This window comes from Salvelinus fontinalis, chromosome 16 (assembly GCF_029448725.1).
Source record: "Salvelinus fontinalis isolate EN_2023a chromosome 16, ASM2944872v1, whole genome shotgun sequence".
NCBI lineage: Eukaryota > Metazoa > Chordata > Actinopteri > Salmoniformes > Salmonidae > Salvelinus > Salvelinus fontinalis.
The window spans coordinates 40,338,528-40,482,706 of NC_074680.1; the positions used below are offsets into that span (position 1 = coordinate 40,338,528).

Genomic DNA, 144,179 nt, shown 5'->3' on the forward strand with positions numbered 1-144,179 from the left:
ACTCAACTAGTGTTCTATTACTGTAACTCAACCAGTGTTCTATTACTGTAACTCAACCAGTGTTCTACTACTGTAACTATAGTGTTCTACTACTGTAACTATAGTGTTCTACTACTGTAACTATAGTGTTCTACTACTGTAACTATAGTGTTCTACTACTGTAACTATAGTGTTCTATTACTGTAACTCAACTATAGTGTTATTACTGTAACTCAACCAGTGTTCTAACATATTGCTATTTATTTTATGGAGTCAGATTAAGCAATTAGCCCAATAAATGAATTACCTTTGTCTTATTACAAGTTGCATGTGATGTATATATAATACTGTATATTCACATAAAATATTACTGCCCACTACACAACTTGTATATTTCATTAAAGTAAAGCGAATAAATTATGGTTAAGTGATAAGCATTAATAGTCAGTCACTACTATCTTGTATTGTATTGTTTTATTCTGTGTTGTTACAGCATTCAACCTACATAATGCATTTGTAATCTAACCAGACCGACCTCAAAAAACAGTAAATCGCTCAGCACTACTAAGCAGTGAATATAATTCCTCTATCTACTCTGTGATTGCAATCCCTTGTTCTACATCTGCTCAGTTGATAGTGCAGTTTGTGTATTGTGTGGGACTGTGTATCATGTGGGACTGTAACAGACGACATCTTTGGTAGCCTACCTCCAGAGAGGCTAGTCAGTACCGTACAATCTAGTGGGACTGTGTCAATAAGTGACATAAAAAATGCACTGATTCACCTCAACTAAAAAAACTCTGGAAAGGAATGGGGGGGGGGGGGGGGGGGGGGGCGTTATCCCTGCAGGAGGGCCTGTACTTGAACAAGATGTGATTGGTGGCATGACGAATAATCATCAAAAACAGGCCCAAAACCATAAAAGCACAAGGCCAGGTATGACTTGTATACAGACTGACTAATGCACTGTGATGGGAGGTAGCCTTCTGGCTATACTCTGGACACACGCGCACATACTGTCTGTCTGCGTTGCCATGGTTACATGTTATGTACATGTAGCGCAACATGAGAAACACAGGAATGGCTTTCTGTCGCGAGCAGCTCGATCAGAGCAGGTGCATTGGTTGGTCTGGCAGAAAGTCTAAAGGCTGCTATTCAGCTATGGGTCCTTCCGTCACTAAAACACTACAATCAGAGTTAGGCTGCATTATGTATGGCAGGCTATAGGCCTACTGGTAGAGAGGTACAGAGGTAGGCTACATTATGTCTGGCAGGCTATAGGCCTACTGGTAGAGAGGTACAGAGGTAGACTACATTATAAATGTCTGGCAGGCTATAGGCCTACTGGTAGGGTGGTACAGAGGTAGGCTACATTATGTCTGGCAGGCTATAGGCCTACTGGTAGGGAGGTACAGAGGTAGACTACATTATAAATGTCTGGCAGGCTATAGGCCTACTGGTAGAGAGGTACAGAGGTAGACTACATTATAAATGTCTGGCAGGCTATAGGCCTACTGGTAGGGTGGTACAGAGGTAGGATACATTATGTCTGGCAGGCTATAGGCCTACTGGTAGGGAGGTACAGAGGTAAGATACATTATAAATGTCTGGCAGGCTATAGGCCTACTGGTAGGGAGGTACAGAGGTAGGGTACATTATAAATGTCTGGCCGGCTATAGGCTAGAGACAGAACTACTGAGTGTAGACTACATTATTATAGTTATACAGTAGTGTTTATTTAGACTAAACACTTGGAGCACTTCTGTGAGTTTGAGTTCAGCCAGGTCTGGCCTGAGGGACATGAGTGTGAGAGCAGAGTTGGACACAGACACTCCTTCATTGTCAGTCCAAGCCAAACTTGTGTTTGAAGCAGTGGGAAAATTTGGAAATAACTGTTATGACACACAATTTGACAGAGGCGCAAGTTCTATGAGATTCCCATGAGAGGTTATGGAAGCAAGTTCACATTTGGTCAGATGCACAACATGCACAACTCTTTACGTTTGTATCTGATAATGGATATCCCCATTGCTGCAAAGGCTCTCACATATAGCACAGTATAACCCAGTAGCCAACACCTGTCTTAAGAAACACATGCATTTTAAACAAGACAAAAAAAAACATTTAATCCTGTATTTGTTTTGTAACAAAGACATCTGTCTGTCGATTTCTATAGCGCTGTGTGTTTGTGAGGTCCTATTCAGCCAGACTATCTCGGGCCAAAATGTCTAAAAAGAGCCTGCTGGTTCTGTTTGTCCTCGAGAGCCTCAAGGCCAAAACAGCCCTACCCTTCTGGAGGAAGGCTTTAGAATTTATAGAACTCATTCCAATTCGATGGTAGAACTGTTGTTAGCCATTCTGTTCTAAGAATGTACCAGTCCAGGGCAGCAGACAGGGGTTCTGGGCTAGAGGTCTGGTGGGACAAACAACCTCACATTGGAATGACAAACAGCAAATATTTCCATGTCAATTAATTCTGATAAACCTCATTATGTACACTGTTAAGTCCTCACAAAACCCCAACAAAACACCAGGTTCTCTACCATGCCTGCCTGCATGTAGAGAACAAAAGGTTTGAATGGAGTAGATGGAATGAAATCAGGTAAACTTCATCAACAAGGTTGCTTTATTGCAAATATCAGCTAAAACGAACTGCATGGGCTATATTTACATGAACTCTTAGTTCTCAAAGTCTTGTCTTTGTCAAAGGAATGATAAAAAGCTAAACAAAAGTATTTCTACACAGATTAACTGCACTGTGAGAAAGTGGAACCCGAGTCTGCGGTTGTATTATTTGGACCGCTATTACAGCTATAATTTAATAGCCTCTTTAAAGCTCGTCATTTTCTGTAAGACACATTGTCCATTCCAGACACAGAGCAGTAGTTAGGTCATTTACAAGGTTATTTAATCGTATTAATTGATTTCCCTCCAACAGTCAATAATAGGTTGGCTGCCTGGACATGTGAAGTGACCAATGGCTGCAGAACAGAACAGTTCGCATTCCAAATGGCATCCTATTCCCTTTGTAGTGCACAAATTTTGACCATGGCACATAGGGCTCTGATCAAAATTAGTGCACTATATAGGGAATAGGGTGCCATTTGGAGAGTAGACAGGCACGAAGTTACAGGGCTCAGTTAGGATTCATTGTGCTATGCTGCTATTGAACACATCGGAACAAGCCAACGGTTGGGAATTACAGAAAACAGATCCATTTTCATTGATCAAATTAGGACATCAAAAACAGCAGCATTGACTTTATAATGCTGTCAGATAGGGTTGTAATAAGATCTATTACTATGTAATAACAATGCAGATTTTTTTACACAAACACCAGCTGTTACCATGCTGAAGTCTAATAACATGTATTATTATTTTGACTAAACAGTTCTGATTGATCCCATTATCCCCAACACATCCCCTTCCATAGCATTATAATTAATGTAATTCTACGATTCACAGCATTTTAATTTGATGGTTCTTTCTATGGTTGTGGAAAGCAATGGTCATTCTAACTGGCCTGCAGCCTATAACTGCATCAACTAACTTAATGGAATACCCTGGTCTTTTGTCCTGGTTTCCCGAGGAATCCCCAAATTAAACTGCTGACACGAAAGGACTCTGTTCCAAAATGCTGTAATCAGAACATGGATCAATCTCTCTGTGGCTGTGTCCTTTTCCAAGTACCAGTTAGCCGTCTGACATCAGCAGACAGATACGAAAGAGCAAACAATGACAGATTCCTAGGAATAAAGGTTATCAGAGACCATACCAAATAAGTTAGGGTAGCATCAAATCAGGCCTACCTAGTAAACCACAATTGCTGTGATTATGGCAGACATCTTTTTGACATGACCTCTGGTCCCTATTTTTCTGCCTCTATTTCTCCACTATTTTACATCTCATTTCAAAACCCTCTATGGAATCTATCAACTCTGCCAATGATGGGGCTGACTAAACCATCTGTGCACCAACTCCACGCCAGCGTAGCCCACACATTCTCAAAAAGAAATTTCATTGCAAAGATGTTAGACATTATTTGTATCACAAACCATTTATTTGAAAAACATGATGAAAGTGGCCATTTTATGTGCTTTGTAGACCTATACATGCCTCCTGCAAGACCATATGATCTATGACCCATCCATGATAGACAGCATCTTGGTGTAATTATACTCCTTACAGTGTGCTCTAACATATGGAGTACATCTAGATTCTGAAACACAAATGTTCACATTTATATGAATCTCTCAAAATAACCCTTTTTGAATTTGTTCATTTTAAATCAAATCAAGTTCACTTTTCCATCTACTTGCCATTCTCTGGCCACTCTCAACAGTTCCTCTGTCAAGTTCTCTGAGGTGTGTCTGCCACAACTCCAAGCAGTCCAGAAGACAGCTAGACATCGAAAAATCTTCAATGAAGTGACATGTAAGAAGTGGTTACCCTTGATGTCCAGCAGTCAGTGGTAAGGCAAACTGCAGTAGCTTTATGGTCTCTTTCCCGCACTGAAGCCTGTGTGTTCTCGTACAGTTGTGGAATAAGTGATTTTGAAAGTGTTTTCCTGTTTGGAATTGTGTACATTGAATTTAGACTATTGCTATAATTTCTAAAACCTCTGTCCTCCATGATCGAAAATGGCTGGAAATCGGTGGCAATCATTTTAGCCAATGCAATATCAATTTGGCCTTGTTTTGCTACAGACGTTGGCATAAATTGGTCCATAGAAGACTGCGTTGCTGTGGGTCGCAGAGTAGGCGGTGGTGTTCTCTCTACCACTATCACTAGCAGGCCGGCTAGTTTCTCGAAGCTCCGCTACGGCTAGGGTGCACAGTTCGCATATGCCGGTGTAGGTTGTGCGTATTACTGGCTTTATATGAGATTTTGTTTTGGCAAATTCTACACTGTGCTCTAAAATTGTCTGCATTATTAAAAAGTATCCAAATGCTGCTGTGCTTCCGACTCATTTTCCAGCTGTTGTTTTCACAGCTGTCCTTCCTCCACTCTCCTCCGCTGCTAAGTGTGTGACTGTGTGAGTTGGCTCGGCCCTCCCTCACGCATCTTTGGTTCCTTGGTTGACACCACATGTCTGATTGACAGGAACAACAGGTGAGGCTGTTAGTCTGAGCAGACAGTCAGAACTAATGTGTGTGCACTTTAGGCCTATATTATTATAATAATTTTTTTCCATTCTTTGATTTAGTTAATTCTACTCATTTAAATCTTTTGATTATTAATATCTTAATTATTTTATATAAATTCGGCTCCTCTGATATGCGAGCAGGCTCCCAACGTTCACCTACAAGAGCCAGCTCTTAGAGCCGATTCGTTCGCGAACGACCCATCACTAGTAAATTCAGACCCTTTCGCTCTCGGAGCGCACACTGGACTTTCGGGCCAAGGAGTTGGGTTGATTTGAGCGTTCTGGCCTTACAACGGCAGTCAAGTGTAAGAGTATAACTTTAGTACGTCCCCTCGCCCCGACCTCGGGCGCGAACCAGGGACCCTCTGCACACATCAACAACTGACACCCACGAAGCGTCGTTACCCATCGCTCCACAAAGGCCGCGGCCCTTGCAGAGCAAGGTGCAACACTCTTCTAGGTTTGTGACGTAACTGATTGAAACGCTAGTAGCGCGTACCCGCTAACTAGCTAGCCATTTCACATCCGTTACACAAGCACCCAAGCTAACATTGGCTAGCTACTTCCAGACACAAATGAGACCACTCTGACCATTTTACTCACCCTAGCAGAGCTGGTTAGGCAGTTTGTGTTAACCAGAGCATTGGTGACTAACTGTGCTGCTGGAAACAATTTAATTACGCTTTTTTGCCAATGTTTACTGACACCGCCATATTCAACCGGTGTTGAGCGCTCATAAATTCATTAGTCTTAGCTCTGGTACACTCAGAAGAGAGTGCTCTGAAATCGGAGTAGATAGCCAGAACGAATTTACGAAACCACCTGAATGTCCATTGACAACGCACAACATCTATACCATTTAGCTAAGCTAAGAATGACAGGAATAATCAAGTCAATAAACGTTGGTTAGTTAGATAGCCTATAGTTAATATACTGGCAAGTTCGATGTATAACTTACATTTACATTTAAGTCATTTAGCAGACGCTCTTATCCAGAGCGACTTACAAGTACATACATTCATACTTTTTTTGCACTCCTCATTGAGGTCTGCCAGGACAGAGGAACAGGACACTCAGGTTACATCCCAAAGCACCCCATTTCCTATCCAGTGCACAGCTTCTGATCAGGGCCGATAGGGCTCAGTCACAGACACAGTCCAGGCCAAACACACCATATTAACATCACACACACGATCATGTCACTGAGTATGTGGAGTGATCTATGGAATGAACATTTTCTGGAACGAGATATTGATAACAATGACTGTGGGCCTAATTTCAGTCAATCCCTGTAACTGGGCTTCAAGGATAAGTTTACAAAAAAACTAGGGCAGCACTTTCTTTTAAGGAATATACATTACCATGTATTTCCATGAAAATGACATGGTAAATGGTCATTACAGAATGAGATACTATTAAAAACTTCTAACGTTAGGTAGCTAGCTAACATAGCGGTACATACTGCTGTAATGAAATGCTATGTGGTTTGTAACGACAGCGTAGCTAACAAATTGTCAGCCAACATAACGTGTAAGGTAATTTGAAAAGTCATTACTTTATTACATTGAGTAGCAAGCTACCCCTTGGTCATTAGGGCAAATCTGTTCTGTGATAGGTGGGGCTTTTCACACCTAGCTCGGCTATTAGACTATTCTTTAGTAAAGGTTAAAGGTTGAATAGTCTATTGTTCAGCTCTTAGCCCCCCTCCCCAACTTGCAACAAATTGTTGTTACTTCCATCTCGTTCCTCGCCCTCTTCCACGCACCATTCTGCGCCTGAGTGGCTCGCTTGTGGGCGTGCTGGCAGGATATGGCAATAAACATTGACAAAATGGCGCCAGAGGAGATGGCCGCCGTTTTACGGTCTCCTAACCAATTGTGCTATTATGTGTTTTTTTCACGATATTTGTAAATTATTTTGTACATAACGTTTCTGCAACCGTATCTTACGGAAGAAAAGAGCTTCTGGATATCAGGACAGTGATCACTCACCTCGGATTAGACAAAGATTTCTTCAACAACAACAAGCAGGACTCACACGATATTCTCCAAACACCCCACAGGGCACACATCCCAATACAGGGCTAAGATTGAATCATACTACACCGGCTCCAAAGCTCGTCGGATGTGGCAGGGCTTGCAAACTATTACAGACTACAAAGGGAAGCACAGCCGAGAGCTGCCCAGTGACACGAGCCTACCAGACGAGCTAAATCACTTCTATGCTCGCTTCGAGGCAAGCAACACTGAGGCATGCATGAGAGCATCAGCTGTTCCGGACGACTGTGTGATCGCGCTCTCCGTAGCCGACGTGAGTAAGACCTTTAAACAGGTCAATATACACAAGGCTGCGGGGCCAGACGGATTACCAGGACGTGTGCTCCGGGCATGTGCTGACCAACTGGCAGGTGTCTTCACTGACATTTTCAACATGTCCCTGATTGAGTCTGTAATACCAACATGCTTCAAGCAGACCACCATAGTCCCTGTGCCCAAGAACACAAAGGCAACCTGCCTAAATGACTACAGACCCGTAGCACTCACTTCCGTAGCCATGAAGTGCTTTGAAAGGCTGGTAATGGCTCACCAACACCATTATCCCTGAAACCCTAGAAACCCAATTTGCATACCGCCCAAACAGATCCACAGATGATGCAATCTCTATTGACTCCACACTGCCCTTTCCCACCTGGACAAAAGGAACACCTGTGAGAATGCTGTTCATTGACTACAGCTCAGCGTTCAACACCATAGTACCCTCAAAGCTCATCACCAAGCTAAGGATCCTGGGACTAAACACCTCCCTCTGCAACTGGATCCTGGACTTCCTAACAGGCCGCCCCCAGGTGGGGAGGGTAGGTAGCAACACATCTGCCAACGAGACAGCCTATAGGGAGGAGGTCAGAGACCTGGCCGGGTGGTGCCAGAATAACAACCTATCCCTCAACGTAACCAAGACGAAGGAGATGATTGTGGACTACAGGAAAAAGAGGACCGAGCACCACCCCATTCTCATCGACGGGGCTGTAGTGGAGCAGGTTGAGCGCATCAAGTTCCTTGGTGTCCACATCAACAACAAACTAGATTGGTCCAAACACACCAAGACAGTCGTGAAGAGGGCACGACAAAGCCTATTCCCCCTCAGGAAACTAAAAAGATTTGGCATGGGTCCTGAGATCCTCAAAAGTTTCTACAGCTGCAACATCGAGAGCATCCTAACCGGTTGCGTCACTGCCTGGTACGGCAATTGCTCGGCCTCCGACCGCAAGGCACTGCTACTCTCTCTCTGTTTATCTTATATGCATATTCACTTTAACTATACATCATTCATGTACATACTACCTAAATTGGCCCGACCAACCAGTGCTCCCGCACATAGGCTAACCGGGCTATCTGCATTGTGTCCCGCCAACCCCTCTTTTTACACTTCTACTACTCTGTTCATCATATATGCATAGTCACTTTAACGATACCTACATGTACATACTACCTCAATGCCAGCAGCATACCACCCTGCATACCACTGCTGGCTTGCTTCTGAAGCTAAGCAGGGTTGGTCTTGGTCAGTCCCTGGATGGGAGACCAGATGCTGCTGGAAGTGGTGTTGGAGGGCCAGTAGGAGGCACTCTTTCCTCTGGTCTAAAAAATATCCCAATGCCCCAGGGCAGTGATTGGGGACACTGCCCTGTGTAGGGTGCCGTCTTTCGGATGGGACGTTAAACGGGTGTCCTGACTCTCTGAGGTCATTAAAGATCCCATGGCACTTATCGTAAGAGTAGGGGTGTTAACCCCGGTGTCCTGGCTAAATTCCCAATCTGGCCCTCAAACCATCATGGTCACCTAATAATCCCCAGTTTACAATTGGCTCATTCATCCCCCTCCTCTCCCCTGTAACTATTCCCCAGGTCGTTGCTGCAAATGAGAACGTGTTCTCAGTCAACTTACCTGGTAAAAAAATAATAATTAAAAAAATAATAATAATAAGCCTGACTAACAGGTGTCTGTATATAGCCTTGCTACTCTTTTTTTTTAAATGTCTTTTTACTGTTGTTTTATTTCTTTACTTACCTACACACACACATTTATTTTTTCCGCACCATTGGTAAGTAAGCATTTCACTAAGTTCTATACCTGTTGTATTTGGCGCACGTGACAAATAAACTTTGATTTGATAGCACCTTCGGTTGTGCATCAAGAATTCTGCATAGCAAGTTTGTATGAAGGTCTGGTTATTCACAGGCAAATTGTTATTTGCTATGGAGGTACATGTGTGTCTTTTTGTCGAGAGCAAAACTTTTTATTTTCAATCAAAATAATTCTGAAAGCAACTTTTTTCCCCAGACACAAAGGAAGTCCTAGCAGACACCTACGAAGACGGACTGTGTGAGGATGGCATCTCAGGTAAGCAGCACTGGGCGTTCTTCGTCTAACTTTTACACAGCTCCTATGATTCAGTGTCGGTTCATAATATTCTACTATATTACATACATACCGTAGAATGATAAATCATGCAATTATTATTCTCAAGCTAACCAAAAGCATTAGCTAATGCCTGTTCTCACCATTTTACATTTGAATTAATCTAATTTCTTTCATGGCAACTCATAAGCAGGCCATGTCCTATTTGTTTCATAGTCGATATATAACCATATTTCATGACAGTGTAACGGTTAGCTTTTCTTACAGAAGGATGAAAGAACACAATATGTCTGTCAAGGAATGCTATTCTGATATGTCAGATGAAGAGTTAGACCAGAAAGTCAGTGCCATTAAGGCAAGGAGGCCCCATGTGGGCTTTAAGATGGTCAAAGGAAGTCTCAGAACAACGGAGAAGAGGTCGGGAGTCTTTGCAGCGTGTAGATGGTGCAGGTGTCATTGCCAGGAGGATCCAGCTTCGTTGCATTGCTCGGCAAAAATACTCCCTGCTCCAGTCTCTCGTCCACATTGATACAAATCATAAATTGATAAGGTACTAAGATTTATAATGTCTCCATCAAATCTAAGAAGTTAACTTTATTATTCTTACTTATTCGTAGACTAATTTTCAATGTATGAAATCAGAGTCGTTCTTCATCAACTGGTAATATATAAATAATGGAGAGGGTTAATAGGTAAAACATTTCACTTTTAATTCCAATGCTTTTTTTTCAAGATACAACATTGTCATCTTTGGCGGTATAGATGGATTTTCAAGGAAGGTAAATATTTTAAATACATATTGCATATTTTCCATCACCTAATGAAAAACCACAATATCAGTCTGGTGTTTAAGCTTTCTGTGCTGTATTGACAGATCCTGAAAATGACATATGCTGCTTTAGATTGAATGGTCATATCTCAGTTATTGTTTTCATATCTACAAAAAATAAGCAATTTTCTTTACTTCGGAGTGCGAGCTGATCAAGGGGTGTAAAATGTAGATATTGACAGAAGTTTACTGTCCGAGGAACAGGCCGTGGAAGCTTTATTGCTGGCAAGTGTCCATAACCAGAGGTAATTAAACTGTTCTGTGTTATTTTCCTCTCTTCCTCTCTGCCTGTCTTGTTGTACATGGAACCTGTCTCACATACAGTAATTTAAAAAAAACGTAAGATGTCAGCTGCTAATTTTCAGATTCACACCAAATAAACACTCAGCAATTTTCACGGGACTATCTGTTGCTGCCAAGTCATGATTTCCCTGGGGGTTAGCCTTGCAATAACCAAGTGGTTAGACACATAGCCCTCTATATTTAAATGTTTCAGGTACACTCCGATAGGTGTCTGCATCACATACAGTATATTCTATTGACATTATCTGCTATTGTTTGTCCTCATGGGTCTGTTTTTCAGCATAAAGTACTCTGTAGCCACTTAGGCTTAATCATGCTCTCCCTCTCGCTCGTCAGCAGGTATATTTTGATGTGAGAGAGGAAGCCAGTCCCGTCATCGCCACCTCACCCACTCTTAAGATAATCTTCGGGCCAACTGGGAGCCCAAGGCTGGTTAGGAGACACCGCTAGAGACACTGTAATTGTGATGAACTGAGAGAAGCACTGTAATTCATTAATCATATGCTGTCTGCCTCTGTTCTTACCTCCTTCCCTTCTACACCTCTCTGCCCACCTCATCTTTCTTCCTCGTTTTATAATGCAGTGAAGTACAGATTGAACTTGTACTTATAAAATTACAATTATCATAATTATAATGGATGTATTATTAATGCAGATGAAGGGAGTTAGATATGCATAGTTTTTCTTCCTCTGTATATATGAATTACAAATCAGCTTTTACTTGAATCATGTTTCTAGTCTATTGCATAGTTACAATGTGTAATCATTGATGTCCCAGGAGCAGGAGTGGTAAACACTGTTGAAGTGTATAATCGTAATACATACATGCTGACACGGCATCATTCAAAGAATGGAGTTTGATACACTTGGTATTGGATATGACTGAAAAAGAATGTCTCACAGGGATTCATACCTGATCCTCACCTTTATGTGCCAAGGAAGAGTACATGATCAGTGAATATACTCAATGTACAGACTACAATGTGGGGACCTCATGCGTGGTAATAACTACAGTACATGTATTTAGGACTTGCGTCTTTGGCACAATACATTTATTATATTCTACTCAATCATTAGGCTTCATTAATGTCATTCAGACTTGAAGTTGATACAACAACTATGATAGCTGAGGTTCATAGATTGGTATGAATATTAGTTCAGAACCTAACGTTTTAGGGTCCATACACAGATCGGCTACACACTGTAGCTAGCTAAACATCCGTCGGCAAACAGTTATTTTTATCCTCCACTACACAATAAGCAAGTAAATAGTTAGCTAGCTATGTTACTTTAGCTGCATTGCATGGCAAGGCAAGCTTACACAATTGTACATTCAATTTGCAGTAAATGCTTTAGCTAGCTAGATTCTTTACATCCACTGTTTCCCAAGACGACAGCCTGGTTTGATGGTTCTCAGCAGTCCCTAAAACAATAAACACAAATTACAATGTCATACTCATGTCATAACACCTGCTAGCTAGCTGGCTAATGTTAGCTAACTTGCTAAATAGCAATTTTCGTAATTCAAAATTATTTTTTTTGTACCAAACATTTTTTTTTACCCCCTTTTCCCCCCAATTTTCGTGGTATCCAATCGCTAGTAATTACTATCTTGTTTCATCGCTACAACTCCTGTACGGGCTCGGGAGAGACGAAGGTCGAAAGCCATGCGTCCTCCGAGGCACAACCCAACCAAGCCGCACTGCTTCTTTAACACAGCGCGCCTCCAACCCGGAAGCCAGCCACACCAATCTGTCGGAGGAAACACCGTGCACCTGGCCCCCTTGGTTAGCGCGCACTGCGCCCAGCCCGCCACAGGAGTCGCTGGAGCGCGATGAGACAAGGAAATCCCTACCGGCCAAACCCTCCCTATCCCGGACGACGCTAGCCCAATTGTGCGTCGCCCCACGGACCTCCCGGTCGCGGCCGGCTGCGACAGAGCCTGGGGGCGAACCCAGAGACTCTGGTGGCGCAGTTAGCACTGCGATGCAGTGCCCTAGACCACTGCGCCACCCGGGAGGCCCCTCGTAATTCAACTTTGACAAAAGAATATGCACAATCGTTTGTCTCTACATTAACTAACATATTCCTCTCAATTGTACATGTTTTGCTTGACTCGTTATGACATTATAATTACTTACATTTGCTTCCACCGTAATGTTTTGTCAGCCATCTTTGCTGAAGATAGTCACCAGGGACGGGTGGCTTGCGTCAAATTCGTCATTGGAACCACTCGATATGATTGATCATATAAAAACCTTGGGACCCAAATGTATATTGAGTGCTCTAACTCCCCCTTGTGGTGGTCTGGAGCAATAAAGCAATGACGCTGGGTACCTCTAAGTCCCACGGTGTAAGCGCACAATTTTTGAAGGAGGCACCACTGTATTCAATCTCTCCCTATCCCAGTTTGTTGTCCCCACATGCTTCAAGATGGCTACCATTAGTCAAGGCTCATATCACCTCCACCTTACCGACCACCCTAGACCCACTTCAGTTTGCATACGGCCCCAACAGGTCCACAGACAACGCAATCGCTATCACACTGCCCTATCCCATCTGAAAAGGAATACCTATGGAAGAATGCTGTTAATTGACTACAGCTCAGCATTCAACACCATAGCACCCTCCAAACTCATCATCAAGCTGGAAGCTCTGGGTCTCAATCCCACCCTGTGCAATTGGGTCCTGGACTTTGACAGGCCGCCCCCAGGTGGTGAAGGTAGTAACCAACATCTCCACTTTGCTGACCCTCAACACTGGGGCCCCACAAAGGTGCGTGCTCAGCCCCCTCCTGTACTCCCTGTTCACCCACGACTACGTGGCCATGCACTCTTCCAACTTGATCATCAAGTTTGCAGATGACAACAGTAATAGGCCTGATTACCAACAATGGCGAGACAGCCTACAGTGAGGTGGTAAGGGCCCTGGGATTGTGGTGCCAGGAAAATAACCTCACTCAACATCAACAAAACAAAAAGGAGATGATCGTGGACTTCAGGAAACAGCAGAGGGAGCACCCCCCTATCCACATCGAAGGGACAGCAGTGGAGAAGTTGGAAAGTTTTAAGTTCCTCGACGTACACATCACAGAAAAACTGAAATGGTCCACTCAGACAGTGTGGTGAAGACGCAACAGCACCTCTTCAATCTCAGGAGGCTGAAGAAATTTGCCTTGTCACCCAAAACCCTGACAAACTTTTACAGACGCACAATCAAGATCATCCTGTCGGGCTGCCCTCCATGACACATACAGCACCTGATGTCACATGAAGGCCAAGAATATCATCAAGGACATCAACCACCCGACCCACTGCCTGTTCACCCCGCTACCATCCAGAAGGCGAGGTCAGTACAGGTGCATCAAAGCTGGGACCGAGAGACTGAAAACAGCTTCTATCTATACTAAACAGCAATCACTAACTCAGAGAGGCTGCTGGCTACATTGAGACCCAATCACTGGCCACTTAAATAAATTGATCACTTGTCACTTTATACAATGGACTCTAAATAATGCCACTTTGATATTAATCATGTTTACATATCTTACATTTCTCGTATCCCATATCTTTTATACCATCTATTGCACCTTGCCTATGCCGCTCATCTATATTCTCACTCACCCCTTTAGATGTGTGAATTAGGTAGTTGTTGGAGAATTGTTAGATTACTTGTTAGATATACTGCACTGTCTGAACTAGAAGCACAAGCATTTTGCTACACTCACAACAACATCTGCTAACCATGTGTGTGACATAACATTTGATTTGATCACTTAATTGGTAAACTATAGGGTAATGTAAAAGGTGTCTTCTAAATGATCCAATACATAATGTGGTACACTTATCATAGTTAGGTTTGAGTTCCGAGAGGCTAGATAAATTATCTAGACCCTCCACTGTGCAGTGATCAAGATGGCGGACTTTAGGGAAGTCTGAGTCATCGGCATACATTGACAACCTCTTGACAGTTCAACCCTTGAAGTAACCTTTAATATTTTACACTTGGGGTTACTATACATACTGTATCTAACCAGTTGAATAAGAGATTCTCCCAAATTAAAATAGTCCAGGCATTTATATAAAAATTCCAGTCATAATTAAACAAAAAGGTATTTTCTAAATCTGCTATGAAGACCAGGTCTGGTTTCTTTGGTGTTTCATAGTGTTCCATTGTTTCAACTAATATTATCTCATCCATGTAAAAAAATATATATATAAACTGATCAGGATGAATAATATCTGATAAACCTTTTTCATTCTATGACCTATGCATTTTGCCAGGATTTTTGTGAAAGGGGATTCTAGTGGTTGCACAGATTTTGATGCAGCACTGAAATTAGTGTCAACATAACCACCTATAGTTTCACTAAAATGTATCAGCGGCTGATCATTAAAATAGATTTTGATATCCTACCTAAAGGGTTTGAATCTGTGGCAAGGTTAATACATTTTTGGGAAAGGAGAAATGTGATTTGTTGTTTCTGCGTCTGAGTGAGATGCGCTGCAGGCGGCTTTGGTTCAGTGGGTCCTCTTAGGTGGGTGGGTGTGTACGAGTTAAAGAATTAGCTATGTCCATTCAGAAAGTTTCCCAAAATAAGCCTGTCTGGACTTCATCTCTTTAAATAAATCCATCATGATGGTCAGCATGTGAGAGGAACGACAACAGATGCCAGTTTTGCGTTTCCTTTATTAAAATGGGGTGCAACTGAATGAAACTTAGCCAAGGATGAATAGCCTATCGCAATATTCCGTAGCATAGGACTCTCATTACTGCGTCCTCTCTAGCCACTTTGAACATTTTGCCACTGAGAATGACCACACCAGCACTGGTGACATTATGAATTTATTTGGTAAAAGTGGAGGGAAAAACAGTGTGTGACTGTAGCCCGAGAGTGTAGCCCAAACACGCAGCCCGAGAGTGTAGCCCAAACACGCAGCCCGAGAGTGTAGCCCAAACACGCAGCCCGAGAGTGTAGCCCAAACACGCAGCCCGAGAGTGTAGCCCAAACACGCAGCCCGAGAGTGTAGCCCAAACACGCAGCCCGAGAGTGTAGCCCAAACACGCAGCCCGAGAGTGTAGCCCAAACACGCAGCCCGAGAGTGTAGCCCAAACACGCAGCCCGAGAGTGTAGCCCAAACACGCAGCCCGAGAGTGTAGCCCAAACACGCAGCCCGAGAGTGTAGCCCAAACACGCAGCCCGAGAGTGTAGCCCAAACACGCAGCCCGAGAGTGTAGCCCAAACACGCAGCCCGAGAGTGTAGCCCAAACACGCAGCCCGAGAGTGCAGCCCAAACACGAGAGTGCAGCCCAAACACGCAGCCCGAGAGTGTAGCCCAAACACGCAGCCCGAGAGTGTAGCCCAAACACGCAGCCCGAGAGTGTAGCCCAAACAGGTAGCCCGATACTGTAGCCTAAACACGCAGCCCGATACTGTAGCCTAAACACGCAGCCCGATACTGTAGCCTAAACAGGCAGCCCGATACTGTAGCCTAAACATGCAGCCCGATACTGTAGCCTAAACATGCAGCCCGATACTGTAGCCTAAACATGCAGCCCGATACTGTAGCCTAAACAGGCAGCCCGATACTGTAGCCTAAACAGGCAGCCCGATACTGTAGCCTAAACAGGCAGCCCGATACTGTAGCCTAAACAGGCAGCCCGATACTGTAGCCTAAACAGGCAGCCCGATACTGTAGCCTAAACAGGCAGCCCGATACTGTAGCCCAAACATGCAGCCCGATACTGTAGCCCAAACATGCAGCCTGATACTGTAGCCTAAACAGGCAGCCCGATACTGTAGCCCAAACATGCAGCCTGGTACTGTAGCCTAAACAGGCAGCCTGATACTGTAGCCCGAGACTGTAGCCTAAACAGGCAGCCTGATACTGTAGCCCGAGACTGTAGCCCAAACATGCAGCCTGATAGTGTAGCCCGAGACTGTAGCATAAACACGCAGCCTAAGCAGGTATTCTTCATCTGTTGTAACATCTCAGCTCCAATAAGACTTTCTGGAAAGGCAGAGCCATTTTTGACAGCCATATCTGGCTCACCGAGTCAGGAAAACAAATTCATTCATTGTTCATACGGTATAGGTCTAACCACTATCCACTGACACAGAACCAATTTTAGCACACCACGAGACAGCAACCTAAATCCAAAATCTGCCAAACCCCATACTGGAGAACAGGAGTTGGCCTTTGCTGCAATGTGGTGCTGATTCCAATTACGAAATAGACCTATACTTTACACCACAATGAAGGTTAAAGCCAATACTAGTCTGCAACTGCAGACCCTGCCTAGCTCTCTGACCGTGAATAACAGCATTAATCTGAGGGGATGTGCACAGAGCATCTGTACCGTATGTGATGTCATCAGGCCTGGGTTTCTTTGGCGTGTCATAGTGTTCTATTGTTTTAAGTAATTGTCTTACATTATCTCCAATGTATCATCCATGTAAAACACCTGCCTGATCAGGATGAATAATATCTGATAAAAACCTTTATTCTATGTGCGATGCATTTTGCGTCACAACAGTAAAGTGACGCCGTACTCCGTAAAACAACTGTCAGAGCAGAGGGATGGAATGAGAGGTAGACATAGATACAGTATCTGAATATTCCGTGTCCGTTCCAAATGGCAATCAAATGGAAACTAATCCCTATTTAGTGCACTACTTTTGACCAGGGCCCATTAGGTTCTGGTAAAAATGAGTGTACTATGTAGGGAATAAGGTGCCAATTGGAACGCACACTATGTCTCCAACGCTACAGTGGCAGACAATGGAAGCTATCAGATTAACCAACAGTAAAATACAGTTAAGTAACAATGATATAGCTGTTAGCTCAGAAAGTCTGAAAGATATGAGCTCATTAACCCAGCCAGGACAATAATGTGTCCCATAGGACTTATAAATTAAATGAACTCTCACAACAGAGCCTTGCTTCAGCAGGTGTGTCGGTCAGACCTATAGACCCAAAATCACTTCTGAGTAGATACATTTCTAAATGTGTGTGTATTAAACTCCTCCGACTGCCCATAAGGCCTCGGGCAGTAGTCATCCTGACTCTGAAAGTGTCAGAGCACAATTGCTGCTATACAGCAACATCAAAGAAATTGGCCATACTATTCATCACAGCGGACACAAAGGGAAGAGTGTAATTGAATGTGACAGTCTATGAACAAACATTCTAATTATCAACATCAATAATGACATAGGAGCCTACCTTGTGGGTGTATGGCGGCTCACTGAGGTCGATTCCATCTTTCACAAGTTTATCCCTGATCAAGAGCTTCAGTTTCAGTTTGGGGTAAGTCACCAACTCTTTACAATCAGTGAAACTCAAATTGTTGTTTTTAGGACATGATGACTCTTGGTGAAATCTTTGGTGAGCCCCAATTCCAACTTCCTCCTGGTTGGATTCTGTCCATGACCTTGACCCCTGGAGGTCATTCTCGCAGTCTGTGATGTGCATTATGTTGGTGCCCAACGAGGGTCTACAGGACGAGGGATACAGGGGGTTCAGGGGCTCGAGGGTGAAGTAAAGACCCGGAGATTTTTCCTTCTCCTGCTCTCTCAACCTCTTCACTGCGTCGAACAATTTTTGTCGGTGGTGCTGGACGTGGACCCCTATGGCGTCCAGATCGGGGTCACCAATTTGTTTACAAACTTCGAGATCATCGTATCCATTGTCCACAAACCCCTCCAAGTATTGAGGCAGTTTAAGATTCTGTAGCCACTCATAGACAAGGCCGGGGCCGGTGCGCATCATTTTGACATACGATGAGCAATGCTTTCCATGCATAGGCTGTGTTAGAAATGGTTCCGTTATCTCCAAAATGTAAACCTCAGGAGCGCCGGTATCTTTGACACATTTTTACATCCGCCGCGGCCTCTGTCATTCTTATTGAAGCCAAAATTACAATGTCATTCTTATTGAAGCCAAAATTACAAACGCATGCAGAGGTTATTAAACTGATGAATACAAAACGAAATCTAAAAAGAGCCGAGTCTACTACTGTTACAATAAAATAAAGGTTATCATGTTTAACGCTGCAATATTGGTGTTCCCAAAATTCTGGATAACAAACAAAGCAAATGTTTTATTATGAATAGACCCTGGCGTCCAAAAATCCAACCTAATTGGTGTGGTCTGGTCATCAATTAATCCAAGCAGGTGAGAGAAAGAGAAGGCATGATTTCCAACCAAAGAAACACAACATGTACATGAGATAAACAAAACTGAAGGAATTGTGCATTAAGTGTCCACGAGCTGAATTTCAAACATTCTTTGTTCCTCACCGCTTTTGTTTGTTTCATTGCTGCTGTTTCGAAAAGGGCAGTCCTGGCGCGGCAACGTCCAAATATCGTGGTTTTCATCACTCAGTACTGCAAACTTCAGTGTCGGGAAATGCGAGATGACACGCTTTTCACCGCTTCTTATCTGTATGCCTAGGTCCGAATACACTTGTTGTAGCACATGGTGAAAAAGCACCCTCTCTCTCCCCGGAATGAACTTTGTCTCTCTGGTCTAGAGTTGGTCCAGAGTGCCATTCCATCCAAGCGAATTCTGCTTCGCGTTTGTAAAAAAAAAAAAAAAGGCAATTTAGCATTATCTGTCCTCTGGCGCCCTCTGCTCGACTAATACCACAACTGACTGATTGAGTACATGTCAGTACAATCAACGCTGTAATTGTCAGCCACTGAAGTACATCGATTCCAGTAGCTCTCTCCAGGAGGACTGTTGGAGCAGTACTGTAGCTCTCTCCAGGAGGACTGTTGGACCAGTACTGTAGCTCTCTCCAGGAGGACTGTTGGACCAGTACTGTAGCTCTCTCCAGGAGGACAGTTGGACCAGTACTGTAGTTCTCTCCAGGAGGACAGTTGGACCAGTAACTCTCTCCAAGGGGACTGTTGGACCAGTACTGTAGCTCTCTCCAGGAGAACTGTTGGACCAGTACTGTAGCTCTCTCCAGGAGGACTGTTGGACCAGTACTGTAGCTCTCTCCAGGAGGACAGTTGGACCAGTAACTCTCTCCAAGAGGACTGTTAGACCAGTACTGTAGCTCTCTCCAGGAGGACAGGTGGACCAGTAACTCTCTCCAAGAGGACTGTTGGACCAGTACTGTAGCTCTCTCCAGGAGGACAGTTGGACCAGTAACTCTCTCCAAGAGGACTGTTGGACCAGTAACTCTCTCCAAGAGGACTGTTGGACCAGTACTGTAGCTCTCTCCAGGAGGACAGTTGGACCAGTAACTCTCTCCAGGAGGACAGTTGGACCAGTAACTCTCTCCAGGAGGACAGTTGGACCAGTAACTCTCTCCAAGAGGACTGTTAGACCAGTACTGTAGCTCTCTCCAGGAGGACAGTTGGACCAGTAACTCTCTCCAGGAGGACAGTTGGACCAGTAACTCTCTCCAAGAGGACTGTTGGACCAGTAACTCTCCAGGAGCACTGTTGGACCCCTGTGATGATGAATTGTGTGTTTTATCAACCCTTAAAACATGGAATGGACATTTTGAAAAACAGACGCAAACACAATTTGTTTTACATAGATTTTATTTCCATTGCACAACTATATATATATATACACACACTGAACAGAAAAATAAAACACAAGATGCAACAATTCCAAAGATTTTAGTGAGTTACAGTTCATAGAAGGAAATCAGTCATTTGAAATACATTCATTAGGCCCTAATCTATGGATTTCACATGGCTGAGCAGGGGTGCAGCCATGGGTGGGTCTGGGAGGCCAAATGCTCACCCACTTGGGAGCCAGGTCCACCCACTGGGTAGCCAGGCCCTGTCAACCAGAATGAGTTTTTCTCCACAAAAAGGGCTTTCTTACAGACAGAAATAGTCCTTAGCAACCCCCCTGACCAAGGCCCTTCTCCCCAAATTGCTGTTTGACCAGGCGGTCAGCTCTAGGAAGAGTCTTGGTGGTTCCAAACTTCTTCCATTGAAGAATGATGGAGGCCACGGTGTTTTTGGGGAACTTCAATGATGCAGAAATGTTTTAGTACCCTTCCCCAGATCTGTGCCTCGACACAATCCTATCTTGGAGCTCTACGGACGGTTCCTTCGACCTCATGGCTTGGTTTTTGCTCTGACATGCACTGTCAACTGTGGGACGTTATATTGACAGGTGTGTGCCTTTCCAAATTATATCCAATCAATTGAATTTACCACAGGTGGACTCCAATCAAGTTGTAGAAACATCTCAAGAATGATCAATGGAAACAGGATGCACCGGAGCTCAATTGAGTCTCATAGCAAAGGGTCTAAATACTAATGTAAATAAGGTATTTCAGTTTTTTACTTTTAATACATTTGCAAAAATGTCTACAAACCTGTTTTTGCTTTGTCATTATGGGGTATATGTTGCAACCTGACTGAATGGCTTCTAGTGAATTCAAATATACTGAGAGCTCATTCAACAGACAATCTCCAAAAATGTGATATATATAGCTGAAACTGAGATGCACACATTAAATATACCACCAGAAATGTTTATTTTCATGTTTGAATAATGGGCATTATGTACAAGCATTGTTTGGGAGACACATTTATCTTAAAATGCACCATTCTATTCTTCTTAAATTATACATTAAAAGTATTTATTTTCAATATATTGAAATTAAAATTATATACTTTCTTCTGAAATATATAAATAGAATATCAATAATGGGCAATGAAAACAAATCTGAAAATGAAGCCAGTCAGTGTATTACTGGTGCATCACACAGTTAACATGTCCAACATGTTTTTGTCCTTCAGAGAAATAAACAAGAAAAAGGAAAAAATATAAACAAACTTAAACTGACAAAAGTGATTCAAGGAAGGGAAAATAGTGCAAAAACAGCTAACAAGTCAATAGTATGAGTAAGGTCAAATCGCCTCAACTGAACTCAATTTTCCTAGGTCTTCTGGATAAAGGAGTGACAAGAAGCTTTTCCACCATTTTTCACACAGTATGATCAGGCCTATAGAGTTATGTAGTTATCATCACATCCAGACAGACGGTCGGAGATTGGTCAATCAAGACGACAGTTTAAAATCAAGGATCCCAAATGGCACCCTATTCCCTACAGTATGTAGTGCACTACTTTTGAATAAGGTGTAATTTGGGATACGTCCTGCGTCACTTTGCCAAAACCAGCACAATCAGATTTGCCTCCAGTTGTCTTGTCCCACTACCTGTTTATATACAGCTGTTGGCAGCCACCTGGAGTGAAAACATAACCTTCAGTTACCAAATGAAAAATCATTTGGAAAAAAAAGAACAAAAGATAAATTACTCTACCTGAACACAAATGTCAGAATCTCCTTGCACGTCGAAAAAAACTACTTTAAATCAAATAGTCACGCTGAAAAAACACCATTAAGGAAAAAAAAATCTCTACACATCTTTTGAAATATACTGCATCTATGGCTGCAAGTATAAATATATGTGCCCATACACATATTCCTGAATATATGGATGTTGACAAACACAGATACACACATAAATAGGTAGAGGTTAGCATATATGCATCATGATAAGCAAAGGCAGAAGAGAGTTGTCTGTTAAGATAGTGGTTGATTCAGAAAATAATGACCAATTAATGTTTTACTGAACATTACATGGCACTTGGTCACTTCTTCTGCTGACACTACGAATACAAAGACAGCTTTATATGTTTGCTTGTGCTATAAGAGACATGCTTTTTTCTCTAAACATTCAAAACGATTTAAATGAATAAGCCGATTTAAATGAAGAATAAAACGATTTAAATGAAGAAAATTGTATTAGAATCACTATGGAAGGATTGTGAGAAGACTAAGAGAGTAACCCAACCTATAACGCAATATTACCACATTGTTTGGTAGGTGGAGGTAAAGATTTGAATGCCTTTACGTTTCCCCTAGGTACAGATCTAGGATCAGCTATAATCCCCTCTCCCAATCATAACCATTAGTGAGGGCAATGCAAAACTGAACCAAGATGAGTGTCCAGGGGTATCTTCACCTAAGTCTGTTGTACATGACTCCCAACTCTATCTCTGAGCCAATCATAACCCAGAACATTAACCCCAACGCTATGTCTCAGCCAATCAGAGCTGAGAACAAAATAGAAAACTGGCCCTGACGTCATCTATGACCATAACTCTATAACCTCGTAAGAGAGAACTATATTTAAGCTGCACAGTGTTTCCAACATACTAACAACCCTTCAGGTTTTGATTATATGCATGTTTGTAGACTTATTTTTGGCTAAACATTTCCTGCCCATGCCTATCAAGTGGGTTCAGTTTAGTGGATACTGTAGTAAGAGCCCGTAATGTATACACTGACAACACACAACTGAAATGCCATGATAAACAATACAACAAACAAGGGAACTGTGTTCTATTTGACTTCTTGCTTCAAAACAAATATGATATGCAAACTGACCGTATGAATGATAAGTGATAATAGTGTATAGCCAGGCCTACTGTTCAAACTGACCGTATGAATGATAAGTGATAATAGTGTATAGCCAGGCCTACTGTTCAAACTGACCGTATGAATGATAAGTGATAATAGTGTATAGCCAGGCCTACTGTTCAAACTGACCGTATGAATGATAAGTGATAATAGTGTATAGCCAGGCCTACTGTTCAAACTGACCGTATGAATGATAAGTGATAATAGTGTATAACCAGGCCTACTGTTCAAACTGACCGTATGAATGATAAGTGATAATAGTGTATAACCAGGCCTACTGTTCAAACTGACTGTATGAATGATAAGTGATAATAGTGTATAGCCAGGCCTACTGTTCAAACGGACTGTATGAATGATAAGTGATAATAGTGTATAACCAGGCCTACTGTTCAAACTGACTGTATGAATGATAAGTGATAATAGTGTATAACCAGGCCTACTGTTCAAACTGACTGTATGAATGATAAGTGATAATAGTGTATAACCAGGCCTACTGTTCAAACTGACTGTATGAATGATAAGTGATAATAGTGTATAACCAGGCCTACTGTTCAAACGGACTGTATGAATGATAAGTGATAATAGTGTATAGCCAGGCCTACTGTTCAAACTGACTGTATGAATGATAAGTGATAATAGTGTATAGCCAGGCCTACTGTTCAAACTGACTGTATGAATGATAAGTGATAATAGTGTATAGCCAGGCCTACTGTAGCAGTAGTAAAAAATATGGAAAAAAGTTATTCATCACACCATCAATATGACTCATCAATAAACTCATGTTTAATTAATTAAGTGCTTGGATGGACTTTCTTGAAAAACAAAAAACAGCAAATAAAGATGACAAATATAGATGTAAATCAAACATAAGAAAGAAAAAAATGGCGAAACCAGAGACAACACAGAGGGGATGAATCAATCGTTGATTCATTATAACCATTGCTATAGATATTAGGACTTCAGAAGCAGAGATGGTTCCACTGGCCGATTTACATGGAGTTTCCTCCACAGGAGACTCCCCTTAGAGGTCCTTTGTGATTGGTTGACACTGTGAAGAGCAGACAACACCTCACCTGGCCCCTGCACAGGTAATCTCACAGGTAACCTCCAACAGTACTCATTGTGTGTAGTTATCTTACCTCTTGGAGAACCAAACAGCTGAACAGATAAGAGCATGACTGATGAAACACAGGATCAGCCCCCTTAACCCAGAGGAGAGGGACTAAGGGAATGAGCATCATCTCCTCAGATGACAAAGATCCAGAATAACTCTTCTTCCTCCTCCGTCCCTCCAAGTCGGCCTGTCTGTGTCAGTCAGTCAGTCAGTCAGTCAGTCAGTCAGTGTCAATCAGTGTCAGTCAGTGTCAGTCAGTCAGTCAGTGTCAATCAGTGTCAATCAGTGTCAGTCAGTCAGTCAGTCAGTGTCAGTCAGTCAGTCAGTGTCAATCAGTGTCAGTCAGTGTCAGTCAGTCAGTCAGTGTCAGTCAGTCAGTCAGTGTCAGTCAGTGTCAGTCAGTCAGTCAGTGTCAGTCAGTCAGTCAGTGTCAGTCAGTCAGTCAGTGTCAGTCAGTCAGTCAGTCAGTCAGTCAGTGTCAGTCAGTCAGTCAGTGTCAATCAGTGTCAGTCAGTGTCAGTCAGTCAGTGTCAGTCAGTGTCAGTCAGTCAGTCAGTGTCAGTCAGTCAGTCAGTGTCAGTCAGTCAGTCAGTGTCAGTCAGTCAGTGTCAGTCAGTCAGTCAGTCAGTGAGTGTCAATCAGTGTCAGTCAGTGCCAGTCTGTGTCAGTCAGTCAGTCAGTGAGTGTCAATCAGTGTCAGTCAGTCAGTCAGTGAGTGTCAATCAGTGTCAGTCAGTCAGTCAGTGAGTGTCAATCAGTGTCAGTCAGTGCCAGTCTGTGTCAGTCAGTCAGTCAGTCAGTGTCAATCAGTGTCAGTCAGTCAGTCAGTCAGTGTCAATCAGTGTCAGTCAGTCAGTCTCAGTCAGTCAGTGTCAGTCAGTCAGTGAGTGTCAGTCAGTGTCAGTCAGTCAGTGTCAGTCAGTCAGTGTCAGTCAGTCAGTGAGTGTCAGTCAGTGTCAGTCAGTCAGTGTCAGTCAGTCAGTCAGTGAGTGTCAGTCAGTGTCAGTCAGTCAGTGTCAGTCAGTGTCAGTCAGTCAGTGTCAGTCAGTCAGTCAGTCCTTATCAGTCAGTCAGTCAGTCCTTATCAGTCAGTCAGTCAGTCCTTATCAGTCAGTGTGTCTGTCTGTGTCAGTCAGTCCGTCAGTGTCAGTCCGTCAGTGTCAGTCCGTCAGTGTCAGTCCGTCAGTGTCAGTCCGTCAGTGTCAGTCCGTCAGTGTCAGTCCGTCAGTGTCAGTCCGTCAGTGTCAGTCCGTCAGTGTCAGTCCGTCAGTGTCAGTCCGTCAGTGTCAGTCCGTCTGTGTCAGTCCGTCTGTGTCAGTCCGTCTGTGTCAGTCCGTCTGTGTCAGTCCGTCTGTGTCAGTCCGTCTGTGTCAGTCCGTCTGTGTCAGTCCGTCTGTGTCAGTCCGTCTGTGTCAGTCCGTCTGTGTCAGTCCGTCTGTGTCAGTCCGTCTGTGTCAGTCCGTCTGTGTCAGTCCGTCTGTGTCAGTCCGTCTGTGTCAGTCCGTCTGTGTCAGTCCGTCTGTGTCAGTCCGTCTGTGTCAGTCCGTCTGTGTCAGTCCGTCTGTGTCAGTCAGTCAGTCCTTATCAGTCAGTCCTTATCAGTCAGTGTGTCTGTCTGTGTCAGTCAGTCAGTGTGTGTGTGTCAGTCAGTCAGTGTGTCTGTGTGTCAGTCAGTCAGTGTGTCTGTGTGTCAGTCAGTCAGTGTGTCTGTGTGTCAGTCAGTCAGTGTGTCTGTGTGTCAGTCAGTCAGTCTGCTTCAGTCAGTCTGCTTCAGTCAGTCTGCTTCAGTCAGTCTGCTTCAGTCAGTCTGCTTCAGTCAGTCTGCTTCAGTCAGTCTGCTTCAGTCAGTCTGCTTCAGTCAGTCTGCTTCAGTCAGTCTGCTTCAGTCAGTCTGCTTCAGTCAGTCTGCTTCAGTCAGTCTGCTTCAGTCAGTCAGTCTACTCGTCCTCAGTGGTAACCAGGTGACTGAGGTAATGCAGTGTTGTATTGTGCTGCTAGGAAGAAAGCCTCTCAGTCTGTTATACAACACCTCTTCCTCCTGCAGAGAGATGGAGAAGAGGAGGAGGAAGAGGAGAAGGAGCTGCATCTCCTGTAGATAATGAAGTGGTGCAACAAAACAACTGCGTCCCACTGTCTCCCCTCGCTGCCATCAGAGCTGGTACCACTTCTTATCTTTGTACTTCAGCATCATCTGAGAAAGGGAAGGAAGTGAGAGAAGAGGATGAGACAGTATGCGACTCATAGACAACACCTGGGTTCAGGTAGTATTCATTTTCCTTTCAAATACTTGAGCCGTGCTCGATTTAGCCCAAAAGTGCAAAACCTGTCCATCAGCCACTCTAGGCAGGCTCAATCAAACAATTAAAGTATTTGGGGAAAAAATTAATACTAGCTGAATCCAGGTTTGCACCTCACAGATGACCTGGTAGAGCATTGGCCTTACATCATGAGCATGTTTAGAGAAGGAGTCAGCGCTGGCCATCATGGCTGCGGTTCTGTCCTCCAGCTCGCCCAGTTTCTGCCCCCTCTCGTCCAGGGCTATCCGGGCACGGGCCAGGTCCCCCACCACCCCAGAGGCTGCTCCCTTCATACCCTCCATGCCCTGGGGCCCAGGAATGTGCTGCGCCAGGCTACGAGATGCCTTACCCGCCGCAGTCTCACCAACTGTAGAGGACAGAGGGAGAGAAACCCAGATGTGCCACATCTTTATCGCTGTGTCCAATAACACTGCGTCATTAGTAATCATATGCCAAGCATATTGTACGTCATTATCTATGTCCAACTAAATCAGATGAGTCCTCAAAATGCTCTAGAATGTCAGTCACAGGTAAATAGAACACGGTTCTATAGCTACTGAAGGAGAGGTGTATTGTGGGAATGATACTCACACAGGTCTTCTCTATCCAGCGACTGAGCTCCTCCCCCAAACAGGCCCTTGAAGAAACCTCTATTAGGAGCTTCAGGTGTCTCTAACGGTGTAAACAGCTCTCCCATCATCTCCTAAAGATTCAGATTTAGCAGTATATGTCAAAAATAACTTCAGTATTTATCATACCCACAAACACAAAACGTGATATCTCTCTCTCTCACACACACGGCACAAACGCACACATACACAGGCTGGGCGATATGGCCAAGATATCATATCACAATATTATTATTCTTTTTATTTTTTTACAGTAACACATTACTGTATTTTATGATTTTTAATAATACAAGTTCTAAATAAGCTTTATGAATAGTGTGTGACTAGGATGGCAACATACATTCGAAGTGGTTTCAATGGGTCTTTCTCTATTTTGATTGTTTTTTATACTGTTCAATTCAACTTCAACCCAAAATCATTTTCTGCATTTTCATCAATTTCGGCACTCATTTGTTATCATTTCCACACTGTGCTACATAGGGCAGCATGATTATGGACAAAAATCTAGGCTCAATTGCGATTTCTTTGTGACCAAATATTGCGATTGGGCTTGAGATCAAAACACTTGGGTAAACTGTTGGAATCATGGAAATACAGACGTGCTCAAATGTGTTGGTACCTTTCCTGAAAAGAGATGAAATTAAAAGCTATTTTATCATGTATACTTGCATGCCTTTCGTATGTCATAGAATAAAGCAAAGAAGCTGTGAAAATAGATGAATTATTGCTTATTCTACAAAGATATTCTAAAATGGCCTGGAAACATTTGTTGGTACCCCTTGAAAATATAATAAATACTTGGATTATAGTGATATTTCAAACTAATAGTTTATTTAATTAGTATCACACGTCTCCAATCTTGTAATCAGTCATTCAGCCTATTTAAATGGAGAAAAGTAGTCACTGAGCTGTTTGGTATCTTTGTGTGTATCACACTGAACATGGACCAGAGAAAGCAAAGAAGAGATTTGTCTGAGGAGATCAGAAAGAAAATAAGACAAGCATGGTAAAGGTAAAGGCAACAAGACCATCATCAAGCAGCTTGATGTTGCTGTGACAACAGTTGCAAATATTATTAAGAAGTTTAAGGTCCATGGAACTGCAGCCAACCTCCCTGGGCGCGGCCGCAAGAGGAACATCGACCCCAGATTGAACAGAAGGATAGTGTGAATGGTAGAAAAAGAACCAGGGATAACTGCCAAAGAGATACAAGCTGAACTCCAGGGTGAAGGTACGTCAGTTTCTGATCGCACCATCCATCGCTTTTTGAGTGAAAGTGGGCTCCATGGAAGAGGACACAGGAGGACTTCACTTTTGAAAAAAAACAACAACAAAAAAGCCAGACTGGAATTTGCTAAAATGCATATTGACAAGACACAATCTTTCTGGGGAATGTCCTTTGGACAGATGAGTCAAAACTGGAGTTTTTTGGCATAAGCTCTATGTTCATAAATGAAATCTCTGCGAGGACGGGGGATTCAAAATAAAAATGTATAAAATATAGCACAAAACACACATCACGACGAGACAACACAACACTACATAAAGAGAGACCTAAGACAACATAGCAAGGCAGCAACACATGACAACACAGCATGGTAGCAACACAACATGACAGCAACACAACATGGTAGCAACACAACATGGTAGCAGCACCAAACATGGTACAAGCGTTATTGGGCACAGACAACAGCACAAAGGGCAAGAAGGTAGAGACAACAATAAATCACGCAAAGCAGCCACAACTGTCAGTAAGAGTCCACCCACACAGACAGCGTTGTGAAGAAGGCGCAGCAGCGCCTCTTCAATCTCAGGAGGCTGAAGAAACTCGGCTTGTCACTAAAAACACTCACAAACTTTTACAGATGTACAATCGAGAGCATCCTGTCGGGCTGTATCACCGCCTGGTACGGCAACTGCTCCGCCCACAACCGTAAGGCTCTCCAGAGGGTAGTGAGGTCTGCACAACGCATCACCGGGGGCAAACTACCTACCCTCCAGGACACCTACACCACCCGAAGTCACAGGAAGGCCATAAAGATCATCAAGGGCAACAACCACTCGAGCCACTGCCTGTTCACCCCGCTATCATCCAGAAGGCGAGGTCAGTACAGGTGCATCAAAGCTGGGACCGAGAGACTGAAAAAAAGCTTCTATCTCAAGGCCATCAGACTGTTAAACAGCCACCACTAACATTGAGTGGCTGCTGCCAACATTCTGACTCAAATCTCTAGCCACTTTAATAATTCAAAATTGGATGTAATAAATGTATAACTAGCCACTTTAAACAATGCCACTTTATATAATGTTTACATACCCTACATTACTCATCTCATATGTATATACTGTACTCTATACCATCTACTGCATCTTGCCTATGCCGTTCAGCCATCACTCATTCATATATTCTTATTCATTCCTTTACACTTGTGTGTATAAGGTAGTTGTTGTGAAATTGTTAGATATTACTGCATGGTCGGATCTAGAAGCACAGCCATTTCGCTACACTCGCATTAACATCTGCTAACCATGTGTATGTGACAAATAACATTTGATTTGATTTGAGTGTCCATGATTGAGTCTTTGAATGAAGAGATTGAGATAAAACTGTCCAGTTTGAGTGTTTGTTGCAGCTGGTTCCAGTCGCTAGCTGCAGCGAACTGAAAAGACGAGCGACTCAGGGATGTGTGTGCTTTGGGGACCTTAAACAGAATGTGACTGGCAGAATCGGTGTTGTATGTGGAGGATGAGGGCTGCAGGAAATATCTCAGATGGGGGGGAGTGAGGACTAAGAGGGTTTAGCTAGCGAGCCAGCTAACTAGCGATTAGCATTAACACCTTTTATTTTAGCCACAACTTGCTAAGGCACAGTAGCTGTTTGCTGACAGTAAGATACACAAACTAATATTGTAACTATAGAACGCTTGTGGATTTATATTAAGAAGCAAAGTGGCATCGTCGTCACCAACATCTTGTTGTTTCTGACCACGCAGACAGAGAGAACAGCAAGTGGTCGTGACTCCGGAGGCGGAGGGAGAAAAATGACTAGCAAGTAGCAAACAGAGTAAATTATAAAATCAGATGTTACACGTGCTGGAGTGACGCATCACATATAACAAACCAGACATTGAAATACCGTTATAGAAGTTAAAGTTTAAAAAAACTAAGCAGTATATAGTAAAATACAGTATACCGCCCAGCTTTAACACACACACACACAGAGACGCAGACACACCTGTAGATTGTCGCAGGTCTCCTGGCTGTATGTGATCCTCTGTATCTCAGTGGGGGAGGTGAGGTACAGAGCCTGGCCCAGGTTGGAGAAGCAGAAGGTCCGGGCTATCCTCATGTCTGTCAAGGGAAGGTAGTTTACATCCAGGAGTGGTCTGAGACTGGGTAGACTGGGAGAGAGAGAGAGACACAAACAGTATGAATGAAGTAGGCACTGTGTTGTATACCATAGAGGTCTGTGTGTAACTACAGTACCACAGACTGGGCCTTTCAGAGTAACTACAGTACCACAGACTGGGCCTTTCAGAGTATCTCAGAGTAACTACAGTACCACAGACTGGGCCTTTCAGAGTACCTCAGAGTAACTACAGTACCACAGACTGGGCCTTTCAGAGTACCTACAGTACCACAGACTGGGCCTTTCAGAGTAACTACAGTACCACAGACTGGGCCTTTCAGAGTATCTCAGAGTAACTACAGTACCACAGACTGGGCCTTTCAGAGTACCTCAGAGTAACTACAGTACCACAGACTGGGCCTTTCAGAGTACCTCAGAGTAACTACAGTACCACAGACTGGGCCTTTCAGAGTACCTCAGAGTCATGATGTGTCCATTAGCACAGAAGCAGGCGAGGCAGAGTCCAGCGGCCATCTGCACCACATCAGCTCTCAGCACAAAGGAGCTCTCTGTGATGTTGTGTTTGAAGAAGCAGGACTGGGAGGGCAGGCCCACCACCTTGGCCTGTTTCTCTGAACACACCACAGCGTACTGGCTGTCCTGACCCTCCTGGGTGGGGGGTGGGGAGGCCGGCCTGCGCCTCCTCGTCTTCTCCTCGTCTGGAGCGTTGGGCTCGGACCACGGCTCGTAGGAAGGGTGTAGGACTGCCCCAAGGGAGTCCAGGAAGGCCATAGTCAGGATACCTCCTTTTAGTCTAACCAGAGTACCTGGAGGACATAGAAAGAGACATGTTAAACCTCTTGCTTCATTACAAACACATTTATAAGGCCTTATACTGGGTCTCTCTCTCTCATTAATAATATATAGGTTTGCTGACAACCTTCAGTAAACATGCAGACGACTAGTGCTACCCGAACCACAGTTTGGGAACCACTGCTTTAATGCAAAGAAACTAATACATATTTGGAACATTTGTGAGAGTATGTGTCGCCGCAAACTATTCCTTCCAGTTCCATCCAGATTCAGCCACCACACTCAAGGTGGTGGTAATGCTTCTGCTGTCACAGAGACGGTTCAGTTTGTCCGAGACCTGAAATGTTGAATGGGCTCCACTGTGTCATTTATTGTTACTAAGGTTACCATGGCTTCCCTACGGGCCCTGGTCAAAAGTAGTACACTACATAGGGATTAGGGTTCAATTTGGGACTCAAACCTAACTCTTGTCAGCAATCACACTTACCACAGGAAGAGACTCCGACAGGTTGCTGCAGCCTCTGGTCCCCTGTAGGTGGCAGGCTGAGGGAGAGGACCAGGACAGTGCCCTGGGTAGTCCCCAACCACAGGCTGGGGCTGGGGCTGCTGTCTGTCTTCCTGGGGAAACTCTCACTGAAGTGGAAGGAGGAGATGGCTTCGCGGGACTCCCGCTCTATACTGGTCACACTGGAGCTCCTCGAGCGGCTGAACAAACTGTCTTTGGCATCTGGATGGTGAGGATGGTATAGAGAGAGGACAAATAGAGAGAGAGGAGAAGTGAGGGATAATATGAAAGTGGATGCTTTGATATAGTTGGAATAGGAAAGGAAAATAGGAGTGTTTAATAACCCAATGGAATGTTAGACCTGTGTACTTTCATGTAGACGCTCTGAAATTCAGGACAAGTCCTGCATTGTCTCATGAGCAAGTTAGTTATGCAGAGGTATATCCAAGCTAGAGAAAAAAACATCACATTTATTCACAATGCACACAAGGAGCAGCACACGAAACACACATCTTAAGAACTACAGTAGCACCAAATAAAGGAAATTCCAGAACAACCACATGGTGTTTCATCATTGAGAGATCACATGAGATCTGGTGTTAATTTAGTTTTCAAAACGACAAATAAATTCAGCACCTAATTCACCTACAGTAGGACCATGGGCATTTGGCCAAAGATGCATGTGTGTTCTCAATGTGAAACATCTAGAAAAAGCCATACCTTCCTTATGCAGTATGTAACTTAAGGAGACAGGAGGGGGCAATACTTCACCACATGTTTAGCAGTTTGAATAGCAGGGCAAACAAAACAAGGGAAAGAGAGAGATCTAGACAGTTGTCCAACTGAATGCATTCAACTGAAATGTGTCTTCCGGATTTAACCCAACCCCTCTGAAACAGAGAGGTGCAGAGGCTGGAGCCAACAGATCTGTCAGTCAGTCAGGGAGTTAGTGTCAAAAGTCAAAGTTCAAACCAGGGAACAGGAGGCCCCTGCAGCAGTGGTGGAGGTTAGTACCATAACCAGTTATCCCACTCCAGCCCATTTCAAATGGCACCCTATTCCCTATATAGTGTACTACGTTTGAGCAGAGCCCAATGTGGGCCCTGGTCAATTGTAGAACACTATATAGGGAATAGAGTGCCATTTCAGACACAGACTACATGACTGCTCCACTCACTGACGTCAGAGACCGAGAGAGTCCTATGAAGGTAGAGAAGGCTCCTGGACTCCTTGCCCTCCTTCATACAACAAAAGCACCTCTTATATGGGAGAAAGTGCTGCTGTAGCACCCTCTCCTCTGCTCATAGAGAGGGACGAGGCCAAACAGAGAGTACATGTGTCTCAGTTTACAAGATAACAGAATTTGAATTTCACACATTCAGTGACACGTCTTTCTTACAGGTTAGGCTACAATTAGCTTGGTGATACCAGCCTGATCGTGAGATAGCACACAATTCTGATGCACAATGGAGAACGTAGCTATTAGGCTGGTTCCACCAGGCTCGGGCTACACTCTCACAAACAAACATTGAAACTGTAAGGAAAGTTTGGTTTAATTAGGAAGTGGGAATAGAACAGCACCTGAAAGGTAAAAGGGCTACTATGGAATGTAATCAACACAAAGTTATAAGGGCTTACCCAGGCCTGTCTTTTGCTCTGTAGGTGAGCTAATTTTCTTTGACATCTTGGCTGCAATGAAAATAAATGAAAATAAATAAATTAAATAAAACATGCCCTCTTTACAAATTAATACTTTGGAATCAAGCAAAATTAATGTCAAATACAATGATCTCCATTAAAATGCTACTTGTTTTGATCACTTTCAGCAATTTGTGTCATCCGTCATTCATTAGCAAAAAGTTTGAGGAGACTGTAAAATTAGAATGTAGAATTAGACTGTAGAATTGGAATGTAGAATTAACATTAGAATGTAGAATTAGCATTAGAATGTAGAATTAGACTGTAGAATTAGAATGTAGAATTAGACTGTAGAATGTAGAATTAGCATTAGAATGTAGAATTAGCATTAGAATGTAGAATTAGCATTAGAATGTAAAATTAGCATTAGAATGTAGAATTAGCATTAGAATGTGGAATTAGCATTAGAATGTAGAATTAGCATTGCGACTCAAAGGCAGCCGGTCATTGAGTGCATCACGTACGCACCACGCACAAAGCAAGAGGTAGACAAGAAAAAGAGATTGATTATTGGTTATTTTTTCAAAAAATGACTGGGGAGGAGTGGGAGGGAAAATCATTAAAGTGAATAATCAAGTATCAAAGCCCTGTAATAAAAATATGTTTTTTTTAGTTGGTCAAACCGAATCTTGCGTTATTCTACTGATGAACATTCCCAATACCTCAATTTGTTAGAAATTAGTTAAGAGATGAATGGTCAGAGTTACTATACATTTGAACCAGTGAAAACATGCACCACTTTTAGATGAGTGATTTTTTTTTAAATAAAGTTTTTAGTGATCTTTATTTGACATTTGATTCCCTCTAGAGAGAACAGACTCAAAAGTGATTTTACTTTAGTGCAAAAAAGCATAATACATTTGGTCCTACGAGATACAAGTGGATACCCCTCTATCAATCATGCATTTGACAAAGTGCAGAGGATCACTTTAATAGACATCAGCAACCTTGTGATTGACAAAAACAACCCACAGATTGAGTATGTTTCTTCTCCATCACCTTCATTAGCACATGATGCATAGGTGGCCATGTTGGATTGGGGCACAACCTCTTGTTTATAAACCCAGTGAGGTCGGCCATCTTGGATTAGGGCATAGCCTTGGTTAGAAGCCCAGTGAAGTCGGTAAGAGACCATGTTGGATTAGGGCACAGCCTTGTTTAGAAACCCAGTGAGGTCGGCCATGTTGGATTAGGGCATAGCCTTGGTTAGAAGCCCAGTGAAGTCGGTGAGAGAGAGAAAGCAGTAGAGTTTATAACACTAGGATCATACACTACCAAAGTCATTGGCAACCGTCTTGGAAAAGCGCCTGCTTTTGGACTTCACTGTAAATGTGTTTTAAAAAGACAAAGGCAAATGTAAAATTGCATTGCATTTCCGACGGCCAGAAAGTTTGGGAAGAATGAAGCTCTGTAGATGTTGTTGATTTATCAATGTAATACAGTACCCATTTCTATAAACCTTTTCTGTTTGTGTTCATCGTCTGAATTGGTGGGTGTCATAGAGCCTGGTGACAACAACACTTCAGTGGACATCAACTCATTCAACACTCCTTGATACTGAAAAGCAGCTAAATGGATAAACATGTACATCCAAAATGTCCTTTTTGTACTTTCTCAACAAAAAGGTAGATTGCGTTTTGTATTATGCAGTAATGGAGAATTAAATGTTACCTGACGTTGGTGATTTGTTGCTTTTCTCCTCTGAAACGTTGTTTCCATCGCTGTTATCACTGAGAGCTGTGGAGAACAGACATGTCTTAGACCAATGTGATATTATCACAGAGATGTGGAGAACAGACATGTCTTAGACCAATGTGATATTATCACAGAGATGTGGAGAACAGACATGTCTTAGACCAATGTGATATTATCACAGAGATGTGGAGAACAGACATGTCTTAGACCAATGCGATATTATCACAGAGATGTGGAGAACAGACATGTCTTAGACCAATGTGAAATTATCACAGAGATGTGGAGAACAGACACAAAATAAACAGTGAGAAGAATCTGCCTTGATAGAAAAGGCAGATTGAAGAGAAAGAGAGAGGTGGAGAGAGAGAAAGAGAGAAGACAATAAAGATTGTAATAAACATGAAATGACTTACGGGAGTTTGAAGAATGATAGGTCTTTTTCATAGACGTATAAAATATAGAAAGGCGGGACATGCAAGACGTCACAGGCGGAATGTCTTTGTAAGACCATAGAGAGAGATCAACAGTAGAAAATAGGTGAGACAAAACAATGATAGTGAATCAGAAGAACAGAAAAAAGCAAAGTCACAGAGGCTAGCAACTGCATTCACTCCAATAGTACTGCAGATCAGTATGTATGTGTTTAAAAACAATACCACCGTTTTTGAGACTAATTAATAAAATAGAAATGAACTCATACATTTTTACGGTAAATCGAATTATGACAAGATGACTCGATTTGTGAGTGAATTGAAATTGTAGGCTTAGTTATCCACATTTGAGTCAAGGCATGACTGAAGAACACTATTGAACCCAGTCCTGCTGAGCCCCTGGAGGCTCACTAAGCCAAGGATGACATGAATGACCACAAAGAGAAACATGAGTGGTAGGATGGCAAGATAAAGGAAGAGCATAAGAGGAAGTATGGCAAGACAGAGAGAGATAGCGTGTATGGTGACAGAAATGACATGGCAGTCAGAAGCAACAACAAGCCCTACTCCAATGTGTTTGTGTACAGTGCTCCAAAATGTACATTTACTTTCGACCAGCTGAAACAAAAAGGCAGGGCACTCCAAACACGGCACAGACAGAGCCCAGTCATGATGAGCATGTTTCTCTGTGGCTTCTACAGTGTCACTGAACAGATGGACAGTCCACCAGTGATGCCTCCTGTTGAGAGACAAATGCTACTGCAGGGGGTGGGGCACTCAGGGGTGTGAAGCCAAACTGGCTGCCAAGTGTGTGAGGTAGGCTTGGGTGGTATACTGTATATAGAGTATACAGGGGGAATTTTGAAAAAAGGTTTTTCAATAAGTTTGAATATTTGTAGCTACTTTTTAAGTTAATACGGGCAGTCAACTTGTGCAATACCTTAGGAGATAAAGCAGATAGTGTTTTCCATTACACCTAGGACATTATTTTGCATTATGAAGTTTACTGTAGTTCCCCAGAACAGTTGAGCCAGTCACGTGTCTGTTTATAAATGGCCCAAATGGAGAAAGCAGAAGCTGCTGAGTCCATAGCATTCTATATCTATCAACGACTCTGTTGTGAGGTCATGAGGTTATTACACCTGTATGCAAATCACTACTAAATGTTTACTATCAAACATCTTATAATGGCTTACCGCCAGAAGTCAAAGAGCTATGAATGAGTTCTGTACAGCTGCCATTTTTTCTCTGTGCCCTTTTTCTTCCTTCTCTATTCTTCTCCCCTCTGCTCCGTGTACACATGCTGCTCTTCCTTCTCCCCTCTGCTCCGTGAACACATGCTGCTCTTCCTTCTCCCCTCTGCTCCGTGTACACATGCTGCTCTTCCTTCTCCCCTCTGCTCCGTGAACACATGCTGCTCTTCCTTCTCCCCTCTGCTCCGTGAACACATGCTGCTCTTCCTTCTCCCCTCTGCTCCGTGAACACATGCTGCTCTTCCTTCTCCCCTCTGCTCCGTGTACACATGCTGCTCTTCCTTCTCCCCTCTGCTCCGTGAACACATGCTGCTCTTCCTTCTCCCCTCTGCTCCGTGAACACATGCTGCTCTTCCTTCTCCCCTCTGCTCCGTGAACACATGCTGCTCTTCCTTCTCCCCTCTGCTCCGTGTACACATGCTGCTCTTCCTTCTCCCCTCTGCTCCGTGAACACATGCTGCTCTTCCTTCTCCCCTCTGCTCCGTGAACACATGCTGCTCTTCCTTCTCCCCTCTGCTCCGTGAACACATGCTGCTCTTCCTTCTCCCCTCTGCTCCGTGAACACATGCTGCTCTTCCTTCTCTATTCTTCTCCCCTCTGCTCCGCGAACACATGCTGCTCTTCCTTCTCTATTCTTCTCCCCTCTGCTCCGTGAACACATGTTGCTCTTCCTTCTCTATTCTTCTCCCCTCTGCTCCGTGAACACATGCTGCTCTTCCTTCTCTATTCTTCTCCCCTCTGCTCCGTGAACACATGCTGCTCTTCCTTCTCTATTCTTCTCCCCTCTGCTCCGTGAACACATGCTGCTCTTCCTTCTCTATTCTTCTCCCCTCTGCTCCGTGAACACATGCTGCTCTTCCTTTTCTATTCTTCTCCCCTCTGCTCCGTGAACACATGCTGCTCTTCCTTCTCTATTCTTCTCACCTCTGCTCCGTGAACACATGCTGCTCTTCCTTTTCTATTCTTCTCCCCTCTGCTCCGTGAACACATGCTGCTCTTCCTTTTCTATTCTTCTCCCCTCTGCTCCGTGAACACATGCTGCTCTTCCTTCTCTATTCTTCTCCCCTCTGCTCCGTGAACACATGCTGCTCTTCCTTCTCTATTCTTCTCCCCTCTGCTCCGTGAACACATGCTGCTCTTCCTTCTCTATTCTTCTCCCCTCTGCTCCGTGAACACATGCTGCTCTTCCTTCTCTATTCTTCTCCCCTCTGCTCCGTGAACACATGCTGCTCTTCCTTCTCTATTCTTCTCACCTCTGCTCCGTGAACACATGCTGCTCTTCCTTCAGCAAAGCATGCATCACATCTTCATTCATTTGCACCGTTTATCTCGTTCACTTTCGCTTGTAAATGTCTACACTCAATGAAAATGACATTTGGTAGTACTACTAGCTATGCTTGTATAACTTTATGAGCTGGACTTGCCTGTCTTTAAAATTTGTTTGCTTGCTTTCGCTCGTTAGCATTTATGCGATTTCTCTATTAGTTTGTGCTAATTTTATCAGCATTCTGGTAATAGAGGACCAATGGGCTTTTCTTGCATTTTTATCACCCCCTTGTGTGCTATGTCGGTAATATTGTAAATCCCGGGATGAGAGAAGGACTGTATGACGAAATGAAAATCTGATTACCGCCCGAGCCTAGTGTGAGGCCTGCTCCTCTAGCTAGCTTACTGGCTTTCATAGGTCAGGCATACACTGGACCATAGAGATCTACGTTATATACAGTAGATGTGTTCTCATTCTATACTCTGGACTATCAATACCTTTCAGTCCACACTACAACTCACTAGACAACACACAAATCACTTTCATGACACTATCAGGTAGGGGTTCTAGGGAACATACTTAAGTTGTTTTATCCTGCTCTGGCAGGGGGGAGACATTTAAATAAACACAAGGAAGATATTGTAGTCTTTTTGACACTACATTCTGTGTGAACATACTTCCTTTCATTTCTGGGAACATAGCTACATGCCTTGGCCTACTCAACTGAACATTAAGATGTGAAAGCATGCACCCTTCACCTCCAGATGGCTGTCGTGTCTTGCGAGGCGACCGAGGCTGTCTCTGGTAGGGGTCTGAGGGACTGTACAGTTCTGACGTGCTCATGTTCAGGAGGAGGCTCTTCTGAAGGTAGTCCACGACAGCCAGACCGCTGCTGTTGCCAAACACCACACTGTGGGAGGAAAAGAAAAGGTGAATCATTTTTACTGAACTCGGGTCACCTGCAGTTTTAGAAACAACATAAACTGTTTTAAGCCCTACAAACCAATAAAGCCTTCGGTGCAGTTACAGCAGGGCCTAAAATTAACACCCGCCACCTGCCAAATGCAGGTAGATTTTGGCATTTGTGGGTAAGATGTCTATTTCACCAGCCATGTTGCCTTGTGGTCAGGGCCCCACAGTGCGAGCATTTCACTCACATTTGTTAATTTTTAAAAAAATTGTCAAGTACGATCACATTTATAGTAAAATAAATGCTGCAATAGCTGTTTTCAAATGATTTCTGCCGTTTTGTTTCATAGCTGGTAAATTAATCGCACAACGTCAAAGAACTACAAATCCTATGTAGCCTAATTCCACCGCTCCCTGCAACACTGCCTGGCTGGGGGACGTGTATGGAGCGAGATCGCTGACAAAAGGTTGAACTTACATTTTGTTAGGATCATTAAAAAAATCCATTAGTACATTTTTAGTATTGTAAGAAAATGCGTGAAACACTAAACGTAGACGTTAAATTAGATTTGTAAACACCCTTTACTTCTCCCTTCAGATCTTTTTTATACATACAAACTTTTGTCAGTAATGTGGCATCTGCAACGGACATAAACCGAAAGTTGCTAGTCTATCAAGCAACTCTAACCCAGACGTTAGAGTTGCTTTGCAACTTCAGGTGTCATTTCCAAAATAAAAGTCTAGAGCTTGTTTTAGAACGGCATTCAATAACGACGTTATACAAGTAGATGGCGTAGTATAGGCTTGGGCCTTCAGCAAATGACTTGTGTGAGAATGATAAAGTCACAGAAGAGCCTTGTCTAGAATAACCGCCTGCGCTGCAAAATAGAAAGTAAATATGATTTAGGCCTATTCCGCTATCTAAATATACCATGCTGTTGTGTGTTATTTAATGGCCATATCATTTCAGAATTAATTTTTAGAGCCGCGTGGGGCTACTGTGGTGATCATGTAACCTAATGAATCACACTTTTCCCAGTATTTGGGAGCACGGACTGTAGGCCTTTTGACTGTTGTATTAGTGAATTCCACTCTGTATGGAGGCTTGTTATAGCCATTTACGTTGCACAACCCCATCACGTAGAGGCTATATCCATATTAATAAATGAGACAAATCTACATATTGGTTAAGTCTTGGCTATAACCTGTCCTGAGCAAACTAGCCAAGGGGTCCCAATGGTCAAGACTATCTATAGCCTATTCAAGGAGCGGCAAGTAGCCTAGTGGTTAGTGCGTTGGACTAGTAACCGAAAGGTTGCAAGATCGAATCCCCGAGCTGACAAGGTAAAAATCTGTTGTTCTGCCCCTGAACAAGGCAGTTAACCCAAGGCAGTTAACCAAAAAAATGTAAGGCCTATTTTGTATTTGGATAGGCCTAAATTAAACATTGAATTATGAAAGTGATAGGCTAAAGAACTTTGGAGAATTTAGATACATTTTGATACACACACCGATTTCAATAAACAAAATAATAAGATTGTTCTGTTCTCTTTGATTTAGTTCTTATTGCAACGCAGACAAATTACTGAATGGATGACATACTGAAGATTGAATGAAATGTTAAAATATGTTGGAATGACGAGTTGCACACATCATGCATGCTAGGCACTTTATTTGGCTAGTAGGCAAATAGGTCTGGAGACTACCTAAGACCACTGCAACAGAGTTATTGTAAAGTGTGGCAGGAAGCTTAGACTTAGCCGACGTTTAACCTCTTGTTCATTTCAAAGTCCATATGTTCATGACCCTGTTCATATAAATCATGTCAAATTATTTTACATTCATATTAACCTCTCCTACAGAATATGAAAGATTTTGAGTGATGAAATAAATATCAAAATATTCTATAAAAAATATGTTGAGTGGCGATGACTTCAGTGGTCATACATAATTAATAGATTCACCAAACAGCTATTATTATGATTCATTATTCCTGTTAGATACTACTGGTTATGATTCATTATTCCTGCTAGATACTACTGGTTACAATTCATTATTCCTGTTAGATACTACTGGTTACAATTCATTATTCCTGTTAGATACTACTGGTTATGATTCATTATTCCTGTTAGATACGACTGGTTATGATTCATTATTCCCGCTAGATACTACTGGTTACGATTCATTATTCCTGTTAGATACTTCTGGTTGTGAGTCATTATTCATTATTCCTGTTAGATACTACTGGTTATGATTCATTATTCCTGTTAGATACTACTGGTTATGATTCATTATTCCTGTTAGATACTACTGGTTATGATTCATTATTCCTGTTAGATACTACTGGTTATGATTCATTATTCCTGTTAGATACTACTGGTTATGATTCATTATTCCTGTTAGATACTACTGGTTATGATTCATTATTCCTGTTAGATACTACTGGTTATGATTCACTATTCCTGTTAGATACTACTGGTTATGATTGCAGGCAGACTCCAGAGAATGGGATGGTGCAATATTGAGTTATATTTTGATAAGGTGCGTGCATGAGGATGTCCACGTCACCCAGAGATATACCCATGCTGTAGAGATACAACTAGCAGAAAGAAACTTCACTGTAGGCATAATACAGCTCGTGCTATCTAGACATGCGCTGGTAAACAAATCCATTACATTAGCTACCTAAATGTGAAGTAAACTCAACAGAGGAGTTTGAGAGAATGGAGACTTAACTTGAAAACGTGCAAGGTGCCTCATTCCGGTTTCCCTTACTTCTACACAGACCGTTTGGTGTACGTTTTTTTGTTTGTTGGTGAGATGAAACTGCCAGAACTCTGAAAGGTATTATTGTACGTCAGAATTGCAACACTAGATTTGTCTAAAAGTCTAAAATGTTAGTCCGTAATCGTAACATGGTGTTTGTATGTTCACAGATTCAATTTCACGTTTACGTTTCACGCATGGCTTTTCTTATGATCCTAACAATTTCCGTATGGATTTTCTTACTATCCTATCACAACCTTTTGGCAGGTATCTCGCTCCATAGCTGTGCGCAGGTGAAGAGCTGAGTGAAAGATATATTTTTAGAAACGCTAGCGCAGGCATAACAGTTGGTCTAATTTACTTGAAACGAAAGTCTACTGAAGTGAGACTTTGTCCTTGTGTTTCTTGGCTAGTTACATTGTTTTGTTCACAAGCTAGGTCGTATTTCTATGTTTGAGTTTTCAACTGCTAGGAGAAGAGAAGCCAACGCCTCTATTAGTCAGAATCTCACAGGCACAAACATGACTAGAGTCGCGCTGCTGTGGTAAACTCACGTCCTTAAAGGGGCAGGTGAACATTTTTCTCTCACCTGTGATATTTTGGTTAATAAAAATGTAATTAAACAATATACCACATTACTTCTTACTAGTAATACATGTATTTTTTTTTAGAAACATTACAAAGCATGCTCATCCATTTTTTTGTGTGTTTTGTTGGTGTCATTTTAGCAGGGGAAAAAATATTTTGGCTGGTAAAACATCTGAGCAGCTGGTAGATTTGTTGTCCTGATTGACCAAAAAGTAAATTATATGCCCTGAGTTCCAGTATATTCCATTTGTCTGTGATCTCTGCTCGCTGCATGAATACAGCTGTAGGTGATGTGTCTCATGTACACCTTGACCATCAAGAGAGCAGACAGATGGACGGACGGACAGGCGGACTTACAGTCCGTCTGACGAGCTGACGGCCAGGCTGGTGATCTGCTGCGGCGGCTCCCCACTAACCCAGACCAGTTGAATGACCAGCTCCACCTGGTAACCAGGAGACTGCTTCAAAGGGGCGCTCCGGACCCTGCAGACACGACACACCAGACAACATGCAGTGAACAGTCCTTACTGTACCTAGATACACTGCTACACCATCACCTATTGTTCACTGTTTATAATGCATTTGTATGTGCATTAATCTTACATACAAATAGCCTACTTATCATTATCTTGTCTTTTCTTCATGGATGACACTTCTTGTAATAAAACAGAATACTAGAGTTTTGAAGTCTACAATAGAAAATGTCAATGCCTGGCAGGAGAAGAACATGCACTGTCTGGTGGTCCATACTTAAGGCATGGTACGTTATCTCTGGGCCGGTCATCAGAGGTGAAGGGCTGGGCCTCAGAGGGCTCTCCCTCCTGGGTGGGGCTGAAGGAGGAGGGGGGTACTGGGGTAGAAGGGGTGGGAGGATGGTCTCCTGCTGGGTCTGGAGAATCCACATCGTTCAGCTCACCCTGCATACGCACCTCCAATAGCTGAGGAGAGAGAGTAATAATACCTAGAAACAAAAAGCCTAATAGCCGGGGAACATGTGGAAAACCATAATAAAAGGCCAATAAAATTAGGATTGTATTTTTTAAATGATTTATCAATTTATCAATGCCAGAAAATAAGGAATTCCTGATTAGTCAGGTAAAAAACACATTGCTGGTATACACCCTCACGTCCCTGGTATACACCCTCACATTGCTGGTATACACCCTCACATCACTGGTACAGTATACACCTTCACATCGCTGGTACAGTATACACCCTCACATCGCTGGTACAGTATACACCCTCACATTGCTGGTATACAATACACTGAGTGTACAAAAAAATCAGGAACACCTTGCTAATATTGAGTGGTGCACCCCATACCCCCCACCCACCTTTGCCCTTAAAACAACCTTGATTCATTGGGGCATGGACTCTACAAGGTGTTGAAAGTGTTCCACAGGGATGTTGGCCCATGTTGACTCTAATGCTTCCCACAGTTGTGTCAAGTTGGCTCGATGTCCTTTGGGTGGTGGACCATTCTTGATACACACAGGAAACTGTTGAGCGTGAAAAACCCAGCAACGTTGCAGTTCTTGACAGAAACCGGTGCGCCTGACACCTACTACAATACCCCGTTCAAAGACACATCTTCACCCTCTGAATGACACACACACACAATCCATGTCTCAATTGTCTCAAGGCTTAAAAATCCATCTTTAACCTGTCTCCTCCCCTTCATCTACACTGATTGAAATGCATTTAACAGGTGACATCAATAAGGGCTCATAGCTTTCACCTGGTCAGTCTGTGTCATGGAAAGAGCAGGTGTTCATAATGTTTTGTATACTCAGTGTATAGTCAAAACACTGCATGGATACAACATCGAGAAACATCCTGGTGTGCAGTACCTATACTCAAAACACTGCATTGATATAATATCGAGAAACATCCTGGTGTGCAGTACCTATACTCAAAACACTGCATTGATATAATATCGAGAAACATCCTGGTGTGCAGTACCTATACTCAAAACACTGCATTGATATAATATCGAGAAACATCCTGGTGTGCAGTACCTATACTCAAAACACTGCATTGATATAATATCGAGAAACTGTTTACATTATAATACAGTACACATATTATACAAAACACTGCATAAACAGAATATTGAAACTGGTTGCTATGGTTACCTGCACCACCTCTGTGGTCATTTCCTGTTTGCTGAACCTATAGATGATGACGTGGGCGGAGACTCCGGCCACACACAGCATTCTGCTCTCTGCGCACCACGACAAAGTCTGGATGGCAAAGGGATCCTCATCCACTATCTCTGTGCTCGGCTTCTCCTCCTTACCGCCCTTCAGAGCCTTCTCAAACACCTTGGCAGTCTTCAGCTTGTACAGTACTTGGAGCATTACTAGGACAGAGGAAGGGGGACAATGGGGGTGGCAGTTAGTGTGGTTAAAAGCGTTAGGCCAGTAACTGAAAGGGTTGCTGTTTCAAATCCCAGAGCCAACTATGTGAAAAATCTGTCCATGTGCCCTTGAGCAATGCACTTAACCCTAATTATTCCTGTAAGTCGCTCTGGATAAGAGCATCTGCTAAATGAATCAAATGTAATGTTAACATACACTGCTCAAAAAAATAAAGGGAACACTAAAATAACACATCCTAGATCTGAATGAATGAACTATTCTTATTAAATACTTTTTTCTTTACATAGTTGAATGTGCTGACAACAATATCACACAAAAATGATCAATGGAAATCAAATGTATCAACCCATGGAGGTCTGGATTTGGAGTCACACTCAAAATTAAAGTGGAAAACCACACTACAGGCTGATCCAACTTTGATGTAATGTCCCTAAAACAAGTCAAAATGAGGCTCAGTAGTGTGTGTGGCCTACACCTGCCTGTATGACCTCCCTACAACGCCTGGGCATGCTCCTGATGAGGTGGCGGATGGTCTCCTGAGGGATCTCCTCCCAGACCTGGACTAAAGCATCCGCCAACTCCTGGACAGTCTGTGGTGCAACGTGGCGTTGGTGGATGGAGCGAGACATGATGTCCCAGATGTGCTCAATTGGATTCAGGTCTGGGGAACGGGCGGGCCAGTCCATAGCATCAATGCCTTCCTCTTGCAGGAACTGCTGACACACTCCAGCCACATGAGGTCTATCATTGTCTTGCATTAGGAGGAACCCAGGGCCAACCGCACCAGCATATGGTCTCACAAGGGGTCTGAGGATCTCATCTCGGTACCTAATGGCAGTCAGGCTACCTCTGGCGAGCCCATGGAGGGCTGTGCGGCCCCACAAAGAAATGCCACCCCACACCATGACTGACCCACCGCCAAACCGGTCATGCTGGAGGATGTTGCAGGCAGCAGAACGTTCTCCACGGCGTCTCCAGACTGTCACGTGTGCTCAGTGTGAACCTGCTTTCTTCTGTGAAGAGCACAGGGCGCCAGTGGCGAATTTGCCAATCTTGGTGTTCTCTGGCAAATGCCAAACGTCCTGCACGGTGTTGGGCTGTAAGCACAACCCCCGCCTGTGGACGTCGGGCTCAGTGTGCCTCATACCACCCTCATGGAGTCTGTTTCTGACCGTTTGAGCAGACACATGCACATTTGTGGCCTGCTGGAGGTCATTTTGCAGGGCTCTGGCAGTGCTCCTCCTGCTCTATCTTGCACAAAGGCGGAGGTAGTGGTCCTGCTGCTGGGTTGTTGCCCTCCTACGGCCTTCTCCACGTCTCCTGATGTACTGGCCTGTCTCCTGGAAGCGCCTCCATGCTCTAGACACTACGCTGACACAGCAAACCTTCTTGCCACAGCTCGCATTGATGTGCCATCCTGGATGAGCTACACTACCTGAGCCACTTGTGTGGGTTGTAGACTCCGTCTCATGCTACCACTAGAGTGAAAGCACCGCCAGCATTCAAAAGTGACCAAAACATCAGCCAGGAAGCATAGGAACTGAGAAGTGGTCTGTGGTCACCACCTGCAGAACCACTCCTTTATTGGGGGTGTCTTGCTAATTGCCTATAATTTCCACCTGTTGTCTATTCCATTTGCACAACAGCATGTGAAATGTATTGTCAATCAGTGTTGCTTCCTAAGTGGACAGTTTGATTTCACAGAAGTGTGATTGACTTGGAGTTACATTGTGTTGTTTAAGTGTTCCCTTTATTTTTTTGAGCAGTGTATATTATAATGAACTATGAGCATTGATCTACAGGTATCATTGGCTCTACATACTGTATACAAATGAATTACATTTCTTCGCAAAAGGGACGAACCGTTGTGTTATTCTTATTTCATCCAATTATATATCGAAGGAATCCAATTAAAAAGCATACTCACTTGCAGAAGCATCCCAAAACTTGATTGAGCCATCAGCATGTCTGTTCATTGCAAAGAAGGAAAATGGGATCAGCTTTGTTGGAAAACACATATCGTAAATACAGTGCCTTCGGAAAGTATTCGGACCGCTTGACTTTTTCCACATTGTTACGTTACAGCCTTATTCTTAAATTTATTAAATCCCCCCCTCCCCATCAATCGACACACAACACCCCATAATGACAAAGCAAAAATAGGTTTTTAGAAAATGTTGCTAATTTATTACAAATAAAAAACTGAAATATTACATTTACATAAGTATTCAGAACCTTAACTCAGTACTTTGTTGAAGCACCTTTGGCAGCGATTACACCCTAGAGTCTTCTTGGGTGTGATGCTACAAGCTTGGCACACCTATATTTGGGGAGTTTCTCCCATTCTTCTCTGTAGATCCTCTCAAGCTCTGTCAGGTTGGATGGGGAGCGTCGCTGCACAGCTATTTTCAGGTCTCTCCAGAGATGTTTGATCAGGTTTAAGTCTGGGCTCTGGCTGGGTCACTCAAGGACATTCAGAGACTTGTCCCGAAGCCACTCCTACGTTGTCTTGGCTGTGTGCTTAGGGTTGTTGTCCTGTTAGAAGGTGGACCTTTGCCCCAGTCTGAGGTCCTGAGTGCTCTGGAGCAGGTTTTCATCAAGGATCTCTCTGTACTTTGCTCCATTCATCTTTGCCTCGATCCTGACCAGTCTCCCAGTCCCTGCTGCTTCACCGTAAGGATGGTGCCAGGTTCCCTCCAGATGTGACGCTTGGCATTCAGGCCAAAGAATTCAACCTTTGTTTCATCAGACCAGAGAATCTTGTTTCTCATGGTCTGAGAGTCTTTAGGTGCCTTTTGGCAAACTCCAAGCGGGCTGTCATGTGACTTTTGCAGAGGATTGGCTTCCATTGGCCACTTTACATTAAAGGCCTGATTGGTGGCGTGCTGCAGAGATGGTTGTCCTTCTGGATAGAGGAATTCTAGAGCTCTGTCAGAATGACCAACAGGTTCTTGGTCACCTCCCTGACCAAGGCTCTTCTCCCCAGATTGCTCAGTTTAGCCGGGTGGTCAGTTCTAGGAAGAGAATTGGTGGTTCCAAACTTCTTCCATTTAAGAATTACGGAGGCCACTGTGTTCTTGGGGATCTTCAATGCGGCAGAAATGTTTTGGTACCCTTCCCCAGATCTGTGCCTCGACAGAATCCCGTCTCGGAGCTCTACAGACAATTCCTTCGACCTCATGGCTTGGTTTTTGTTCTGACATGCACGGTCAACTGTCAACAAACTTATATAGACAGAGGTGGGCTTTCCAAATCATATCTAATCAATTGAATGTACCACAGGTGGACTCCAATCAAGTTGTAGAAACACCTCAAGGATGATCAATGGAAACAGGATGCACCTGAGCCTAATTTTGAGTCTCATAGCAAAGGGTCTGAATACTTATGGAAATAAGGTATCTGCTCTTTATTTGTAATATATTTGCTAAAATTTCTAAAAACCTGTTTCGCTTTGTCAGTATGGGGCATTGTGTGTAGATTGCTGAGGATTTATTTTTAATTTAATCCATTTTAGAATAAGGCTGTAACGTAGCAAAATTTGGAAAAAGTCAAGGGGTCTGAATACTTTCCGAAGGCACTGTACATAATTGTAATACAGTTTATGTTAGGTAAGTGTTGTGCACACTTCGAAAGACTTACGTATAGAAGTGGATTATACGATTTCTATGGTTGTGTTTCAGCCTTCAGGTGTTCAGTAGGTACTCACCCAGTGACGATGATCTCAGGGTAGCTCAGTGTGCCTTGGCCCCAGTTACCACCACTTATAGGCCATTCCTGGAAATACAAAAAAGGCCTTTACTACACAACAATAACCGTGTGACCATATAGATACAATCAAAATATAGAACTACTTTACTGTAGAACATATTTTTAAGTGGGACACATTACCTTCTTACTGTAACCCTGTCTCTTTTGCCGGGAGCCCACAGAGTAAAGTGCAGGTATGAGTTCAGGAGGGCAGTCAGCAAAGTACTCCACGCACGTCACTGGAGACTCGTGGATCGACAGAGGGTACGGGTTCTCAAATATTGGGTACCTGCCAATCAAAAGGGGAAAAAGCTGTGGTTGTAAGATTCAGAAGATGACTTTATTGTCCAATAGAAACTTGTCTTCTGTTTTTATTCCAACCCCTCTACCCTACTAATGAAGTTAGCTAACAGCAGGACATCGTTCCATGTATTGTGCAAGCATAATGTAGCATTTTGTAACTACAAGACTCACCCAATTTGTTCAAGGTCGATGACAACTAAATCCTTTTCCAAGAGGACAACTACAGCATAAGGCTCCTGGAAATCTGTGAGGAAGCAGCAAAAAAGGTTTTAAAAAACAACAACATTCAACTGTCTTGATAAAAAATGTAAAATCCTTATGACAGTGTTAGATATGGAAGCATAAGCTGCCAAAATGTATCATTATCCAATTTGTATTTCAAACTGAATTTCCCATTAGGATATGGTGTTTCGGTAACAGTGCTATAATACTGTAACTTACCATTAGGATATGGTGTTTCACAGAGCGTGAGGAAGTCTACGATGGGATAGTCCATCTCCAGAACGGCAGTACTCTTCCCATGCATCACCGTCAGACAGGACCTCCTGCACCCCGTGTCATAGGACAGGCCTCCAGACATGACCACGAAGGCGTCCCTGGATATGAAATGAAGTCATTCATTCAATAAATGACCTAGACAGATCACATGGTCAAACCTTTATGGATGATTGTTTACTAGGACAATCCCTCACCCAACTCTAGTGGTTTTATACTCCACTTTGAGGATAGGTTTGCATGGTTCTGGCTTCTTTCCATCCTTGGGCTGCTTACCTGGAGGGGAATTTTGCAGAGAAAAAAACTCAACACATTAACATATTGTACCCATAGCCTATTATCTGACTAATTTGGGCATGCTTTCGTATGTTGTGCTGTTTCCATCCATCTTTGTCTTCCTGAGGCCATTGTTGTCTGTGTGTGCATCAGAACCTACCGTGTGGTGTGATGGTGATTGTAGGCTTGGCGGGGACACGTACGTTCCATGTGGTCAGAGTTCCATCTGAGTGGCTGCAGGTGAACTGTTTTCCCTCATGGTGCCAGGCTACTGAGTGGATGGCCTGGAGGAGGGGAGGATACTAAGGGTTGACATGGGTCTTCTTGCAGGATTGGGAGTGAAGTTCTAGAGTCAAGTGCAGAACAGAACGGGACAGGATCGACAGTCCACAGGAATGGGCAGCAGTACACAAATAATGAACTGAGTATTTTTTTTGGGGGGGGGGGGTGGTTAGAAATATGTAATGTGTGGAGCATTTCCTAAAAATAAAATACTGTGCAGGCCTATTACAGTTCATTCAAATCTATTTAAAAAAAATATGGTCATTTCTCCCCTTCCGTTGGCTCACTCTCGCTCCTCGATCGTTGTAGCCAGTCACTACTTTACAGATGCCAACGTACGTCAGTGAATCATGATTCCTTCAAGAGAGGAATTGCAACGTTTTGTTACAGCCAAGGACCCATCAATAACATTAAAGCCATTAAAAATAAAGAGCAATGTTGTAACAACACGTATTAGAGTTGTCTTTGGCATGAAGGAACCGAGTATGCGGCAGCGGTTTAATCAAATAACAACCGGAGAGCTTAATCAAATAACAACCGGAGAGCGGGACAAGCGCCCTGAAGCGGCATAGCTAGCTGTTCTAATATAAACAACGTTACCGTTTAGGCCTCGTTGTTCCTTCAAAATGCACACGAAGACAGTACCAGTCAAAAGTTTGAACACACCTACTCACAGGGGTTTTTCTTTATTTTTAATACTTTCTACATTGTAGAATAATAGTAGTAACACATATGGAATCATGTAGTAACCAAAAAAGTGTTAAATCAAAATATATTTTATAATTTATATTCTTCAAAGTAGCCACCCTTTGCCTTGATGACAGCTTTGCACACTCTTGGCATTCTCTCAACCAGCTTCATGAGGTAGTCACCTGGAATGCATTTCAATTAACAGGTGTGCCGTGTTAAAAGTTAATTTGTGGAATTTATTTTCTTCTTGATGCATTTGAGCTAATCAGTCGTGTTGTGACAAGGTAGGGGTGGTATACAGAAGATAGCCCTACTTGGTAAAACACCAAGCCCATATTATGGCAAGAACAGCTCAAATAAGCAGAGAGAAACGACAGTCCGTCCATTACTTTCAGACATGAAGGTCAGTCAAGGCTGGAAAATTCTAAGAACTTTGAAAGTTTCTTCAAGTGCAGTCTCAAAAACCATCAAACGCTATGATGAAACCGGCTCTCATGAGGACCGCCACAGGAAAGGAAGACCCAGAGTTACCTCTGCTGCAGAGGATAAGAGAGTTTAGAGTTTCAGAAATTGCAGCCGAAATAAATGCTTCACAGAGTTCAAGTAACAGACACATCTCAACATCAACTGTTCAGAGGAGACTGCGTGAATCAGGCCTTCATGGTCAAATTACTGCAAAGAAACCACTACTAAAGGACACCAATAAGAAGAAGAGACTTGCTTGGGCCAAGAAACATGAGCAATGGATATTAGACTGGTGGAAATCTGTCTTTTAGTCTGATGAGTCAAAATGTGAGATTTTTGTATCCAACCGCTGTGTCTTTGTGAGACGCAGAATAGGTGAACAGATGATCTCCGCATGTGTGGTTCCCACCGTGAAGCATGGAGGAGGAGGTGTGATGGTGCTTTGCTGTTGACACTGCACACTTAACCAGAATGGCTACCACAGCATTCTGCAGCGATCCGCCATCCCATCTGGTTTGCGCTTAGTGGGACTATCTTTTGTTTTTCAACAAGACAATGACCCAACTCCAGGCTGTGAAAGGGCGATTTGACCAAGGAGAGTGATGGAGTGCTGCATCAGTTGACCTGGCCTCCACAATCACCCAACCGCAGAGTGAAGGAAAAGTGAAGGACCGCAGAGTGAAGAAAAAGCAGCCAACAAGTGCTCAGCATATGTGGGAACTCATTCAAGACTGTTGGAAAATCATTCCAGGTGAAGCTGGTTGAGAGAATACCAAGCATGTGCAAAGCTGTCATCAAGGCAAAGGGTGGCTACCTCGAAGAATCTAAAATATATTTTTGATTTGTTTAACACTGTTTTGGTTACCACATGATTCCATATGTGTTATTTCATAGTTTTGTTGTCTTCTGTTATTCTACAATGTAGAAAATAGTAAAAAAATAAAGAAAAACCCTTGAATGAGTAGGTGTGTCCAAACTTTTGACTGGTACTGTACACAATTACACATGTCGATATCATGAGTTCATCTGACTCTGAGCAAGTAGAAGAGGCCTGCCTTCATTGCCAAAATCTGGTAATGTATTTGTTATCAGCTGTGTGTTCGGGGCAGGCTACTGTCTGGTGATTAGTGAGCAGCAGCCAAACGGAGCAGTTGCTATGGTTACTCACATGCAGAGCGTGGGACAGACAGACGAGCAGCTAACGGAGGAAGATATTTCTGCACATAAAAATCAGCACAGGAGGGGAGTGATTTTTATCGGGACAGGACAGGAAAGTTCCGGGGTTATAGAACTGTTGCGGGATCAGGACAGTACGGGACAATTGCTAACAGAACAAGTCCGGTATGAATTTTCACTCCCGTTTCAACCTGTAGTCCTTTAGCGGATACACAGAGAGAAGAAGAAACACAGTGTGTACTGAGTGAATATCCTGGAGGATAAAGATACACAGAGAGAAGAAGAAACACAGTGTGTACTGAGTGAATATCCTGGAGGATAAAGATACACAGAGAGAAGAAGAAACACAGTGTGTACTGAGTGAATATCCTGGGAATAAAGATACACAGAGAGAAGAAGAAACACAGTGTGTACTGAGTGAATATCCTGGAGGATAAAGATACACAGAGAGAAGAAGAAACACAGTGTGTACTGAGTGAATATCCTGGGAATAAAGATACACAGAGAGAAGAAGAAACACAGTGTGTACTGAGTGAATATCCTGGAGGATAAAGATACACAGAGAGAAGAAGAAACACAGTGTGTACTGAGTGAATATCCTGGGAATAAAGATACACAGTGTGTACTGAGTGAATATCCTGGAGGATAAAGATGTGCAGAGAGAAGAAGAAACACAGTGTGTACTGAGTGGCTGCTTCATAGCGGATCAGGGAAATAATAACAGCAAATTGTGATGTGGATCTCAAGACTTTCAGACAAGGAGATCTCTTAACACATTATTTTTCCAATAGAGTGTTACATAATCAGTCTGAATCCACAATAATATCCATTGCTTACAAATGCATTGATACATTTCCAATGTATACGCTGAATTGCAATGTTTTGCAGTGAAGATCGATAGAGTAATATGTCAAATCATGAACATAATTGTTCACCGTGTATTTAATTTCTAAATGCAAGTCCCCCTCTCCCCAGTCAGTCCCCACAGGAACCAACAGCCACAGAAAGAAGCCTTACCTCATCATGATTGTAGCGGTAGTCAGCTTTTTTGCATTTCAGATCCCACAACACCACGGTCCCACATTCAAATCCAATCAAAATCTGCCACAATAACAAGCAACATGATTATTTTCCTTTTTGAGAATTGGATTTTTAGAAGCATGTTGTAAATAATCAGCAATGTTCTGAAGCTTTGGAATGAATGAATAATTGATTGATTGATGGTTCTTTGGAAAGTTCCTACCTTTCCCTCATCCATGGGGTTATCACTGATGTGGACCACAGGCCCAGGGTGTGACTTGGAGGACCTGAGGGGGAACGGGGAGATGGAGGGAACAGCCTCACTCTTAACATTCTTGGCTTCTACTGTCTGTGTGAATCAAACAATGCAACATTCTTATATCCTTAACTTCTTCTTCCTGGTTTCTATACCAACTTCCCAAGCTGTCAAGGGCATAACACAGCAGAATAATAAACACTGTCTTTGACAGACTTCTAACGAAGACATTGAACATTTTTGTCATAAAGCAGACGCTCTTATCCAGAGAGACTTACAGTAGTGAGTCATTTAGCAGACACTCTTATCCAGAGAGACTTACAGTAGTGAGTCATTTAGCAGACAATCTTATCCAGAGAGACTTACAGTAATTAGTAATTTAGCAGACACTCTTATCCACAGAGACTTACAGTAGTGAGTCATTTAGCAGAAGCTCTTATCCAGAGAGACTTACAGTAATGAGTCATTTAGCAGACGCTCTTATCCAGAGAGACTTAGTGATGAGTCAGAGAGACTTAAAGTAGTGAGTCATTTAGCTGAAGCTCTTATCCAGAGAGACTTACAGTAGTGAGTCATTTAGCAGACAATCTTATCCAGAGAGACTTACAGTAGTGAGTCATTTAGCAGACAATCTTATCCACAGAGACTTACAGTAATGAGTCATTTAGCAGACAATCTTATCCAGAGAGACTTACAGTAGTGAGTCATTTAGCAGACACTCTTATCCAGAGAGACTTAGTGGTGAGTCAGAGAGACTTAAAGTAGTGAGTCATTTAGCAGACGCTCTTATCCAGAAAGACTTACAGTAGTGAGTCATTTAGCAGACGCTCTTATCCAGAGAGACTTACAGTAGTGAGTCATTTAGCAGACACTCTTATCCAGAGACTTACAGTAGTGAGTCATTTAGCAGACGCTCTTATCCAGAGACTTACAGTAGTGAGTCATTTAGCAGAAGCTCTTATCCAGAGAGACTTACGGTAGTGAGTCATTTAGCAGACGCTCTTATCCAGAGAGACTTACAGTAGTGAGTCACTTAGCAGACTCTTATCCAGAGAGACTTACAGTAGTGAGTCAGAGAGACTTACAGTAATGAGTCATTTAGCAGACGCTCTTATCCAGAGAGACTTACAGTAGTGAGTCATTTAGCAGACGCTCTTATCCAGAGACTTAAAGTAGTGAGTCATTTAGCAGACGCTCTTATCCAGAGAGACTTCCATTAGTGAGTGCATATATTTTTCATACTTTTTCTAACTTGTCCCCCACAGGAATCGAACCCACAACCCTGGCGTTGCAAGCGCCATGCTCTACCAACTGAGCCACACGGGACATAGGATGCATCCCAAATATTCTTTGTATATTGCACAAATTTTTACCAGAGCCCATAGGTACAGTAATGGGGTATTATTTGGGATGTACACATACTGTAGAAACCCAAGCAGATAAGGCAGACAGGCAGACTCACAGTTCGATGGCTTTGTTCCACATAATGACGTAGCCTGACAGTGTGAAGGACTCCACGTTGACGATGTGGATGTTTCCTTTCTCTGTGCCGATGTACAGCCATTTACTCTGGAAGGGCAGGTGACAAAACGTGATCCTGTAGGGTCAAAAAGGGAGATGAATCAATCAAGAGCTGCCTCTCAAATGACACCCTATTGTGTATATAGTGCATTACTTTTGACCAGGGATCATAAGGCTCTAGTCAAAAGTGGTGCACTACATGGGGAATAGGGTGCCATTTTGGATGCAGATATGATGATTATTTATTTATTTTATTAACTTTTTTTTCTCTCAAGTAGCCCTATTGAGACAGGGGCTCATTCCCCAATGGTGCCCAGAGTACAAACATTTTCTCACAAAAAGGAGAACATTTACATTACAAATAAAACAAGAATAAAAATAAGCACGAGGCACAATCGCAACACCACAATGAAGCTCAACACCACAATGAAGCTCAACACCACAATGAAGCTCAACACCACAATGAAGCTCAACACCACAATGAAGCTCAACACCACAATGAAGCTCAACATAACACCACTGTTTACATTATCCCTACGTACCTCTCCCGATTGAATTTGAGAGTGTGCAGGATAGCTGGCTGCTTCTGCCTCAGGTTCCACAGGTGAACGCTGTCATCAGCTAAGGCACTCACCAGCGCCCCCTGTTGACAGGGGTTATAATAGGGTTATAAGACCTCGACACATGTAATACTATAAGAAACAGCAGTAAACATGCTAACAGGACAGGTCAGAGATAGGGTGGATTAAGAGATAATCAGGTCCATAAAATAAAGAACCAAATACAGAGAGTCTTGCTTCCACAAAGCCTAGTGTTTAATCAATGTGTTCACTAAAAGCACATTTCAAACAGATGGTTAACAGTGAGACGATAAGACAGACCTATACGGAGAGGAACCTGGCTGAGGGATGGACAACGAAGGTTGAAGAGACAAGGCAAAGATACAATCCAGGACTTTCTCAATAGTATTTCCTCGACTCCATAATGTCTGGCTTTCTCCTCGATTCCTTCTCAAGACGCAGAAGAATCCTCCCCTCTGACGTTCTTCTCGAATGCGTTTTGAGAAGGAGGCGAGAACAAAGAGAGGACACAAGGAATCAAGTAAAGACTGTTGAGACAGAGCACAGGGGAGTGCGGGAGTGCTACTGGGGAGGGGGACCATAGAGTTGGATATAGGGTGAACAAAAATGCAAAGATGTGCTCTCTATCAACTTTACCAGTGGGACTCACCTCGTTGACCAGAAACTGAAGCTGGATTACAGCTGCACCACTGTCATGCTGACAGTAACACTCCACACCAGCACGGCCAAAACTAAACAGTTCAGTCAAGGAAGAGACCATAAAGATGGACATTATGTACATTTATCATCAGCAGACTTTGATTTGAATAGGCTAAACTGTATCAATCACACAAGGGGACATTGGATTTGTCCCCAGTAAGACACATACAGCATTGCACCAGGCCAGCAATAATGTAAATATTCCAAATACAATCCTTTCTGGCAGAGGCTCAAGTAAACCATGAGATTAATACAGATATACAGTGATTGACGTGAAGCATGGTAGGACAGTATCTGACTTGGCACATGTGGCAGGGATCCTCCTATGCTTACTGTCCATGTTGCATTCAACTTCAGCAATGAGTCTGTATGATCTCTTTTCCCTGAGTCCAAGAGTAAAGAGCTTTAAGAGACATTGGTAGAGCCGCACCCACCACCTTATCAAATGATCCCATCTACAGAATTTGGAAAGGCATTCACTTGTCTCCCGCCCTCAGCTTTCAAAACACTGACCGACTCTGCTCCACACAACAACTAAATCTATTCATATGCTCCAGTCGGCCTTCACCAGTTACGCTCCAGTCGGCCTTCACCAGTTACGCTCCAGTCGGCCTTCACCAGTTACGCTCCAGTCGGCCTTCACCAGTTACGCTCCAGTCGGCCTTCACCAGTTACGCTCCAGTCGGCCTTCACCAGTTACGCTCCAGTCGGCCTTCACCAGTTACGGTCCAGTCGGCTTTCACCAGTTACGGTCCAGTCGGCTTTAACCAGTTACGCTCCAGTCGGCCTTCACCAGTTACGGTCCAGTCGGCCTTCACCAGTTACGCTCCAGTCGGCCTTCACCAGTTACGGTCCAGTCGGCCTTCACCAGTTACGGTCCAGTCGGCCTTCACCAGTTACGGTCCAGTCGGCTTTAACCAGTTACGGTCCAGTCGGCCTTCACCAGTTACGGTCCAGTCGGCCTTCACCAGTTACGGTCCAGTCGGCCTTCACCAGTTACGGTCCAGTCGGCCTTCACCAGTTACGCTCCAGTCGGCCTTCACCAGTTACGGTCCAGTCGGCCTTCACCAGTTACGGTCCAGTCGGCCTTCACCAGTTACGGTCCAGTCGGCCTTCACCAGTTCCGGTCCAGTCGGCTTTAACCAGTTACGGTCCAGTCGGCCTTCACCAGTTACGGTCCAGTCGGCCTTCACCAGTTACGGTCCAGTCGGCCTTCACCAGTTACGGTCCAGTCGGCCTTCACCAGTTACGGTCCAGTCGGCTTTAACCAGTTGCGGTCCAGTCGGCTTTAACCAGTTACGGTCCAGTCGGCTTTAACCAGTTGCGGTCCAGTCGGCTTTAACCAGTTACGGTCCAGTCGGCCTTCACCAGTTACGGTCCAGTCGGCCTTCACCAGTTACGGTCCAGTCGGCTTTAACCAGTTACGGTCCAGTCGGCTTTAACCAGTTACGGTCCAGTCGGCCTTCACCAGTTACGGTCCTGTCGGCTTTAACCAGTTACGGTCCAGTCGGCTTTAACCAGTTACGGTCCTGTCGACCTTCACCACAATTGGCAACACGTTTGAGTTGGGGAGTTATAAATAAAAACCAGTGGACAATGAGTGTTATTTATTCATAACCATGCACCAGTCAGCATGGAAGCCAGGCAGGAAGCCAGGCAGGAAGCCAGGAATGCCTCCGTCTTCTTGACATTCTGTAGATGGGATCATTTAATAAGGTGGTGGGTGCTGCTCTACCAATGTCTCTTTTTGCAGGCAGCAGAGAGCTACTGTGGAGTCACCGCTCTTTCTCTGGCTGAATCCAAAATGGTCCCCTTTTCACTAGAAAGAAAGATGGAGACAGCGGATTTCACAGAACAGAATAATGATACCGTTCCAATGAGAGGAGGAGCAGGTGCCGTGTGACAGGTGGACAGCGAAATGAGTAAATGAGTGGAAGTAACATTACCTGGGTAAACAGTTAAACCTAAATACTCTGGAGTCACCAGAGGATAACATGTCTATACAACGAACACAGAAGAACAAGACCCCGGACAACACGTCAACTACTCTTCCGTCAACTGTTTTTGATCCTGTATTAGTCTTTACGGTTGTTAACTTGTTATCAAAGCTAATGAGCCAAATTATTTTATAGTCCGAATTAGTCCATTCTGAATATGTATACAACTCAACCTTGTTAAAAGATGGAGTTTCACTGCACCCAAAGAGATGTTGGACAAAGAGTAAGGCAACCTAAAAAGAAACATTAAATTCATAGACAGAGAGCCAGTCAAAAAGATGACAGCTGGCCCAACAGGCAGACCAGTAGGAACACAAAAGCACCCTGACTGCCAGCCTCAGCCTTACTGTACCTGGCAGTGAATATGATAAGCAAATGGAAAGCAGCAGATGGCAGACACGCTCAGAGATGAGGACTTATATGCATGCTAGTGCTACAGTATCCAGTTAGCTTGGATCTGACAGGCACACCACCAAAATAAGATCTGTATGTCTGAACAGGATTAACAAAGCTGTTATCAAACAACCTCTGAATGCCTTGGACAAACTAGGGTGGGGTTACATTACAGCCCAACATACTTCCATTAACCAGGTTGGCTCAACTGTGTGTGGGCATCACAATATCTTTTAATCAGAGGGCCATAACGTCACTTCATCAAATGGGGCGTGCTTATATTTGTCCTGTTTCACACAAGTCCCTGTTCAAGTGTGTGGTGTGAAATGGAAATGTGTTGTTCATATCCCACTCCCCCTGAGACACCCTCGGACAGTGGGGTCTATTAAGGTTAAGTGCCTTGCTCAAGAGAAGATTGACAGATTTCACCTAATCGGCTCAGGATTAGACCTCTAACCAGTAAGATATCTGCCGCCCTGATGACCAGTGGTAGAAAAAGTACACAATTGTCAGACTTGAGTAAAAAAAATTAAAAAAGATACCTTCATAGAAAATGACTCATGTAAAAGTGAATCACCCAGAAAAATACTAAAAGTCAAAAGAATATTGGGTTTTAAATATACTTAAGTATCAAAAGTAAAGGCCTCCAGAGTGGTGCTAGCGGTGCTAGCTGTGCCACTAGAGATTCTGTGTTCCGAGTCCAGGCTCTTTCGCAGCCGGCCGCGACCGGGAGACACATGGGACGGCGCACAATAGGCCCAGCATCTTCCGCGTTATGGGCAGGGTTTGGCCGGCAGGGATGTCCTTGTCCCATCGTGCACTAGCGACTCCTGTGGCGGGCCGGGCGCAGTGCACGCTGACATGGTCGCCAGGTGTACGGTGTTTCCTCCGACACATTGGTGCGGCTGGCTTCCAGGTTAAGTGGGCATTGTGTCAAGAAGCAGTGCGGCTTGGCTGTGTTGTGTCTCAGAGGACGCACGGCTCTCGACCTTCGCCTCTCCCGAGTCCGTACGGGAGTTGCAACGATGAGACAAGACTAACTACCAATTGGATACCACGAAATTGGGGAGAAAACGGGGTAAATAATAAACATTATAAAAATAGTATAAATCATTTAAAATTGCTTATAATAAGATCAGACGACACAATTTTCTTCTATTGTTTTTTATTTATTTACGGATAGTCAGGGGCGCACTACCACACGCAGACATAATTTACAAACAAAGCATTTGTTCAATGAGTAGTCCATATCAAAGGCAGTAGAGATGACCAGGGATGTTTTCTTGATAAGTGAGTGAACTGGACCACGTTCCTTGCTGCTAAGCATTGAAAATTACTTTCGGGTGTGAGGGACAATGCATGGAGTAAAAGTACATAATTTTATTTAGGAATGTAGTGAAGTAAAAGTAATACAAAATATGAATAGTAAAGTACAGATACCTAAACAAACTACTTAGTACTTTAGTACTTTAACGTATTTTTACTTAAGTCCTTTAAACCACTGCTGATTACAAACAAAACAGTGTGGAAATTCCTCATTGCTATTTTATGCACAGATATAAAGGGGTGTCATCTCTATTCTCTACACACAATACTTGTCATCAAGTGAGTGGTGTTAATTCTTCCAAGTCCAGAAGCACTTCATGTTGATTGTCTAGGCCCTAGTAGGCTAAACACTCAAGCTGGATGGACACTACACAACTTTCAAAATCCTAACATCATTGAGCCTCTCACATTAGAACAACCATCTTTCCTGTCGTTTTTTTGTGTGTGCGTTGCCAACGTAGTGGTTGGACAAACGATGTGGCACAGACTGTGGTCACACACACTACAAGATTCTTCACTTGGGCGTGAGGATTCTCATTACCATGCTGTCTTGCGAAAACCATGATGTGATTAGATTGTTACGTGGCTACGAGCTGTGGCTCAAAGCAGCCTCATAAACGTTCAGCCAGACATTCACGCTTGTCATACAGAGTTGAAATACCTAGTCAACATTCTGCATCTAATAACATTGCTTGTGAACTTCATAGCTGTAACGATGACATGTTGCCTTCGGTTAAAGGCAAGTACAAACGTGTACTAGTATTTCATTGCTCCTGCTCGAGTCAACACATTCTGGGTGACTCAAAACAACGTCATCGCACTGGCTTCTTCTCTGGCGAGCTGTCATTGGCTAAAAAAGAAGAAAAAAAAGCTCTCATTGGCTATTGCTGATCACCCTTCTCAAAACTTGTTGTTGTGCATCTCACAATACAAGACCATTGCAGATTGAGTGCCTAGAATATTGTGACGATTGGGCCTGCTCAAAGATGAGATCGGTAGCCCTCAGATTGTGTCTTTCACCCGCTCACATTAAACGAGCATCGGTGAAGCCGCTCGCCCCGAGTAGTCAACGACGTGGGAATTGTGTCTCCGATATCAAAAACGTGTCTGGGACAGCTAAATTGTGGCTAAAATCATGTAGTGTACACCCTGTTTATGAAGACTCCAGCTAACATAGCTGCTGCTTGTGCTGTTGACAAGAATATTTACTATTCATCACCTGGCAATCAACTTTGAACTAATGTGCTCCACTTCTCATGAAACCCAAAACACATTCTTGTAGAACGTCATGGCACAGGATGTTGAGTCACACGTAGCACCCTGGTCCCCATGATGGCATCAGCATCAGAGGCACTTAACTATTCTTAGTAGACAGACATGGGTTCAAATACTATTTGATCAAATTTCAAAATCTGCAATGATTGAGTTTGCCTGGCTTAATAGAGCGAATAGAATAGTCCTAAAACTGTAAACCCCACACACGTGGCACTCCGGGCAGGCTAGAGCAAACGCTAAAAGTTTTTGAAAGATTTGAGTATTTGAACCCAGGTCTGCTCAGTGAAACAGCACTACAGAGAGAGAAGGATGCTGACTGTTTGACACTTCCTCATCGGTAAACCACAGCAGTTGGCCTTGCAACATTTCATAACAGCAAGAGGGTTCATATCAGATGACAGTCATCATTTGGTATTTATTAGGATCCCTATTAGATGCTGCAAAAGCATCAGCTACTCTTCTTGGGGTCCACATGAAACATGACATATTGCACACCACAAAACATTATTAGTCAAGGACTGAAATACTGACATGTAACATATCACACGTAGCCTACAATATCTAGGTCTAATAAATAACGCAGTGCAAATTACAATACAAGAGATATATATGTCTGTGTCTCTTCACAGTCCCCGTTGTCAGTAAGGTGTCCTTTTATCTGTTTTTTTAAACTGGTTTTATTGCTAGCTTGAGTGACCTGGGGTGGCAGAGAGTTCCATTTAGTCATGGCTCTATTTAATAGTGTGTGGTTCCCAGCCTCTGTTCTGCGGACTGTGAAGAGACCTCTGGTTGCACCGATGAGTGTCCGAGCTGTGTGCCAACTGCTTGGACAGTTTGGTACCTTCAACACATCAATACCTCGCACAAAGACCAATAGCGATGCAGTCAATCTCTACTCAACTTTGAGCCAGGAGACTGACATGCATGTTACTGACACTTTCCCTCTGTGTACTGCGTGCTGCTTGGTTCTGGACCAACTGAAATTGACCTATGACTACACAGCTGGGCATTAGTCCAGGTGTGACAAAACTAGGGACTGTAGGTCTGTCTGCTCGACAGATGTCAAGAAGGCATAGCAACGCCCTATCGTGGCCAGACCTCTTCCCATTTTAGCAACCATTGAGTCTATATGTTCTGAACATGAAAGCTTGCTATCTAGGGTTACACCCAGCAGTTCAGTCTCCTCAACTTGCTCAATAACCACATTAATTCAATAATAAATCTAAACAAGGTATAGTGTTGAGCGAGTGATTAGTCCCCAAAATAATGCTTTTAGTTTTTGGAGATATTTAGCATCAGCCTATTGCTAGTTACCCATTCTAAAAGTGACTGGAGTGAATACAGCCTGTATAAGGTCATTAGTTAAACAGAAAACAATGGCCCTATCCGGCTACACCACACCACACCACACCACACTCAACTGAATTTGCATTAGAGAGGCTTCCATTAGCCAAAACCCTCTGTCCCAATCATATGAACATGTCTAAAAATGTGTGTTCTTTTGACAAACAATGCGTTTCAATATAAAACAGACCGCTTACAATATAAACACAACAAAAAGAGAACTCGCTCTTCTGCATTTTGATATTTGTGCAAGAATATCTCATGAATATTCACTCAAGCCATCACCTCAATTATAGGCCTGAACACCAAGTACTTATTAGCACTGAGTACTGGAGAGGATCGAGGATTTAAAGATAAGAAACAGCAATTAAAAAGAGTGAAACCAGTGATTGGACTGATTTTTAAAGAATGTACTACAAAAATATAGATTTTGTTAGACAATAGGTTAAATAAGCTTCCTCCAAACTACTGTATTAGTCAACCACTACTAAAGGTTTCCTATAATGGCCAAGAGCCATAGGAATACATGGATTAGATTAGTGGAAACATAGAGATAAAATAGAGATAAAACCAGTGTCGTAGTAGAGACAGATCTGGTAAAACATTTATAGTTTGTAGACAAGTTTACATCTGGCGAGCTGTGGCGGCATTTCACAACTCTGGGGCCATTGAGGGGGATCGATACTGCCGCTCTGATGAAAAATGGACCAATTGCCTTCAATGGCAGTAATCCCATTAGGTCGGCCGGCCAGTCGGCCACTATTAGAACATGGAGGTGTGTGTGTGTGTGTGTGTGTGTGATGCACAGGTTGAATCATAACCCACAGTCCCCACGGTTTATCTGCGTGGCAAGGGTTTAGAGTCATGAAATAAAGAAAAAAACATACATTATTCTTGTGCAATTCCTATACACCGAGTATACCAAACATTAGGAACGCCTTCCTAATGAGATGCACCCCCTCTTTTGCTCTCAGAACAGCCTCAATTTGTCAGGGCATGGGCTCTACAAGGAGTCTAAAGTGTTCCACAGGGATGCTGGCCCATGTTGACTCCAATGCTTCCCTCAGTTGTGTCAAGTTGGCTGGATGTCATTTGGGTGGTGGACCATTCTTGATACACACGGGTAACTTGAGTGTGGAAAAACCCAGCAACGTTGCCGTTCTTGACACAAACCGGTGCGCCAGGGGCCTGACACCTACTACTATACCCCGTTCAAAGGCACTTAAATCGTTTGTCTTGCCTATTCACCCTCTGAATGGCACACATACACAATCCATCTGTCATTAGTGCGTAGCATAAGCCTAAGCTTTAGGGACTAACTGTATGCTCACCAAATATTCGCCAATTGCCAAATACTTTTGGGAACTTGGGCAGAAAAAGTTCAAGTCAATCCACTGAGACAAAAAGGACAATGTCAGAGCTGAATTCAATAAGAGAAAGCTGCGAAATGTAGAGTTGAAAATAAAGAGAATGGAGGGCCAGAACAGTAGACTAAAGTTGAGGAAAGATTTGGTGAAGTGGTAAAAGAGGATGATAGCAGTGCAGCTGTGTTATCTGTGATGATTGTGATGCGCTATACTAATACTATACTATACTAATTCAACAGTCACAAGACGGGTACTTTAACATGGCACGTCAAAGGAACTGTAGGCTAGGCCTACTGCTTAGATGGGTTAAATGGAATAGTAGCCAAACTGAAATCTGGAAACTGACTGTAGGTCTATAATCGCTCACATAATTTAATATTAATTAAGCAGTTCTTGTCGTAAAATAATACACCAAATGTATATTTTGACTTGGGAACAGGAGTGGAGAAATATTATTTATTTATTTCAGCATCTTGAGAGAATGAATGCGTGGGTAGGGACCGTCTGTAAAGGTGCCATCTTTATCAGCTTAATAAAAGCTGATAATATCTCAACCACATAAAATATGCATCCAAGCCGAACAGAATTCTTATCAGAAACATGGGTCGTTTTAACAGCTTTAAAAATGTCCTTAAAACCAGTCAAACTGATGTAATCTGGAAATTTTGCACAGAAAATCGTTCCCTTCCGATGTTAACTAGATTGAAGCATTCAGTCTATTGATTTATGGCATTCTGGTGTGCAGGGGATTATTTAGTCTTCTAGGGCAACAAGTAATGACAGAAGACAAGCTGCATGTATCTAATTATAGACAAGTTGACTACAAATAGCCTACCAAAATGTCTGAAATTATAGAAGAATCATAGGCCTATCTAAAAAGGCTTGCCGGGTCTGCCGAGTGGCACAGCGGTCTAAGGCACTGCATCGCAGTGCTAGCTGTGCCACTAGAGATTATGGGTTCGAGTCAAGGCTCTGTCGCAGCCAGCCGCAACCGGGAGACCCATAGGACGGCGCACATTTGGCCCAGCATCATTAGGTTAGGGGAGTGTTAGGGGAGTGTTTGGCTGGCAAGGATGTCCTTGTCCCATTGCGCACTAGCAACTTCTGTGGCTGGCCGGGCGCAGTGCACGCTGACATGGTCGCCAGGTGTACGGCGTTTACTCCGACACATTGGTGCAGCTGGCTTCCAGTTTAAGTGGAAATTGTGTCAAGAAGCAGTGCGGCTTAGTTGGGTTGTGTTTCGGAGGACGCACGGCTCTCGACCTTCGCCTCTCTCGAGTCCGTACGGGAGTTGCAGCGATTAAACTGTAACTACCAATTGAATACCACGAAATTGGGGAGAAAAACAGGGTGTCGTGCAGCACATTTCTTTTCATTTGCAGGTTAGGGTCTGGTGCAGGCCTTAGATTTTTACTTTGTCACATATAGTCAGGCAGTTATTAGCAATTGCGTGCGGGTGAAAAAACAGCTGACATTATTATTTTATTTAACTAGGCAAGTCAGTTAAGAACAAATTCTTATTTACAATGACAGCCTACCGGGAAATAGTGCCTTGTTCAGCGGAAGAACAGATTTGTACCTTGTCAGCTCGGGGATTCGATCCAGCAACCTTTTGTTTACTGGCCCAACGCTCTAACCACTAGGCTCTAACCACTAGGCTACCCGCTGCCCCATTATTACTGTCTGTGTGGGTGTTCTTTAGGAAGTATAAAAGAAATAGAGCCCACACACTCATAAGCTCCACCACGTACCTTTATTAATAAACAAACAACCTTTAGATCCTGCAAGGATCTTCGGCAGGTCAACTTCTTTAGGAGTTGGCTTATAACCAAACAATAACGTCCTTAAAGGACTAGGATATGATTAGTAAAGCTTAAACCAAGTTTATTCACCCATTGGGTCATACAGCTTCCTCACTAAACCACATCTCTCCACCCTTATCAGTGCCTGCCAACATGTGATCATCTTTCCTTCACTCAGTACATTCCAAGCTTAATTGCCTCCACCATATACATTCCTCCTACAGATAACCATTCACTTCTGGTGTAGACCCTAGACTATAGCACTCAATATTTCAATAGGATACCTGATAATTAACACTATTCCAAGTTTAGGAGTCAGAACGCAGAATCCATAAGCATAGATTAAAAAATACTTTCTGAATGCACTATCTAATCACATTACCCCACAAAAACAGAAAATTGTGTGCAAATGTATTTTTTTTTTTTTTTTTTTAAACAGCAATACCTTATTTACATAAGTATGCAGACCCTTTTGATATGAGACTTTAAATTGAGGTCAGGTGCATCCTGTTTCCATTGATCAACCTTGAGATGTGGGGATCAGATCTGGGGAAGGGTACCAAAACATTTCTGCAGCATTAAAAGTCCCCAAGAACACAGTGGCCTCAATCATTCTTAAAGGGAAGTAGTTTGGAACCACCAAGACTCTTCCTAAAGCTAGCCCCCCGGACAAACTGAGCAATTGGGGGAGAAGGACCTTGGTCAGGTAGGTGATCAAGAACCCAATGGTCACTCTGACAGAGCTCCAGAGTTCCTCTGTGGCGATGGGAGAAACTTTCAGAAGGACAACCATCCTTGTAGCACTCCACCAATCAGGCCTTTATAGTAGAGTGGCCAGACGGACGCCACTCCTCAGTAAAAGGCACATGAAAGCCAGCTTGGAGTTCGCCACCTAAAGTACAAGATTCTCTGGTCTGATGAAACCAAGATTGAACTCTTTGGCCTGAATGCCAAGTGTCACGTCTGGAGGAAACTGGCACCATCCCTACGGTGAAGCATGGTGGAGGCAGCATCATGCTGTGGAGATGTTTTTCAGCGGCAGTGACTGGGAGACTAGTCAGAATCAAGGGAAAGATGAAAGGAGCAAAGTACAGAGAGATCCTTGATGAAAACCTGCTCCAGAGCACTCAGGACCTCAGACTGGGGCGAAGGTTCAGCTTCCAACAGGACAACGACCCTAAGCACACAGCAAAGACCACACAGGAGTGGCTTCGGGACAAGTCTCTGAACGTCCCTGAGTGGCCCAGCCAGAGCCCGGAATTGAACCCGATCGAGCATCACTGGAGAGACCTGAAAATAGCTGTGCAGCGACACTCCCCATCCAACCTGGCAGAGCTTGAGATGATCTGCAGAGAAGAATCGGAGAAACTCCCTAAATATAGGTGTGCCAAGCTCGGACTATCATACGCTGCCAAAGGTGCTTCAACAAAGTACTGAATAAAGTGTCTGAATATTTATGTAAATGTGATATCAGTTTTTTTTTTTTTTTGCAAGCATTTCTAAAAACATGTTTTTGCTTTGTCATTATGGGGTTTGTGTTTAGATTGATGGGGGGAAAAAAACAATTTAAATCAATTTTAGAAAAAGGGGTTACAACGTAACAATGTTGAAAAAGTTAAGGGCCTGAATACTTTCCGAATGCACTGTATATCACCCCATCCCTATAGAACACTGATATATGGTAGATCACCCATCCCTATAGAACACTGATATATGGTAGATCACCCATCCCTATAGAACACTGATATATGGTAGATCACCCATCCCTATAGAACACTGATATATGGTAGATCACCCATCCCTATAGAACACTGATATATGGTAGATCACCCATCCCTATAGAACACTGATATATGGTAGATCACCCATCCCTATAGAACACTGATATATGGTAGATCACCCATCCCTATAGAACACTGATATATGGTAGATCACCCATCCCTATAGATCACTGATATGGTAGATCACCCATCCCTATAGATCACTGATATATGGTAGATCACCCATCCTTATAGATCACTGATATATGGTAGATCACCCATCCCTATAGATCACTGATATATGGTCGATCACCCATCCCTATAGAACACTGATATATGGTAGATCACCCATTACTATAGATCACTGATATATGGTAGATCACCCATTACTATAGATCACTGATATATGGTAGATCACCCATCCTTATAGATCACTGATATATGGTAGATCACCCATCCCTATAGATCACTGATATATGGTCGATCACCCATCCCTATAGATCACTGATATATGGTAGATCACCATCTCTATAGATCACTGATATTATTATCATCATATTATTATTATTATTTAAGCAGGTAAGTCATTGGGGACACATATTTTACAATAATCACCAGACCAAGAAGGAACAATGAAATACACATTTTCTAAAGTACAGAGAACGACATGTTCTGGGAACGATGTAAACTGGTGCCATGCGTTTGCATGACCTTCAAAGTCATAAATTTACCCAAGCCGAGTTTAAAAGTCAACTGCCCCTTAGGGCTGGATTACAATTACCTCGTCAATTCATGCCCCCTTTTGCCTATCAACACGTGGTGGCGCTGTGTTTTCTGGGAAAAGACTGGGCGAGTTCGCTTTGCATGTCTCGGTGCCAAAGGCAGGTGGAGACCTCTCCTTAGGAGGACCAATGGACCGGTCAAAAATGTGCATACCCAGTCCACCCGGCGCACTGTGCAATGCAAAACGATCCCCAGACAACACGGTGTCTTTGGCAGTAGCTTGATGTGCAGTGCACATATGGATCGGGAAATTAAATAGCTACTCTCGTGAAAATGGCCATCCGTAAAGTTCTTCAACAATCAGATGGCCAGGATATTGATTACATCCAACACTACCGCAGGCTGTCAAACGTGAGACTGTGCCTGGTGCTGTTGGTGACAGTGAGTTGGTTACACTAGCTAGCAAGCTATATTATTTGATACCGCAAACAAGTAGCAAGGTGTTGTCGAACAAGTGTCTCATTAAACACATTCCAGACACTGGTTCTTGCTACCTTGGCATAACTGTGATTTGACAGAGAAATATCAGCTAGCTAACATTAGATAGGCTGCTAACCAGCTGCAGATAGCTATCCCCGAAGCTATTCTAACCAGCTGCAGATAGCTATTCCCCAAGCTATTCTAACCAGCTGCAGATAGCTATCCCCCAAGCTATTCTAACCAGCTGCAGATAGCTATCCCCCAAGCTATTCTAACCAGCTGCAGATAGCTATCGCCCTCAAGCTATGCTAACCAGCTGCAGATAGCTATCGCCCTCAAGCTATGCTAACCAGCTGCAGATAGCTATCGCCCTCAAGCTATGCTAACTACCAGCTGCAGATAGCTATCGCCCTCAAGCTATGCTAACTACCAGCTGCAGATAGCTATCGCCCTCAAGCTATGCTAACTACCAGCTTAAAGCTTGGCTAAACACAAGGTCAGCGCTGGTCAACTTACCAAGATTCAAATGTAGCTTATATACACACTGTGTGTACAAAACAGTAGGAAAATCTTCCTAATGTTGAGTTGCACCCCCTTTTGCCCTCAGAACAGCCTCAATTTGTCAGGGCTTTTGCCCTCAGAACAGCCTCAATTTGTCAGGGCTTTTGCCCTCAGAACAGCCTCAATTTGTCAGGGCTCTTGCCCTCAGAACAGCCTCAATTTGTCAGGGCTCTTGCCCTCAGAACAGCCTCAATTTGTCAGGGAATGGACTCTACAAGGTGTTGAAAGCGTTCCACAGGGATCCTGGCCAATGTTCACTCCAATGCTTCCCACAGTTGTGTCAAGTTGGCTGGATGTCCTTTGGGTGGAGGACCATTATTGATACACACAGGAAACTGTTGAGCATGAAAAACTCAGCAGCGTTGCAGTTCTTGACACAATCATACCGGTGCGCCTGGCACCTACTACCATACCCCATTCAAAGGCACTTAAATATTTTGTCTTGCCCCAATCACCCTCTGAATGGCACACATGCACAACCCATGTCTCAAGGCTTAAACATCATTCTTTAACCTGTCTTCTCCCTTTCATCTACACTGATTGAAGAGGATTTAACAAGTGACATCAATAAGGGATCATAGACTGAACAGGTAAATCCAGGTGAAAGCTATGTCATGGAAAGAGCAGGTGGTCTTAATGTTTTGTATAATAGAATAATATGCAATTTAGTAGAAGCTTTTATCCAAAGCGACAGAGTCATGCCTGCATTTTTGTATAATAACCCCGGGAATATAACCCACAATCCTTGTGTTGTAAGCGCCATGCCCTACCAAACGAGCTATACAACCTGCTAATATATAGCTATACAACTGAGCTATATATGCTCATATATATGCTCAGACATACAGATAGTAATAGTGTGTGATCCTCTATAACCACAATTTCCTCCATTAACTGTATATGATGATCTTACATAGAAGCCAATATAAGGTCATATCAACTCTACCAACATAGAATCTCCATTGAGCATGCTTTTAAGTCAAGGACTAAACCAAGACTTACGCTGTTGTCTGGGAAATTGGTCCTAAATCAATCATCTGTATTGCTTCGGCCACTGCACTGGGACTGTCAATATTGGCTGTTTAGTTTCCTTCCTATTAAAAGAGAAAAGGATACAGTCTCACAGCTCCGCTCTGAGTCCCGATGGCCAGAATTTTTTGCACAGGGTCAAAGGCCATGGAGGAGGGCTGGTAGGGGAACCCATGGCGCACAGTCTGGAGGAAAGAGGAAAACACAATCTGCATTAGCTAGCTGCTAGATTACATCCAGATCCACTCTTTTACAGACATAGTTAAGTACGGTTATGTCATCTCATGTTTTATATAACCAGGAAACTGTCCAACATTGAGAGGCATTAATCTTCGCCTAAATACCAACGATTTATGATCAGTTTAAATCAATATCTAGCTGAGTGTGTCACTTTTTCTCTGAACCAAAAAAGCCAAAGATTTCTAGTAAGGTAGCTATCTTGACAACAAGCTAAGTTCTCTCACTGTCAGATCACTGGACAGCTGCTGTAGTTTGTTAGCTAGCTAGCCAATGTCTGGATGACCTAGCTGTCTATTTATAATCCAGAGAAACTGGATTATTCAGATTTAATTATGGCTGGCTGTTGTGGACACTAACAGTCACTGGCCTGGCGTCATTTAGCTAACTAGTTAGGCAGCGGTGGGATGAAGCTATGGCAAATGGCAATATCAGAAACGGGGACCGTGGGAGGCAGTCAGTTGATTAGCAATACATTTCTCTGCTGGTTTGACAACTAGCAACACTAGTAGCTAACTAGATGGCTACCCCCCTAGCTACAAGATCTACACCAATGCAATATCAGCATAGACACAAATAACAAAAATACAAACTACTATTGCCACACAGATAACTGACGCCAACGTTTTAGAAATCACGCGCTGTTATCGTCAATGATTCCCAGCAAAACAATCGTCGCCGGCTTAGTTGACCGTAGCCCACCTTGCAGAGCTGGAAATGCTCCGATTGTAGCGTCTCTTGGATCACATCGTTTTGATTAGTTCCTGGTTGTGGAGATGCAGTGCCAGATGAAGAAGAAGCAGTCAAGCCGTCCAGCACTTTTCTGATATTGAACTTCTTCATTTTCCACCAATACAGACGAGGACAAAACACAAAAAATGGATCAACGAAGCCACCATAAATGTTATATAGCGGTAACAGTTACCTAGATAACGTAAGCTGCTCTAAAGACGCACACTTGGCTAATATCTTGTTTTGATTATATCGCATGTTACGGACGGTGTAGTCACCGCACTTTCCATAGCATCATTCACAAGTACACAGTTTATGAACATTAATGCATTGTCGAAAAATATTTGTTTTATCCATCGATACAATATCCAGTCGGAGTCGATCGTCGGATCTCCTGACGACAGCCACTATCAGCTAGCCAGCCCAGCTAACACGGAAACGCAGTGAACCGCAGTGACGAGTCTGCGCGGTAGAGGCAGCAACACGGATGTAGGCTACACATTGGAGCCAGTAAAGTAAAAATCTAAATAAATCTGTATTTTTGGAAACCTATGTTGGAAAACAATTATGAATCACTGAATAAGATAGTAACCTTCAACATTCGTCAATTGTGTTGTCCATCGAGCTTACTAGACAAAGTCACAAAGCGCTCATTCAAAGACAGTACAGTATGAAGAAAGCCTAAAACTGAAATCTACGATCACACTTGTAGGCGATGTCATGGCGACGTCGGATAAGTAGGCTCATGCGTACAAACATGTCATCGGGTCTAACGGTCGTCTCGCGCCGTACTGCGCATGTGCTGGCCGTCAAATCAAAAGCACACCTTCGATATAAAGTTGTTTTTGACGAAAATTGGTTGGTCACCTTTAGGAGGTTGGAGTAATAAAATGTTCAACTACTTCAGACATTGTTTCGAATCCAGGTTGTGACTTTAGGTTTCGAGAAAACTACGAAAGAATGTTTCATTTCTCTCAAACCCCAAACAACGTCCACGTCTGTTTGGTCTGTTTTGCGTTCCCGGAAGTCTTGCGATGTTGCAACTCTGGGTTTAGAAACTCTGTGGCCCATCATTAAAAATATCACAAAATCGCATACCATTGGCGTGCCACGGACCAGTTATACCATAAGTAAAGTGACAAATTCAGGCAGGATTTCTTGTCATGGTCCTTAAGTTATGAGCATAATTTTCCCCACACAGATATTATATATGGAATAATCGGGCCATATTGTATAAAAATACTGCTTTATTTTTAAAATATTGGTTCCGAAATAATATCCTATTGGTGAGCCAACTTGTAAATTCCGAGGGTCTTTTACTTAGTTATAAGGAATTCTTATCACTTTACAAGGTCCCTGTAACACCTAAAGATTTTGCAATTGTTTTAGATGCCATTCCCTCAGGTGTTGCTTTATTATTCAGGAACGTGTCAAGACCTGACCCTCAGGGAAAGGTTTGTTTTTCTTTTGGTCCAACAACAAAAGAGTTTAACAAGCCTTGTTTCAACAGGATGTTGGATGTATACCTAATTGAAATGGTTTAATTGATAATATCTGTTGGGAAAAAGTTTGGATGTACCTACATTCCTACTTATTAACAAAATTAAGGAAGTTTCTTTAAAAAATATTTATAAATATTATCCTGCCAACCACTATATGAAGAAGTAAAATAAAAATATAAATTATACTTTTTGTAATGACCACCCAGAAACAGTGTTGCATCTTTTTTAGCTTTGTATTCATGTAAGGAATCTGTAACAAGACATCAGTAGATATATAATTGAACACATTTATAAAGATTTTACACTAGTATGGAGAGATGTGCTGCTTGGATTCTATACTTATGATAGAAATAAGTTGAAACAATTTTATGATGTTCATTTCATCATTCTTTTGGCAAAATTTCATATTCACAAATGTAAATTTCGAAACAAATCACCACATTTTATTACCATGCAAAAAGAAAATGAACTATATTTTAAGACAATTAAATACTCTGCCAACAAAAAAGCTGTTAGAATTATAAGTGTATGTATGTCCCTTAAGGTCCTTGTGTCATGTGATATTGTACACCCTAGCCCCTCCCCTAGCCCCGCCCCAAGCCCAATTGTCCTTGGTATATTCTTTATATATGCTTGTGTTTCCCCAGGTACTTTTTGTATCGATTTGTTGTTAATAAAAATAAAAAAAAGTGTGTGTGAGGGGGGGGGGGATAAAAGTGACAAATTCCTACCACCTGGCTCTGTTGTGTCTGCATCTCATTACCAGAGGAGCATTTTACTGATGTTCAGAGACATGCAGTGGAAGAAAAAATATATTGTTGTTTCATTGTTATCGGCGTTGTTTTTTTTATAAGTATGAAACACTATTTAACATAAAAACAGACAATTACTCATGAGAGAATTCATTATATATTTTTTTCATTGGTCAAATATTGCTACTGGAGGTGGCTAATAGCTATTACCTATGAGTTCAGAGTGTAAAACAGATGGCCTGGTCCCCCTGTAGAGGACCGACAGAGTGTTTTAGGTCTGAGTGTATAGAAATCAGCACCATGGACAGTGACACATGGATCATGAGGGGTTCAGTGTAAAAAAGATAGCCTGGTCGCCTTGTAGATGTTCTTGCCAACTCCATTGCTAAAGCCAATGTTTGGCATGTGAGTGAGAAGGAGTTGGCATGATAGCACATACAGCCTGGCACTCAGGCTATGGAAAAGATACACTAGATGGCACAATTTACCAACATTGCTACCCAGCAGTCACTCTCACAGAAAAGGGACAATTGGTAATATCTATCAGAAATATTGAACACAGGGTTTTAATCTCTCTCCTCATCCTTACCCTTTCTCCTCATCCTTACCCCATCCCTCTCTCCTCATCCTTACCCTCTCTCCTACTGAGGACCGACAGAGTGTTTTAGGTCTGAGTGTATAGAAATCAGCACCATGGACAGTGACACATGGATCATGAGGGGTTTAGTGTTATGTTCTCTATGAATATCAAAACACTGAAATCTCAATATATTATGATCAGTGGTCGAAGAAGTACTAAATTGTCATACTTGAGTAAAAGTAAAGATACCTTAATTAATAGAAAATGACTCAAGTAAAAGTAAAAGTCACCCAGTAAAATACTACTTGAGTAAAAGTCTAAAGTATTTGGTTTTAAAAATACTTAAGTATCAAAAGTAAAAGTATAAATAATTTCAAATTCCTTTCATTAAGCAAACCAGACAGCACAATTTCATTGTATTTTTTATTGACGGATAGCCAGATGCACACTCCAACCCTCAGACATAATTTACAAACGAAGCATTTGTGTTGAGTGAGTCTGCCAGATCAGATGCATAGGGATGACCAGGGATGTTCTTTTGATAAGTGTGTGAATTGGACAATTTTCCTGTCAAAATGTAACAAGTACTTTTGGGTGTCAGGGAAAATGTATGGAGTACAAAGTACATTATTCTCTTTTGGAATGTAGTGAAGTAAAAGTAAAAGTTGCCAAAAATATAAATAGTAAAGTACAGATACCCCCCAAAAATACTATTTTTACTTAAGTAATTTACACCACTGATTATGGTTGCCTGGCTACACACACTCCTTGCTCTGGCCAAACACTATGCCACGCCCACAGACGTTAATTTCTTCTCTGCGTTGAGTCTGGATCTGAGTACTTCCCACGACTCTTCACCGAATGCGAACAGATTTGGGGCCTGATTGGTCCAGAAACCGATGGGTTGGGCCAGAGCCAGAGCACACTTGGGTAAAGCAGCAGTTTTAAAATTCGGGCATTGGTTTTGGTAATCTGATTGGTTAGAGATTATCCAATCGCTGATGACTTTGTTTTGTAGAACACCCCTCTTGCCCCTCGTCACCACAAACGACTTCAATGATGTCAGTGTCAGACTAAAGTATGTAACAAACGACAGAGCAGTTTCAGCTAAAGCCTATTGATTGGTGCACAGCATGCAGTACGAAAGAATAGCCAGATAACAGAAAGTGTGTCTGCTTCGTATTCCCAAGATAGTGCACTACCCTATGGGCCCTGGTCAATAGTAGGGCTGGGATGATACCAGTATTGCAGACCTTCAGTGGCAATTCAAAAAACAACATAAAGTAGTATCTGGTGCTAGCTACTACGCATGCTTCCCAATTCAATAAACAGTTTGGCTCATCAGAATTCTTTATAACATTGTAGCAGAAAAGGTCAATAGAATTAGTCCCCGAGAAAGAGTGAATGAAAAGAGGGGAATTGAAAAAGCGTTAGAACGGGTTGAATTTGTGGTGGGGATGGCACTGCTGTGGATAGTGGCCGTTTTACGGAAAGCTGCACCATCGAGAGCATCTTGACTGGCTGCATCACCCTTAGCATGGCAACTGCTTGGCATTGGACCGCAAGGCGCTATAGAGCGTGGTGCATACGGCCCAGTACATCATTGGAGCCAAGCTCACTGCCATCCAGGACCTTTATAGCCGGCGGTGTCAGAGGAAGGCCTAAAAATTGTCATAGACTCTAGCCACCCAAGTCATAGACTGTTCTCTCTGCTACCGCACAGTAGGCAGTACAGATGCACCAAGTTTGGGACCAACAGGATTCTGAACAGCTTCTACCTCCAAGCCGTAAGACTGCTAAATAGTTAGTGAAATAGTTAACCAAATAGCTACCCGGACTATCTGCATTGATCCTTTTTGTACTAACTCCTTTGACTCATCACATATGCTGCTACTGTTTATTATCTATCCTGTTGCCTAGTCACTTTATCCCTATCTATATGTCCTTTACATAATTACCTCAATTACCTTTTATCCATGCACATCGACTCGGGAAAGGGACTCCGTGTATATAACCTAGTTATCATTACTCATTGTGTATTTATTCTTCGTGTTATTATTTTTCTATTATTCTTTCTGCGTTGTTGGGAAGGGACCGTAAGTAAGCATTTCACTGTTAGTCTACACCTGTTATTTACGAAGCATGTGACAAATACAATTAGATTTGATTTGAATAAAGGGTCTTTAATTCAGAATGTCACATTTCTGAGCATATAATCAATAATGGAAAAGTTATTCATGTGGTATTAATGAGATATTATGTGTTTGTCCACAGTGTAACAGTATTTGGGGCAACATCTCAGCTTGATTCCTGAATCTAGGTCTCTCCTGTATCTAGGACGTAAATCCATATTTAGAAGTTGTGTTCCTTCTTCTCAGTCACTTTCCCTCAGGCACAATTAATTACCACAGGAGGTAAACTAAAAACGCAATGGATGACCATTATCATGACTGTCGTGCTGCACCAAACCTGGCCATGGTTAATATACAGTAATATACAGTATCAGCTATTAGGGTGCTGTCAGATTCACAGTTTTCAAGATGAAGTTAATCTGAACATATAGGTTCGGTTTCCTGGACACAGATTAAGCCCAGTCCTGGATTAAAAACATGCTTAGTGGGGCATCTTCATTGAAAGGGCTTTTTAGTCCAGGAGCAGGCTTAACCTTTGTCGGGAAACCAGCCAATATGTTATAGAGACAGAAACCTGAATGTGGCTGAGTGCTATAGAGTGTAGTCAGTGTATAGCACAGCAGCCCATAGCGTATATAGAACAGATCCCTAGACGCACAATGAAGAGTCTGAGGACACAGCAAAGTAAAACTACAGCATAGCAAAGAACAGATATGTGGTAAAAATAACCCGTCTCTAAATTACGACATGCCAGCAAATATAAGGGTCAAGGTTTCACTTTTATTTTTAAAGTAATATTCAATTAATAAACAACAAAATACAATGCGTGGGAAAAGAATCACTCCGAACTGGGAAATGAATGCAAGCAGACATACATAAGGCCTCCCGAGTGGGGCAGCGGCGTCACTACAGATCCGGGTTCGATACTTGGCTGTGTCAAGTATCGAAGTATCGACCGGAAGACCCATGAGGCGGCGCACTATTGGCCCAACGTCGTCCGGCTTAGGGAAGGGTTTGGCCGGCCAGGATGTCCTTGTCCCATTGCGCTCTTGCGGTTCTTATGGCGGGTCGGGCACAATGCACGCTGACACGGTCGCCAGGGGGACGGTGTTTCCTCTGACACATTTAAAATAATGATATACCCATTGATTCTTGAAGAGTATAACTTGTAAATTCCTCATGGGCTTAGTTCAAATGTCTTATTCCATTAGAACCCAAAACATAAACTTGTTTAAATCCATTATTTGTAAGAATTACACCACCGGTCAAAAGTTTTAGAACACCCACTCATTCAAGGGTTTTTCTTTATTTTTACTATTTTCTACATTGCAGAATAATAGTAAATATATCAAAACTATGAAATAACACATATAGAATCATGTAGTAACCAAAAAAGTGTTAAACAAATCAAAATATATTTTATATTTGAGATTCTTCAAATAGCCACCCTTTGCCTTGATGACAGCTTTGCACACGCTTAACATTCTCTCAACCAGCTTCATGAGGTAGTCACCTGGAATGCATTTCAATTAACAGGTGCCTTCATAAAAGTTAATTTGCGAATTTCTTTCCTTCTTAATGCATTTGAGCCAATCATTTGTGTTGTGTCAAGGTAGGGGGGTATACAGAAGATAGCCCTATTTGGTAAAAGACCAAGTCCATATTAAGACAAGAACAGCTCAAATAGCAAAGCGAAATGACAGTCCATCATTACTATAAGACATGAAGGTAAGTCAATACAGAACATTTCAAGAACTTTGAAAGTTTCTTCAAGTGCAGTCGCAAAAACCATCAAGCGCTATGATGGAACTGGCTCCCATGAGGACCGCCACAGGAATGGAAGACCCAGAGATACCTCTGCTGCAGAGGATAAGTTCATTCGACTTACCAGCCTCAGAAATTGCAGCCAAAATAAATGCTTCACAGAGTTCAAGTAACAGACACATCTCAACATCAAATTTTCAGAGGAGACTGTGTGAATCAGGCCTTCATGGTCGAATTCCTGCAAAGAAACCACTACTAAAGGACACCAATAAGAAGAAGAGACTATCTTGGGCCAAGAAACACAAGTAATAGACATTAGACCGGTGGAAATTTGTCCTTTGGTTTGGAGTCCAAATTTGAGATTTTTGGTTCCAACCGCTGTGTCTTTGTGAGACACGATATGGATGAATGGATGATCTCCGCATGTGTATTTCCCACCGTAAAGCATGGAGGAGGAGGTGTTATGGTGTGGGGATGCTTTGCTGGTGACACTGTCTGATTTATTTAGAATTCAAGGCACACAACCAGCATGGCTACCAAAGCATTCTGCAGTGATACATCATCCCATCTAGATTGCGCTTAGTGGGACTATAATTTGTTTTTCAACAGGACAATGACCCAACACACCTCCAGGCTTTGTAAGGGCTATTTTACCAAGAAGGAGAGTGGTGGAGTGCTGCATCAGATGACCTGGCCTCCACAATCCCCCAACCTCAACCAAATGGAGATGGTTTGGGATTAGTTGGACCACAGAGTGAAGGAAAAGCAGCCAACAAGTGCTCAGCATATGTGGGAACTCCTTCAAGACTGTTGGAAAAGCCTTCCAGGTCAAGCTGGTTGAGAGAATGCCAAGCTAAAAGTTATTTCCTCTATCTGTAATAGCGTGGCTGGGAAGTTCACTGAGTGAGTGTTTGACAATAACCTTGTCTTAGAGGTCTCCTCTATCTGGGGATGAAGTAGAATAATAATATCCAAGAGTTTCATAAGGATAGAATAGAATTCTAAAATGTTTGTATGTCAGTCAGTCTTATAAAAGCTATTACAGTTTATTTTATAAGACTGACTGACAGACAAACATTTGGAATTCTAGTCTATCCTCATGAAACTCTTGGATATCACAGTTTCACTTTTATGTTAGTCAGACAGCAAGATTGGGTCACTCATGTAAAACCTCTCAAGGATCTGACCTTTTTTTTCAATTTTTGCCTAAAATGACATACCCAAATCTAACTGCCCGTAGCTCAGGCCCTGAAGCAAGGATATGCATTTTCTTGGTGCCATTTGAAAGGAAACACTTTGAAGTTTGTGGAAATGTGAAAGGAATGTAGGAGAATATAACACATTAGATCTGGTAAAAGATTATACAAAGAAAAATAATGTTTGTATTTATTTTGTACCATCATCTTTGAAATACAAGACAAAGGCCATAATGTATTATTCCAGCCCAGGTGCAATTTAGATTTTGGCCACCAGATGGCAGCAGTGTATGTGCAAACTCTTAGACTGATCCAATGAACCATTCCATTTCTGTTCAAAATGTTGTATCAAGACTGCCCAAATGTGCCTAATATCTTAACTAATAACTTTCATGTTCAAAACTGTGCACTCTCCTCAAACAATGGCATGGTATTATTTCACTGTAATAGCTACTGTAAATTGGACAGTGCAGTTAGATTAACAAGAATTTAAGCTTTCTGCCAATATCAGATATGTCTATGTCCTGGGAAATGTTCTTGTTACTTTCAACCTCATGCTAATCGCATTAGCCTACTTTAGCCCAACCGTCCCGCAGGGGACCCATTTTATTGAAAGGGAAATAAAAAAAACAGCAGACACTAGGCCCTCCATGGAATGAGTTTGACACCTCTAGTATAAAGTGAGTATCACAGCCATAGAAATATAATAACTATTCTATTCATTATATTTCTATTGTCTCAGTCAGCCCTTTCATGGTGGTGTGCTGTAGCCAGGAGACTGTACACACTTAGAAAAAAAGGAGCTATCTAGAACCTAAAATGGTTATTCAGCTGTCCCCATAGGATAACTCTTTGAAGAACCCTTTTTGGTTAAAGGTAGAACCCTTTTGGTTCAAGGTAGAACTCTTCTGGGTTCCATGTAGAACCCTTACCACGGAGGGTTCTACATGGAACCCAAAGGGGTTCTAGGTGGAACCAAAACTGGTTCTCCCCGGAACCAAAAAGGGTTCTCCTGTTGGGTACAGCCGAAGAACCCTTTTGGAACAATTTTTTCTAAGAGTGTACTAGAATGTCTGTCACAGTGGGGTGCTGTAGCCAGGAGACTGTGTAGCAGGCTGTTTATCACAGTGGGGTGCTGTAGCCAGGAGACTGTGTAGCAGGCTGTATGTCACAGTGGGGTGCTGTAGCCAGGAGACTGTATAGCAGGCTGTATATCACAGTGGGGTGCTGTAGCCAGGAGACTGTGTAGCAGGCTGTATGTCACAGTGGGGTGCTGTAGCCATGAGACTGTATAGCAGGCTGTATGTCACAGTGGGGTGCTGTAGCCAGGAGACTGTGTAGCAGGCTGTATGTCACAGGGGGGTGCTGTAGCCAGGAGACTGTGTAGCAGGCTGTATGTCACAGTGGGGTGCTGTAGCCAGGAGACTGTATAGCAGGCTGTATGTCACAGTGGGGTGCTGTAGCCAGGAGACTGTGTAGCAGGCTGTATGTCACAGTGGGGTTCTGTAGCCAGGAGACTGTGTGGCAGGCTGTATGTCACAGTGGGGTGCTGTAGCCAGGAGACTGTATAGCAGGCTGTATGTCACAGTGGGGTGCTGTAGCCAGGAGACTGTATAGCAGGCTGTATGTCACAGTGGGGTGCTGTAGCCAGGAGACTGTGTAGCAGGCTGTATGTCACAGTGGGGTTGCTGTAGCCAGGAGACTGTGTGGCAGGCTGTATGTCACAGTGGGGTGCTGTAGCCAGGAGACTGTATAGCAGGCTGTATGTCACAGTGGGGTGCTGTAGCCAGGAGACTGTGTAGCAGGCTGTATGTCACAGTGGGGTGCTGTAGCCAGGAGACTGTATAGCAGGCTGTATGTCACAGTGGGGTGCTGTAGCCAGGAGACTGTGTAGCAGGCTGTATGTCACAGTGGGGTGCTGTAGCCAGGAGACTGTGTAGCAGGCTGTATGTCACAGTGGGGTGCTGTAGCCAGGAGACTGTGTAGCAGGCTGTATGTCACAGTGGGGTGCTGTAGCCAGGAGACTGTGTAGCAGGCTGTATGTCACAGGGGGGTGCTGTAGCCAGGAGACTGTGTAGCAAGCTGTATGTCACAGTGGGGTGCTGTAGCCAGGAGACTGTATAGCAGGCTGTATGTCACAGTGGGGTGCTGTAGCCAGGAGACTGTGTAGCAGGCTGTATGTCACAGTGGGGTGCTGTAGCCAGGAGACTGTGTGGCAGGCTGTATGTCACAGTGGGGTGCTGTAGCCAGGAGACTGTATAGCAGGCTGTATGTCACAGTGGGGTGCTGTAGCCAGGAGACTGTATAGCAGGCTGTATGTCACAGTGGGGTGCTGTAGCCAGGAGACTGTATAGCAGGCTGTATGTCACAGTGGGGTGCTGTAGCCAGGAGACTGTGTAGCAGGCTGTATGTCACATTGGGGTGTGTAGCCAGGAGACTGTGTAGCAGGCTGTATGTCACAGTGGGGTGCTGTAGCCAGGAGACTGTGTAGCAGGCTGTATGTCACAGGGGGGTGCTGTAGCCAGGAGACTGTGTAGCAGGCTGTATGTCACAGTGGGGTGCTGTAGCCAGGAGACTGTATAGCAGGCTGTATGTTACAGTGGGGTGCTGTAGCCAGGAGACTGTATAGCAGGCTGTATGTCACAGTGGGGTGCTGTAGCCAGGAGACTGTGTAGCAGGCTGTATGTTACAGTGGGGTGCTGTAGCCAGGAGACTGTGTAGCAGGCTGTATGTCCCGCTGGTCTGTTTATTACCCTGTTGATTGGACCAGTGGCTTTACCAGGTATATGAGCATAATCATCTCCACAGAGGTGTTTATTACAAACCCCACACAGACAACCTACCGCCCCATACCCATGTACTGTTGATGGAGTGTACTGAAAGGGTCTGAAATGAGAATGATATAAACTGACATTCCTGACACCTTATCCAGTGGGGAAAATTTGTTGAAATTAAATATTTCTGTACAGGTATGAGTTTTACCCAGCTGTCCCTCTCTGTTCAAGTCCCCATATAGCCCTCTGCCCTCTGAGTCCATTGTCTCCAGGGCGGTGCTAGCAGCATTTAAATGTTGTTTCTGACTGGCCCATGTTGATGCTGTCATTTTGATTGTCTCTGTTGGACAGCACTCTGTCTATCTGCAGCATGTGCTGCACTAGGAATGCTCCTGCCTCGTCAACATTGACATTGGCCTGAAAGTCAGACATAAGGGAACATGGTACAAGGAAAAAATTTACACTACTGTTCAAAAGTTTGGGGTCACAATTTTTTGTCCATTTTAAAATAACATCAAATTGATCAGAAATACAGTGACCCCAAACAGTGTAGACATTGTTAATGTTGTAAATGACTATTGTAGCTGGAAACGGCTGATTTTTAATGGAATATCTACATAGACAGAGTACAGAGGCCCATTATCAGCAACCATCACTCCTGTGTTCCAACGGCACGTTGTGTTAGCTAATCCAAGTTTATAATTTAAAAGTCTAATTGATCATTAGAAAACCAGTTTGCAATTATGTTAGCACAGCTGAAAACAGCTGTTCTGATTAAAGAAGCAATAAAACTGGCCTTCTTTAGACTAGTTGAGTATCTGGAGCATCCGCATTTGTGGCTTCGATTACAGGCTCAAAATGGCCAGAAACAAATAACTTTCTTCTGAAACTCGTCAGTCTATTCTTGTTCTGAGAAATTAAGTCAACTCCGTTCCTTGAAGCGCATGTGGACGTAACGCGAGACGAAGCTGGTTATTCCAACTCCTCGCTCTCCAATTACCACTTTAAACGTATACTCTGTGCATATACTAAACCCCCTGCCATGTTCAAATATTAACTGCAACATCAGGCGTGTTGTAGGCTCGTGATATAAACCAGAGAATGGCTCTACTTTCTTTTTGCTGCGTGTGACCAATACAGACAGGCGTCATGAATGAATGACTCGGTACACGTGTAAAAAAAAAAGAAAAAAAGATTGAATTTATTCTAACAAAACATATATCTTTCAGAATCTTAACGACCATGACTTTGTTCTGCACTGCTCTATTAATTACATGTTTTAAACAGAAAACCTTTTCAACTCTATGAAGCCATTTCTATCAAACAGCCTATTCATATTACTGATGATAATACCCATTGTTTATTACATTGTATATAGTGAGATCTTAACAATTGTGAAAAGTAAGAATAATGTTGTACAAACCCAACAGTCACAATAAACAACACATTTATAAATTGTTAAATAAACTTTACATAGTAATGCCTTTAGTAAACTAATCTGAATCGTTACCAAAAATAGGATGGATACTACATACAGTTCATTCACAAAACTAATGACATTCAATTGACATTCTATTACATTTTTGACAATCATATTATATTCTAAACTGGGTGGTTTAAGCCCTGAATGCTGATTGGCTGAAAGCTGTGGTATATCAGACCGTATACCACAGGTATGACAAAACATGTATTTTTACTCTTCTAATTAGGTTGGTAACCAGTTTATAATAGCAGCAATAAGGCTCCTCAGGGGTTTGTGGTATATGGCCAATATACCACGGCTAAGGGCTGTGTCCAGGCACTCCGAGCTGCGTCGTGCTAAAGAACAGCCCTTAGCCGTGGTATATTGGCCATATACCACAAACCCCTTCGGGCCTTATTGCTTAAATAGAAACTGTTGCAAGTATGGATTTAGAGGGCTGTTTATAAAATATACAAACTTGCAATTGAAATGAGAGACATAAAAAAAATATATATCTTGTGTAAATGGAAGCATACAGGATACATGGCACTTGAAAATCCTTCTGGTTTTGTTTGCTACATTCTTACAGTAGTTATTGTATCAGTATCATAAGTTCATTCTGACTTTATCTGATGAGGACAGAGGCGGTAAAAATCTTTGTTATTTTTTCAAAATATGATACACACTTGATATGAGCAAAACAACAAAACACATTAATCTAGAATATTTTACATTTACAGGCTATTGTTCTATTAGTAAACACAGACCTACACAGCGCATATATAATTTATACACATATTTGTGTGAACTACAGGTGGGATAGTCTGGTAGCATTATAATTGATAAACCATCTAATTTCAAGCGGTGGAAGTTTGCCTTCATGAAAACAAGCAACAAACACAATCATTATTGTAATACCTGATGATGTTGAAATGTACACTGTAGTGTGCCCTGAATAACTTCTACTTAAATGACTTGAATAGATAGGACTATCTTATCTTTTTGTTTTTCTAATAAGCACAAAGCCTACAGCAAGTTCGAAGCTTTTCATCTCTTGCATAAACATGGGAATGAATTTTGCGATGGTTAAATCCTTCAGTCTTTTCTCCATGATATTTACTATACAACAAAAATACCTTTTTAAAAGTGTGTCTTGTGTGTTTTTGCTCACTTTTTTCCATGTAAACACAAACACTTTTGCGCGTAGATTTCATGAGTCAACTAATATAGTCTTAACTTATTCAAGACATTGTTGCCATTTCTTACTGGTCACTGAATGGAACACAAACAAGATGCTACAAGTCATCAGCTACAAAATGGCTCTATATTATTCTACTATATCTACAGTACTCGTTCACAGAGTTGAGGAGCTTTCTTTGTAGTCCTTCAGAATGACGGAGGCGTAGTTCGGAGGGGTGCACAATATGGACTCGGACACGGGTGAGGTGTTGTGGAAAGGGCTCCCCATGCTCGCTGTATCACGGAACGGGGAGGGGGGCATCAGGGCCATAGAATCCTCCATGGCTGATTTGATCTGAACAACGTCGTCCTCTTCTTCTTCGTGAATCAGGCCGTTGTCATACATGTATCCATGAAGGAGGCCAAACTGTTCCTCCTCCACCTCTACCTCCTCCTCCTCAATCTCCTCCTCCTCCTCAATCTCCTCCTCAATCTCCTCCTCCTCTTCTATCTCTATGGTGGAGGTGGGTTCCTCGTCATCAAAGGGGCCAAGGTCTAGTTGCAGGGGCAGGATTGCATGCTGCTGGATGAGATGAGCCTGGTGGTACACAGGCCTGCCATGACTGCTCCCAGACCGGCCCCCAAAACCACCACCACCCCCACCAGCCATAGGGCCAGGGCCGGGCAGACTGATCATGTCCATATCATTGAGCTCAGGGATGATGAAATCACTGTTGTACTGTAACAGTAGGTGGTCAGTGATGACCCTCTGTTGGGGGATCACTCTGCTCTGTGGCAGGGGCATGTGCTCAACAGGGGGATAATATTCAACCACCTCATCCACCTCTTTCATCGGCCCACCGATGGAGGGCATTATCTGCCCGTGGGCCATCATGTGGGGACTAAGGGGAGGGTTGTATCTGACCAGGTCGCACTCATCCTCCTCGGCTACGTTGTACAGAGTTTTGGTGCTGAGGTCAGAGAACTCCATGGCCATGCTGCTGCCTGTGTTATGGTAGGTGTTAGTTAAGGGTCTGATGACAGCCATCTGATTGGAGCATCCTGCTTCCTGTCTCTTCACGTGCACAGACAGTCTGTGCCAATTGTGCTCCCCTTTTGGAGGATGATGTCTTGCACCTGGTTCAGACCATGACACAGACTTTCCATTAGAACTATAAACAGAATAAAGATGGCTGTTAGCTCTTTCACAGGAACTCAGAAAAGTGAAGACAACAACAGCATTTCTGGTTCATGTAAAAATACATTTTTTTTAAACGAACGTTAAAATCAGATCAATTCTATGTTGATAGGGACGTTTTGGGTTGAACTAAACCTTACTGAGGATTGTATATCTTTATTTATCTATTCAGATTAATGTATTTCCAATATACTATAAATCATTATGCTGTGTATCCTGATAGTACTCATAGGTATGCTGGTTTTCATTATATTCAGCAACAGATCAAATGTTAAGGTGTTTTTTAATTGAGCATTTGACCTGGATCTGGCATAATATACTCTCTCTGTGTCCCAAATGGCACCATATTCCTTACATAGTGCAATACCTTTGGGGCCTGGTCAAAAGTAGAGAACTAACCTACATAGGGTGTAGGGTGCCATGTGGGACAAAGAATCTGAGAGTTAATTACTGTAAGACAAAAATCAGCATCCCAGTGGTACCTCAGGAGAAAGGTCTGTACTCTCAAAGCGTCTCAGAGTACAAATTCTGATCTAGGATCAGGTCCCACCTGTCCGTGTAATCCTATTCATTATGATCTAAAAGGCTAAATCAACACTCCTCTGATACTCTTTGTGAATACGGACCCAGGATTACATCAACCTACTTCTCAGAGTTCTTCTTCCGTTTGAACATGTTGAGCAGGCTGTTGCTCCGGCAAGTGCCGTCGCCCACGTGCATGCGCACGGCATCCGAGGTGGTGAACGCGCTGCGCACGTTACGCTCCGGCTTGGCGAGGATGATGTACATCTTGGGCGAGAACATACAGCCCAACGCCACGGTGACGCTCAGGCTCACGGAGAACGACGTGGTGATGATCTTATAGTTGGAGCCGAAGTAGATGGGGACAAAAGCCAGCCAGATTATACAGGTGGTGTACATGGTGAAGGCAATGTACTTGGCCTCGTTGAAGTTGGCCGGGACGTTGCGCGTCTTGAAGGCGTAGTAGGTGCAGCTCAGGATGAGCAGGCCGTTGTAGCCCAGCGGCGCCACCATGCCCAGTGTACTGGTGTTGCAGATGAGGTACACCTCCCTGATGCTGGGGTAGGACTTGATGGGCATGGGCGGCTCCAGGATGATCAGAGTAACCTCCAGGGTGAGCTGGACACTGACCAGGAGGCCGGCGATCACCAGCTGATTATACAAAATAAGAAGAAGACAGGTTTTATATGCAGATTTTCAAGATCACAGACACACCAAAGATTTAAAAAATGATGCTCCTAAAATAACATTATATTCCTTGTAGTACTCTACTTTTGACCAGAGCCCTGAGCATGCCCTAGAGCCCTGAGCATCCCCTAGAGCCCTGAGCATGCCCTAGAGCCCTGAGCATGCCCTAGAGCCCTGAGCATGCCCTAGAGCCCTGAGCATGCCCTAGAGCCCTGAGCATGCCCTAGAGCCCTGAGCATACCCTAGAGCCCTGGGCATCCCCTAGAGCCCTGAGCATGCCCTAGAGCCCTGAGCATCCCCTAGAGCCCTGAGCATGCCCTAGAGCCCTGAGCATGCCCTAGAGCCCTAAGCATGCCCTAGAGCCCTGAGCATCCCCTAGAGCCCTGAGCATGCCCTAGAGCCCTGAGCATCCCCTAGAGCCCTGAGCATGCCCTAGAGCCCTCAGCATGCCCTAGAGCCCTGAGCATGCCCTAGAGCCCTGAGCATGCCCTAGAGCCCTGAGCATCCCCTAGAGCCCTGAGCATGCCATAGAGCCCTGAGCATGGCCTAGAGCCCTGAGCATCCCCTAGAGCCCTGAGCATGCCCTAGAGCCCTGAGCATCCCCTAGAGCCCTGAGCATCCCCTAGAGCCCTGAGCATGCCCTAGAGCCCTGAGCATGCCCTAGAGCCCTGAGCATCCCCTAGAGCCCTGAGCATCCCCTAGAGCCCTGAGCATCCCCTAGAGCCCTGAGCATGCCCTAGAGCCCTGAGCATCCCCTAGAGCCCTGAGCATGCCCTAGAGCCCTGAGCATGCCCTAGAGCCCTGAGCATGCCCTAGAGCCCTGAGCATGCCCTAGAGCCCTGAGCATCCCCTAGAGCCCTGAGCATGCCCTAGAGCCCTGAGCATGCCCTAGAGCCCTGAGCATCCCCTAGAGCCCTGAGCATCCCCTAGAGCCCTGAGCATCCCCTAGAGCCCTGAGCATCCCCTAGAGCCCTGAGCATGCCCTAGAGCCCTGAGCATCCCCTAGAGCCCTGAGCATCCCCTAGAGCCCTGAGCATCCCCTAGAGCCCTGAGCATGCCCTAGAGCCCTGAGCATGCCCTAGAGCCCTGAGCATGCCCCAGAGCCCTGAGCATCCCCTAGAGCCCTGAGCATGCCCTAGAGCCCTGAGCATCCCCTAGAGCCCTGAGCATCCCCTGGAACCCTGAGCATCCCCTAGAGCCCTGAGCATGCCCTAGAGCCCTGAGCATCCCCTAGAGCCCTGAGCATGCCCTAGAGCCCTGAGCATGCCCTAGAGCCCTGAGCATGCCCTAGAGCCCTGAGCATCCCCTAGAGCCCTGAGCATCCCCTAGAGCCCTGAGCATGCCCTAGAGCCCTGAGCATGCCCTAGAGCCCTGAGCATCCCCTAGAGCCCTGAGCATCCCCTAGAGCCCTGAGCATCCCCTAGAGCCCTGAGCATGCCCTAGAGCCCTGAGCATGCCCTAGAGCCCTGAGCATGCCCCAGAGCCCTGAGCATCCCCTAGAGCCCTGAGCATCCCCTAGAGCCCTGAGCATGCCCTGGAGCCCTGAGCATCCCCTAGAGCCCTGAGCATGCCCTAGAGCCCTGAGCATGCCCTAGAGCCCTGAGCATGCCCTAGAGCCCTGAGAAGGCCCTAGAGCCCTGAGCATGCCCTAGAGCCCTGAGCATGCCCTAGAGCCCTGAGCATGCCCCAGAGCCCTGAGCATGCCCCAGAGCCCTGAGCATGCCCTAGAGCCCTGAGAAGGCCCTAGAGCCCTGAGCATGCCCTAGAGCCCTGAGAAGGCCCTAGAGCCCTGAGAAGGCCTTGGTCAAAAGTAGTACACTGTGTAGGGAATATGGTGCCATTTCGAACGCATCCAAAATCAAAACCAAACAGATTAATACAAATAAAGAGACTAAGGAATAAGTCTATATGATCACCTGGGCCCAGGCGCTCATAAACCGTGGCTTCCTGGTACAGATCTTCTTCTTGCTGCCTGCCAGGATGCGTGCGATGCGGTTGGTCTTGGTGACTAACGCTGAGTAGCACATGGTGGCTGAGAGGCCCACCAGGAGGCGCTGCAGGTAGCAGGAGGTCACAGTGGGTCGGGCGATCAGGGTGAAGGGGCAGATGTAGCCCAGGAAGATGCCGGCCAGGATGATGTAGCAGAGCTCACGGCTGGAGGACTTGACCACGGGCGTGTCTCGAAACAGGACGAAGATGAAAGTGACGAAGGAGGTGACTAGGATGCCCAGGCAGGCAAACACCACCTGGACGATGGACTCTGGGTTCCCCCACTCCAGGTACCGCAAGGTGATGGGCTCACAACCTGGGGAGAAGACACAGATAAAGAGAAAATGTGTGAGACCTTTCTCTGAAGAGGTTTCACTAGAAACAAAGGACAAAGGCTATAATGTAATAAGCTAATGGGTTGATTAGTTGATTTAACCTAGGTCCTAGTCCAATATCTTTCCTAGTATGTCTTACCTGACACTCCTTAATAATTAAATATTAGGAAAATGACCCAAAATCACAAAGGTAGAAACCAATAGTGTGTCGAAATTAGAATGCTGCCCAGTTGCCCAGAATGATGCCCAGAATAATATTCATTAAACAAGGGTAGCCTATAGAATTTTACTTTCACCAAATCAACCATCAAAGAGCCTGTGTGACCGCTGCCTCCAGTTTGAAAACACACCAAGAATTAAAGTAGGTTTTCAGCTCAACTATAAATAAACCCCTTCTCTACTTAGGGAGGGCCAGTGCACAGCACAGCTAGCCATGGGGAGGGGAGGAAGAGACAGGCTGGAGTACAGAGCATAACCATGGGAGGGAAGAGGGATGGGGGAAGGACATGACTGCAGCAGGACTCATTAAATCACTGCAACATACCACTGGTCCAAGCATCCAACATCACAACAGTATGCATTCACAGACAAACCTAACTGACGCCAAATATTTCACTGACCAATTTTATATCGACATCAAACTGCAAAAACAAAATAATCACAAAAAGTCATTAAGTATTTTTTGTTATGATAGTTAAAATAAAATCTAAACAAAACATTTATTTTCACAAAGTTGTTGACAATTATTTTTGGGTCAGTCTTGTCGTTTCATGTCTAATGCCTCTGGCGTAAAAGTAAGAAATGTGAATGAATTTAAAGGAGCTCATCTGAAGCGTTTGAAGAGCTTGAAAGCCCTTTGAAAGTAGAACGGGTAAGCAGCGACAGCAAGAGAGAAGTAGGGCTATCTGCAACACGTTGAACATGATTAATGGTGCTCTGGCCCCATGGGGACACCTTTGAAAATAGGACAGCAGTGTAGGACAGGTGGGTGATATAGTGCTGCTACTAACCATTATGGATGAATCAACTCTGTTGTGCTGAAATTAAGTGTTGTCCTGTGAAGGTTTTAGGGAACTGAACGTGAAAAGAAGTGCGTAATACCCCTGGGGGAATGGAGCTTCCCCTGTGAATAAGATATCTGCTCGGATCTCGAAAATATTATGCTATTATACAGCTGAACAGAAAGGCAGAGCGAAACACGTGAGCAAGGAACTCCATCTAAATACTGCAAATAGCCAATACGCTGTAGGCCTACTATAACGTCAGGTAATAATACACAAGATATATACAATGGTAGAAGATAAGATATGTCTTAGAATGATGTACTGTAACCAGGTGTATTTTGGCCATCATTAGCTGTGTTGCTGTAGGCACCTCTACAAAGACAAGAAAAGCTGAAACCAAACAGCATACCCTCCTAACAAAAACAACAGCATGATGGCACTGTTTTGTACTCTTTCGTTTGTTCCCATTTAGTCACAATTCTGTAGATATGGAAGAGGGAATGGCTGTACCTTCCAGTTCGGGGTCCGGCCACCAGCCCAGCTCGCAGGTCCTGCAGGTGAACTCATCCTGGACGATCTCGTTGTCTTTACAGGGCGTACAGATCCAGCAACAGCTCACCTCTCCCTTCCTGATCACCTGTATCCATCAAACACATTGAGTGATTGTATGTATGAGATCATTAAAAACACCTTCAGACAGGATGAGATAACACTGTCAGTGTAGCCGCTCTACTTACTGCATTAACTCATACAGTCGCTCCCAGTTCCCTCACTAGTCCCTACCCCTTCCCCTTCCCAATGACCGTTCATCTGCAGGGCCTGTATAAGTATAATCAGGGTAGTGGTGGAGTGTCAACTATATTTCTTACACCTTACAGATCTGCAAACTGAAAGGTTGTTGCAGATTGCTGATGTGTTAGTCGGGCTAACACAAGCTTTCACAAAGGCAGATTGATTTTAATTACGAAATCAAATGCCAGTGGGCGTCCTAGTGTTAATGAAAGTCGATGGATAAATGAATAATACGGTTCAGTAGCATCTGTGTGCGTGTGCGTGTGCGCGTGCGTGTGTGTGTGTGTGTGTGTGTGTGTGTGTGTGTGTGTGTGTGTGTGTGTGTGTGTGTGTGTGTGTGTGTGTGTGTGTGTGTGTGTGTGTGTGTGTGTGTGTGTGTGTGTGTGTGTATATACACTGTACGTGCTATTGACCCGCACCTTGATCTCTCCCTTGGAGCAGGGCTCACTGCAGACGGAGCGGACCATGTCACTGCGGTTGATCTGCATCATGTAGTCATCGATGCTGAGCTGACCCTCGTGCCACGAACCCACGTTGATGTAGTCGAACGCACCAGGCTCCACATACTGGAGGTTCATTATTTCATACCTAACAGATCAGGGAAAGTTGATTTGATGAAGATCGTTGTTGACAAAGCATAGCACATATAAAATATCTTTGTGCATATAAAATATCTTAGCACATATAAAATATCTTAGCACATATAAAATATCTTAGCGCATAGAAAATATCTTAGCACATATAAAATATCTTAGCGCATAGAAAATATCTTAGCACATATAAAATATCTTTGTGCATATAAAAGATCTTAGCGCATATAAAATATCTTAGCACATATAAAATATCTTAGCACATATAAAATATCTTAGCACATATAAAATATCTTAGCGCATATAAAATATTGTTGTGCATATAAAATATCTTAGCGCATATAAAATATCTTAGCACATATAAAATATCTTAGCACATATAAAATATCTTAGCGCATATAAAATATCTTAGCGCTTATAAAATCTGAAAGTTGCATTTGATTCAAGTGTACATAGACTTATTTTTGTTGTGAAAGGGAATGCAACAGATTAAATTATGTTAATGGTCAGGGGACTTTGGTTTATTGGTTTATTCGGATTCCCATCAGCTTTTTCCAAAGCAGCAGCTGTTCTTCCTGGGGTCCACACAAAGAACATATAACATGACATGTAACAAAACACTGATAGACAAGGGCAGTCACACAAACTTCAAGTACAACGATATACAAACAATACAGCTAAAGAATAATACATGTGTAGAGTGTGTGTTAGAGTGTGATAGAGAGAGTGTGTGTGTGTGTGTGTGTGTGTGTGTGTGTGTGTGTGTGTGTGTGTGTGTGTGTGTGTGTGTGTGTGTGTGTGTGTGTGTGTGTGTGTGTGTGTGTGTGTGTGTGTGTGTGTGTGTGTGTGTGTGTGTATGTTTGTGTGTGTGTCATTTCACAGTCCCTATTGTGCCATGAGATGTTGTTTTATCTCCCTAAAATGACTTTGGGATAAATATATTTATGAAGGAGCTTCTCTTCTTTCAAAGTTGACAAGTACATTTATTTGATAGGTTTCAGTAGGATTGATCCATAATGAGCTTCTGGAAACATCTTTCTAATCATCTGCAACAGTATTGTCACTGTCAGGGGATTTGTGTTGAATACAAAGAGTTGCTGTACTGGTCGTATTCTAGCGCAGTCATCTCGCTCAAGGCACCAACTTCTTAACCATTAGATCAAGAGGAAATCCCCTCTTAAGCCGGGGGCACACTGGTTCTATGTCTTATGGCAGTGCTATGTCATCACGAGAACGTGACTCCAAATCACCTGGGCTACACCTACCTGCCAGGCGTGTCCCCATTCTCATCGAACCACACGTCTTCTCCAGACACCCCAGTGAAGGAGGTCCTCAGGAGGAACTCTAGCAGCTGGCTTCCATCGATGGGGTCCATGGCCTCACACAGTCCCACATGGCCGGGGCAGAGGTGGCTGTGCATGTCATGCAGACCCTGAGCCATGGCGTAGATAGCGTTGATGACGAACCCCATCTTACTGTCCTGGACATAGTTATCCTCCAGACTTTCGTAACCTGTAATTAAAACATGAAATTAAGATTAGGGATGGATTGTTTTCCTGTAATGTAAAGAAAAGAAAGTGCTACATGTTTCAGTGCTGCAACCATTATACACCAATTATATAACGCTACAATGCTATGCAATACAAAGTGCAATTGATATTCATAGCTGAATATGAAATAGACAATCATATTTTTCTATTATCACATTTTTGGCAGCATAATACAGACTGACATATTGCAAAAGAATGATAGGGTGTCCGCAGACACATGCTTATTATTATTCTTGGGCTTATTTGTTTATTTGGATCCACATTAACTTTTGATAATTTTAGGCTATGGGCATCAGAAGGACACACTGTTCTGTTCTCTTCTCTTCTATTTTGTTCTGTTCTGTGTTGTGCTGTACTGTTCTGTACTGTACAGTTCTGAACTCTTGTTCTGTTCTCTTTTGTACTGTACTGTTCTGTACTGTACAGTTCTGAACTCTTGTTCTGTTCTGTGTTGTGCTGTTCTGTTTTGTGCTGTACTGTTCTGTTCTGTGCTGTTCCGTTCTGTTTTGTGCTGTACTGTTCTGTTCTGTTCTGTGCTGTTCCGTTCCGTTCCGTGCTGTGCTGTGCTGTGCTGTGCTGTACTGTTCTGTTCTGTGCTGTTCCGTTCTGTTTTGTGCTGTACTGTTCTGTTCTGTTCTGTGCTGTTCCGTTCTGTTTTGTGCTGTACTGTTCTGTTCTGTTCTGTGCTGTTCCGTTCCGTTCCGTGCTGTGCTGTTCTGTACTGTTCTGTTCTGTTCTGTTCTGTGCTGTTCCGTTCTGTTTTGTGCTGTACTGTTCTGTGCTGTTCCGTTCCGTTCCGTTCCGTTCCGTGCTGTGCTGTTCTGTTCTGTACTGTTCTGTTCTGTTCTGTTCTGTGCTGTGCTGTTCTGTTCTGTTCTGTGCTGTTCCGTTCCGTGCTGTTCCGTTCTGTGCTGTACTGTTCTGTGCTGTTCTGTTCTGTGCTGTTCTGTTCTGTGCTGTTCTGTTCTGTGCTGTACTGTTCTGTGCTGTTCTGTTCTGTGCTGTACTGTTCTGTGCTGTTCTGTGCTGTGCTGTACTGTTCTGTGCTGTTCTGTTCTGTTCTGTGCTGTACTGTTCTGTGCTGTGCTGTTCTGTTCTGTTCTGTACTGTGCTGTGCTGTGCTGTGCTGTGCTGTTCTGTTCTGTTCTGTTCTGTTCTGTTCTGTTCTGTACTGTACTGTACTGTACTGTTCTGTTCTGTACTGTACTGTACTGTACTGTTCTGTACTGTACTGTTCTGTACTGTTCTGTTCTGTTCTGTTCTGTACTGTTCTGTTCTGTTCTGTACTGTTCTGTTCTGTTCTGTGCTGTTCTGTTCTGTTCTGTGCTGTGCTGTTCGGTTCTGTTTTGTGGTTAGGGCATCAAAGGGCAGGCATTATATTATAGCATCAAAGAATTCCTGTTACCATGGAGCCACCAAAAGTTTTGTATTTGCAAGTCGCCCTTCAATTATGTATAAATAATGGTGATATTATAATGAATTGACAGAGGAAGAAAATCTATTATTACTAAAATCTATTATTCCTCCCTCGATCCATTTGTATCCTTTGTTTGTCAGAAATACAGGGCTCGTGAATGAAGCCGTATTATGCCATATGTTAAAAGATGGAGACTGCAGGGTAACACTTTGATGATTTACAAAAGGTATACTATTTAAAGATAACAATATATAATAGATCCAGGGCCACCCTAATGGATTAACAAGCTTTAAGCAAGCTAGAAGCAGTATAAGTAGCACATACCGTTGGTGATCTTATACTACAATATCTCAATGTTAATAACAGTCTCCAGTACAGAAAGTGATCAACATTAAGCATCAAATAAACAATTGTGTTCATATCAATTTGTAAATCCAACAGTTCTGCAGTGATTGCTCAGTATTCAGATGTGTTTGTTTGTAGTCGTGCTTGTGTTTTTTTTTTTTAAATCAATCAGCTCACAACGTGATACAAGTACTAACAAACACACCAACGATAGATTGGATAGGGTTGTAGTGGATAGTGGCAGGCAGAGTGAGAGTTATATTCAGACAAGGTGTACCTGGTGGTGCCCCACTTAGAATGAGTCCTTGAGTTTGACCCTTACTTACTTCACTAACTTTTCACACTTGATGAAGTAGTACGTTACATACATACAGATAATCACTACTGTTTCACTCTTCAAGTATCTCAGCTGTTGACCACGCTTCCTTTAATATAAGATTATAGTAATAACAATATATGCCATTTAACAGACGCTTTTATCCAAAGCAACTGACGGTCGTGCATACATACATTTTACGTATGGGTTGTCGCGGGAAACGACCCCCCTATCTTGGTGTTGCAAGCCTCATGCTCTACCAACTGAACAATTTAACGTCTTTCTTTGTCCTCATCTCATCCTACTGATAAATCTTGTAACGTCATGAAACCTACTACTTAAGTGTGTGTACTGTATGTACACACTGGCGTCCATTCTTACACCACGGTGTCTTGACGTGTTGGGCCGAAGGTCCATATAGGATCATGCAGCATGTGGTTCTACAAGGCAGACCAGCCAGCTGGCATCTCATCTAATGCTTTCAAATGTTATTGGGCTATGTTTTATACAGCAATCTCAAAACCAGTTGTTGTGATCTCACTGCAATGCATAAAACCACCCCAATAGCCTTATATAGTAGAGGTCAACAGATATACATTGGTAGGGTTGAATTTTAGGGTTGCTATGACTCTGATTTGGTCTCCATGCAGCCTAGGAAAAACTGTCTAAACCACAAAGGGCAATAACTTCCCATCAAACAAATCCTAGAGTTGTCTCTTGATAAATCACAATATCAGTGGACCTCTATGTATATTGCCAGAGTGACGTGCTTTACGAGATCATTCAGATAAAATACACACTCACCATCTTGGAGCTCTATGCAAAGAAACAATAGATGTGACTCAACAGCAAACTATAACTCTGTCTCTGATTATCACACATTATCAATATCCCTCTCATACATAGGAAGTAGAGAAACTTAGAGCTTGATTTGTGAAATGAGGTGGAAGAGTAGTCTTTCTTGTCAAAACGAGGTGGATATAGATTGGAAAAAAATATCAACAGCAGATTGACCAAGGGAACAGGACATGTAAAAGAGAAATGTAAATTCATGCTAAATATATATATTTTTAAAGTATATACTGTTGCATGCAGTGTATATATACGTTTAACTTCAATACATTGTTTTTGTCAACAAAAATAAGTAATTTCTATAGAATTCATGACTAGATTTGCTAAGAAATTGTACCCGACAAGCTTGGGTTAAAAAAAGTAAATATACAGCTAGCTCAAAAGGAATTTAAAAGCGCAACAACAAAAAAACATTTTGAAAACATGCTTTCTGAGCATTGTTTCAAGTGATCAATACAGCTTCAGCTAATCAATTAATCTTGATTATTTAAAAAAATTGTGAGATCAAATGTGCCATGATAATTCAATTTACCTAGATCATCTTTGGTTGGCCAGGAGAATGTTTCAGAAAAAAAAAAACATAATATTATTGTATGGCTGCAGTAGATGCACAGAAACGTCCACCCTAAAGTACGCATCATAGAAGAAATATATATTCGTTCGAGTTTCATGAAGCTTCTAGACTTTTGAAACAAAAATACCAAAATGATATCAAATCTAAAAATCTTAATGTAGTTATTAGTTGAGACAACATCAAGTATACCATGTTAGTTTACAATGTAAGTCATCAACCCTTCTGAAGAAACCCTTATTATACTCTATCGTATCTACCTGAGCAGTTTTTCCTGTAGTTCATGTTCTCCTGCGGGTGCCCTGGGATGCGGCACTGGAACCTGTGCTGCCAGAACTCAGGGAACCACGGGTTCCTGGTGTTGGTGTGGAGGCGGAGCTTCAGGAAGTAATCATCAAATGACGTGACCTCCTCCGACTGCAGCTTCACAGTGATCCCGCCCACAGCCTCCTGTTCATAGCCCTCAACCACCTCATCTCTGTCTGCCCAGCCATCACTGTGGGGGGAGAGACATAGTAGCTTTGTAGTAACATCACTGTTAGGACTACTCTATACCACCCTTAAATGGATGTTCTTTAAGAGCGTTTCAATGGCATCCTAAAAAATAAGTTTGGAACGGTTTTACATGAATCTGTCAGGGACTGAGACAAACGTTTTTTTGTTTGCCTACATCGAAGAGACACAAGTCGTGGAGTCTGAGGGATGTGGCAAGACAGCATCTTCAAGCGTCACAACAAAAGCTGAAGCTATGGTGTGACAAAACCGCAAGAGAAAGAGAACTGAAGTCTGGGTCTTACTACTCTTACCTTCTGGGACAAGTAAAGTGGTTGCCAAGTGGCAAGGGCCTCAAAAGTGGTCAGCAAGACATGGCCAATATTACCTATGAGATTCTCTGTCTAGGAAAACTGTGTCCCAAACAAAGAATATTGCAGAGAATATCAGAAGTAAAGTTAATGAATATAGTCTCTGTGTTGCGTGCACTCATGTCATAGCTTAGGGAGGAGAGATGAGCGTGCGCTCCAGGACACAAAAACATCACAGTAACATCATCACAGCCTGTTGCTCGAAGACTTCCACCATCTTATATCTGTCTGCCCAGCCATCACTATAGGGGACAGGACAGCTGAATCACTATCATACAGATGTAGGATCTGAATTTGAGCCAGTTGCTACAGCAATAAAATAATCCTGCAGCAACAGAAAATGTGAATTATTATGTGGATTATAATTAATGGACATTTTTGTAGGGGATGATACATTTTTTGTTAGAGAAAATCAAGTCTGAAATTTCAAAGTGGAAATTACAAACTATAGGAGCCTTTTTAGACCTCAAGTTTTCATTTAAATTCTTAATTCTAAATTCTTAGCAACCAAAGAGTGATCAAATTAAGATCCGACATCTGTAATACTTAGAACTACACTCCTTGCAGTCTTGCCAGGGGAATATGCTAATGATACAAAAATGAAACAATTGAATGAATGTCCTCCTCCCTTCTCCAGCATGGCAACATCACCAGTATATAGCCATCTGTTTCACAGCACTACTCACACACTATGTGCCAAGAACTTGCTGCTCTGACGTCAGCACATAGAAGTCATCACACAAACCATAGTAGGAACAAAACACACTCAACGAGGCCAAATCACTTCGATGTGGGACACATAGAATTGTTGTATTGTCTAACCTTTACATAGATGGAAGGAACCCTATATACCCAAATCAAAGACAATGACAAATGTAATGTCAGCATTCAAGGAAAAAGCCCTCTGGTATTTAGAAAAGGCCTCTTGTCTCCTAGAGGGACCACACACACATGTAGAGTGCAGAAAATGGATACTCTACTGTACTCTACTCTTCTATACTCTACTGTGCTCTACTGTACTGAACTCTACTCTACTCTAATTTACTCTACTATAGTCTACTCTACTGCACTCTACTCTACTCTGCTATACTCTACTGTACTGAATTAGAGTAGAGTAGAGTTTACTCTACTGTACTGTACTCTACTATAGTCTACTCTACTCTACTCTACGCTACTATACTATACTGTACTGTACTCTACTCTACTCTGCTGTACACAATTGTACTGTACTGTACTGTGCTGTACTCTATTGTACTTTAATCTACTGTACTCGACTGTACTCGACTCGACTCGACTCGACTCTACTTGTATTGTACTCTAATCTACCGCACTGTACTGTACTCTATTGTAATTTAATCTACTGTACTCTACTCTACTCTACTCTACTCTACTCTACTCTACTCTACTGTATTGTACTCTAATCTATTGCACTGTGCTGTACTGTACTGTACTGTACTGTACTGTACTGTACTGTAATCTATTGTACTCTAGAGCAGTGGTTCCCAAACTTTTTATAGTCCCGTAACATTCAAACATTCAACCTCCATCTGTGTACCCCCTCTAGCACCAGGGTCAGCTGCGTACCCCCTCTAGCACCAGGGTCAGCGCACTCTCAAATTTTGTTTTTTGCCATCATTGTTAGCCTGCCACACACACACTATACAATACATTTATTAAACATAAGAATGATTGTGAGTTGTTGTCACAACCGGCTCGTGGGAAGTGACAAAGAGCTCTTATAGGGCCAGGGCATAAATAATAATATAATAATAGTAATCTATAATTTAGCTCTATATTTAACCATCTTACATATAGAACCTTATTTGTTCATTGAATATTGTGAATAACTCAACACAGGTTAATGAGAAGGGCGTGACATAACTGCAATTTTGGGTTGTATTGGAGAGAGTCTCAGTCTTAAATCATTTTCCACACACAGTCTGTGCCTGTATTTAGTTTTCATGCTGGTGAGGGCCCGATAATCCACTCTCACATAGGTACGCGCTTGCAAAAGGCATCAGTGTCTTAACAGCGCGATTTGCCAAAGCATCATACTCTGAGTGCAGCCCAATCCAGAAATCTGGCAATTCAATTTTCACAGAACAGCTTGTGGCAATTTCGATGAGGCTCTCTTGTTCAGATATCGGTAAGTGGACTGGAGGCAGGGCATGAAAGGGATAACGAATCCAGTTGTTTGACTAGTCCGTTTCGGGAAAGTACCTGCGTAATTGCGCACTCAACTCACTCAGGAGCTTTGCTATGTCACATTTGACATTGTCGGTAAGGTTGAGTTCATTTGCACACAAAAAATTATACAATGATGGAAAGACCTGTGTTGTTGTCCTTGTTAATGCATACAGAAAAGAGCTCCAACTTCTTAATCACAGCCTCAGTTTTGTCCCGCACATTGAATACAGTTGCGGAGAATCCCTGTAATCCTAGATTCAGGTCATTCGGGTGAGAAAAAACATCACCCAGATAGGCCAGTTGTGTAAGAAACTCGTCATCATACAAGCGGTCAGATAAGTGAAAATGATGGTCAGTAAAGAAAACTTTAAGCTCGTCTCTCAATAAAAAAAAAAACCGTGTCAATACTTTGCCCCTTGATAACCAGCGCACTTCTTCTGTATGTTGTAAAAGCGTTACATGGTCGCTGCCCATGTCATTGCATAGTGAAGAAAATACAGGAGAGTTTAGGGGCCTTGCTGCCTGTCATGGGTTTTGCGCTATCAGTACAGATACCAACATGAGCAGCAGCTACGTTTGACTACATACTGGAATTTCTGCGAGAGAGTAACGGTTAATGTGATTGGATGTTAATTATTTGACTAGGCTACCTGTATTTGACATTGTGTTGTTATTTAAACGAGAATCACATTATTATTTGATGTAGCCCTACGGCTTTGTGGGTACCCCAGTTTGGGAATACCTGCTCCAGAGTACTGTACTCTACTCAACTGTACTGTACTCTAATCTACTCAACTGTACTGTACTCTAATCTACTCAACTGTACTGTACTCTAATCTACTCAACTGTACTGTACTCTAATCTACTCAACTGTACTGTACTCTAATCTACTCAACTGTACTGTACTCTAATCTACTCAACTGTACTGTACTCTAATCTACTCAACTGTACTGTACTCTAATCTACTCTAATGTGCTCTATTGTATTATACACTACTCTACTGTACTCTATTGTACTGTACTGTGCTCTACGCTACTGTACTGTACACTACTATACTGTACTGTACTGTACTGTACTGTACAGTACTTTACTCTACCCTACTATACTGTACTGCACTTTACTCTACTTTACTCTACTGTAATCCTACTGTACTCTAATCTACGCTACTCTACCCTACTGTATTATACTCTACTGTACTCTACTCTACCCTACTCGACTGCACTCTACTCTACAGTACTCTACTGCCCATTACTTTAGTCTACTATACTGTACTCTACTCGACTGTACAGTACTCTACTTTACAGTACTCTACTCTACTGTACTCTTTTGTATTGTACTGTACTCTAGTACACTCTACAGTACTCTACTGTCCTGTACTCTACTGTAGTCTACTGCACTCTACTGTACTCTACTGTACTCTAATCTACTGTACTGCACTGTACTCTACTCTACTCTACTGTACTCTAATCTACCGTACTGTACTCTAAACTACTCAACTGTACTTTACTCTAAACAATTCTACTGTACTCTACAGTACTTTATTCTACTCGACTATACTGTATTCTACTATACTGTACTCTACTCTACTCTACTCAACTGTACTGTGCTCTAATCTATTGCACTGCATGGTACTCTACTATACTGTACTCTACTATGCTGTACTCTACTGTACTGTACTTAACTCTTCTCTACTGTACTTAACTCTTCTCTACTGTACTGTACTCTACTCTACTCGACTGTACTCTACTCGACTGTACTGTACTATAATATACTGTACTCTGCTATAATGTACTGTACTTTACTCAACTGTACTGTACTCTACTCTACTGTACTCTACCCTACCGTACTCTACTGTACTCTATTGTACTGTATTGTACTGTATTGTACTGTACTCTAGTACACACTATAGTACTCCACTGTCCTGTACTCTACTGTACTCTACTGCACTATACTGTACTCTACTCTATACTCTATATAAAATGTTGTTCCAGGAGAATATGACTAACTGTGTTACTTTTCAAACCAAATTAAGCTCAGTTATGGATGTTTTGGCCAAAGCAGCGGTGGCAGAAATAAGTTAAATGTTCGATGATGGGTCTACTGATGGGTAAAGTAAAATGTTCCACTCTACTCTACTGTACTCTAATCTACTCCCCTGTACTCTACTGTACTTTACTCTACTGTACTCTACTCTACTACACTACTCAACTCTACTTGACTATACGGTACTATACTATGCTGTACTTTACTATACTCTACTGTACTCTACTCTACTGTACTTAACTATTCTCTACTGTACTTTACTCTACTGTACTCTACTCTACTACACTACTCAACTCTACTTGACTATACGGTACTATACTATGCTGTACTTTACTATACTCTACTCTACTCTACTCTACTGTACTTAACTATTCTCTACTGTACTCTAATATACTGTACTCTACTGTAATGTATTCTACTGACCTCTACTGTACTGTACTCAACTCTACTGTGATGTACTCTACTATACTGTACTCTACTCCACTCAACTGTACTATACTCTACTCGACTGCACTGTACTCTACTCAACTGTACTCTACTGCACTCTACTGTACTATTTTGTATTTTACTCTACTGTACTCTACTGTACTGTACTCTACTCTACTGTACTCTAATGTACTCTACTCTACTGTAATCCCCTCTACTGTACTCCACTGTACTCTACTCTACTGTACTCTACTGAACTCTACTCTACTTGACTGTACTGTATTCTACGATACTGTACTCTACTCGACTGCACTGCACTCTACTCAACTGTACCGTGCTCTACTATACTGTACTGTATGGTACTCTACCACACTGTACTCTACTATCCCGTACTCTACTGTACTCTACTCCACTGTACACTCCTCTACTGTACTGTAATTAACTCTTCTCTACTGTACTGCACTCTACTGTACTGCACTCTACTGTGATGTACTCTACTATACTGTACTCTACTCCAATCGACTGTACTGTACTCTACACGAGTGCACTGTACTCTACTCAACTGTACTGTGTTCTACTCAACTGTACTGTACTTAACTCTTCTCTACTGTACTGCGCTCTACTGTACTGCAGTCTACTGAACTCTACTGTACTGTACTCCACTCCACTGTACTGTACTCTACTGCACTGTACTATAAGATACTATACTGTACTCTACTGAACTCTACATGTCACGCCCTGACCATAGTTCCTTTTTTATGTCTCTATTTTGGTTTGGTCAGGGCGTGAGTTGAGGTGGGCATTCTATGTTTTTGTTCTATGTTTTCTATTTCTATGTGTTTGGCCGGGTGTGGTTCTCAATCAGAGGCAGCTGTCTATCGTTGTCTCTGATTGAGAACCATAATTAGGTAGCCTTTTCCCACCTGTGTTTTGTGGGTAGTTGTTTTCTGTTTTGTGTGTCTTCACCTTACAGGACTGTTTCGATTTTCGTTTATTCACTTTGTTATTTTGTATTTAGTGTTCAGTTTTTTCAATAAAGCATGAACACTTTAAACGCTGCACCTTGGTCCACTCTTCCTTCAGCCCACGAGAAGCGTTACACCACAGCGGAGATTGGAGTATCTGTCCATAGGACCACTTTAAGCCGTACACTCCACAGAGCTGGGCTTTACAGAAGAGTGGCCAGAAAAAAGCCATTGATTAAAGAAAATAATAAACAAACACATTTGGTGTTCGCAAAAAGGCATGTGGGAGACTCCCCAAACATATGGAAGAAGGTACTCTGGTCAGATGAGACTCAAATGTATCTTTTTGGCCATCAAGAAAAATGCTATGTCTGGCACAAACCCAATACCTCTCATCATCGGCAGGGACTGGGAAACTGGTCAGAATTCAAGGAATGATGGATGGGGCTAAATACAGGGAAATTCTTGAGGAAACCTGTTTCAGTCTTCCAGAGATTTGAGACTGGGACGGAGGTTCACCTTACAGCAGGACATTGACCCTAAACATACTGCTAAAGCAACACTTGAATGGTTTAAGGGGAAACATTTAAATGTCTTGGAATGGCCTAGTCAAAGCCCAGCCCTCATTCCAATTGAGAATCTGTGTTATGACTTAAAAATTGCTGTACACCAGCAGGAACCCACCCAACTTGAAGGAGTTGGAGCAGTTTTGCCTTGAAGAATGGGCAAAAATCCCAGTGGCTAGATGTGCCAAGCTTATAGAGACATACCCCAAGAGACTTGCAGCTGTAATTGCTGCAAAAGGTGTCTCTAAAAAGTATTGACTTTGGGGGGGTAAATAGTTATACACGCTCAAGTTTATTTCACCAAAAAAAAATATTTTGCATCTTCAAAGTGGTAGGCATATTCTGTAAATTAAATGATACAAACCCCCCAAAAATCTATTTAAATTCCATGTTGTAAGGCAACAAAATAGGAAAAATGCCAAGGGGGTGAATACTTTCGCAAGCCACTGTATGGCTCCCTGGGCGAACCCCCCCCCCCCCCCCCCCACCCAATAAAACCCCACCATTCTGTACTAACTGAAAGTTTTATTCAGACATATGGAACAACACAAATAAATAATCATACCATTTAAAACTATAAAAATATATACAAACATAAGACACATAAATATCAAAAAGAAGTAACAAAGACAAATAGAAACAAATTGTAGCATATAAATACAAATAAAAAAGAGAATCTAATTATTACACTATTACCCTATTGCTAACAAAAAACACACAAATAAAACTAAATTGCACAAATCCTATATCACACAATAACACAAATAGAATAACACACTTATAAAGAAGAGAACCTGATTATTACGCTATTGCACTTCAAACAAGAAACAAACTAAATTGCACAACTAATTGCATTAGTACTGTACAAAGTTTGAGGTGCGATATTTGATAGATTCCCCTGCTCCCCCTACCTTGGGCTTCTATTCAACCTACCCCAGCCCCCTCCCCGTCTCATACTTCTGAGTGGGAGACCTTCCCAGGCAGTAGCCTGCCTAGCTCACAAACTAGAATCAGGGCGCCGACTCCAACAAGGTTAATTGACCCACAGTCCCACACGGTGACGTGACATCATTGACGTGACGTGCAAATTAGCAATAGAAAACTGATGTCACCATTCTGGATTTTTTTTTGGGTGCGGGCGCCCATGCCGTCCCCGGCAAGATGCCGCCCTGGGCAGCTGCCCATGTCCCCTATGCCTAAATCCGCCACTGGGGTCGTGAGTTATTCTTGGGAAAACAAATGAGGTCCCCAGAATACCACTGATCTAGATGGACCCAATCTTCCACACAGCACAGCATGGATGGATGGTCCCCACCAACCTTTCCGTTCACTTACTGCACTGCCCTGCAAAACAATATTTTTTCAGTCGCAAGTCTCCTTGACCCAGAAAGAAACAGCCACACCAATTCCATGTCCTATTCATCCTTCACGGAGACGTGCGATTTTTATATCCTCACTGTCACCATATATCTGATTTATACGACTTACTTTGTTTGTGAAAACAATATATTTCTGTCTTTTGATGAGGAACTGTCCAAACCGTTTTCCAGGGTTAGCCTGAATGCTCCAACTGTATTGCTATCTTGTGAAAGGAAACGACTACCTGTAAGAACATCTGAGACCAGGCTAATTCAGGGCAGTTTGAGCTGTTAGCTTGAGCTTCACTTCTCCTGTCAGGTATTCATGCTAGCTAGCTCCATCCTCAATGGACAGCTTCAGTCTAACTACAGTGAGGGAATGTCTTCCAGCTGATATGTGCTTTGATGCTCAGTAGTCCTCACCACTGAGCTCTGTGCTGGAGATGCTATCCCACATTACCCCAGTCTCCCACTGAGTCTGTGATCTGACAGGGGGAGAGGGAGCTGTCCCATATTACACAAGCCTCCCCAGTTTGCCTGTGACCTGACAGGAGAGAGAGAGAGAGAGAGAGAGAGAGAGAGAGAGAGAGAGAGAGAGAGAGAGAGAGAGAGAGAGAGAGAGAGAGAGAGAGAGAGAGAGAGAGAGAGAGACAGAGAGAGACAGAGAGAGACAGAGAGAGAGAGACAGAGAGAGACAGAGAGAGAGAGACAGAGAGAGAGAGACAGAGAGAGAGAGGGAACTGACTAACTCACTGTCTAAACATGCATTATTCAGGGTTGTGAGTGTGAATCAAAGCTTCTTTTTTCTTTCAGAAGGAACTCCACTACAGCTAGAATAATAATTATTATTATTGTGTTCCAGTATAAACTCTGAGTAAACCATGGGGGCCTTTGTATGAAATATCAAAGGTACAAACAGCAACATATTATTTTGAACAATCCTCAAGAGTCATGATAATAATTTTGTGTTTCCATATGATGAAAATGAGGTCAATCACTCCACAAAATGGAGTAAGGTAAGACGAGCAAATACAGTGCATTCGTAAAGTATTCAGACCCCTTGACTTTTTTCACATTTTGTTACGTTACAGCCTTATTATGAAATGGATTAAATAAATAAAAAATCCTGATCAATCTACACACAATACCCCATAATGACAAATTGAAAACAAGTTTTTAGAAATGTTCGCAAATTAATAAAAAATGAAAACAGAAATACTTTATTTACATTGGATTGATATCCAAGACGGCGTAGCAGTGTAGACGTCTTTGTCCTGTCGTGTCCCGTGTCCCTTGTATATATCTTTTTACATCTTTTTTTTTTACAACTTTTTCTTCGCATATCTTTTAAAAATACTTTCTTAAACCTCAACTTCTAAATACTCAACTGCAACCCGCCTCACCCAATGTGGCGTGGATCTGCTTTTTTCTAAAGTATTTCTATTTACTTCTGATCTGGAATCCATCTACTGAAGATAGCCAGCTAACTGCCTACCAGCTATCAGTTAGCAAACCATTGCTAGCGATCATCAGCTAACCTTTAGCTCGGAAAGCTCTCGCTAGTTCGAACAACGTGACTAAAACCAGAGCATAACGGACCTATTTCTCTCCATATCCCCGGATTCCTACCGCAAACTCTGAACATTTTCATCTGGATCTTCGCAACTAGCTAACCACAATCCCGGGTGACCACTCCTGGCTAGCGTCTCCATCCCGGAGCAGGCACCGGAGCAGGCACCAATTAGCCTGAAGCTAATTAGCCTGAAGCTAGGGCTCCTGTGCTACCACTGAAGCCCACTCCTGGGCTACAAGACCCGGACCCATTTACTGCCGGTACGGAGCACGGAACCCCGCCTATCCTCTACGACTGGAATACCGACATAATCTGCCCGGGGACTCCAACAGGCCCCTCAGGCGTGACGCCCGCTGAAGGCCCATTCTGCTAACCTACTAGGCCTGTTAGCTACCTAGAGCTACCTGGAACCCTACTAATTCCACGACTGGTCTATCGACGTCACCGCACGAAGAGGCAAAAACAGACTTCCCCCCCATCGCGACGTCCCCCAAAGGCTAACTTGCCTGCCCCGGTCTGCTAACTGCTAGCTTATCTTGCAGCTAGCGCAGCCAGGAAGCTAGCACCAGTTAGCAAACACAATTCTACAATTCACAACCTCTCTTTCGCCATCGCTATCCGGCTTGGATTCTCTGTCGACACGACCACGTCTGGTTTGCAGACGTGCCCTCAACCGGTGCCCTCAACCGGCCTCCGTCTGAGCAGACCCCCTCCGTCTGAGCAGACCACCCCCCCGGGCTACTAACTTTAAACGCGTGCTAGCTTAGTGGAGGCCTCACTACTCCATCTACGGCTGCCCCCTGGACACTATGATCACTTGGCTACATAGCTGATGCCTGCTTGACTGTCCATTAATTCACGGTACTCCATTCTGTTTATTTGTGTTTTATCTGTCGGCTCTGTGCCTTAACTCAGGATCTGTGTGTAGTTAATCCGACCCTCTCTGCCCAGTCGTCGCCATTTTTACCTTCTGTTGCTGTGTTAGCTGACTAGCTGCTGTTATTTCACCTGCTGTTTTAGCTAGCTCTCCCAATCATGACCTGCAATCCCTTTATGCCTTATTGTATGTCTCTCTCTAATATCAATATGCCTTACATACTGTTGTTCAGGCTAGTTATCATTGTTTTGGTTTGCAATGGACCCCGTAGTTCCACTCTCCGTACCTCTGATACCTCCTTTGTCCCACCCCCCACACATGCGGTGACCTCACCCATTGAGACCAGCATGTCCAGAGATACAACCTCTCTTATCATCACCCAGTGCCTGGGCTTGCCTCCGCTGTACCCGTGCCCCACCATACCCTGGTCTGCACATTATGCTCAGAATCTATTCTACCACGCCCATAAATCTGCTCCTTTTATTCCTTGTCCCCAACGCTCTAGGCGACCAGTTTTGATAGCCTTTAGCCGCACCCTCATCCTACTACTCCTCTGTTCCTCGGGTGATGTGGAGGTAAACCCAGGCCCTGCATGTCCCCAGTCACCCTCATTTGTTGACTTCTGTGATCGAAAAAGCCTTGGCCTCATGCATGTCAACATCAGAAGCCTCCTCCCCAAGTTTGCCTTACTCACCGCTTTAGCACACTCTGCCAACCCTGATGTCCTTGCCGTGTCTGAATCCTGGCTTAGGAAGGCCACCAAAAACTCTGAGATTTCCATACCCAACTATAACACTTTCCGTCAAGATAGAACTGCCAAAGGGGGAGGAGTTGCAATCTACTGCAGAGATAGCCTGCAAAGTTCTGTCATACTTTCCAAGTCTATGCCCAAACAGTTCGAACTTCTAATTTAAAAAATTAATCTCTCCAGAAATAAGTCTCTCACTGTTGCCGCCTGCTACCGACCCCCCTCAGCTCCCAGCTGTGCCCTGGACACCATCTGTGAATTGATCGCTCCCCATCTAGCTTCAGAGTTTGTTCTGTTAGGTGACCTAAACTGGGATATGCTTAACACCCCGGCAGTCCTACAATCTAAGCTTGATGCCCTCAATCTCACACAAATCATCAAGGAACCCACCAGGTACAACCCTAAATCCGTAAACATGGGCACCCTAATAGACATTATCCTGACCAACTTGCCCTCCAAATACACCTCTGCTGTCTTCAATCAAGATCTCAGCGATCACTGCCTCATTGCCTGTATCCGCCACGGGTCCACGGTCAAACGACCACCCCTCATCACTGTCAAACGCTCCCTGAAACACTTCTGCGAGCAGGCCTTTCTAATCGACCTGGCCCGGGTACCCTGGAAGGATATTGACCTCATCCCGTCAGTTGAGGATGCCTGGTCATTCTTTAAAAGTTACTTCCTCACCATATTAGACAAGCACGCTCCGTTCAAAAAATGCAGAACCAAGAACAGATATAGCCCTTGGTTCACTCCAGACCTGACTGCCCTCGACCAGCACAAAAACATCCTGTGGCGAACTGCAATAGCATCGAAGAGCCCCCGTGATATGCAACTGTTCAGGGAAGTCAGGAACCAATACATGCAGTCAGTCAGGAAAGCAAAGGCCAGCTTTTTCAAGCAGAAATTTGCATCCTGTAGCTCTAACTCCAAAAAGTTCTGGGATACTGTAAAGTCCATGGAAAACAAGAGCACCTCCTCCCAGCTGCCCACTGCACTGAGGCTAGATAACACGGTCACCACTGATAAGTCCGTGATAATAGAAAACTTCAACAAACATTTCTCAATGGCTGGCCATGCCTTCCACCTGGCGACTCCAACCTTGGCCAACAGCCCCGCCCCCCCCGCTGCTACTCGCCCAAGCCTCCCCAGCTTCTCCTTTACCCATATCCAGATAGCAGATGTTCTGAAAGAGCTGGAAAACCTGGACCCATACAAATCAGCTGGGCTTGACAATCTGGGCCCCCTATTTCTGAAACTGTCCGCTGCCATTGTCGCACCCCCTATTACCAGCCTGTTCAACCTCTCCTTCGTATCATCTGAGATCCCCAAGGATTGGAAAGCTGCCGCTGTCATCCCCCTCTTCAAAGGGGGAGACACCCTGGACCCAAACTGTTACAGACCTATATCCATCCTGCCCTGCCTAGCTAAGGTCTTCGAAAGCCAAGTCAACAAACAGATCACTGACCATCTCGAATCCCACCGTACCTTCTCCGCTGTGCAATCCGGTTTCCGAGCCGGTGCACCTCAGCCACGCTCAAGGTACTAAACGATATCATAACCGCCATCGATAAAAGACATTACTGTGCAGCCGTCTTCATCGACCTGGCCAAGGCTTTCGACTCTGTCAATCACCATATTCTTATCGGCAGACTCAATAGCCTCGGTTTTTCTAATGACTGCCTTGCCTGGTTCACCAACTACTTTGCAGACAGAGTTCAGTGTGTCAAATCGGAGGGCATGTTGTCCGGTCCTCTGGCAGTCTCTATGGGGGTACCACAGGGTTCAATTCTCGGGCCGACTCTTTTCTCTGTATACATCAATGATGTTGCTCTTGCTGCGGGCGATTCCCTGATCCACCTCTACGCAGACGACACCATTCTGTATACTTCCGGCCCTTCCCTGGACACTGTGCTCTCTAACCTCCAAACGAGCTTCAATGCCATACAACACTCCTTCCATGGCCTCCAACTGCTCTTAAACGCTAGTAAAACCAAATGCATGCTTTTCAACCGTTCGCTGCCTGCACCCGCATGCCCGACTAGCATCACCACCCTGGAAGGTTCCGACCTAGAATATGTGGACATCTATAAGTACCTAGGTGTCTGGCTAGACTGCAAACTCTCCTTCCAGACTCATATCAAACATCTCCAATCCAAAATCAAATCTAGAGTCGGCTTTCTATTCCGGAACAAAGCCTCCTTCACTCACGCCGCCAAACTTACCCTAGTAAAACTGACTATCCTACCGATCCTCGACTTCGGAGATGTAATCTACAAAATAGCTTCCAATACTCTACTCAGCAAACTGGATGCAGTTTATCACAGTGCCATCCGTTTTGTTACTGAAAGCACCTTATACGACCCACCACTGCGACCTGTATGCCCTAGTCGGCTGGCCCTCGCTACATGTTCGTCGTCAGACCCACTGGCTCCAGGTCATCTACAAGGCTATGCTAGGTAAAGTGCCGCCTTATCTCAGTTCACTGGTCACGATGGCTACACCCACCCGTAGCACGTGCTCCAGCAGGTGTATCTCACTGATCATCCCTAAAGCCAAAACCTAATTTGGACGCCTTTCCTTCCAGTTCTCTGCTGCCTGCGACTGGAACGAATTGCAAAAATCTCTGAAGTTGGAGACTTTTATCTCCCTCAACAACTTTAAAAATCTGCTATCCGAGCAGCTAACCGATCGCTGCAGCTGTACATAGTCCATCTGTAAACTACCCACCCAATTTACCTACCTCACCCCCATACTGCTTTTATTTATTTACTTTTCTGCTCTTTTGCACACCAGTATCTCTTCTTGCACATGATCGTCTGATGATTTATCACTCCAGTGTTAATCTGCTAAATTGTAATTATTCGATTTATTGCCTACCTCATGCCTTTTGCACACATTATATATAGATTCTCTTTTTTCTACCATGTTATTGACTTGTCTATTGTTTACTCCATGTGTAACTCTGTGTTGTTGTCTGTTCACACTGCTATGCTTTATCTTGGCCAGGTCGCAGTTGCAAATGAGAACTTGTTCTCAACTAGCCTACCTGGTTAAATAAAGGTGAAATAAATAAATAAAAACATAAGTATTCAGACCATTTGCTATGAGACTCGAAATTGAGCTCAGGTGCATCCTGTTTCCATTGATCCTCCTTCAGATGTTTCTACAACTTGATTGGGGTCCACCTGTGGTAAATGTAATTGATTGTACATGATTTGGAAAGGCACACACCCACAGTTGACAGCACATGTCAGAGCATAAACCAAGCCATGAGGTTGAAGGAATTGTCTGTAGAGCTCTGAGACAGGATTGGGTCGAGGCACAGATCTGGAGAAGAGTCCTAAAAATGTTCTGCAGCATTGAAGGTCCCCAAGAACACAGTGGCCTCTGTCATTCTTAATGGAAGAAGTTTGGAACCACCAAGACTCTTCCTAGAGCTGGCCACCTGGCCAAACTGAGCAATCAGGGGAGAAGGGCCTTGTTCAGGGAGGTGACGAAGAACCCGATGGTCCCTTTGACAGAGCTCCAGAGTTCCTCTGTGTAGATGGAAGAACCTTCCAGAAGGACAAACATCTCTCCAGCATACCACAATCAGGCCTTTATGGTAGAGGAGCCAGACAGAAACCACTCCTCAGTAAAAGGCACATGAGAGCCCACTTGCAGTTTGCCAAAAAACACCTAAATGACTCTCAGACCTTAAGAAATAAGATTCTCTGGTCTGATGAAACAAAGGTTGAACTCTTTGGCCTGAATGCCAAGTGTCACGATCAAGGAGCAAAGTACAGAGAGATCCTTGATGAAAACCTCCTCCAGAGCTCTTAGGACCTCAGACTGGGACGAAAGTTCACAGTCCAACAGGACAACAACCCTAAGCACACTGCCAAGTCTCTAAATGTCCTTGAGTGGCCCAGCCAGAGCCCGGACTTGAATCCGATGGAACATCTTTGGAGAGACCTGAAAATAGCTGTGCAGCGACAAACCCCATCCAACCTCAAAGAGCCTGAGAGGATCTGCAGAGAAGAATGTAAGAAACTCCCCAAATGCAGGTGTGCCAAGCTTGTAGCGTTATACCCAGGAAGACTCGAGGCTGTAATCGCTGCCAAAGATGCTTCAACAGACTACTGGGTAAAGGGTCTGAATACTTATGTAAATGTGATATTTCCATTTTTTATTTGTAAGAAATGTACAAACATTTATAAAATCCTTTTTTTGCTTTGTCATTGTGGGGTATTATGTGTATATTGATGAGGGGAAAAAACTGTTTCATAGATTTTAGAATAAGGCTGTAAAAAAAGTCAAGGAGTCTGAATACTTTCCAAATGCACTGTATGTAATTCTGGGGCCTAATATATCAAGCGTCCCCCGTCCCCCAAATGGTATCCTAGATCAACACTCCTACTTTGAGACGCTTGATACATAAGTCCCCAGGTTGATATGACTCCATTTAACCCATTCCTGAGACTAATAACCATTATGTACAATGATCAAAATTCTGTGGTGACCAACAGTTTACCTGCCGATGAGAAGGAACTCCCCTGCCACTCCAAGTCGTCTCATAGCCATTAGCAGCCCACGGACCGTCATGCCCTCGCAGAAGCAGACGACCACCCGGGCCTTGGGCAGGCGTTCTCTCAGCTTCCTCAGCAGCCTGTCAAAGTGCTTCTCCCCAGCGTTGCTGTAGATCTTGTCTGAATGGGCGATACACAGCCCCTCCTGAGAGGCCAAATCTTTAAAGGCTTCCATACCACTCTCTCCGTAGTTACCTGGGGAAATAAACAGCATTAACAAAAAAAACAACATTATATCATGGTTTTTAAAGTTTAACACATTTTAAAATACAATATTATTTAAAAGGTTGACTCAAAAATGTTACATTCCGATGAAGTTTAAGACACTTTGTATTAGAGCTTTACCTGTAATTTTTGCCAACAAGCCAAACACAACAGCACTGCAACCCATATCTAGTGGCTGGCTGCATTTCAACCTTTCCGTCTGCTTGTTATCACTCTATTTCAGAGACGGAAGTGCCATGTCACTGTACCGCACTGTATTTAATAATAATAATAAAAAAAATACTAATCCTTCTGCTCATCGGTCTGGTAAATAACGAAGGTGCACCAGAACAGAAATGTAATTGAGTTTTAATCAGTTCATCACCAACTTTCCCTCACTGCAGACAGATCAGAGGTCTGTTCTTGCATCCCAAATGGCACCCTATTCCCTTTATAGTGCACTACTTTTGACCAGGGCCTATGGGGATAGTGCACTACTTTTGACCAGGGCCCATAGGGGTAGTGCACTACTTTTGACCAGGGCCTATAGGGCTCTGGTCAAAAGTAGTGCACTGTGTAGGGAATATTCTACAATTGGATGCACACTGTGACTATGAGGAACGTTCATATGCACATCAGGCAGGCAGCTATGACCGTGATGTCATTCCGACATCTCATCACCTGGAACTGGAATCTTAATTACTGTATAATAATCTACAGACCAGCAAAGATCTGTATAACTAACCCAAGATAGACCAGAGCATGTCGTTTCCAATGGGAGCAAATTAATTCCAGTTGGAAGAACAAGCAAGGAGATGGGCAGAGCCAAGCACGAGCTAGTGAGATTCTATTGGTGCATTTTAGCATTTATTTGCATATTTCCATTAGGGAACGACTACTCTGTGAAGTGCGGCGTGTGCAAAAACTCAAATCACCCTTGAACTCCTTCTAAACAACGTAACTTTTTGAAACTTTGGCAAAGGGTAAAGTCTACAAAACGCAGTCCACTCTGTGTGTTACATATTCTAGTTTTGGAAACAGAAAACTGTATGGAGATCAAATGTTTAATCGATGAGAAAATTAGCAGAACATCGGACAAAATCCATCTCGCACCATCTTCACCCACTGCCAGCCACTGGGCTTCCTCTCATCACCATATTTGGTAGTGAGTGGAAACGCCAACCGGATGCTTCACATTTCTACGTCTGGTGAAATATCTGTCTCATTGTTCTATCTGTGGTAGCACTGTACCGCAGCGCAGAACTGTAGCTACAGAAGCCGAGGATTGTCTCGGTCTCCAGGTCTCATATGCTGTAGATTACCTGCTACCACCTCCCCAGTAAGATGCAGATATCTGAAGGACTTGGTTCACAAAATAGTTAGTGACTAGTGAGGAGGTGGTTGTGAGAGTGAATAGTGAGTAGTGGGTAGTAAAAAGTGACTAGTGAATAGTGAGTAGCAGGCTGTGGAAGTGAATAGTGAACAGTGGGCTGAGGTAGTGAGTAGTGGGTTCTGGTAGTGAATAGTGAGCAGTGGGTTGTGGTAGTGAATAGTGAGTAGTGGGTTGTGGTAGTGAATGATGAGTAATGAGTAATGAGCAGCGGGTTGTGGTAGTGAATAGTAAACCATGAGTAGTAAGTAGTGGGTTGTGGTAATGAATAGTAAGTAGTGTGTAGTGGGTTGTGACAGTCAACAGTGAGTAGTGGGTTGTGGTAGTGAATTGTGAATAGTGAGTAGTGGGTTGTGGTAGTGAATAGTGAGTAGTGGGTTGTGGGTGTGAATATTGGGTTGTGGGTTGTGGTAGTAAATAGTGAGTAGTGGGTTGTGGTAGTAAATAGTGAGTAGTGGGTTGTGGTAGTAAATAGTGAGTAGTGGGTTGTGGGTGTGAATAGTGGGTTGTGGCAGTGAATAGTGAGTAGTGGGTTGTGGGTGTGAATAGTGGGTTGTGGGTTGTGGTAGTAAATAGTGAGTAGTGGGTTGTGGTAGTAAATAGTGAGTAGTGGGTTGTGGGTGTGAATAGTGGGTTGTGGCAGTGAATAGTGAGTAGTGGGTTGTGGGTGTGAATAGTGGGTTGTGGTAGTAAATAGTGAGTAGTGGGTTGTGGGTGTGAATAGTGGGTTGTGGCAGTGAATAGTGAGTAGTGGGTTGTAGTTGTGAATAGTGAGAAGTGGGTTGTGATTGTGAATAGTGAGCAGTGGGTTGTGGTGGTGAATAGTGAGTAGTAGGTTGTGATAGTGAACAGTGAGTAGTGGGTTGTGGTAGTGAATAATGAATAGTGGGTAGTGAGCAGTGGGATGTGTTAGCGAATAACGAGTAGTAGGTTGTGATAGTGAATAGTGAGTAATGGGTAGTGAAAAGTCAGTAGTGAGTAGTGAATGGTAAGTAGTGAATAGTGAGTAGTGGGTTGTGGTAGTGAATAGTGAGTAGTGGGCTGTGGTTGTGAATAGTGAGCAGTGGGTTGTGGTAGTGAGTAGTGGGTTGTGGTAGTGAATAGTGGGTTGTGGTAATGAATAGTGAGTAGTGGATAGTGAAACGTTAGTAGTGGGTAGTAAATAGTGAGTAGTGGGTAGTGAATAGTGAGTAGTGGGTTGTGGTAGTGAATAGTGAGTAGCAGGTAGTGAATAGTGAATAGTGAGTAGTGGGTTGCGGTAATGAATAGCGAGTAGTGGGGGTCGGTAGTGAATAGTGAGCAGTGGGTTGTGGTAATGGGTAGTGAGCAGTGAAAAGTGATTAGTGGGTAGTGAATAGTGAGTAGTGGGTAGTGAATAGTGAGCAGTGGATTGTGGTAGTGAATAGTGAGCAGTGGGTTGTGGTAGTGAATAGTGAGTAGCGGGTTGCGGGAGAGAATAGTGAATAGCGGGAAGTGAATATTGAGTAGTGGGTTGTGGTAGTGAATAGTGGGTTGTGGTAGTAAATAGTGAGTAGTGGGTTGTGGGTGTGAATAGTGGGTTGTGGTAGTAAATAGTGAGTAGTGGGTTGTGGGTGTGAATAGTGGGTTGTGGCAGTGAATAGTGAGTAGTGGGTTGTAGTTGTGAATAGTGAGAAGTGGGTTGTGATTGTGAATAGTGAGCAGTGGGTTGTGGTGGTGAATAGTGAGTAGTAGGTTGTGATAGTGAACAGTGAGTAGTGGGTTGTGGTAGTGAATAATGAATAGTGGGTAGTGAGCAGTGGGATGTGTTAGCGAATAACGAGTAGTAGGTTGTGATAGTGAATAGTGAGTAATGGGTAGTGAAAAGTCAGTAGTGAGTAGTGAATGGTAAGTAGTGAATAGTGAGTAGTGGGTTGTGGTAGTGAATAGTGAGTAGTGGGCTGTGGTTGTGAATAGTGAGCAGTGGGTTGTGGTAGTGAGTAGTGGGTTGTGGTAGTGAATAGTGGGTTGTGGTAATGAATAGTGAGTAGTGGATAGTGAAACGTTAGTAGTGGGTAGTAAATAGTGAGTAGTGGGTAGTGAATAGTGAGTAGTGGGTTGTGGTAGTGAATAGTGAGTAGCAGGTAGTGAATAGTGAATAGTGAGTAGTGGGTTGCGGTAATGAATAGCGAGTAGTGGGGGTCGGTAGTGAATAGTGAGCAGTGGGTTGTGGTAATGGGTAGTGAGCAGTGAAAAGTGATTAGTGGGTAGTGAATAGTGAGTAGTGGGTAGTGAATAGTGAGCAGTGGATTGTGGTAGTGAATAGTGAGCAGTGGGTTGTGGTAGTGAATAGTGAGTAGCGGGTTGCGGGAGAGAATAGTGAATAGCGGGAAGTGAATATTGAGTAGTGGGTTGTGGTAGTGAATAGTGAGCAGTGGGTTGTGATTTCGAATAGTGAATAGTGAGTAGTGGGTAGTGAAAAGTAAGTAGTGAAGAGTGAATAGCGGGTAGGGAATATTGAGTATTGGGTTGTGAAGATGAAAAGTGAGTTGTGGGTTTTGATTGTGAATAGTGAATAGTCAGCAATGGGTTGTTGTAGTGAATAGTGAGTAGTGGGTTGTGGTGGTGAATGGTGAGTAGTAGATTGTGATAGCGATTAGGGAGTAGTGGGTTGTGGTAGCGAATCGTGAATAGTGAGTAGTGGGTTGTGGTTGTGAATAGTGAGTAGTGGGTTGTGGTAGTAAATAGTGAGCATGGGTTGTTGTGGTGAATAGTGTGTAGTGGGTTGTAGTGGTGAATAGTGAGTAGTAGGTTGTGATAGCGATTAGGGAGTAGTGGGTTGTGGTAGTGAATAGTGAGTAAGGGGTTGTGGTAGTGAATAGTGTGTAGTGGGTTGTGGTATTGAATAGTGAGTAGTGGCTTGTGTTAGTGAATAGTGAGTAGTGGGTTGTGGTATTGAATAGTGAGTAATGGGTTGTGGTATTGAATAGTGAGTAGTGGGTTGTGGTAGTGAATAGTGGGTTGTGGTATTGAATAATGAATAGTGGATTGTGGTAGTGAATAGTGAGTAGTGGGTTGTGGTTTTGAATAATTAATAGTGGGTTGTGGAAGTGAATAGTGAGTAGTGGGTTCTGGTGGTGAATAGTGAATAGTGAATAGTGAGTAGCAGGTTGTGGTAGTGAATAGTGAGTAGTTGGTTGTGGTAGTGGGTAGTAAGCAGTGGGTTATGGTGTTGAATAGTGAGTAGTAGGTTGTGGTAGTGAATAGTGAGTAGTTGGTTGTGGTAATTATTAGTGAGTAGTAGGTTGCGGTAGTTAATATTGAGTTTCTGATAGTGAATTGTGAGTAGTAGGTTACGGTAGTGAATAGTGAGTATTGGGTTCTGGTAGTGAATTGTTAGTAGTGGATTGTGAGCAGTGGGTTGCGGTAGTAAATAGCACACATGAATTTCTAAACAGAAATTGATAAACCAACAAAAAAAGATATCTCTGTGTATGTACATCAACACAAATAATTATATGGAATGCTGTCATGTTTAAGCTTCTAACGTAGTATTGTTTATAAAAAAAAATGTGTAGTCATGATTACTATTTGAACTACTTCAATTATGGAAAATAATAACAATCTGTTGCTTTCAGCATTGCTGGATCCATTCAAATGGAACATAAGGAAAACCAATGTGTCCATCTGTATACCCATCTGATAGTGGGTTGATATAGCTTCGATATAGCTTGTGTAAAAATGTTAATTAATAGTTGAGTTCATGGACACGGACTGATTTGACTGACCATTGACGCTGACTGACAGTACAGAACCTCACAGATCCAAGCCTGTAATAATCATGTGCCAAACTCAAACTACACACCGGCTATTCCCTCCTCCTGAACCTACAGTTGAATCCAAACATTTCGCTACCTTTACTGCTCTGAGACTTCTCTCCACACCCAATTAAGCCCCTCAAACGCTGCTGGCTAGGCCAGGGTTGAGGAACCTTGAAGGGCTAGGATTGTTGCCCACTCAAATCTGTAGCAACCACAGAATTTGACCATGAGAAAGTGGCTTCTCTTTCATGGTTTGTACCTGTCAAGGATTCCTCGTGAATTGTGGGCCAGAGGGCTGAGGAAGGCCTGAATGAACAAGGACAGGCTATTAACTTGATGGTGGATGATGTTGAACCCCTCTCCTTTTTTGACCTAAATCCATTATGATTATGATTTATGAATAACAGGAGGCTGGTGGCACCTTAATTGGGGAGGACGGGCTCATGGTAATGACTGGAGCGGAATCAGTGGAATGGTATCAAATACATCAAAGACGTGGTTTCCATGGTTTCCAGGTGTTTGATGCCATTCCATTTGCTCCGTGGTTGTTATGAGCCGTTCTCCCCTCAGCAGCCTCCTGTGTTATGAATGATCATAATCAATTGGATAGAACTATGTATATCTAGAATGTGAATATTCACAGTTCAATTCCCAACACAACTTTATCAAAATTGTGTTTGAATAGGCATTGATGGTCAGTAGGCAACATGCAGGCCAATTACTTATTGGATTAGAAACTTAACATGGAAAGTGTCTTACCCTCTGTATGGACTGCTGACACATAGGTCCAGTTGTAGCGTTTGACAATGTCCAAGATGGCTCTGGCTTGGAGAGTGTCAGAGGGCACAACCCTAAGGAAATACTTGAAGAGAGTTTTGTCACTCAGATCTATGCTGGTCGCAGAATACGCTATCTGAGGGATGTTAAACAGCTGCAGGAGGTTTTGAACCTGGATAGCCACTGAGCTGGACCCAGGTCCAATGACACCTGCTATGGGTTTCTTGGTAGGGGGCGGCTGACTTGCAGGCGTCCCATCAATGCACCACTGTCTGGATGTACCATCTTTGTTGTCGTCATCCCTAATCGAGATGAGAGAGTCTCTAATGAACTCAATACTCTGCTCCAGAGCCACCGAGGAGTGCCAGCAGGAGTCCCTGATCTCGCACCCCAGAGTGATGTTGGGTAGAAGGTTCGGGTCGGAGTTGATTCTGTCCAAGGTGTGGAACATCGCTTCTACTCGTTGGATGCCGTACTGTTCCCGAACCTCCCCACACTTCCTCTCCGCTACCTGCTCTGTTGACGGTTGGTGGTGGACCGAGAACAGTGCACCGATTATAATGTCCCCGTCCATTCTGGCCACCGAGCGGGACCCAGCAGCTTTAGAAACCACCGACCTCTCAAATGTGTTACTGGGGGAGACGAACGCATCATACAGTAGAATAAGGAAATACAAAAACCTAATAACATTCAGGTAAATCATATTCCACATGGTGTCAACAGTCTTGGGGATATAATCATGCCCGCTTGGCCATTGGGGAGAGCTGAGGATCCAAGTTTAATTGAAGATCTATCATCTCCTTATCATCTCCTCTTTCACTGATGTCTTTCCTGCTGATGAGAGACATTCATTTAAGTTTGATACAAGTGATACAAGTTTTGCAACAAGTTTTTCAACAAGTGATGATAAACAGCTATGTGTTGCCAATCTATCTTTGGCAACTCTTTTAATAGGCTACACAACTTAAGCAAAGGTAAATATAGTTATAGGCTGCTGCAGAAGCCAATCTGACATTCAATCTTGAATAATTCAAGTACTAATAGTCTACAGTAATGTATAACCATTTGATACATTTCAGTCATTTAGCAGACGCTCTTATCCAGAGCTGCGTACAGTCAGAGACGACGTTGAACGCCTTTCATAATCTATAGCCTACAGTAAAAACCGTCTACAGGAGGCTGATTAAAAGTTGATTTGTGCGATGGTTGGTTTGCGCGGCTGGTTTCAGTACCTTGGACAGCGCTAGGTTCTGACTTGAACGTTGGGCTCACAATAATTTGCCCACCCACGATGAGATTGTGTTTAGCTACATAAATTGCTGCTTAAATGTTCCATTGAAATGATCAAATAATCAGATATATATAATTTACCATTCTATTATTTATATATCGACATTGTCAACATCTAATTGACATTGCAATTGATAAATCACCTACAAACGGTTTAGGTAAAATCGGGTATTTTACAGTTTCACTTTTTTCCCAGCAGATTTGTAAATGAAATGCCGTAGGCTAGTAATCAAATAACTAAAGCAATGCTTACCATCATTGCTATTCACATGAGGAGCAATCTCCTCCATTCATGTTATATTGCACCTTTTTGCATTCACTATAGCCTAAAATACCTTAGATATCATAACGTTAGAGCGTGTACATACCTGCACCTGCTGCCTCAGGAACATTGCGTATCTCCTCGTCTCCTGAACCTCTCAGTTTGGAGCCCAAGTTTAATAAGCCTCTGCAGCGCTAATACAGTATTTCTCTCTTTTTCCCCCCAACCTCTAGCTCTCTATCTTTCTGGAAGGGAGCATGGGTGCCCCCTTCGATTCCTCTTGATCACTGCATGCATCTTTAAAACCGGGTCACATAGAATGCATTGTTTGGCCCGGATAAAAGACAGTACGAAGAGAGAGATAGAAACGTGTGGAGTTGATTGTCTCTATCTGGAGTATCGTCCAGTACATTGCAATGACACGCCCATCATTTCAAAAGTAAATGCATGGGGGTAATGTAGGCTCAATAAAATAGTTGATTGCATGTTTTATTTTTTCAGAATAAAAGGTATAATCATACCTACAATAAGAAGAATCAGGCCTACAATAAGAAGATAAGTATTGTAAGTATGAAATTAGTCTATAGGCATCTGTAGCTATAGCCTTGTAACCAAGTAGGCTAAACCAGTGATACTAGCAGATATGTAACATATCGAAACTAGCCTACATATTTGTTGCATTTGACTGAATTATCTTAATGCATTTTTTGTGCAATGTGACTGCAACAAGTTGAAAGGGACGAGCCACCTTTTTTACTCTACAGAGGAATGGAGAGCAATGATGCGACCTAGTGGCTGTGGCCTGACGGTTCCGGTTCAATGTTGTTGTGACCGTAGAGATCCTATTAAATTACCTAATAAATGAAATAGTATTCTAATTCCTAATTCTATGGTTTTGACGCCACCTCATTTCCGGCCTGCATGAAAACATGGTGCACAGTAGCGGCAAAGGAGCAGTCTGTACAAGAAGACTGTAAAGTCCATTCTTGACTGGTTTTGAACAACCGGACCAGTCTATTGTTTTGTCTGCAGGAACAGAGCCAACGCTTGGTGAGAAATCAAATGTAAATGTTCAAAGTTTGTTAGCAAGATGTCTGTGCCATCCTAGCCAGACACAATCATAATGTATCTTACTTACAAGAGGGAAGGTAATCATGACGTGCAGGGATATTATTTTTGTAACCATGGAAAGTCTATGCCAGATGATCATAAAACCTTCTGGTTTGGCCACTCGTTATCCTGTCGCTCTTGATCCTTCTTGTAAGCAGTGATGGAATAAGTACCCAGTTGCCATACTACAGTAAAAGTGAAGATGCCTTAATAGAAAATGATTCAAGTAAACGTGAAAGTCACCCAGTAAAATCCTACTTGAGGAGAAGTCTAAAACTATTTGGTTTTAAATATATACTTCAGTATCAAAAGTAAATGTAATTGGTAAAATATACTTAAGTATCAAAAGTAAAAGTATAAATAATTTCAAATTCCTTATATTAAGCTAGACAGCACCATTTTCTAGTTTTTTTTAAATGTATGCATAGCCAGAGGCACATTCCAACCCTCAGACATCATTAACAAACTAAGCATGTGTTTAGTGAGTCCGCCAGATCAGAGGCAGTAGAGATGACCAGGAATGTTCTCTTGATAAGTGCGTGAATTAGACCATTTTTCTGTCCTGCTAAGGACTCAAAATGTAACAAGTCATATTTTATGAGGTCATGAATATACTTGCTCCCTGCTCTATAATAAAATAGTTACAATCCGCAACATCACCCTTTCTTTTAGTTTTTTAAGACATGTATTTCTAAAATGTTTAAAAACATCACATTACATGAATTTTGATGGGTGATGGGATGGGACTAATGTTTATAGTCCCATCACTCTGTAAGAAACTTTTGTCTCCCTAACATATGAATTCATAAACACACTTTTCTGTCTTTAAAGTTAATCAACTCATGAAACATCAACTCCTTTTTTGTTGACAGAACATTTCCTACAACAGTCTCTTGTTTCTTCATTAACTATATTCTACCCTAAGGTGAACTGGGTAAACTGCCAGTCACCTTCATAGCTGCAGTGGGGTTATTCTGCCACATAATATGGACGATGCGTTAACTACTGCACATAGTCTCTGTATCTGTCTGGTGGTTTGAAATCTCTGCCCCTAGAAGTCATGTGCACTGGAGTCTGTGGTGCAGACAGGAGGTGGGCCGGCATCTGGAACAGGTGAGTACAACTCTGTGTCACACTCTGTGTGTTCCTCTCAACCCTTTGGAGAAGTCTCTGAAGCACTGTGGAGGGGTTTTAGGTGGCGTGGATTCCTGCGCAGCACTTCCTTGTCTGTCTGGACCAAGTATGACCTGGGTGTGTCACATTGTTGAAGCACTGAAGCCACCTTTGTCCAATATCGTTCGTCATCCAGCTTCAAGGCGACGTTGACTCTGGGCCGGAGTTCTGAAAGGGCTCTGTCGTTGTACCTGTTGTTGTAGACATGACTGTACCTTGGCTTTGCTCTCTTGTCGACATGTCTCACCTGCTGGAGGTCTGGCCATGCCGGTTGTAGGTTAACCTCCATGCTGGAGACTGTGGTGTGGAGCTGTCTGCCAAGCATGAGCTGTGCTGGGCTCACACCTGTGCTGTGCAGTGACGTTGCTCTGTAGGTCATGAGAGCTAAGAATGGGTCAGCCTGCTTCAAGATCGTTTTGGCTGTCTGCACGGCTCGCTCTGCCTCACCATTTGCTTGGGCATAATGAGGGCTGGTGGTAATGTGTCTGAAATCATAGTCCTTCGAGAATTGCGTGAAAGATCTACCTGACAACTGGGGAGCATTGTCTGTAATTAGCACATTTAGGCATCCCCACCTGGGGAAGATGTTCTTCAGTTTAGCTCTAGTAGTTTATCCTGACGTGTTTGAGGTAAGCTATTTATATATACAGTGCATTCGGAAAGTATTCAGAACCCTTGACTTTTTTCACATTTTGTTATGTTACAGCCTTATTCTAAAATGGATGAAATAGTTTTTTTTCCCTCATCAATATACACACAATACCCCATGATAATAAAGCGAAAAGGTTTTTAGAAAAAAACGGAAATATGACATTTACATAAGTATTCAGACCCTTTACTCAGTACATTGTTGAAGCACCTTTGGCACCGATTACAGCCTCAAGTCTTCTTGGGTATGATGCTGAAAGCTTGGCACACCTATATTTGGGAGTTTATCCCATTCTTCTCTGCAGATCCTCTCAAGCTCTGTCAGGTTGGATGGGGAGCGTTGCTGCACAGTTATTTTCAGGTCTCTAGCTTCAAGGCGACGTTGACTCTGGGCCGGAGTTCTGAAAGTTCTTGAACCCGATGTTTGATCAGGTTCAAGTCGAGGCTCTGGCTGGGCCACTCAAGGACATTCAGAGACTCGTCACGAAGCCACTTCTGCGTTGTCTTGGCTGTGTGCTTAGGGTCGTTGTCCTGTTGGAAGTTGAACCCAGTCTGAGGTCCTGAGCCGGATTTCATCAAGGATCTCTCTGTACTTTGCTCTGTTCATTTTACCCTCGATAGTGACTAGTCTCCCAGTCCCTGCCACTGAAAAGCATCCCCACAGCATGATGCTGCCACCACCATGCTTCACCATAGGGATGGTGCCAGGTTTCCTCCAGATGTGATGCTTGACATTCAGGCCAAAGAGTTCAATCTTGGTTTCAGAGAATCTTGTTTCACATGGTCTAAAAGTCCTTTAGGTGCCTTTTGGCAAACTTGAAGGGGGCTGTCATGTGCCTTTTACTGAGGAGTGGCTTCTGTCTGGCCACTATACCATAAAGGCCTGATTGGTGGAGTGCTGCAGAGATGGTTGTCCTTCTGTAAGGTTCTCCCATCTCCACAGAGGAACTCTGGTGTCACGCCCTGACCTTAGAGATCCTTTTTATGTCTCTATTTGGTTTGGTCAGGGTGTGATTTGGGGTGGGCATTCTATGTTCTTTAGTTCTATTATTTGTATTTCTATGTTTTGGCCGGGTAGGGTTCTCAATCAGGGACAGCTGTCTATTGTTGTCTCTGATTGAGACCATACTTAGGTAGCCCTTTTTCCCACCTGTCTTTGTGGGAGGTTAACTTTGTTTGTGGCACATAGCCCTTTAGCTTCACGGTTGTTTTGGATTGTTTATTGTTTTTGTCGGCGTCATAATAAATAAAGGATTATGTACGCTCACCACGCTGCACCTTGGTCTACTTCTGTTGACGACCGTGACATCTGGAGCTCTGTCAGTGCAACAATCGGGTTCTTGGTCACCTCCCTGTCCAAGGCCCTTCTCCCCCGATTGCTCAGTTTGGTCGGGCGGCCAGCTCTAGGAAGAGTCTCGGTGGTTCCGAACTTCTTCCACTTAAGAATTACGGAGGCCACTGTGTTCTTGGGGACCTTCAATGCTGCAGAACATTTTTGGTAGCCTTTCCAAGATCTGTGCCTCGACACAATCCTGTCTCGGAGCTCTATGGATAATTCCTTCGACCTCATGGCTTGGTTTTTTCTCTGACATGCACTGTCTACTGTAGGACCTTACATGGACAGGTGTGTGCCTTTCCAAATCATGTCCAATCAATAAAATGTACCACACGTGGTCTCCAATCAAGTTCTAGAAACATCTCAAGGATGATGGGGGGCTGCCTTAGTCAACATCAACCTCTTCGGCGCCCGGGGAACAGTGGGTAGAATGATGGGTAGAATGTATTGCTCCCTTTTCACTGATTTGTTGAATCTTCTCAAATCAGCACATACCCTTAGGTTGGTCTTTGTTTCTCTTGGGTACCAGAAACATAGGACCACACCACTGTGTAGGCTCCCTAATCACACCACTCGCCACCATGCGGTCAAGCTCCTTTTTTTTGCCTTGGGGAGCATGGGCATTGGCACACATAGGGCTGTGTTTACACTGTAGGGCACTGCATCATCTTTCAGGCTTATTTTGATTAGTCATATCTTCAACCTGCTCAGTGCTTTGAGTCTCTTCTATTCTCTTCACCAAGCCCACTGCAACAGCAGCTACATTACAGCCCAGCAGATCAATCAATCAATCAAGTTTATTTTATATAGCCCTTCGTACATCAGCTAATATCTCGAAGTGCTGTACAGAAACCCAGCCTAAAACCCCAAACAGCAAGCAGGTGTAGAAGCACGGTGGCTAGGAAAAACTCCCTAGAAAGGCCAAAACCTAGGAAGAAACCTAGAGAGGAACCAGGCTATGAGGGGTGGCCAGTCCTCTTCTGGCTGTGCCGGGTGGAGATTATAACAGAACTATGCCAAGATGTTCAAAATGTTCATAAGTGACAAGCATGGTCAAATAATAATCATGAATAATTTTAGGTTGGCTTTTCATAGCCGATCATTAAGAGTTGAAAACAGCAGGTCTGGGACAGGTGGCGGTTCCATAACCGCAGGAAGAACAGTTGAAACTGGAATAGCAGCAAGGCCAGGTGGACTGGGGACAGCAAGGAGTCAACATGCCCGGTAGTCCTGATGTATGATCCTAGGGCTCAGGTCCTCCGAGAGAGAGAAAGAAAGAGAGAAGGAGAAAATTAGAGAGAGCCAAGATTTTCAAAATGTTCATAAATTACAAGCATGTTCAAATAATAAATCAGGAATAAAAGTCAGTTTGCTTTTCATAGCCGATCATTAAGAGTTGAAAGCAGCAGGTCTGGGACAGGTAGGGGTTCCATAACCGCAGGCAGAGCAGTTGAAACTGGAACAGCAGCAAGGCCAGGTGGACTGGGGACAGCAAGGAGTCATCATGCCCGGTTTGCCGTGACGTATGGTCCTAGGGCTCAGGTTCTCAGAGAGAGAGAGAAAGAAAGAGAGAACGAGAGAATTAGAGAGAGCATACTTAAATTCACACAGGACACTGGATAAGACAGGAGAAGTATTCCAGGTATAACCAACTGACCCTAGCCCCCCGACACATAAACTACTGCAGCATAAATACTGGAGGCTGAGACAGGAGCGGTCAGGAGACACTGTGGCCCCATCCGAAGATACCCCCGGACAGAGCCAAACAGGAAGGATATAACCCCACCCACTTTACCAAAGCACAGCCCCCGCACCACTAGAGGGATATCTTCAACCACCAACTTACAATCCTGAGACAAGGCCGAGTATAGCCCACAAAGATCTCCACCACAGCACAAACCAAGGGGGGCGCCAACCCAGACAGGAAGATCACATCAGTAACTCAACCCACTCAAGTGACGCACCCCTCCTAGGGACGGCATGAAAGAGCACCAGTAAGCCAGTGACTCAGCCCCTGTAATAGGGTTAGAGGTAGAGAATCCCAGTGGAGGGGAACCGGCCAGGCAGAGACAGCAAGGGCGGTTCGTTGCTCCAGAGATGGCCCCTTTATCACATACACTTTGAAGCTACACTGCTGTCACGAATTCCGCCGAAGTCGGCTCCTCTCCTTGTTCGGGCGACGTTCGGCGGTCAACGTCACCGGCTTTCTAGCCATCGCCGCTCCATTTCCTCATTGTTCCATTTGTTTTGTCTTGTTCCCTGCACACCTGGTTTACATTCCCTAATCACACTGCTTGTATTTATTCCTCTGTCCCCCCCCCCCCCCCTCCCATGTCTTTGTGTGAAATTGTTTTGTTACGTGTTTAGTGTGATGCGCCAGACTGTTTTTTCCCCCGGATATCGTATTTTGACCCGTTGTATGTATTTGTCATACATTTGTATATTTGTGAGTGTTTTCCCGCTTATTGACTTTTACCTGTGGCTGGAGGATTTTTGACGCAGTTGCGTCTGTCTTTTGTGCTTTTGCCAAATAAAACTGCACCTGATCACAACTCACTGCTCTCCTGCACCTGACTTCGTACCAGTAGCCCACAACCTTGAAAACTGTTTTTCTTTCCAAATAGTACTAGGTGTAAAGTGACCCATACAGTTCAGTTCTGGCCTAATGGAGTGGAGGCCTCTGGATAGGACCGGCCCAGTGGAGAACAGGCATCTGGATGGGACCTGCCCAGTGGAGTAGAGGCCTCTGGACCGGACTGGTCCAGTGGAGAACAGGCATCTGGATAGGACCTGCCCAGTGGAGTGACTGGACTGACTAGAGAAGAAAAGAGTTGTGCAGCTGTGTCATCAGCCAGGAGTGGAGGCAATTAAGGTGCGCAGTTTGAATATATATACTCCACTCTGACTTCATATACTCTACTCAAACTTTATATACTCTACACTTTATATACTCTACGCTGACTTTATATACTCTACGCTGACTTTATATACTCTACTCTGACTTTATATACTCTAAACTGACTTTATATACTCTACACTGACTTTATATACTCTACTCTGTGGTTATATACTCTACTCTGACTTTATATACTCTACTCTGACTTTATATACTCTACTCTGACTTTATATACTCTACACTGACTTTATATACTCTACACTGACTTTATATACTCTACACTGACTTTATATACTCTACTCTGACTTTATATACTCTACTCTGACTTTCTATACTCTACACTGACTTTATATACTCTACACTGACTTTATATACTCTACACTGACTTTATATACTCTACTCTGACTTTATATACTCTACACTGACTTTATATACTCTACTCTGTGGTTATATACTCTACACTGACTTTATATACTCTACACTGACTTTATATACTCTACACTGACTTTATATACTCTACACTGACTTTATATACTCTACACTGACTTTATATACTCTACACTGACTTTATATACTCTACACTGACTTTATATACTCTACACTGACTTTATATACTCTACACTGACTTTCTATACTCTACACTGACTTTATATACTCTACACTGACTTTATATACTCTACACTGACTTTCTATACTCTACACTGACTTTCTATACTCTACACTGACTTTCTATACTCTACGCTGCTGACTTTATATACTCTACGCTGCTGACTTTCTATACTCTACGCTGCTGACTTTCTATACTCTACGCTGCTGACTTTCTATACTCTACACTGACTTTATATACTCTACACTGACTTTCTATACTCTACGCTGCTGACTTTCTATACTCTACGCTGCTGACTTTCTATACTCTACGCTGCTGACTTTCTATACTCTACGCTGCTGACTTTCTATACTCTACACTGACTTTCTATACTCTACACTGACTTTATATACTCTACACTGACTTTCTATACTCTACACTGACTTTCTATACTCTACGCTGACTTAATATACTCTACTCGGACTTCATATACTCTACTCGGACTTCATATACTCTACTCGGACTTCATATACTCTACTCGGACTTCATATACTCTACTCGGACTTCAACTACTCTACACTTTATATACTCTACGTTGACTTTATATACTCAACACTATATACTCTACTCTGACTTTATATACTCTACACTGACTTTATATACTCTACACTGACTTTATATACTCTACACTATATACTCTACTCTACACTGACTTTATATACTCTACACTGACTTTATATACTCTACACTATATACTCTACTCTACACTGACTTTATATACTCAACACTGACTTTATATACTCTACTCTGACTTCATATACTCTACTCGGACTTCATATACTCTACTCGGACTTCATATACTCTACTCGGACTTCATATACTCTACACTTTATATACTCTACTCTGACTTTATATACTCTACACTGACTTTATATACTCTAAACTGACTTTATATACTCTACGCTGACTTTATATACTCTACGCTGACTTTATATACTCTACACTATATACTCTACTCTACACTGACTTTCTATACTCTACACTTTATATACTCTACACTGACTTTATATACTCTACACTGACTTTATATACTCTACACTGACTTTATATACTCTACACTGACTTTATATACTCTACACTGACTTTATATACTCTACACTGACTTTATATACTCTAAACTGACTTTATATACTCTACACTGACTTTATATACTCTACACTGACTTTATATACTCTACACTGACTTTATATACTCTACACTGACTTTATATACTCTACACTGACTTTATATACTCTAAACTGACTTTATATACTCTACACTGACTTTATATACTCTACACTGACTTTATATACTCTACACTGACTTTATATACTCTACACTGACTTTATATACTCTACACTGACTTTATATACTCTACTCTGACTTGATATACTCTACGCTGACTTCATATACTCTACACTTTATAAACTTATATACACTCTAAACTGACTTCATATACTCTACTCTGACTTCATATACTCTACTCGGACTTCATATACTCTACTCGGACTTCATATACTCTACTCGGACTTCATATACTCTACTCGGACTTCATATACTCTACACTTTATATACTCTACGTTGAGTTTATATACTCAACACTATATACTCTACTCTGACTTTCTATACTCTACGCTGACTTTATATACTCTACACTGACTTCATATACTCTACACTGACTTTATATACTCTACGCTGACTTTATATACTCTACACTTTATATACTCTACGTTGACTTTATATACTCTACACTTTATATACTCTACGTTGACTTTATATACTCTACGTTGACTTTATGTACTCAACACTATATACTCTACACTGACTTTATATACTCTACACTGACTTTATATACTCTACGCTGACTTTATATACTCTACGTTGACTTTATGGCTACCCCTACCCCGGTCAACAGCACTGCCCTCCCCTCTGCTACTCGCCCAAGCCTTCCCCATTTCTCTTTCTCCCAAATACAGTCAGCTGATGTTCTGAAAGAGCTGCAAAATCTGGACCCTTAAAAATCAGCCGGGCTAGATAATCTGGACCCTTTCTTTCTAAAACTATCTGCTGAAATTGTTGCCACCCCTATTACCAGCCTTTTCAACCTCTCTTTCGTGTCGTCTGAGATTCCCAAAGATTGGAAAGCAGCTGCGGTTATCCCCCTCTTCAAAGGGGGAGACACTCTAGACCCAAACTGCTACAGACCTATATCTATCCTACCCTGCCTTTCTAAGGTCTTCGAAAGCCAAGTCAACAAACAGATTACCGACCATCTCGAATCCCACCATACCTTCTCCGCTATGCAATCTGGTTTCAGAGCTGGTCATGGGTGCACCTCAGCCACGCTCAAGGTCATAAACGATATCTTAACCGCTATCGATAGGAAACAGTACTGTGCAGCCATATTCATTGACCTGGCCAAGGCTTTTGACTCTGTCAATCACCACATCCTCATCGGCAGACTCGACAGCCTTGGTTTCTCTAATGATTGCCTCGCCTGGTTCACCAACTACTTCTCTGATCGAGTTCAGTGTGTCAAATCGGAGGGTCTGTTGTCCGGACCTCTGGCAGTCTCTATGGGGGTGCCACAGGGTTCAATTCTTGGACCGACTCTCTTCTCTGTATACATCAATGATGTCGCTCTTGCTGCTGGTGAGTCTCTGATCCACCTCTACGCAGACGACTCTATTCTGTATACTTCTGGCCCTTCTCTTGACACTGTGTTAACAACCCTCCAGGCGAGCTTCAATGCCATACAACTCTCCTTCCGTGGCCTCCAATTGCTCTTAAATACAAGTAAAACTAAATGCATGCTCTTCAACCGATCGCTGCCTGCACCTGCCCGCCTGTCCAGCATCACTACTCTGGACGGCTCTGACTTAGAATATGTGGACAACTACAAATACCTAGGTGTCTGGTTAGACTGTAAACTCTCCTTCCAGACTCACATCAAGCATCTCCAATCCAAAGTTAAATCTAGAATCGGCTTCCTATTCCGCAACAAAGCATCCTTCACTCATGCTGCCAAACATACCCTTGTAAAACTGACCATCCTACCAATCCTCGACTTCGGTGATGTCATTTACAAAATAGCCTCCAAAACCCTACTCAATAAATTGGATGCAGTCTATCACAGTGCCATCCGTTTTGTCACCAAAGCCCCATATACTACCCACCACTGCGACCTGTACGCTCTCGTTGGCTGGCCCTCGCTTCACACTCGTCGCCAAACCCACTGGCTCCAGGTCATCTACAAGACCCTGCTAGGTAAAGTCCCCCCTTATCTCAGCTCGCTGGTCACCATAGCAACGCCCACCCGTAGCACGCGCTCCAGCAGGTTTATCTCTCTGGTCACCCCCAAAACCAATTCTTCCTTTGGTCGCCTCTCCTTCCAGTTCTCTGCTGCCAATGACTGGAACGAACTACAAAAATCTCTGAAACTGGAAACACTTATCTCCCTCACTAGCTTTAAGCACCAGCTGTCAGAGCAGCTCATAGATTACTGCACCTGTACATAGCCCATCTATAATTTAGCCCAAACAACTACCTCTTTACCTACTGTATTTATTTATTTTGCTCCTTTGCACCCCATTATTTCTCTCTACTTTGCACCTTCTTCCGCTGCAAACCAACCATTCCAGTGTTATTTTTTTTACTTGCTATATTGTATTTACTTCGCCACCATGGCCTTTTTATATTTTTTTATTTATTTATTTATATATATATTTTGTTTGCCTTCACCTCCCTTATCTCACCTCACTTGCTCATATTGTATATAGACTTATTTTCACTGTATTATTGACTGTATGTTTGTTTTACTCCATGTGTAACTATGTGTTGTTGTATGTGTCGAACTTCTTTGCTTTATCTTGGCCAGGTCGCAATTGTAAATGAGAACGTGTTCTCAATTTGCCTACCTGGTTAAATAAAGGTGAAATAAATAAATAAATAAAATATACTCTACACTGACTTTATATACTCTACACTGACTTTATATACTCTAAACTGACTTTATATACTCTACACTGACTTTATATACTCTACACTGACTTTATATACTCTACACTGACTTTATATACTCTACACTGACTTTATATACTCTACACTGACTTTATATACTCTACTCTGACTTGATATACTCTACGCTGACTTCATATACTCTACACTTTATAAACTTATATACACTCTAAACTGACTTCATATACTCTACTCTGACTTCATATACTCTACTCGGACTTCATATACTCTACTCGGACTTCATATACTCTACTCGGACTTCATATACTCTACTCGGACTTCATATACTCTACACTTTATATACTCTACGTTGAGTTTATATACTCAACACTATATACTCTACTCTGACTTTCTATACTCTACGCTGACTTTATATACTCTACACTGACTTCATATACTCTACACTGACTTTATATACTCTACGCTGACTTTATATACTCTACACTTTATATACTCTACGTTGACTTTATATACTCTACACTTTATATACTCTACGTTGACTTTATATACTCTACGTTGACTTTATGTACTCAACACTATATACTCTACACTGACTTTATATACTCTACACTGACTTTATATACTCTACGCTGACTTTATATACTCTACGTTGACTTTATGGCTACCCCTACCCCGGTCAACAGCACTGCCCTCCCCTCTGCTACTCGCCCAAGCCTTCCCCATTTCTCTTTCTCCCAAATACAGTCAGCTGATGTTCTGAAAGAGCTGCAAAATCTGGACCCTTAAAAATCAGCCGGGCTAGATAATCTGGACCCTTTCTTTCTAAAACTATCTGCTGAAATTGTTGCCACCCCTATTACCAGCCTTTTCAACCTCTCTTTCGTGTCGTCTGAGATTCCCAAAGATTGGAAAGCAGCTGCGGTTATCCCCCTCTTCAAAGGGGGAGACACTCTAGACCCAAACTGCTACAGACCTATATCTATCCTACCCTGCCTTTCTAAGGTCTTCGAAAGCCAAGTCAACAAACAGATTACCGACCATCTCGAATCCCACCATACCTTCTCCGCTATGCAATCTGGTTTCAGAGCTGGTCATGGGTGCACCTCAGCCACGCTCAAGGTCATAAACGATATCTTAACCGCTATCGATAGGAAACAGTACTGTGCAGCCATATTCATTGACCTGGCCAAGGCTTTTGACTCTGTCAATCACCACATCCTCATCGGCAGACTCGACAGCCTTGGTTTCTCTAATGATTGCCTCGCCTGGTTCACCAACTACTTCTCTGATCGAGTTCAGTGTGTCAAATCGGAGGGTCTGTTGTCCGGACCTCTGGCAGTCTCTATGGGGGTGCCACAGGGTTCAATTCTTGGACCGACTCTCTTCTCTGTATACATCAATGATGTCGCTCTTGCTGCTGGTGAGTCTCTGATCCACCTCTACGCAGACGACTCTATTCTGTATACTTCTGGCCCTTCTCTTGACACTGTGTTAACAACCCTCCAGGCGAGCTTCAATGCCATACAACTCTCCTTCCGTGGCCTCCAATTGCTCTTAAATACAAGTAAAACTAAATGCATGCTCTTCAACCGATCGCTGCCTGCACCTGCCCGCCTGTCCAGCATCACTACTCTGGACGGCTCTGACTTAGAATATGTGGACAACTACAAATACCTAGGTGTCTGGTTAGACTGTAAACTCTCCTTCCAGACTCACATCAAGCATCTCCAATCCAAAGTTAAATCTAGAATCGGCTTCCTATTCCGCAACAAAGCATCCTTCACTCATGCTGCCAAACATACCCTTGTAAAACTGACCATCCTACCAATCCTCGACTTCGGTGATGTCATTTACAAAATAGCCTCCAAAACCCTACTCAATAAATTGGATGCAGTCTATCACAGTGCCATCCGTTTTGTCACCAAAGCCCCATATACTACCCACCACTGCGACCTGTACGCTCTCGTTGGCTGGCCCTCGCTTCACACTCGTCGCCAAACCCACTGGCTCCAGGTCATCTACAAGACCCTGCTAGGTAAAGTCCCCCCTTATCTCAGCTCGCTGGTCACCATAGCAACGCCCACCCGTAGCACGCGCTCCAGCAGGTTTATCTCTCTGGTCACCCCCAAAACCAATTCTTCCTTTGGTCGCCTCTCCTTCCAGTTCTCTGCTGCCAATGACTGGAACGAACTACAAAAATCTCTGAAACTGGAAACACTTATCTCCCTCACTAGCTTTAAGCACCAGCTGTCAGAGCAGCTCATAGATTACTGCACCTGTACATAGCCCATCTATAATTTAGCCCAAACAACTACCTCTTTACCTACTGTATTTATTTATTTTGCTCCTTTGCACCCCATTATTTCTCTCTACTTTGCACCTTCTTCCGCTGCAAACCAACCATTCCAGTGTTATTTTTTTTACTTGCTATATTGTATTTACTTCGCCACCATGGCCTTTTTATATTTTTTTATTTATTTATTTATATATATATTTTGTTTGCCTTCACCTCCCTTATCTCACCTCACTTGCTCATATTGTATATAGACTTATTTTCACTGTATTATTGACTGTATGTTTGTTTTACTCCATGTGTAACTATGTGTTGTTGTATGTGTCGAACTTCTTTGCTTTATCTTGGCCAGGTCGCAATTGTAAATGAGAACGTGTTCTCAATTTGCCTACCTGGTTAAATAAAGGTGAAATAAATAAATAAATAAAATATACTCTACACTGACTTTATATACTCTACACTGACTTTATATACTCTAAACTGACTTTATATACTCTACACTGACTTTATATACTCTACACTGACTTTATATACTCTACACTGACTTTATATACTCTACACTGACTTTATATACTCTACACTGACTTTATATACTCTACTCTGACTTGATATACTCTACGCTGACTTCATATACTCTACACTTTATAAACTTATATACACTCTAAACTGACTTCATATACTCTACTCTGACTTCATATACTCTACTCGGACTTCATATACTCTACTCGGACTTCATATACTCTACTCGGACTTCATATACTCTACTCGGACTTCATATACTCTACACTTTATATACTCTACGTTGAGTTTATATACTCAACACTATATACTCTACTCTGACTTTCTATACTCTACGCTGACTTTATATACTCTACACTGACTTCATATACTCTACACTGACTTTATATACTCTACGCTGACTTTATATACTCTACACTTTATATACTCTACGTTGACTTTATATACTCTACACTTTATATACTCTACGTTGACTTTATATACTCTACGTTGACTTTATGTACTCAACACTATATACTCTACACTGACTTTATATACTCTACACTGACTTTATATACTCTACGCTGACTTTATATACTCTACGTTGACTTTATGGCTACCCCTACCCCGGTCAACAGCACTGCCCTCCCCTCTGCTACTCGCCCAAGCCTTCCCCATTTCTCTTTCTCCCAAATACAGTCAGCTGATGTTCTGAAAGAGCTGCAAAATCTGGACCCTTAAAAATCAGCCGGGCTAGATAATCTGGACCCTTTCTTTCTAAAACTATCTGCTGAAATTGTTGCCACCCCTATTACCAGCCTTTTCAACCTCTCTTTCGTGTCGTCTGAGATTCCCAAAGATTGGAAAGCAGCTGCGGTTATCCCCCTCTTCAAAGGGGGAGACACTCTAGACCCAAACTGCTACAGACCTATATCTATCCTACCCTGCCTTTCTAAGGTCTTCGAAAGCCAAGTCAACAAACAGATTACCGACCATCTCGAATCCCACCATACCTTCTCCGCTATGCAATCTGGTTTCAGAGCTGGTCATGGGTGCACCTCAGCCACGCTCAAGGTCATAAACGATATCTTAACCGCTATCGATAGGAAACAGTACTGTGCAGCCATATTCATTGACCTGGCCAAGGCTTTTGACTCTGTCAATCACCACATCCTCATCGGCAGACTCGACAGCCTTGGTTTCTCTAATGATTGCCTCGCCTGGTTCACCAACTACTTCTCTGATCGAGTTCAGTGTGTCAAATCGGAGGGTCTGTTGTCCGGACCTCTGGCAGTCTCTATGGGGGTGCCACAGGGTTCAATTCTTGGACCGACTCTCTTCTCTGTATACATCAATGATGTCGCTCTTGCTGCTGGTGAGTCTCTGATCCACCTCTACGCAGACGACTCTATTCTGTATACTTCTGGCCCTTCTCTTGACACTGTGTTAACAACCCTCCAGGCGAGCTTCAATGCCATACAACTCTCCTTCCGTGGCCTCCAATTGCTCTTAAATACAAGTAAAACTAAATGCATGCTCTTCAACCGATCGCTGCCTGCACCTGCCCGCCTGTCCAGCATCACTACTCTGGACGGCTCTGACTTAGAATATGTGGACAACTACAAATACCTAGGTGTCTGGTTAGACTGTAAACTCTCCTTCCAGACTCACATCAAGCATCTCCAATCCAAAGTTAAATCTAGAATCGGCTTCCTATTCCGCAACAAAGCATCCTTCACTCATGCTGCCAAACATACCCTTGTAAAACTGACCATCCTACCAATCCTCGACTTCGGTGATGTCATTTACAAAATAGCCTCCAAAACCCTACTCAATAAATTGGATGCAGTCTATCACAGTGCCATCCGTTTTGTCACCAAAGCCCCATATACTACCCACCACTGCGACCTGTACGCTCTCGTTGGCTGGCCCTCGCTTCACACTCGTCGCCAAACCCACTGGCTCCAGGTCATCTACAAGACCCTGCTAGGTAAAGTCCCCCCTTATCTCAGCTCGCTGGTCACCATAGCAACGCCCACCCGTAGCACGCGCTCCAGCAGGTTTATCTCTCTGGTCACCCCCAAAACCAATTCTTCCTTTGGTCGCCTCTCCTTCCAGTTCTCTGCTGCCAATGACTGGAACGAACTACAAAAATCTCTGAAACTGGAAACACTTATCTCCCTCACTAGCTTTAAGCACCAGCTGTCAGAGCAGCTCATAGATTACTGCACCTGTACATAGCCCATCTATAATTTAGCCCAAACAACTACCTCTTTACCTACTGTATTTATTTATTTTGCTCCTTTGCACCCCATTATTTCTCTCTACTTTGCACCTTCTTCCGCTGCAAACCAACCATTCCAGTGTTATTTTTTTTACTTGCTATATTGTATTTACTTCGCCACCATGGCCTTTTTATATTTTTTTATTTATTTATTTATATATATATTTTGTTTGCCTTCACCTCCCTTATCTCACCTCACTTGCTCATATTGTATATAGACTTATTTTCACTGTATTATTGACTGTATGTTTGTTTTACTCCATGTGTAACTATGTGTTGTTGTATGTGTCGAACTTCTTTGCTTTATCTTGGCCAGGTCGCAATTGTAAATGAGAACGTGTTCTCAATTTGCCTACCTGGTTAAATAAAGGTGAAATAAATAAATAAATAAAATATACTCTACACTGACTTTATATACTCTACACTGACTTTATATACTCTAAACTGACTTTATATACTCTACACTGACTTTATATACTCTACACTGACTTTATATACTCTACACTGACTTTATATACTCTACACTGACTTTATATACTCTACACTGACTTTATATACTCTACTCTGACTTGATATACTCTACGCTGACTTCATATACTCTACACTTTATAAACTTATATACACTCTAAACTGACTTCATATACTCTACTCTGACTTCATATACTCTACTCGGACTTCATATACTCTACTCGGACTTCATATACTCTACTCGGACTTCATATACTCTACTCGGACTTCATATACTCTACACTTTATATACTCTACGTTGAGTTTATATACTCAACACTATATACTCTACTCTGACTTTCTATACTCTACGCTGACTTTATATACTCTACACTGACTTCATATACTCTACACTGACTTTATATACTCTACGCTGACTTTATATACTCTACACTTTATATACTCTACGTTGACTTTATATACTCTACACTTTATATACTCTACGTTGACTTTATATACTCTACGTTGACTTTATGTACTCAACACTATATACTCTACACTGACTTTATATACTCTACACTGACTTTATATACTCTACGCTGACTTTATATACTCTACGTTGACTTTATGGCTACCCCTACCCCGGTCAACAGCACTGCCCTCCCCTCTGCTACTCGCCCAAGCCTTCCCCATTTCTCTTTCTCCCAAATACAGTCAGCTGATGTTCTGAAAGAGCTGCAAAATCTGGACCCTTAAAAATCAGCCGGGCTAGATAATCTGGACCCTTTCTTTCTAAAACTATCTGCTGAAATTGTTGCCACCCCTATTACCAGCCTTTTCAACCTCTCTTTCGTGTCGTCTGAGATTCCCAAAGATTGGAAAGCAGCTGCGGTTATCCCCCTCTTCAAAGGGGGAGACACTCTAGACCCAAACTGCTACAGACCTATATCTATCCTACCCTGCCTTTCTAAGGTCTTCGAAAGCCAAGTCAACAAACAGATTACCGACCATCTCGAATCCCACCATACCTTCTCCGCTATGCAATCTGGTTTCAGAGCTGGTCATGGGTGCACCTCAGCCACGCTCAAGGTCATAAACGATATCTTAACCGCTATCGATAGGAAACAGTACTGTGCAGCCATATTCATTGACCTGGCCAAGGCTTTTGACTCTGTCAATCACCACATCCTCATCGGCAGACTCGACAGCCTTGGTTTCTCTAATGATTGCCTCGCCTGGTTCACCAACTACTTCTCTGATCGAGTTCAGTGTGTCAAATCGGAGGGTCTGTTGTCCGGACCTCTGGCAGTCTCTATGGGGGTGCCACAGGGTTCAATTCTTGGACCGACTCTCTTCTCTGTATACATCAATGATGTCGCTCTTGCTGCTGGTGAGTCTCTGATCCACCTCTACGCAGACGACTCTATTCTGTATACTTCTGGCCCTTCTCTTGACACTGTGTTAACAACCCTCCAGGCGAGCTTCAATGCCATACAACTCTCCTTCCGTGGCCTCCAATTGCTCTTAAATACAAGTAAAACTAAATGCATGCTCTTCAACCGATCGCTGCCTGCACCTGCCCGCCTGTCCAGCATCACTACTCTGGACGGCTCTGACTTAGAATATGTGGACAACTACAAATACCTAGGTGTCTGGTTAGACTGTAAACTCTCCTTCCAGACTCACATCAAGCATCTCCAATCCAAAGTTAAATCTAGAATCGGCTTCCTATTCCGCAACAAAGCATCCTTCACTCATGCTGCCAAACATACCCTTGTAAAACTGACCATCCTACCAATCCTCGACTTCGGTGATGTCATTTACAAAATAGCCTCCAAAACCCTACTCAATAAATTGGATGCAGTCTATCACAGTGCCATCCGTTTTGTCACCAAAGCCCCATATACTACCCACCACTGCGACCTGTACGCTCTCGTTGGCTGGCCCTCGCTTCACACTCGTCGCCAAACCCACTGGCTCCAGGTCATCTACAAGACCCTGCTAGGTAAAGTCCCCCCTTATCTCAGCTCGCTGGTCACCATAGCAACGCCCACCCGTAGCACGCGCTCCAGCAGGTTTATCTCTCTGGTCACCCCCAAAACCAATTCTTCCTTTGGTCGCCTCTCCTTCCAGTTCTCTGCTGCCAATGACTGGAACGAACTACAAAAATCTCTGAAACTGGAAACACTTATCTCCCTCACTAGCTTTAAGCACCAGCTGTCAGAGCAGCTCATAGATTACTGCACCTGTACATAGCCCATCTATAATTTAGCCCAAACAACTACCTCTTTACCTACTGTATTTATTTATTTTGCTCCTTTGCACCCCATTATTTCTCTCTACTTTGCACCTTCTTCCGCTGCAAACCAACCATTCCAGTGTTATTTTTTTTACTTGCTATATTGTATTTACTTCGCCACCATGGCCTTTTTATATTTTTTTATTTATTTATTTATATATATATTTTGTTTGCCTTCACCTCCCTTATCTCACCTCACTTGCTCATATTGTATATAGACTTATTTTCACTGTATTATTGACTGTATGTTTGTTTTACTCCATGTGTAACTATGTGTTGTTGTATGTGTCGAACTTCTTTGCTTTATCTTGGCCAGGTCGCAATTGTAAATGAGAACGTGTTCTCAATTTGCCTACCTGGTTAAATAAAGGTGAAATAAATAAATAAATAAAATATACTCTACACTGACTTTATATACTCTACACTGACTTTATATACTCTAAACTGACTTTATATACTCTACACTGACTTTATATACTCTACACTGACTTTATATACTCTACACTGACTTTATATACTCTACACTGACTTTATATACTCTACACTGACTTTATATACTCTACTCTGACTTGATATACTCTACGCTGACTTCATATACTCTACACTTTATAAACTTATATACACTCTAAACTGACTTCATATACTCTACTCTGACTTCATATACTCTACTCGGACTTCATATACTCTACACTGACTTTATATACTCTACGCTGACTTTATATACTCTACGCTGACTTTATATACTCTAAACTGACTTTATATACTCTACTCTGACGTTATATACTCTACACTGACTTTATATACTCTACACTGACTTTATATACTCTACACTGACTTTATATACTCTACACTGACTTTATATACTCTACTCTGACTTTATATACTCTACGCTGACTTTATATACTCTACTCTGTGGTTATATACTCTACACTGACTTTATATACTCTACACTGACTTTATATACTCTACACTGACTTTATATACTCTAAACTGACTTTATATACTCTACACTGACTTTATATACTCTACTCTGTGGTTATATACTCTACTCTGTGGTTATATACTCTACACTGACTTTATATACTCTACACTGACTTTATATACTCTACACTGACTTTATATACTCTAAACTGACTTTATATACTCTACACTGACTTTATATACTCTACTCTGTGGTTATATACTCTACACTGACTTTATATACTCTACACTGACTTTATATACTCTACGCTGACTTTATATACTCTACACTGACTTTATATACTCTACTCTGTGGTTATATACTCTACTCTGTGGTTATATACTCTACACTGACTTTATATACTCTACACTGACTTTATATACTCTACGCTGACTTTATATACTCTACGCTGACTTTATATACTCTACTCTGTGGTTATATACTCTACACTGACTTTATATACTCTACACTGACTTTATATACTCTACTCTGTGGTTATATACTCTACACTGACTTTATATACTCTAAACTGACTTTATATACTCTACACTGACTTTATATACTCTACACTGACTTTATATACTCTACTCTGTGGTTATATACTCTACACTGACTTTATATACTCTACTCTGTGGTTATATACTCTACTCTGTGGTTATATACTCTACACTGACTTTATATACTCTACACTGACTTTATATACTCTACACTGACTTTATATACTCTACTCTGTGGTTATATACTCTACACTGACTTTATATACTCTACACTGACTTTATATACTCTACTCTGTGGTTATATACTCTACACTGACTTTATATACTCTACTCTGTGGTTATATACTCTACACTGTCTTTATATACTCTACGCTGACTTTATATTCTCTACGCTGACTTTATATACTCTACATACTTTACATATTCTGTATGTGATCATTGGGAGAGTAGTGTCAATATTCAGGCATGTTTTTGTTCTTCAGTTTCAAGTGTAGTTTGATCAGTTTGGTGGTTGTCTGACGTAGTCACCCATCAATTGTGTCCATCCATTTTGGTCATGAATATGGAGTAAATTATTAGATTGCCTTCTATTTTGTTGTTTCAGTCTAAAGTGATGTTTTTTCTCCTGTTTTTGTTGGCTTTCCTGCAGCAGGTGGGGATATATGTACTGTAATCGGGATTGGAAAAGCCTGAATTCCTCAGCAAGGGAAACGGACGCATCAGAAAAGCAAATCAACAGATCCAGAATTGAATGGAGTTTTACTATGACTTCATCATTCCTGGTTAGTCACTCTTCTTCTTGTTCTTCTTTCACGTCCTACTCCTCTTCCTCCACTGATCCATGACCCTGTCTGTGTACAATTTCTCTGTTCCCACGTTAGAAGTGGTGGAGACGGAGGAGAAGAAGTGTGACGCTGACTTGTAGAGGCAGAACATGGGGAAGCTGTTATCACACAGATAAAGTGGATTCATTGTCATAGTAGAAGACCTTATGCATTTCAGGTAAAATAACAACTAATGTTTATATCCCAAGACAAATTAGCTAGCAACACCAAGCTAACTAGCTAAATTTCCATAAATATTTTATGCTTTTTGACCTGTCCCCAAATGAATATAGTTGGTTCAGAGTTTATTTTGATATTTCAACCTGCGTGTCCTGATCGAGTCTGGTGTGGATGGACAAAATCAACATGCGCACGACGGCACTCGCGGATGGACGCACGCGCTCACCCGGTGAAGTCAGCATGTTACTCAAGAGACCATGTTTGTATGCAGCTTTATTAACTCAAGTATCATATTTATTTATTATTATTTTTTTTTTTCATTGTTTGCAAACTGATATGGAACACGAAATTAATGCCAAAATAACATGCAAAATAGAGCTACCTGTTTAACTAAAAATGAAAAAATAAAAATACATTATTTTGCTTGTTATTTTGGCATTAATTCATGTTACATATCAGTTTGCAAACAATGTATTAAAAAAAACAATGTAAAAACAAATATATAATAATCGTTGAGCCCTGAATGACGGGTTGCCACTAATAACATAAAAAATGTTATAAAAACTTACCAAGAATGTAATTTCAGGGGTCTTGTAGAGAATTTCACATACTTTTCAGCAGTGGTTATGTTGGAAGTAGCCTACCTTTGGAAGTAAACAAAGGGTTTATTTACCCTATGAACAGCCAAAGACACTCCTACCCAGTACGTAGTAGGAATGTTGTCATTTCTCCTCCTATGTGGGTAGATTAATGGCAATATTGTTGTAAATAGGAGAGTACAATAAAAAGATATAAACCATGCTCTGTAAACAAAAAAAGTAAGCACAAATATCATCCACACACAAAGACATTACGTTGTAGTCCTAAACCATCATTTGAATAAATGTAAACATTTTTGTAAACATGAATAAAGATTTGTGAATAAAAACAGAAGCATTGACAAATATACTTTCAGTATCCTTCCAAAGTTGTAAATAAAAGCATTACATTGTGTAGTTAACATTTTTCTCCATATAAAAGTTGAATTTTTTATTTTTTATTAATTGAAGTATATAAGGTTTGGGCTCTGTGTTTTTTCACTTTACTTTACTGTGTTCGAAGGACCCATTCACTGTGTGAAGCAAGTGGGGGTGGGTGGCCAATACAAGGGCTCTTGTCTCATAATGCTGTTTTTGATGACTGAATTGCTCTTTCTTATATTAGTTGGTTGGCACGGAGCCCAAATTACTAGCTGGTAATTGGATGGCCTCACACGGAGATAAATGGTCTCTATGGCCTCACATTTGTTCGTTGGTTAATCGATAAAGCCAGTGTGTCTGTGGTGTGCTATTGTATTGTTCAGTTCTGTTTGACAGTTAATGAGGTC

At 42.9% G+C, this 144,179-nt stretch overlaps 3 protein-coding genes across 10 annotated transcripts in view; all 3 read right to left on the reverse strand.

Moving 5' to 3' along the window:
- Positions 1–19,241, reverse strand: part of LOC129813162 (SAM and SH3 domain-containing protein 1-like) — a 158,560-nt gene extending 139,319 nt beyond the window's left edge. For both annotated transcript variants that reach the window (XM_055865412.1, XM_055865411.1), the window contains exon 1: positions 17,902–19,241. In XM_055865412.1, coding sequence (XP_055721387.1) covers positions 17,902–18,480 — 579 coding nt within the window. In that variant the 5' untranslated portion in view covers positions 18,481–19,241. The remainder of the gene's footprint in view (positions 1–17,901) is intronic.
- Positions 19,242–20,216: 975 nt separating this feature from the next.
- Positions 20,217–72,060, reverse strand: LOC129813163 (syntaxin-binding protein 5-like). Of its 5 annotated transcripts, none has more exons than XM_055865417.1 (29): positions 71,347–72,060; positions 70,495–70,592; positions 56,301–56,382; positions 55,613–55,713; positions 55,012–55,146; positions 53,517–53,580; positions 53,291–53,374; positions 49,821–49,944; positions 49,582–49,660; positions 49,331–49,485; positions 49,061–49,133; positions 48,728–48,875; positions 48,546–48,613; positions 46,767–46,807; positions 44,594–44,820; positions 43,209–43,396; positions 42,816–42,941; positions 38,954–39,105; positions 35,221–35,286; positions 34,995–35,054; positions 34,825–34,872; positions 33,490–33,540; positions 33,029–33,148; positions 31,834–32,073; positions 31,009–31,360; positions 30,420–30,585; positions 27,147–27,258; positions 26,702–26,922; positions 20,217–26,449 (listed from the first exon to the last, which is right to left on the reverse strand). In XM_055865417.1, exons 1-29 carry the CDS (start codon positions 71,485–71,487, stop codon positions 26,408–26,410), a joined length of 3,564 nt encoding a protein of 1,187 aa, XP_055721392.1. In that variant the 5' UTR covers positions 71,488–72,060; the 3' UTR covers positions 20,217–26,407. The 5 variants fall into 5 exon arrangements, with proteins under 5 accessions (XP_055721392.1, XP_055721394.1, XP_055721389.1 ...); XM_055865419.1 differs by lacking the exon at positions 33,029–33,148 and adding an exon at positions 35,658–35,747; XM_055865414.1 differs by lacking the exon at positions 33,029–33,148 and having other exon boundaries at positions 71,347–72,058.
- Positions 72,061–83,250: 11,190 nt separating this feature from the next.
- On the reverse strand, positions 83,251–121,172 carry LOC129813161 (metabotropic glutamate receptor 1-like). 3 transcript variants are annotated; one of them, XM_055865409.1, is made up of 10 exons: positions 120,871–121,171; positions 119,195–120,043; positions 113,008–113,257; positions 97,146–97,381; positions 93,100–93,346; positions 91,664–91,832; positions 90,963–91,089; positions 89,041–89,429; positions 86,562–87,088; positions 83,251–85,889 (listed from the first exon to the last, which is right to left on the reverse strand). In XM_055865409.1, the coding sequence occupies exons 2-10, from the start codon at positions 119,922–119,924 to the stop codon at positions 84,893–84,895; spliced, it is 3,672 nt and encodes a 1,223-aa protein (XP_055721384.1). In that variant the 5' UTR covers positions 119,925–120,043; positions 120,871–121,171; the 3' UTR covers positions 83,251–84,892. The 3 variants fall into 3 exon arrangements, with proteins under 3 accessions (XP_055721384.1, XP_055721382.1, XP_055721385.1); XM_055865407.1 differs by having other exon boundaries at positions 119,195–120,046; XM_055865410.1 differs by having other exon boundaries at positions 85,652–85,854; positions 119,195–120,046; positions 120,871–121,172.
- Positions 121,173–144,179: the final 23,007 nt, after the last annotated feature.

Excerpts from the sequence above, each read along its gene's own strand:
- LOC129813161 (XM_055865409.1), bottom strand. The coding sequence starts at position 119,924 with ATGTGGAATATGATTTACCTGAATGTTATTAGGTTTTTGTATTTCCTT. Across the intron at positions 91,090-91,663 it reads GCTCCAAGGGAGAGATCAAG|GTGATCAGGAAGGGAGAGGT; the intron begins GTGCGGGTCAAT and ends TGATGGATACAG. Across the intron at positions 89,430-90,962 it reads GCCGGACCCCGAACTGGAAG|GTTGTGAGCCCATCACCTTG; the intron begins GTACAGCCATTC and ends TCTTCTCCCCAG.
- LOC129813163 (XM_055865417.1), bottom strand. The coding sequence starts at position 71,487 with ATGAAGAAGTTCAATATCAGAAAAGTGCTGGACGGCTTGACTGCTTCT. Across the intron at positions 35,287-38,953 it reads GACACGACAGCCATCTGGAG|CTCTCAGTGATAACAGCGAT; the intron begins GTGAAGGGTGCA and ends TGTTCTCCACAG. Across the intron at positions 33,541-34,824 it reads GACGGTTGCCAATGACTTTG|CCAAGATGTCAAAGAAAATT; the intron begins GTAGTGTATGAT and ends TTTTCATTGCAG.